The sequence below is a fragment of the Gadus chalcogrammus genome, chromosome 6 (genome assembly GCF_026213295.1).
Source record: "Gadus chalcogrammus isolate NIFS_2021 chromosome 6, NIFS_Gcha_1.0, whole genome shotgun sequence".
In the NCBI taxonomy this organism is placed as follows: domain Eukaryota; kingdom Metazoa; phylum Chordata; class Actinopteri; order Gadiformes; family Gadidae; genus Gadus; species Gadus chalcogrammus.
Window position 1 is genome coordinate 24,160,421 of NC_079417.1, and position 144,179 is coordinate 24,304,599.

At 44.4% G+C, this 144,179-nt stretch overlaps 4 protein-coding genes and 1 long non-coding RNA gene across 9 annotated transcripts in view; 3 read left to right on the forward strand and 2 right to left on the reverse strand.

The window, feature by feature from the left end:
• Positions 1–8,338: 8,338 nt before the first annotated feature.
• golga1 (golgin A1) lies at positions 8,339–54,061 on the forward strand. Of its 5 annotated transcripts, none has more exons than XM_056591485.1 (24): positions 8,339–8,527; positions 14,380–14,652; positions 18,299–18,389; positions 19,036–19,110; positions 26,644–26,741; positions 26,922–26,954; positions 28,236–28,364; positions 35,248–35,417; positions 41,661–41,793; positions 41,886–41,969; positions 42,072–42,197; positions 42,570–42,665; positions 42,832–42,927; positions 43,819–43,914; positions 44,146–44,298; positions 44,883–45,020; positions 45,164–45,253; positions 45,547–45,649; positions 46,007–46,179; positions 46,541–46,702; positions 48,877–48,936; positions 49,125–49,433; positions 51,474–51,560; positions 52,519–54,060. In XM_056591485.1, exons 2-24 carry the CDS (start codon positions 14,524–14,526, stop codon positions 52,597–52,599), a joined length of 2,712 nt encoding a protein of 903 aa, XP_056447460.1. In that variant the 5' UTR covers positions 8,339–8,527; positions 14,380–14,523; the 3' UTR covers positions 52,600–54,060. The 5 variants fall into 5 exon arrangements, with proteins under 5 accessions (XP_056447460.1, XP_056447459.1, XP_056447458.1 ...); XM_056591484.1 differs by lacking the exon at positions 8,339–8,527 and adding an exon at positions 12,616–13,209; XM_056591483.1 differs by lacking the exon at positions 8,339–8,527 and adding an exon at positions 12,616–13,209 and having other exon boundaries at positions 14,497–14,652.
• A 112-nt stretch (positions 54,062–54,173) lies between these two features.
• Positions 54,174–56,527, forward strand: rpl35 (ribosomal protein L35). Its single transcript, XM_056591488.1, has 4 exons — positions 54,174–54,279; positions 54,986–55,122; positions 55,926–56,007; positions 56,339–56,527. The coding sequence occupies exons 1-4, from the start codon at positions 54,277–54,279 to the stop codon at positions 56,486–56,488; spliced, it is 372 nt and encodes a 123-aa protein (XP_056447463.1). The 5' UTR covers positions 54,174–54,276; the 3' UTR covers positions 56,489–56,527.
• Positions 56,528–85,136: 28,609 nt separating this feature from the next.
• On the reverse strand, positions 85,137–86,069 carry LOC130383863 (uncharacterized). Its single transcript, XR_008895855.1, has 2 exons — positions 85,876–86,069; positions 85,137–85,589 (listed from the first exon to the last, which is right to left on the reverse strand). It is a non-coding gene; the product is annotated as an uncharacterized LOC130383863 (long non-coding RNA).
• Positions 86,070–119,479: 33,410 nt separating this feature from the next.
• LOC130383858 (serine/threonine-protein phosphatase 6 catalytic subunit-like) lies at positions 119,480–123,800 on the reverse strand. Its single transcript, XM_056591715.1, has 7 exons — positions 123,696–123,800; positions 122,970–123,065; positions 122,507–122,572; positions 121,414–121,555; positions 121,248–121,327; positions 120,712–120,921; positions 119,480–119,744 (listed from the first exon to the last, which is right to left on the reverse strand). Exons 1-7 carry the CDS (start codon positions 123,768–123,770, stop codon positions 119,496–119,498), a joined length of 918 nt encoding a protein of 305 aa, XP_056447690.1. The 5' UTR covers positions 123,771–123,800; the 3' UTR covers positions 119,480–119,495.
• A 949-nt stretch (positions 123,801–124,749) lies between these two features.
• Positions 124,750–144,179, forward strand: part of si:ch211-158d24.2 (multiple epidermal growth factor-like domains protein 9) — a 25,138-nt gene continuing 5,708 nt past the window's right edge. Inside the window, exons 1-3 of the mRNA XM_056591694.1 lie at positions 124,750–125,362; positions 128,586–128,790; positions 138,807–138,946. Of these exons, the coding sequence (XP_056447669.1) occupies positions 124,876–125,362; positions 128,586–128,790; positions 138,807–138,946 (832 nt within the window). The 5' untranslated portion in view covers positions 124,750–124,875. The remainder of the gene's footprint in view (positions 125,363–128,585; positions 128,791–138,806; positions 138,947–144,179) is intronic.

Genomic DNA, 144,179 nt, shown 5'->3' on the forward strand with positions numbered 1-144,179 from the left:
ATTAGCTGTCGATTTTGGAGGCCTTTATCAATAATGACCAGCTATAGATTTGCTTCCCGATGGAGATTTTTGACAAATTACATGTTAATTAGCATCTACACGTTAAGCTGAGTCCAATGAGATCAAGCTCGGCCTCTTGCTACACCGAGATCATGTCCTAGACCTAGGTGTACCATGTAAAATACATGTTACCATTAGCTAGAGTGTCGTTCTTGGTGTCATTGGACTCAGCTCAACGTGTAGATGCTAAATAACATGTCATTTGTGACTAATCTTTATCGGGAAGCAAATCAATAGCTGCTCAGTATTGATTAAGGCCTCCAATTTCGACAGCTAATTACTACCATTAAACATGTTCGAATATGCTCATGTGTGGCACCGTTGCAATCTCCTGGAAGCGTAGATGTTGAAGGACACCTTGTTCGTCCTCTTACGTCACCGGGAAGATATTTACATGCTTCTGATTGACTAATGAATTGATTCAGCTATTCCCCCAGAAGTCTGGGGTCAAAAGGTCAAAAGGAGACGGCACCACACCGGGGTGGATCCAGATCTCGGGCAACAGCGCAGGGTTGCCAGGTCCTGCAAAAAACGTGCCCCCCACATACCGTTCAAAATCCACCCAAAATGTCCTAGAAGCATCCCAAATAAAAAATGATATTATTGGCCATTTTGGCCAACGTTTTGAAAGTAATAATATTTGTGGGAATATTTAGTTGTTGTTGTTTTAGCAGCGAAATGCACCGTGTGCGTGTGTGCGTGTGTGTGTGTGTGTGTGTGTGTGTGTGTGTGTGTGTGTGTGTGTGTGTGTGTGTGTGTCTGGGTGTCTGTGCGTGCGTGTGTGTGCTTGTGTGTGCTTGTGTGTGTGTGTCTGTGCGTGTGCGTGCGTGTGTGTGTGTGTGTGTATAACACGCTATTTTATGTTGAAATGCGACGTAATCCAGTGTTCACGAAAAGTACACTGTCAACGTATGCTTTTGGCGACTGGGTTGGCTCTCAGATATACGTGTTTCTAACAAGATGATATCATTAAAAGTTACATAAAGTAACAGTTTAATAACACAAACGCAGGAAGCACGTGAGCTGCTAGTTTAGTTAAAGCAACCTGACGTCGTTGAAACATGCGAGCGAGCCGATCAAATCCTAATAACTATAAAACTAAAGATCAGACACAATCACTGACTGATGATTATGCAAGTAAAAAGTACGCTAGAAATGTTATTAGAAACACGTTTAACGGTGAATCGGTCCTAAAATATTGCATTTCCCATTCAGATAATAAAGATTAATAAAGATCATACACATTCACTGACTGAAGATTATGTAAGGAAAATGTACATTTCTCGCTAGAAAAGTCATTAGAAATGCGTTTAACGGTGTATCTGTCCTTAAATATTGCATTTCCCATTCAGATAATAAAGATTAATAAAGATCATACACATTCACTGACTGAAGATTATGTAAGGAAAATGTACATTTCTCGCTAGAAAGGTCATTAGAAACGCGTTTAATGGTGTATCTGTCCTAAAATATTGCATTTCCCATTCAGATAATAAAGATTAATATAAGATACGCCGTGTTCCGGAGCCGCGGGGGATTCTGGGAATTGGGGTTCTCAGTTGACAAATGGGGCTTTTGTTAACTTGTTTTGTTGTTAGGATTAAGTGGGGTTAATGGGTTCGGGATGTTATGTGGTTGTGTGTTGTTCTATTAACATTGTTCGTGTGTTCATTATTGTCGACACCGTCACCGAGAGTGACGTGACCATCGTTTCGTGCAGCTGTTCCGTGTTGAAGTCTCGTTCAATAAAAACCAACTCTCGTTGTCGAGCGTTCAATAAAAGCCAACTCTCGTTGTCGAGCGTGCCCCCCCCTACAAACGTGTCCCCCCCCCCTCAACAAACGTGTCTGTTTATTATTATTATTATTATTATTTATTATATTATATATTATATAAATATATATATGTGGGAAATGCATCCTGGGATTTATAGCGGTTGCAAGTACACACGAGCCACCTCCGATGCATGCGTACTTCGAATTGGAACAGTGCTCGGGCAACGACTGATGACGTTTCACGAGTCCACGAGCACACGAGCACGCACAAGCACGCGAATAGAAACGGAGGCGAGCATAGGCGAGGACCGGCTTCTTCTTCTTCGCTGGTGGCCAGGCTTAGTTAATGCTAAATGATAACAACAACTGTACCGAGAGGATGTGGCTGCAGCAGGCTAACCTGACAGCAATCTAAACAATACTTCACCCCTGCTCTCAGATATACGTGTTTCTAACACGATGATATCATTTAAAGTTACATAAAGTAACGGTTTAATAACACAAACGCAGGAAACACGCGAGCTGCTAGTTTAGCGAAAGCAGCGTCCCTAGTAACCTGACGTCGTTGAAACATGCGAGCGAGCCGATAAAATCTTCCCAATAACTATAAAACTAAAGGTCAGACACAACCACTGACTGAATATTATGAAAGGAAAATATACATTTCTCGCTAGAAATGTCATTAGAAACACGTTTAATGGTGTATCTGTCCTAAAATATTGCATTTCCCATTCGGATAATAACGATGAATATGGCTACGTAACAATTTCACCAAATGCTAGGAGAACGTATCGCCCCCTGTTGGTGCTATTCTCCCATTCATTTCGAATGGAGAAGGACGCGTGTTCAGGGTGACGCTTTGGTCAGGCAAAGCGTAGTCTCGCAAAGCCAGACCAAACTTGTCCCGTTCGCCTTCCACGAACGGGACAAGAACGTGTGAGAGAGATTGAGAGAGGACCGGAACGTCCACAGAGGCTCACGGACTTTGTGGACTTTGAATTATAGTTCTGCCGGGATGGGAGATTCCCCTTTTGTATAATTTACCATTGAATAAATGCGCCGTTGCCGGCTGGTTTATATGGCAAGCCAACCCCGACAGAAAACGACCTCGGACGTGCACAGGGGGGTTGCTCGGTTGCTTGGGCAACTGCCCATATGCCCTCCTCGACTCACGTTGCCCTTCCGAGGAAAAAGGTAGGCTAATTGATAAATTAATCAAACTCATATTTTAGCCTACTAATGGCAATTTTTCATAATTACATTACGTTTAAGATGAGGAGCAGTCACAAGCCTCCAGACACTCGGAAAATGTGGACCAGGAGGAGGCACATAGGGCAGGTAGGCCCAAGTGCTGATCACCATATATGAGGGGACCATGCTAGGACCGTGCCCTTATTTCAGGTCAGTGCAACTGCCCCTCAAAATTCCTGTGCACGTCCCTGCTCATATGTTTGCTAGCCACCTTAATCCTTTTTTCTTACATTTATATTTTAGCTATTGCAAATAAAATGGAACAGACAAGGGTTGCAGTGCCAGGGCAACCCCCTATTCAAAGTAATTATTTAGCTTGTCTAAGGAGAATATATTCACCGAATCTCATCTTGAATTGTCTGTGTTCCCTAGTATGACAAATTATTAGGAATGCATGTTTACTGAATTCATACAAATACTGCATATGACATAAGCTAATTACTGTATGCATAGGATCAAGCTGTATTTGTCTATGTTAACAGTCAATTGGAAAACAATCAATAACAAACAATTTGTGCTACATGTTCACCTCACTCTGTATTTACGTGTATAGTAATCTGTGTTTTGTTATCTTTAGGGCCAGAAGTGTGGATTATCGGGGACAGCTACGTCCGCCTTGGAGAGAAGAGAGCCAGGGAAACCTGTGGCCCCCACCTTGGCCTGGAGGCCAGGGTCAGTTGGTTTGGATGGGGCGGACTGAGATGGAAGACCCTCATCCCTTTCTTCCTATAGAGTCCCTGAGAGGAAAAACAGCCCTGGACGTCCTGCTCATCCACTTTGGCTGCAACGACCTCGGACGCCTGGAAGGAGTTGAGGTTGTTGCCGCCATCAAGCAGGGACCTGCAGTTCCTCCACCTGCAGTTCCCAGCGATGCTGATCGTGTACTTCAACATCAACGAGAGACGCCGCTGAGGGCTGACCATCCGGGGAAGCTAAATCACGCTAGGAAATGGGTGAACAGTGTGATGAAAGCATTTTTTTATGTACAGCTAGGAGGCAACAGCGTAGAGCATCCTGGGATACGGTTTAACTACTGTGGTTTATACCTAAAAGACAAGGTTCATTTCACTTATAGGGTAAATTACTTTTTTTAAAAGCATTTCAGTCTCTTGAAGCGATAATCCAGAGTGGGTGAAACTGACACTTTCAGGGCCAATACGTTCAGCCTTCTCCCACTCTGAAAGAATAAATAAAAAATGAGTTCTGTTATAATTGGGGGTGGGAGGATTTTTGTAATAAAATCTTTCTTATTGTAACACTTTTTGTTCAAGTCCTATTTCTTACACATGCAGCTATTTGGACACCATTTTATGATAACTGATAACCAAGGTACACACTGTAATACTATAACCAAGAGGACATACAGGCAGTTCAAATAAAAAGAGATATAACTTTATTGAACTTTATAAATATGAAAGATTGCTCCATATAAAGCCAACAATATAATATAATATAACACCAACAACATAGTAAATGTATGTAGGCCTAGGAAAAAATACAGTTCAATGTTATTGCTGAAGGAACAGATTCCTTCTAACTATTTATGAAAAATGCAATCAATAACTGGTAAATAAATGGTTACATATCGACCAGCAACGAAGTTGGAGTGGCCTACACACATAAATAATTGTAATACACCAATATTGATAACTGTCATGCGTAGCTAAACAAGCAAATGAAAAATTAAATACCAACATTACTGAAATGTTAATTACACTATTAAAGGTTGGGTATGCGATTTGCGAAACGCCAGCAGATTTTGAAAATACACAACTCAAATGGTCCTACCCCCTCTCCTTCAACGCTTACTCTGGCTCCACCCATTCCAAGTACCTGGACGCGCAATCATGCACGAGCGCGCACAGAGATGCGCGAGAGCGAGCCAGGCTAGCGTAGGTTTTCGTTTAACAACATGGCACTACATTCAGTTGTAAGTTGCACCCAGTACCGCGGGAAGTAGGGGGGCTGGGGGTGCTGCAACACCCCCTGTCCTAGGCCCTGTCTTATCACAGAAAACGATCATTTCTAAAAACTCCGGCCAAAGTGGAGATTTCTGAAAACGCCGGTTATGTGTGTTGTGTCAACGGGGAGAAACGGGATTTTAGGTTCTGAAGCGTCACATTATGCACCAGGAAATGCTTAACGTAATGTGAGCGCCCGCTGTACCGTATTGGTCCGAATATAAACACAAACCCCATTGTAAGACGACCTATATTTGGAAAAAAGATTTGAAGACCAGAGGCCTGTTTCAGGTAGCTGGTTTAACATACTCTGAGTTTAATCCTGCGCTCTGAGTTGGTTGACTCAGAGTTCAGGGTTGAAAAGCAACTCCGGGTTTTCGGTTTCAGAACAGGTGATCAGCGTTGGGTTAATCAACTCTGAGTATGTTCACTCTGGGTTGAGGGCGTGCCTGTTGACTATGAAGAGCCATCATCAATGGATCTCTGATAACATGATCAAACATCGACCAAAAGCGTAGATCCACTTACTTTTCCCCAACGGAATTAGAAATTCTAATGAACGTGTAAGCCGAGCAGTTACCCATTTTAACAAAAAAAAGCAATACCGCCGCGGCAGCGAGAGCGCGAGAGAGAGCTTGGCAGGAAATAGCTGAACAAGTCCATGCGTGAGTCAAATAAATTAGTAAAATAAAATAAAATACGAGGAAAGTTTAATATCTTCCACTTATTCAATATGTAAATTGTGTGTGTGTGTGTGTGTGTGTGTGTGTGTGTGTGTGTGTGTGTGTGTGTGTGTGTGTGTGTGTGTGTGTGTGTGTGTGTGTGTGTGTGTGTGTGTCAATTTACGCAACCCCGAGATGCAAATGAAGTACAAAAATATAGTTTAAACAGGTAAAATAATGTTTAATTGAAATCAAATCAATTGTGCTGCCTGCTCTACCTAATTTAACAGCTATGTTCAACATGTATTATATATTTGTATACTATATTTAAGCAGTAAATGTAAGTAGGCCTAGTAGGCCTACATTTCCCAGCCACCCCAACACTGCCAATATTTAATAGGATTTAGATATATTAGAAGGCTACACCTAGGCAAAATGCATTATAAATATATATGTGTCTTCAAAATAGCGCTTACTGAATATTAGGGTAACATTTTCCTCCATGTTAGCAAATCGAAAAAATGCAGAGGCCCGGCAGACTGGAGGGGGTCCACCACCTGCAGCCCTCACAGAGGCTGAGGAGAAGGCCCTCAGCCAACACGTCCTGTGGCTGAGGGCATCCCTGGGGGGAGCTCCTCTGATCCCCCCCACCCCGCAGGATAGAAGTGCCTTTACAGTATAAGAGGTTGGTTATTCAAAATAATTAAATATGTACACGCAACCCAGGGCGTTGCAAATTAGATGGGGCAATATTCTGGCTCAAGTAATAATTGCACTGTCTAATCATCTTCTTCCAGTTACTGATGGCGTCATCGCCCTACTTGAACCAGATGCCCTCACCAACCTCCATGCAATTGTAACTATTCAAAAGATGCAAAAGGATGCTTTGGAGATCCAAATTTTGGAACATAAGTTATAGGTGGGTGAGGTGCAAACTAGGCTACTGTTCCCTGCTCTAAAAACATACCCAATATAAATGACTCTTTTTTTTTTGTGCTTTCAGGAAATAAAAAAATCCTCATAATAAGTAGATTGTCTTTATTAGAACACGGGCTGTGGTGGGACAAGTTAATTTGTTGAACAGTTTACGCAAAGGGTTTTACTTCAGTGAACAATGCAGACGATTATGCTGAGCATGTGCATGTAGAGAAGAACAGCTTCTGGTTAAAAGCAGTAGCCTACCAGGGTCTTTTCTGCCTTGCATTCTTAAAATGAGTTTCTTGACTTGCAGCAGTTATAGGTCCGTGGTTAGTCAGCTACTCTGATCATGGGAAAGCCACAACGTTGAAGTGACTGTAGTACAGAGCGGGTGGGATGCACGGGGCGGATCATTCTGCACATGCGTTAATTGCGATAAAAAATAAAAAAATAAACTTAAAGCATGCCCCCGGTGCGTTTGACAGTTAACATGGGGGCTGAGATGGTGGTCTAAATAAATGATAGATTGCGCTGAAAAACGATAGCGCTCGTGAAGAAAATTACCAGGAAAATAAAGTATCCAACCGGGGTCTTAATAATCGTTCCTCACGGAGATTCCTTCTGAGGATCGCAGCCTCTACGTCCACAGGCTCTCGTAGAAAAGGACATGCCATTTCTAACACTTCCTTCTGTCGGAGAGCTGCCTTCAGCCTTATAGACAACAAACTCAGAGTAGGTCTAACCACCACCCGAGCAGGTTAGGTCCACGCGTATGTTGCCGCAGCAACTAACTCTCGGTTGCGCTGAACCTGCTAGGCGCTGCCTTCGAACGTTGGCGGCAACTGAAGGACGAGAAGGGTCTAAAAACCGATGCTTGTGTGGCGGTTGACCTAGTTTCAAAGTTTATACCGTTTATACTCGGTAATACCGGTGTTGAGACGAGTGTATTACTCGGTGTGAAAATGTCCACACCGCGGCAACCCTAGTGAAAACCAGGACTTCCAATACAATTATATGAAACAAACATACATTTTCTAAAAAATAGTAATGATTTATGTGACCGTTTAATGTTTATAACATCTGGTGCAACCATAGCCGCGAGAACGTATTCTCAGCAGAGGGTGCTGGAAAAAAAAAACTCCAAACTCTACATTGATAAAAAAGATATATAGCAGCGCAGCTCAATTACACCAGTGCATGCGCGCACAGTTGAAAATCGATCGTTATGTTCACTTCCTTCACACCATGGTTCACAATCACATCCAGCTGCTCACAGAACAAGTTTAGCGCACCACCGCTACCCTCACACTTTTTCATATAACCTTTTTTCAGCACTAGGTCATATGAGCATTAAATAAATGCTGCGTCTCAAAATGCCTTGGACAGCAGCGAGGATGACTCGCTTTGCCACGGGCCGAAACAGTTCGGAGCGACCACAGCCAGAGCGAACACAGCGGGGCAGAGGAGTGTCAGGAATAGTCTTTGGTGTACACATCAGTACGGCCTATTTGCACTACTGTTTAGTGGCAATGCAGTGTTTTATTCTATGCCTTTTTATTTTCGTATATTATTTCAATGAATACAATTTATTTATTCATAAAAACAAGATCTGGTCTTCAAATCTTTTTCCAAATATAGGTCGTCTTACAATGGGGTTTGTGTTTATATTCGGACCAATACGGTACAGCGGGCGGCGAATTTTCTTTTTGCAGGGTGGTAGCGGGAAGCTCATCCCTGATTGGCTGGGACTTGTTGGCTGGGACTTGGCTCGCTGGGACTTTGTCAGAGGGCTTGTGTGAAAATCACGAACGCAAATGAATTAAACGTTGTTATAAATCAACACGAATAATGTGATACATGATACCCACCAACTACACGGCAACTCTATAGCTACCTTTCAGTAAGTACAAACGTTAGCTCACTCGTCTAAAAGCCCCTGTGAAACTGTGTCACGGGGGCTACTGTAGTAAATCCTTTTTGTATTTATTATATTTTATAACGTTATGTATAGCGCATCGGCAAATGAATTAAACGTTGTTATAAATTAACACGAATCATTTTAGCAATAATGTGACACATGATACCCACCTACTATACGGCAACTCTATCCTTTCTGTAAGTACAAATGTTAGCTCACTCGTCTAAAAGCCCCTGTGAAACTGTTATGTGTCACAGCCTGGGCTACTGTAGTAAATCATTTTTTTATTTATTATATTTTATAACGTTATGTATAGCGCATCGCAGTGATTTCGGCAGCTGGTGATTGTTTCCAAGTTTTTTTTTTCTAATTGTTGTCCATCCATGTCTTGATATTTCCATTAAGATTCCATTCTGTTCTGTTTCTAGAAGTAGTGAGCATAATGGCAGGATTTATTAAAGCTTGCAACATTTGCCAGACCCATGTCAACTTTGAGGAGATGGAGCTGCTGGAGGTTAGGTGTAGAAGATTGATAAGAATAAACCGTATGATTTCTGATATTTGTTCATAGTGGTTCTGCCACACCCCACAACCAATTACATTATAGAAAGAAGGGCCATAAAGTCTGTAGGCCTATCCATAGAATATTTTCGCGTAGGGCTAAATTAATTTTAATATTGATTTTCACCTATCAATCCACCTACTACACGGCAATATAGCTACCGTTCTGTAAGTGCCAAAACAAACGTTAGCTCTTAATGCTAACTCGTCAAAAACAACTACTGTATAACATGTGTCACACTATTGATACAATGATTTGTGTCGATTTATAACAACGTTTCATTTATTTGCGTTCGTGATTTTCACAAGCCCTCTGTTTTCACAAGCCCTCTGACAAAGTCCCTGCGAGCCAAGTCCCAGCCAATGAGGGATGAGTTCCCTCATGAATATTCACGAGCTTCCCGCTACCACCCTGCAAAAAATAAACTCGCCAGCGGGCGCTAACATGACGTTAAGCATTTCCTGGTGCATAATGTGACGCTTCAGAACCTAAAATCCCGATTCTCCCCGTTGACACGACAACACATAACCGGCGTTTTCAGAAATCTCCACTTTGGCCGGAGTTTTTAGAAATGATCGTTTTCTGTGATAAGACAGGGCCTCGGACAGGGGGTGTTGCAGCACCCCCAGCACCTCTACTTCCCGCGGTACTGGGTGCAACTTACAGCTGAATGTAGTGCCATGTTGTTAAACGAAAACCTACGCTAGCCTGGCTCGCTCTCGCGCATCTCTGTTCGCGCTCGTGCATGATTGCGCGTCCAGGTACTTGGAATGGGTGGAGTCAGAGTCAGCGTTGAAGGAGAGGGGGTAGGACCATTTGAGTTGTGTATTTTCAAAATCTGCTGGCGTTTCGCAAATCCCATACCCAACCTTTAACTTCTTTCCAGAAATCATAGGCATTATTCTGCTGAAGCTTTTTGGCCATGGAGTTAGCCCTCATAGCTTGCTCGTTTCTTTTAATTAAAGCGTACGGCATACTTGAATCTTGCATTTGCCTGTTTCTTACGCTCACATTCAGGCCCATGCCTAGCTTTCCCTGATAACACTCAGGTTTTAAAAGCTTCTTTGGCCACTGCATGGAGTTCAGACACATATTCATTCCATCCTGGTCTGACATTATGTTTACAGCTATTATTGCAAAATAGCTTACCACTACGGATAAGACAGTTCACAATCTTGTCATATACAGTATTATACACAGATCTTTACTATGATTCTGGTTCTTACAGTTAATGTTATCACATATGAAAGCATCAGATGGGATATCAACATTACTAAAACCCTTATCAGTCAATGACTTGTAATGCCAGAGGTCCTTTTCTGTCATCCTTGCCCAATTTAGTTTCCCTATTGGTTCATGGTTATCATATGGACAATTCAGGCAAACTTTCAACATTTTACATCAATGAGACAGGTATGTGATGTAGCCATCCCATACATTATCGCAATTTTCTATAGACAGTCATGAGCATCATCTGTACATACACAGTGATCCAGCCAGGATGTTGTATGCCATGCTTCACTTATATATGTCTAGCTATCTACAGGCAAAAGTACTTTGCAGGAGAGAACCAGCTTGCTGTCTTCACAAAACAGTGTTGGCCAAACAGAGATTTCTTGTCGGAGTAATTATTCATATGGAGTATAAACGTTTAAAATAACAAAAGCTTTGCTTTTATGTGCAACTTTGATGACAATACCCCAGTCAACCTCAAACCTAATCACACTGATCAGTGGGTCGTATTTCTTATGCCAAAGTATGGCCACTCCCCCATGGATTCTGCCCCGCAGTATTCCAGTGCTATCATCTGTTGTGGACTCCCCTGCCCCATGGAAGTCTCTATTAACAGTGTTCACTAGGTCTTGTTTCGATAAAAATGTTTCTTGTATGCACAAGATGTCTGTATTCTCAAAGAGCTTGTCAATTACAATTCGCTGCGCTTTGTCCCCTGCCCCATGTCCGAGGCGCAGGCCACGCGAGTTATGACAACTCTAATACCGGTCATAGGAGACACAGACATATCTACATTACAGTCTCATTCACAGACACCACATTCCTTGCATGATCACCCACTGGACCTGCGGCAACCCTGGGTTTGCGCACCTCAAAGAAGCGTCTCACAAAAGTCCTTTGCGAGACCCACCTCTCTGCATACGGCGGTTATTTTCATGAAAGAGAAAGAGACAGACAGAAAGACAACTGAAGGTAGTAGAGAAAGAGAGACTGACAGAAAGACATGACTGAAAGTAGTGATAGAGAAAGAGACAGACAGAAAGACAGAACTGAACGTAGTGATAGAAAAAGCGAGACGGACTGAAAGACATGACTGAAAGTAGTGATAGAAAAAGAGAGACAGACAGAACTGAACCTGCTGTCAATCTGCTGTTTGTTTGCTTAACACAATTCATTTAGTGTCTTCGAGGATGTTTTCTTTGCTCAGATAAATGAACAAATGGACAACATAATGGGTACATGCACACATAAAATAATAATATATAACTAGAAAATGCATTTCATGCAGAAACTGCGGTGAGTGCTGTGGTACAAAGTGAGGTTGAACATAATTTTTAATAAAGCCACATAGATTAAGACGTAAAGAACGTTAAATGGCTTAAATCAAGTGAAGGGATTTGAACAAAGGTTCAAAGTCTAAATGGAGTAAACAGTGTAAACATGCACACCATTTAAGAAAAAGTAATTGGTTCGAAACAAATAAAGTGACAAGTGATAAGATAATATTGTAACCCAGTTCCTGTCAGGGACTCTTATTCTGAAGGAGAAGAAAGGAAGTGTCTGCGTGTGGGTTGCTGTTTTGACTCTGTTGGGAGCGCAGAAATTAAAGTGGATTGCCCCGTTCAGTGAATGTTAACCGATTCTTCCTTATATATTACCCATAGGCTACAATAAAACGCTCGGTTACAATATTTTAAAAGTAGAATATATTAAAAAGTATTAAATATTTAAAAAATCTGAAAAGAGGCTCGCGATTCCAAGCTATTCTATTTTAATAGATATTTTAATATTTTAAAATGTGAATGGAGTCTCTAGGTGAAAATTTGAGGAAGGTGATAGGTCCCAAAGTTTGTAGAGAATAATAATGAAAGGAAGAAAGAAAGAAAGAAAGAAAGAAAGAAAGAAAGAAAGAAAGAAAGAAAGAAAGAAAGAAAGAAAGAAAGAAAGAAAGAAAGAAAGAAAGAAAGAAAGAAAGAAAGAAAGAAAGAAAGAAAGAAAGGATAAAACTTATGAAGATCAATAGTTGAGCCCTGCATGCAGCACTCACCTAATACAACTTATGAAGAACAATAGTTGAGCGCTGCATGCAGTATGGCTAGCCGAATTGTCATTTATTAACTAAGTTTTACTATCCGGTATTAACATTGTAGATATCAACAACTTCTTTCTGACTAGTCGTAATTACATTTTGAATAGTTGGAAATTTCATTCAAGATATCTGTAACGTCATTTTGCCTAGTCAAAACTCAAATTCAATATATCTGTAATTTGATTTTGACTAGGCGGAATGAAAGTTACATATATCTACAATTTTAGATATCTCTAATCAAAACTGAATTGCAGATATCTGCAACACATATCCAGTCTAGCGTATTTATGTCAAATCGGCTTACCATAATGCAGCTCTCACCTAACTATAGCCTACTAATATATAGGTCTAGTAGTACAAAAACAGATCAACGAAAATATTTAACTAATTAAACAATTATGAAAGCTTTCATATTCCTCTTGAAAAATTCTTCATATGTAGCATTAGATTTACATTAACATTTGCACTTACATTTTACATTTATAATTGCGCATTCTGATCCAAATCTGGTCACGTCATAAAATATCAACAGACTGAACGTCGATGGTCACATGTGTGCAGGGCCGATGACGTGGAGCTGCTGTAATAGCTCGCAGGCTGTTAGCTACAGGCTAATGCTAGCCTGTCAGACGATAGGAGCATCAGGGTAAACTGAAGCACTTTGGGGAATAATAACAACTTGATCAACCTTGGCAAGTCTGTGCGCCGAAAAAAGGAGTTCACCACTGACTGTGCATATAAAATACTACAGACTGAGCAGTTGTATCCAAGTGTTTTATGGTAAGACAAAGAAGACTTAGTGAGCCCTAGCAGGCTAATGTAGGTGACACTATATACACACTGGTTGGTTCTAATTACTGTGGGTTAGTAGTATAGATAAGGCAGCTATATAGTCAGATCCGGGGTCTATACCAGCTGTTATGTAAGATATTAGGTTCTCGTGACTCAATGTATTTTGGTGCGTTTCGATATGTTTTATATTGGAGGCATAAACCCACACAGATGTGGGTCAAACTGTGTCTTCTCAGAGGTAAATGTGGTTGTCAGAGCTATGCTCTGGGTCACTGGCTGTTGGCTTTTTTACTGCAAATTATGCTTTGACCACTTAGTACATCTCATCGTGTACTGGTGAGGTGGGTGGGGGTGGGGGGTCACCATGGCTGGGCTCACTCCCACCTACATGTCCCCCTGACGGAGGCTCTATATATGATGTCACCACCAGCTATGTGTGTTTGTAGAACTGGCAGAGCAACACGTTCAATATTTAGGTGATAGTTTCAAGACCTTGTTGTTTTCTTCCTGTTTTTCTTGTTTCCTTACATCCTAAAGCCAGGACAAAAGGGGCAAAGCATTCAAGCTTTTTCCTCTTGGTTTCTCAACTGCAACAAGATAGTTAAATATGTAAATGAAGACCGCTCTGAATGAATATTTCTTTCTTTCTTTTTATTTATTATACAGGAAAGTATTAAAGTAACAAAGTTACAATTTAAAACACGCCTGTCTCAGTAAAATAGCTGATTTCCAGCAGGTTCCTGTTCTGCAGCACATATAACATGTAACAGGGACAAGGCACATCACGCGTCACATTTACATACAATACATAACAGGGGCATAGCACGTCAGACATCAGTAGGACAATCATATAAACAGCAGACTGAGCACAGACAGTGATCTATATAAGTCAGTGTTTGCAAGTGTATGTGGTGAGGAGTAATAGTTTATAAGCTTTTTTGAACTGTGTGATGGATTGTAATACTCTAATGTGATGGGGAATGCCATTCCAGACTTTGGTGAAATTATGGATGAAGGACTTCTGCCCATAGCCGTTATTGAATGCGGGCACTTGGGGCATGTTATGTGTTGGTAAGAGGGAGATGTGTAGTTCTCTGAGGGAGAACCATATCTCCTCAGCATTTTGAACCCATGTCTGGTTCTCTGCCTCTCTACCAGATGTAGCAGCATGGCACCACCCTACACTCCACCTACTCCTTCGTCGTCGTGTCTCCCCCTGAATCCCAGACGGCCCACCGCCCCTCACTGATCCACCGCTCCCCCGCTGCGTTCCAGACTCGTCTGCAGAGATACGAAGAAGAGATGTTCGCTAAACTGAAGAAGAAGATCGCAGAGGAGGCGGCCACGGCCCCTCGGACCGGTGCCCGCATCCCGCGCTCCGCCAGCAAGGAGTCCATCACCTCAGGGGGCGCTGACTCCGGAGACGACTTTGTGAGTTCTGCTGCGGGAGGGGGGAGGGGGGGGGGGGGGGTATTATGACACTTGGTTTCACTCTCTCCCCTATGAAGCGAATGTTTTGTGGTGTATAAGTGTATCGCCATGACGATCTTAATGCATCTTAAGCTCAAAGATCTTGACAGCTGTTTTCTTTCTGAAGATTGGACTTATGAGGAAAGTTAAGAAAAACTGCTAATAGAATAGAATTGACTTTATTTGTCATTGTGCATTGGATACACAACGAAATTTGTTTGTGCAACCACTAACAAAAGTGCAGTTGTGCTGGGTGGAGGGTAGGAGTGTAGTGTGATTATTAAGTTATGTGATGGCCCTGGGGATGAAACTGTTCTGCAGTCTGGAGGTGCGGGCTGTAGTGGCCCGGTAGCGCCTGCCAAAGGGTAGCAGGGTGAAGAGATGGTTTGCAGGGTGAGTCTCATCCTTTAAAATGCCACATGCTCGGCGGAGGCAGCGCGTCCTAAAGATGTCATCCAGGGGAGGCAGTGGAAGTCCAACTATTCTCTCAGCAGACCTTATGACCCGACTGAGGGATTTCCTGTCCTTTTCTGTGCAGTTGACGTACCATGCATTATTATTATTATTATTACATATTAACCAAAGGATACATTAAGAATGTATGTGTCTTTCTTCTTTTTAAATGAAGATGAATAGGGTTCTTGAAAACTGAGATCCTACATTTATTGATAATATAGATTTCTAGTTTTAATTGCTGCTATTTACAATATTTATTAATCCCAATTTAAGATGTCGCTTCTCACTAATTTAAAATGTGCATGATTGTTACATAGAAAGTGAAATGGTAATAGGCTATTACACACTATACTAACATCGCAATTTGTTCATCAGCGTTCAGGACTTTACTACAGAGATTACGAGTTATTTCAAGTGTCTTAAGCATCTGAACATACTTCTTTGAATCTGGCCCCAGTTCTTTCTTCCCTGACTCTTAAAGGTCCCATGACATGCCACCAGGTGTGAGTGTGATTAGCCTGACAAGCCGGTTGAAAATCTGGCTCTTATGACATCACAAGTGGGCGTGTCCACCTAGATGTGTGCTAAATAGATCAGTCTACCAGCCTAACCAGTGGACGGTAGCAAACGTTTATCATCCATCCACCACAAATCTAGGTGAACACACCCACTTGTGATGTCCTAAGAGCCAGATTTTCAAAACAGCTTGTAAGGCCACACCTGCTGGCATGTCATGGGTCATTTCAGAAAGTTATTTTGAATTCAGGTAGTGAATCATCCTGGCAAACTTTGTGTTGTGATTTGGCTGTTTATGTTAAAAAACTGCTTTGTGCTGTGAATAACTAGGCTGAACCAATTCCTCATGTATATTAATTATTTCTATTAATTGCATTCCTGTGTTGGAGAAGCCTGTCTAGTGGAAGCTCACTGAGGTCTGAGAGCTCAGACACTTAAAGCAGATCACAGTTCCAGAGGTTTGAATTATTGAGTGAGACTTGAATCATTGACGAGCAACCGTTCCACAGAGAGTATCTTTTTTCCAGTCAAACAACAAGAAAAACATGTCATCACAGTGGGACAGAAAACATATGCTATGAGCAAGGGGTCTGTGAGGGCAGGCAACGCTAGGAGATGTCATCTAAGGCTAGCTGAGTGTAGGAGTGGCTAAGTGAAAAGCTAGTAGTCTAGTAGTAGACCTGTCCCAAACGATTATTTTTCAAACGTTTAATCTAGCGATTCTTTTTTCGATTAGTCGACCAATCTAACGACACATTTTACGATTAATCTAACGATTACTTTTTCAGTTACCGATTATTTCACATTATAAATATAGCATAAATCCACATGTGTTGTTGTTATGCTATTTCAGGGATGGGCAACTGGCGGCCCGCGGGCGGCATGCGGCCCGCATCCTCACTCAGTGCGGCCCGCATCCTCACTCAGTCAGGCCCGCACATAATAAAAAAAATTAAAAAAAAGAATAATAATAATTGATCGAGTTACAGAAAACTCGGTCAAGAAAGATGAGAAGAATTCATAGAATTCGAAGGCAAACCCATGCGTCTAGTTTGCTTAGAAGCGATATCAGTCATTAAAGATATCCACTTAAGTCGCCACTACAACTACTACAACTGCTTGTTGGGTTTGAGTTCATTGAGTTGTTGCACTTAATGTTGGGCCACTGTTTTTCAGTTTTTTGACTTCATTGATTGATGATGTATGTGAGCCCTTTGCACTGATAAAAATACTGACCATTCACCGTTTGAGCATGGAAAACATGAAATTAATGTATGTTGGTTCAATTAACATACCGTACATAGGTTATGATTCTGGATGATTTTTTAGGTAGTGGCCATCCCCAAAATGCACCAGAATACAGGAAATCATATCTACCAAATTCAAAATTGTGTAGCTTCTCTCGGCTCACGTTTAGTTGAAGTGTGCAGTCATGTGGCCCTCCGATGGTTATGATGAAAAATGTGGCCCTCTTTATCATGAAAGTTGCCCATCCCTGTGCTATTTGATAACACAGTATACTACTACTACTACTACTACTACTGCCACCTCAGTGGCTCAACTTCGAAAAGGATTTATGTAATTTAAATTGTCAACTTGTAGTGTGTGTTTACTACTTAGAACTGGTTGATAGATCGTGGAATTTCGACAGTCAACAGCTAGACTAGAACTACATAACATGACAAAAGTTCTCTTGCTACTTAGAACTGGTTGCTAGATCGTGGAATTTCGACAGTCAACAGCTACATAACATGACAAAAGTTCTCTTTACACCAGAGTATAAGATCCGAACCCGACATAGTCTATTCATAATATTTTAATGACCACGGAAGAGGCAGTGAATGAAGTGATTAGACAGTTTATTAGATACCTAATAAACCGTTGGAACACGCAAGACTGGTCACCTTAGCAACGCTGGTAAACAAACCCTCTGAGCTCGGCTTTTGGCCGAGTTTTATACCATATAGGTCTTGCTGAAGGCATTTAATTTGTCCAAATATTATTAATAAATATTCGAATATATTCGAATATTAATATTAATAAACAAACAAACTTTTATCTTTGGGGGAGGCGACGCGTCAACGCAAATTATTCATGGCGACGAATTTTTGAAGTCGACTATGTCGACTAGTCGTCCCAGCTCTATCTAGTAGTGTGTAATGCAGTACAACAGATATGAACCAGCTTTATCACACACATGCTTAAGCAATATTTGAACATATATGATTTGTCTGAGTGGTGCCCCCGACTCGAGGAAGTTTAATGAAACAATGGTTTAAGTTGTTCTTAAATTTTAGCTGAGGTGATAAGATTGTTGAGGTGATAAACTGTTGAGATTTCATCCCAACATGAAATGACTAAAGAGACGTGTTGACCTTGGTTCTGATTGGCTGTTGTGTTGTGGCTCTAAGCGTCTGACGGGAGGTTCTGATTGGCTGTTGTGTTGTGGCTCTAGGCGTCTGATGGGAGGTTCTGATTGGCTGTTGTGTTGTGGCTCTAGGCGTCTGACGGGAGGTTCTGATTGGCTGTTGTGTTGTGGCTCTAGGCGTCTGACGGGAGGTTCTGATTGGCTGTTGTGTTGTCGCTCTAGGCGTCTGACGGGAGGTTCTGATTGGCTGTTGTGTTGTCGCTCTAGGCGTCTGACGGGAGCAGCTCCAGGGACGACCTCTCCTCGCAGGTCCTCCGGAGGAACGACCAGGTCCGCAGGCTGGAGGCCAAGCTCACCGGTAGGGACAACAAACACGACTAAACACAATCACGACCACGGATCGAAACCAGCTGAACTGTCCAGATGAACCGCCTTGAGCCTTGGTCAGCTCTGTGACATTAGTATGGAGTAGCGTGATGTTCCCCTCCTCCGTGCCATCTTCACCGGTGCATTACTAATGGTTTAAAGCTGCTCCATAGCCTTTTAAAAAGTAACCATTCACGTGAATCTCTCAGAAAACCAATTCATCACAATATGAAATACATTAAATAAAGTTGTAATACCCTCTATTAACTGCCAGGGGCTCTGGTCCTTAGACTTGGTTTCATCTCACTCTTTAAAGGGAATTGTAGCTTTTCAGACCCCAATGGTTTTCTAATGCTAGAAAAGCATTTCCTTTTGCTTTCATTCCGTCTCAACTGTGTTGTTTCCCCATATCACCCTCCCCCTCCCCCCCGCCTCCTACCCTCCCCCCTCCTGTCCCCCCACCCTTCCCTACTCCTCTCCTATTCTTTCTCGTGTGTGTGTGTGTGTGTGTGTGTGTGTGTGTGTGTGTGTGTGTGTGTGTGTGTGTGTGTGTGTGTGTGTGTGTGTGTGTGTGTGTGTGTGTGTGTGTGTGTGTGTGTGTGTGTGTGTGTGTGGGGTCCCCCTCATCTCCCCACTAGACTACGCTGAGCAGCTGAGAATATTGCAGAAGACCAAGGAAAAGGTTGAGTTTGCGTTAGAAAAGCATCAGGATTGTACGTACCTTTTTATTTTCCCCTCTTTTCCACCCGCCTGCTCCCTGCCTCACCCCTGACTCCCCACAAACCGCCCCTGCTTAATGTCTGTCTGGCGCCTCATCAGTGGCTATCGCTGGTCACATGACATGCTGTTGGTTTTCCTTCTACGACCGCAATCCCGTCCGGTCACCGGGTGATTTGAGTGACAGTGCCTTGGTGACGGTGGCCGCTTCCTCCATTCACACGCAGTAGCAGAATGTGGTTGGCTTCCTGCGGTGACACGCTTGGGGTACTACATACTGGAGTGCATAGCCTCAGTGTACTCAGATGGATGAATGGTCTGCACGTTAACCGAGTAAAGACCACATTCTCCTAGGCACAGTATTATATATAATAATAGTATAATATTTACGGTGGCGCATTGCATTCACATAAAAAAATAAAAAATCAGGTTATCTCGTAATTATGACATAAAGATCTCATAATTATGAGAAATTATCTCATAATTACGAGATCTTTATGTTATAATTACGAGATCTTTATGTTATAATTACGAGATAATTATTTCATAATTACGAGACCTTTATCTTTCTCATAATTACGAGATAGTTATCTCATAATTACGAGATCTTTATGTCATAATTACGAGATAATTATCTCATAATTACGATATATGTATCTCGTAATTATGAGATAGTTATCTCGTAATTACGACATCAGAATCCCATAGCCTAGTCTTCCACCACATGGGGTTCAATTGATTGTTGGTCGGACTCAGTACTTCCGTAAAAATGGAAAGAAATGGGCAGATTCTGAGTTTGCGGTTCAATAGTTCATCAGGGAAGCGTCGTTGCGACACCAATGACTCCTCTAGCTAAATGTAGTAACCTAGAGAACCAGCTACAACCTTGTTTTCATCCAAAAAAGCCGTTTTTAGCATACAGTGAATTGCATTGGCTTCTATGAGCTGTCGGCTTTCAGCCGCGAGCTTAGGGACTGTCTGCAAAGTGCAAAACTGAAAACGACCACAATAGCGTCGCCATTATTGACTCTAGTCCCACAACTTGTTCCAGATAGTCATGGCCTCTATATGGTCTTACTACAACCTTTAGCTTTGAAAAATATATCTCAAATTATTTTTAAATGTCCCATGACATGCTATTTTATGGATGCTTTAATATAGGTATGAGTGGGCCACTAACACGGTATTCAAAGAAGTTCCCGAAATTCAGCCGTAGTGCAGAGTTACAGCCACTCCGAGCCAGTCACATTGAGCTTCCCCCAAATGCGCTGTTTTGGTGTCTGTATCTATAATGCAAATGAGGAGGAGCGAGGCGGGTCAAGGAGGAGGGTGGGGGTGTGGCCCTGAGCAGCTTGCAGCCACGGTACCATGCGCTCTGTTTACAGTGGATGTATCGCAATCGTGAGGCGCACACAGCCTTTAGCCGTGTTCTGTAAATATTCTAGGACACACGGGAGTCCTGAAGCTCTATACCTAAATAATATCATATTATACATAGATATCTATATCATATAATATATAGGGGTGTAACGATACATCGATGTAGATCGATACATCGATTGATTGGCGAACGATCCAACTGCATCGATGTAACGGCCAAACATCGATGCATATCGCAGTATTACACCCTTTTATTATTATATATCTCCTTTCGCGGGTGTTTGTGAAACTATTTCTGCGCAAAGCGCCAAGCCGCTCGTATCCATTCACCGGTTAAACGAGGCAACAGCGAGCACATGTGTGAGCGCGAGGATGTCTAGTTTCGGTTCGTGTTGCCAGATTGGGCATATGTCCTGTTTTTCCAGCCTAACGTGATTAAAAGTAGCCAAATCGGGCTGAAAAATGTGCCCAATCTGGCAACACGGACGGCTTATCTTAACAGCCAAGATGATTCCGAGGGATGTTTTGTTTTTAGGAGAAAACTATCCACACAGATAGGTTGGGAATGGTCTACGTTCAAAATGAAAGATCATTACAGGCTCTTTAATTTAAGCCATAAAAAACCTTTGGCACTTAAATGCAATTATGTGGCACTTTATTATTTGTATTAAAAATTGATTTTTTTGTTTTAAACATCCGGAAGAGCAAAGAAATAAAATGATGAAATTATAATTAAGTTGATGTGAGTTGATGTGAATGTAAGAGGTTGTGTTAAATGGGCATATGATATCGTCTCATATCGATCGCATGCCCCTGAATCGAAATCGTATCGCGGCAGACTTTTGATATCGGCAAATATCGTATCGTTGTCCAATGAATCGATATAATATCGTATCGTGATGAAACCAGAGATTTACACCCCTAAATATATTATCACGGTCGAAAGCTGTGTGAGCCGATATTATGAATCTCAAACGACCGCATTGGGTTCTCCGACGTTCCTGGTTCTTCCACGTCCATATCAATCTGAAATAGACTGAACCGCGACATGGAGGAGAAAGGGATTGTTGACGGGCAGCGTTTAGGCACCTCCGCCTCCTGCAGCGCCGAGGCGGTGGTCCCTCGGCAGTGGGAAGTGGGGCTCAAGCGGGAGACATTCGCCGCCAACAATCCCTTTCTCCTCCGTGTCGTGGTTCATGTTCTTGAGGGAGTCAAAGCCAAAGTTCCTTTCCCCCATTTCATTCTCAACCATGGCTGAGATAACCCCCACTACGAGTCTCGTTGTAGAAATACCAGAGACGAGAGTCCGACGTGTTATGCGTCATAACACCAAAAGCAGAACGGTTATCCAAATAACAAGGAAGTGTACAACACTTGCATTACAGTCCTGGAGCTCTATATCTAAATAATATCATATAATACATAGATATCTATATCATATAATACATATTATCACGGCCAAAAGCTGTGTGCGCCTCCAGACGATATTATGATTCACAAACGACTTGGTTGGGTTCTCTGACGTCTCTGGTTCTTCCACTTCCACATCAATCTGAAGTAGACTGAACCACACACTGCCTGCTGCCGGCTGCCTGCTGCCGGTTGCCCGCTGCTCGCTGCCCGCTGCCAGGCGGTGGTGCCTCGCGGCAACTGGCGGCATGTCGCAGTTCATGTACTTCAGGGAGTCAAAGCCAAAGTTCCTTTCCCCCAATTCCTTCTCAACCATGGCTGAGATAACCCCCACTACAGTCTCGTTGTGTAAATACAAGAGACGTTAAAGAACCGACAGCAAACACTTACGTTACAGTATGTGTAATCATACACACATGTGGCGCTCGCACGGTCGTGTCTCATTGGCGGGCCAAATTCTCTGGGCGCGCAAGGCAGAGAAAGGGGAGGAGCTTAGATGCTTTATGACGACATATGGGACCACATTCCATATCAGCAAGCTTGACCCTCCGTTGTCTTCAAAGGCGAGCCGAACACCTAGTGCTCGTTTTACACCGAACGCCAGTTTTAGCCACTTGGGGACCATAGGCAGGCTAGGGGAACTCATATTTATGTTAGAAAACCTCATAAAGTGAGATTTTCATGCCATGGGACCTTTAAGGATTTTCTATTTAGCAACAATTTCAATAGCGTCGCCATTATTCATTCTAGAGCCTCAAAACTTGTTCCATATAGGCATGGCCTCTATATGGTCTTACTAAAACCTTTAGTTTTGAAAAATATATCTTCTTATTTTTGAGGAATTTATATTGGGCAAAGATTTCAGCAGCGGTGGTGTGGTCCCCGAAACCCTCTAGGGGGGTCCTGGGGCATGCTCCCCCGGTCTAATTATTTTTGTACCCTTTACATTGGAATGCATGAATCTGGTGCACTTTGAGAGGAGAATATGCACTTAAATCCTATTCAAACAGTCCTGTGTATTACTCTAGATGGGATTATTGGTGTTGTAACTTTGCCTTTTGTGTCTTCATTTACAGATTTTTATATTTTTGTATAGTAATATTTAAACAAAAAATGCCACAACGCAAATATAATTTGCACAATTTATTTACAGATTTTTGCCTAATGCTTAAAGGCCCACTATGCAACTTTTTTAGCCAAAATTACATTAAGTATGCATGTTGAGAGTTATGCTGATGGTTCTGGATCCATTTCTGGGTCGATTGGTGGGTGTGTCATTTACCCATGCCTCTCCAGTGAAAAAGCGCATATGCAACTTGCTCTGTTGGGACCGACACAATCCGGATGTGACGCAACGGAAGTATCCTCGAAAATGTAGTCAGATTGTAGTTTCGAAAATGCTTTACGGCACAGACACACACCCAAACATGGCACCGGCTAGATATAAACAGCCAGTTGCGAGGCAATTGTTGCATTCATCATGGATCAATCGACTAATGGTACGGCCACACCAACCGCGTTACTCGCGTTGGATAGCGCGAGTAACGCGCCTAACCTGACGCTTGATCATTGTGTGTCACAAAAATGGTTCAACGCGCCCAACGCGCCTGTGGCTGCGCTAGAGTCCGAGGTAGGAAACCCAAACGCCGCCGTGTTTGGGTGCATGATAGAGTTTAGATCGGGTTAGATTAAATAATCTCGGATATAAATAACGATCTCATCTCATCGTCATCCGTTTATCCGGGGTCGGGTCGCGGGGGGAGCAGCTCAAGCAGGGGGCTCCAGACTTCCCTTTCCCGGGCCACATTGACCAGTTCTGACGGGGGGATCCCGAGGCATTCCCAGGCCAGTGTTGAGATATAATCTATCCACCTAGTCCAGGGTCTTCCCCGAGGTCTCCACCTTGTACAGGGTCTTCCCCGAGGTCTCCTCCCCACTGGACGTGCCTGAAACACCTCACAATGGAGGCGCCCAGTGGGCATCCTTGCCAGATGCCCGAACCACCTCAGCTGACTCCTTTCTAAGTAAAGGAGCAGCGGCTCTAATCCGAGTTCCTCACGGATGACTTAGCTTCTCACCCTATCCCGAGACGCCAGCCACCCTTCTGAGAAAACTCATCTCGGCCGCTTGTACCCGCGATCTCGTCCTTTCGGCCATCACCCAACCCTCATGACCATAGGTGAGGATAGGAACGAAGATCGACCGGTAGATCGAGAGCTTTGCCTTGCGGCTCAGCTCTCTTTTCGTAACAACGGTGCGGTAAAGCGAACGCAATACCGCCCCCGCTGCTCCGATTCTCCGGCCAATCTCACGCTCCATAGTACCCTCACTCGAGAACAAGACCCCGAGGTACTTGAACTCCTTCACTTGGGCTAAGGACTCATAAATAACGATAATCGGGTTAAATAACTTCACATGCTGTGTCTGGTGTGTTTCCAGCATTCGTAGTGTTGATCAGCAGAGAAATAGTCCGCCAAGACGTTGAGGTTGCTTAGCAACCAGAGACTCTGTCCATGCAAGTGAACGGAGCGTTCACTCTTCGTCATAACTATCAAACCAAACATCCTTCACATTCACCGAGCGAACATTATGAAAGTAAAATGCACATTTCTCGCTAAAAATGTTTCCATAAACGCATTTAATGGCGTAACTATGTTACTATTTCCACCCCCAGAATAAAGAAAGATGTCGGCCGTATGCTTCTTTGCAAGGGTCACTACTCTCTGTCGGTGACGTCGGGTCAAGCTCCACGCTGATTGGCTATCGTGGCTAAGCGTCACGCGTTGGAGCGTTGAAAGTTCTGAACTCCGGGCGTTGGTGCTTTACGGCACAGACCCCCAAACGCGGAACCGGCTCGATATAAGCACAAGTAACTAAGGGATTGTTATATTCATCATAGATCAGCCGACTAAAAAGAGACAGAGAAACCCAATGTCGGAGGAACAGAATAAGAGAAAAGGGAGACTGACCGACAGAGAGGCCAGACACGAGTAAACGTTGAGCAAGCTTTTCAGGAATAGCGTGAACTGAAAGAAAAAGAAGACTGCAAATCAGACGCCGACTCGGCCGTGTTGCTTTTGAAATTGAAAGTACCTTTGGGTGAACTTTGTCTTCGTGGTATTCTTGATGTCGATAGTCTCTGTACAAATGTGTTTGCTCAACCATTTTGTTGTGAGCCCTGTAAAAATTGTTTTCTCGACCGTTTTGTTGTGAGCCCTGTATGTTTCTAGCTTGCTTGGTTGCAACCATATAAACACCTTTGTTTCCCTGGGTGTTTTGCTGTTCGTCTGTCTCGTCCCCCAGATACAGACTGAATCCCCGAATCCAGGTTCTTTATTTAGATTATTGTTGGCCAAACCTCTTACACTGATTGTTCTGTTCAACCTAAGATATAACAATTATAATCTAGGATATACATTCTCCCCGTCAACTATAAAAAAGGATGGATTTATGTTTATTGCAATACAAATACACCTTTTTAAAAATGTATAACCTTGCCTACACTTTATGAACATCTACTTCGGACATGGCTCCACGCATTCGCCGGCTTCTTTGAAAACAAATGCACATGGCTCGCGTAGAAGTGCATGGGGAAGGGTCGTCAACGAGTTGTTACGACAGTGTTGTGAAATATCTACTACGAAGCTGTAGGGGGCGCTGTGTAGAGAAATGTGCGTGCCAAAACCAAGAAAACAGCCAAGAAATGCCCGAAGTTGCATAGTGGGCCTTTAAACACTAAACATGGTTGCTATGCCCAAAGCATAACTGTTTTTTTACATAAGACACTTTGTTCAAAAATGTCCTTAGGTTTTTTCCCTGCATTTTTGCTAATGACCACATGCTTACAGGCGATTAGCATAAATCCCTAACTAAAATACGCGATGAAAACGGATTTTATATGGCAATAAAGAACAACATCGGATCTAACAGTATGGATTCATTTTTCAAAGTTCCCGAAAATACCTATGCTATAAATTCCTGACTGGATATAAGCTCCTGTAAAGGCTATGAGTGATCCCAAAAAGAGACACACACACACACACACACACACACACACACACACACACACACACACATAGGTTCATGCCTATATGGAACAAGTTTTGGCGCTCTAGAGTTATTAATGGGGAGGGGACGCTATTGAAATTGTTGCAAAATGAAAAATCCTTTAAAATAAGTAGAGGGTTATATTTTTCAAAACTAAAGATTGTAGTAAGACCATATAGAGGCCAAGATATGGAACAAGTTGTGGGGCTCTAGAGTCAATAATGGAGACGGTATAGAAATTTGACCATTGTGGTCGTTTTCTGTTTTGCACTTTGCAGACGATCCCTAAGCTCGCGACTGTCGTAATTACGAGATAACTATCTCATAATTACGAGATACAGAAAGATAAAGATCTCATAATTATGAGATAATTATCTCGTAATTATTACATAAAGATCTCGTAATTATGAGATATTTTCTCATAATTATGAGATATTTATGTCATTATTACGAGATAACCTGATACTTTTTTTTGTGATGTGAATGCAATGCGCCACCGTAAATATTAACTGGGCCGAGGTTAGTATTAAAAAAATATGTCTACATGTATAAATATATGTTTAAATGATTTGACTTGAGTGTCAGTAGTCTGATCTCTGCTTCGCACGTGCTTCTCTGTGATAACATCTCTCTGCTGTTAGTGGCGTACAAACTGGCTGCTCTGTCTCTTTCTTTTTCTCTTTCCCCACCAGCTTCAATGAGGAAGCTGCAGGAGCAGAACGAGTCCAACCAGGCTGGTAGAGCAAAGATGGCTGAGGGTCTGACTCTGGCCCTGGAGAAGAGGGACCAGGTATGGACCCCCTTCTATTCAATTCGAAAGAGCGTTATTGACATGGAAAATGAAAAGCTAGATTACAAATAGATGTAACACAATTTATCATTTCATTAAACATGTCTGCCAAGTAAAATAAAGGTTGAATATAAAAGGCTAAAACATTATGCTTTGTAATGCATTTCTCTCCACGCACAGGAATGGATGGAGAAAATGGGGGTTCTTGAGAAGGTGAGTGTTGATGGACGGCAGGCTCACAGGCTCATAATCCATCAGGGATACACCTCAATGCATCGTCATTTCCTACAGATAAACAGATTTAACTTAATATTATAATAGCGTTTTGAAAACAGAGTGAACTAGGACTGCAAGCATTCACACAAGCTACTAACAGTCCATGCGCCGCCTATCCCAGCAGCCGCCATTTTCAAAAGAAAATCTTTGTCTTTTTTTCATAAATCTGACTAATTTAATAATTTTTTTATCAATTAAAACTGAGTAAGGGGCCGTGTCCACCAAAAGCCTTTTTAAAAGGCGGAGCGCCTGTCTGCAATGCATTCTCTATGGCAGAACGTGCAAGCAGCGCGCCTTTTAAAAAGCCGCCCGGGGCGGTTAAACGCTCCGCGCGCCTCGCGCTTTTAGACGCGCGCCCCAGTTGAAAACAGTTGAACTTTTGAAGAAAAGCGCTCCACGTCATCGGCGCTTTTTTCGAACGACCAATCAAAATCGAGGAGGAGGCAAGGCTAAAAGTATCAACAGAACACAAACTGAAACAAACTGAAACATGTCGGACGAAAGTTTAATAACAGCTGTGAGTGAGTGTCCGGTCCTGTACGACCTCACGTTAAAGGTGGTATTCCCCGTACTGCCTCCTGCCACGATTAATGCTGTGGACCCGCACTCTCCTCCGGGCAACCACGACAGGCGCAGGGGGATCGTCCGCAACCTCCGCTGCCTGCCACGGCAAGAAGCGCTATTAATCTTGCATTCATTTTTCGAATAAAATTGTAGGAGCAACCAGAGAGGACGTTCAGGTGTCAGATGCCAGATGATGGAGCCAACAGATAGAAGCTGTATATCTATGGATACAAGCGATGATGCGTATTAATGACGTAAACAAAAAAAGCCCCGTGCGCCTTTTTTTGAGCGGCGAGCACAAACGCGTTGAAAGCAGTACACGGAGCGCTCCGCCTTTTAAAAAGGCTTTTGGTGGACACGGCCCCTTAGGCAGGTCCATAGATCATTTGGAATTAAGGTTGATTTTTAGAATTGTTTTTATTTTTTTCGCAACTTTTCAATGTACAGCAAAATCTATCCTGACGGACATTATGGTTCAAGGTGGCAAAACGTTCAGCATGCAAAATAAGGCATGTACCCTAAAGGATTTTTTTATCCATCTGGGCAACCATGACTAGTGTTTAACCAAGACCGGAAGTTAGATAGGTATCCGCAGTGGAACTGTTGATAAGTCACAAATAATGACTAAACACTGAACGCCTGTTGGCTCCCCAGGAGAAGGAGGTGCTAAGAATGCAGGTGGAGGAGCTGACGGAGAAGAGCCTCACTTTGTTCCAGAAGAGGGATGACCGTGACGAGCTTGAGACCTTCCAACAGCAGGAGCTGGCCAAAGTCAAACACATGGTGTGTGTGTGTGTGTGTGTGTGTGTGTGTGCTTGTGCTTGTGCTTGTGCTTGTGCTTGTGTGTAAATATGTGTGTATGTATTTGTATGCACAGAAACACAACCGTTTATACACACAAACACGCCTCTACTTGCTATGGGGTCAGAACAGTCTCATTAATAATGAATGCACAGAGAAGGATTCACAAATGTATTTTGTGATTTATATATATATTACTCTCTTCTCACAAATACATTTCAATGCACATATAAATGGATATCGGTATGTATAAATGTAAAATAAATCCATAAACAAAAATAAGTTTCACAAACACATTTCTGATCCACACACAAATGTACCTTGTTTTAAATAAATGTAATATAAATCCATAAATATATTAATTAAAAAAATATTTGCAATTTTCATCACAATGTATTTGGATGTTGTTACATTTATATACAAACTGTTAAACTTGTATTTACAAGACGTTTTTCATTTGTGAACTGGTCTGTATTTATGTGTGGATTTTTGAGACTCTCCTGACGTCGCTAGTTTCACAAATGCATTTTTTTCAACAACGAACTCTCTGTAGCCAATCAGATGCCTCCCTCGTTTTCAGCCAATCACATGACTGCAGTGACTGGGTTTTTTCATCGGTGCCGTTTACTACTTTAACGGCACGGATAATCCCAAAACCCAGTCAAAACTAGATGGAAAAAATGTGTAGCTAAACGTGACGCAGCTTTTACTTCTTCACCACCTAGAGATTGTTATGTACGATCATTCAAAAAAAACATGTTCTTTCCCATAGAGTAGACATTTGACAGAGGGAACTCAGAGGTCGGAACTGCAGTCATGTGATTGGCTGAAAACGAGGGAGGCATCTTATTGGCTACAGAGTTCCTTGTTGAAAAAAATGCATTTGTGAATCTAGCGACGACAGGAGAGTCTCAAAAATCCACACATAAATACAGACCAGTTCACACACAAATGCAAATAAGTTCACAAATGAAAAACGTCTTGTAAATACAAGTTTAACATTTTGTATATAAATGTAACAACATCCAAATACATTGTGATGAAAATTGCAAATCATTTTTTAATTAATATATTTATGGATTTATATTACATTTATTTAAAACAAGTTACATTTGTGTGTGGATCAGAAATGTTTATGGATTTATTTTACATTTATACATACAGATATCCATTTATGTGTGCATTGAAATGTATTTGTGAGAAGAGAGTAATTTATATATAAATCACAAAATACATTTGTGAATCCTTTGTGCATTCATTATTAATGAGACTGTTCTGACCCCATAACTTGCTCCTCAATAACATGGATCTGAATTTCCTACAAGTTGGTTTTCACGCAAGCATCAAGCGTCACATTATGACTAAATAGTTGTGCTGTCAAAATGAACGCGTTAATCTTTGCGTTCATTTTGAAAGTTTAACGTGATCAACTTTGATTACTTTATTTTTTTTATTTTTTTTTATACTTTATTTATAGATTTTTGAAAATATGCATGCAAACATCAAAAACATACCCCCCCCACATCTCCCACCCCATGGGCACCCTAGCAAAAAAAACAAAACATAATGACAACCAGACATTATTATGACAGCATGGGATAAATAAATACAACTATTTTAGGGGCTTAGTCGAATAGATCAACTCAACAATCAGGCAGTCATTCAATGTCATGGACACTAAATTTCTACACATTATATGCACTTATTTTGTACATACTTCAAAGGACATGTTCATTCAATTAAAGCTTGCCAAAAGAGGCTGATCAGCATCAGCACATAACAACAAAGCAGTCATGAGTCAGAGTGATAACTAGGCCTGTCACGATAACAAATCTATCTGTTCAATTCGGGACCCAAAAAGTTGGCAAGCAACAATTACATATCTCCCATTATCATCAGCAATTACAGAAGTCGGTGCAAAAGGAATTCCTATTCTAATTAGAATTGCGGCACCCCTGGACCTATCCATGTATTTGGAACAAAATATCTGTCCAACCCATCCTCTCTCAAGTTTGGTGTGCTCATTAGTACGGAGGTGGGTCTCTTGCAGAAAAATAATGTCTGAACCTACTGATTTTTGATGCACGTCGGCTGCGCTTAATTGGATGATGAATCCCTTTAATATTCCAGCTGATGAGCCTAATGGAGCCTGGAGTGTTGGAACTAGGTGACGTCATATTCATCAAAAATATGTGGAATTAAGTGGCTTGACTCTAGATGATTTAAAGGCCTCATTGTCAATCTTTTCCATATGAAAACACAAACATAAAATAGAATAGAGAAAACAAAACTAAAAAGGGAGTCCAAATTCCCTTTTGTTACGTCCCCCGCTAGGGGAAGGGGTGGCAACATAAAACCAGATGTCTTTGGTTAACTGGAAGTAGTTTATTTAGCCCGGAGCTTGGGGTAATCAATATAACACAAACAGAGGAGGCAAAACTACAAAAGGAAAAGGACCATTGGGTGCTGTCCAAATACAAGAAATTAATATAACCAAAAGAGAAGCTCCCAAAATACATGAGCGGAACAGCACCCCTGTGACTAGTGTTTTTAACAAAGGTATAGCTGCGTGTCGGTGTTCGATAACCTCTAACCAACCCTGGCCCAGTTCCCAGGTAGCTAACAAGAGCCTCATCAATCAACCAATAACCATTCGAAGACCCAATATGGCAAGCTGCGAATCCAAGACGAGCTGCCGTGAATGTTGAGCTTGCCCGTCTTTTATCTTCCTGGATCCTCGGCCTTCCGATGCAGCAACCAATCACGTCCGGAGAAAGGCACATCAAAATTAACATAACGGTCAACCAATCACACGCGGGGAAAACACATGGTCATTTGCATGGCCGTCGACAAACTGAGGATTTTACCCATGAGGGCGGGGCGTCAGTCCGCAACCGTAACACCAATGCAGATCCCCCCCCAAACAGAAGATCGCACTAACCTCTTCTAAGTTAAGAAAGATAAAGCACATTTAAGGTGCTTGATTTACAGGAAAACGCTAACGAACCTGCATAACATGTCTTGTCAAATTATTAAGGCAAAAGAGGTTATAACAGTCAGAATACAATAAGCCTTATCAACAGATCAAGTTGGTAGGCTACTCACACACTGTCGTTCCACCATTGGCATCAGGGAGCAGTTGTATATTCAAATTTCACAAGGTGGAAAATAACTGCTCAAAGTGTCATTGCAATATCTGAGTTAAGTTCAGTGTAGATACGGCCTCTCCAGGAAAGTAGGTTGGATGAAGTTTATTTATCCACTCGAGTGGCATGAGGAATGATGTTTCTATGCGACATAGAACTGGGCATCTTCTGGGGTCAGTAAGCTCTTCTCAGTGTTGCCGTTGGTGATACGAAGACAGGTGGGGTGGACGATGCCAAAACTGACTCCCTGTAGGCCTCTGGGGTCTCATTTATAAAACTGTGCGAGGGATCGTTACTAAAAGTGTACGTACGCCCAAAAGCCAAGTTATGTGTGCACCAAAAAATATTCAGATTTATAAAACCCTGCGTACGCACACCGTACGCAATCTTTGCTTTATAAATCACAGAGTGCCTACAAGTGTGCGCAGCTGAATCAGCCTCACGTTCCGCCCTGTACACGCCCCTTTTTAACCATAAATGGTCAATGCAAATGACCTCATGAATGCGATCTGCATATAAAACAGACTCAGATGCAAGTATTATGTCTTGTCGGAAACAATGGCAGAAATACTAGGAAAAGCAAAAAAGCGAAATTTCACGGAGGCTGAAGTGGAGACACTTTTGGGTGAGATGGAGGCCCGAAAAGTAGTTTTGTTCGGTGGTCACAGATGGGATCGCCAACAACAAAAAGCAGAGTGAGCGGCAACATGTTGCTGCAGCAGTGAACTCTGTCAGTAGCACGGAGCGCACAGTCCCAGAATTAAAAAAGAAGTGGACTCGTCTGACATAAAGGTACATATTTTTATGTAGCCTACCAATAAATCTTTATGGTCCCTATAAAGACCCTCTCCCTCCGAATCCTGCCATTTGCATGGTCCGCCAGAAGTGCCATATGGTGCAGCATTTTACCACGGCGCTCACCTCTGTATTTATAGGGTTACGGTAGACTGACCGAGAACACTTAATGAAAAGCATCTAGATTAACGGACGACGATTGTGTTGAGGAGTGTGGCTTGGTTTTCCACACTTGGGATTTAATTGAAATTTTATTATGCGTTTACAGTGTTACATAAAAATATTATGTTGTTGACACATGTTGGACGGATGCTTTATTCCATGCAGTCGCGCAGTCAGTGGACAGTATGGAGTGACGGGATTAAATATAGAGATTTATTTTTATTTCCATTCTAAGGAGATGTTTCTGAAGTTATAACTGAGAAATAACGCAGTTGACTTAAATTATTCTGATTACGTAGATTTAACGCATGATACGAGTCGAAATTAAATTTATGAAGGGCGATGATAAAACATCGTTCTTCTCACTCTACAATTCTTCTGTCTGACTTCAGTTCACCACCACACCATCTGTGACGCCATTTCTCCTTTTCCTCCAAACCATGCGTACGCATGGGTCAGAGTTTGCTTAGGGCTGCGCACATTCTCCCGTCAAGTCGGTTTTTTATAGATCGCAACCTTGGCGTGGAAAGTCACGTACGCAAATTTCAGCCCCGTTTTGTGCGTACGCAACGGTTATAAATGAGACCCCAGGGGCCTCATGTACTAAGACTTGCGTGGATTTCATACTGAAACTTGGCGTACGCCAAAAACCAGAAACTGTCTTACGCACAAATAAATTCAGATGTATCAAAGTGTGCGAACGCATGGATCCAAGCACGTTTCTTTCCCTCACATCCGTTTTTTATCATGTCAACAAAGTCTGCACGCAAGGAAGAAAGCAACTCGCGCTTGAAGTCTTACGCGTTAGCCCCGTTAGCCCCAGCGGGGCTATCAGCAGCACTGTCTCCCATATCACTCAAGGCCAAGGATGAAGTGCCAAGCTAGCCCCCAGTGAGGGCGAGCTATGTCCCGGCTCCGATGCACCTGCTGCACTCCTACATTTCCCCATGACCTGGAATCTTGTAATACTGTGTTTTCACGATTAACTGCAAAGAAATTGCCTTTTTTAAATTTGCAAATTGTTCTGAGGAGCTAGACAATGCACTTCTCACCCCATAGCTGCTCAACAGCACCCCCCAACTTTGATTACTATCTGTGGCAGCTGACGATCAGTGTGCTGCAAAAAAGTTGCCCGACAGATTTTTAGAGGAGACAAAAGTAATCTACAAAGCCACATTGAATTACCAAAGAATTTATCTATCTTTGAAATATCACCTCAAAGCAAAACACCCTACGGAAACTACAGGGCTTCACCAAACTAAAGGATGGTTGTATATGAAAGCAGGCACACACCGTAGTACTAGAGGTGTCCGGGAAGCCTAACCCTTACTCAGACGTGGACATTAAATAAATCACTGCCAAGACAGAGCTGCACACGTCCACGCAAACCACACCACCGGTGCCCCTTGGTCATGATGTCAGACTAACTCGGACAAGGTAGTCTGACGTCATGAGCAGAACAGCCCTCATGTTCACTGGAACATTCACATTGTGTTTTGGGGCGAATGGAATATACCCATTTTGCCTTCAAATTTGGGACTTATTTCGGTACCTAATGCCTTTTCCACCGAAAGTACCAGCTGAAATCGCCACGACTTTGCAAGGCACGACTTGGTTTGGTTCCTGGCAGGTCCTGTTTCCATCTAGAATTAGGGGTGGGTATTGCCAAAGAAGTCACGATTAGATTCGTATCACGATTCACATGCCACGATGCGATTCTATCACGATGCATCGCGATACTTGAATTATTGCGATGCATTGCGATGCATTGCGAATTTTCACTGAACACTGTTAAAAAAAAATTAAGCCATTACCAGTGGCTGACTGGCTGTGTATGATCTGGATAGTGTGTTCAATTGATAACTCAAAGCAACTCAATTCATACATAGCTGTATTTATTGAAACGACTATTACTGGATACACTGACAAGAAGTGCTAAGGATCTATAAAACTTAAAATAACAAAATAAGGATAATCAGTGCCGTTTACATGGCCTCAGTGGTCCTTTAAACCAATGAAATGAAAACATTCAAACATTTCCCCTTTTGGAAGTAGCTGCCATTATAACAACAATATCATTTCATAAACATAAGAGGACAAACTGATGCCACAAAAAGTGAATAGGCTTTATAAAACTATATTAAAAAAATATATATATATATATATTTTTTTTAATTATTCATTTTTTTTAATTAATAATCGATTCTTGGCGTCAACAATCGATGCAGTAGATCGTGAAAATTAGAATCGCGATGCATCGTCATGACGATTATTTGGCACACCCCTATCTAGAATAGAGTACCTCTTCAACGTGGCCAGGTCGTCATAGCAGGCATGCGCAAAACAACAGTGACGTACTTATCAATACGACAAATAAACATACAGGGCTACACACAGGAGCGTCTCCAGATGCCGGGTGTCGGGTGTGAGGCTCAGACATCGCGGTCATCAGGACTCGTCCAGTGGCGTCACTCTCTGGCCAATCAGTGGCCAATTTGTGAGCTAAATTAATAAAATAAAAATATAAATTGACAGCACTACTAAATAGTGACAAAAAATGCATTCCTTCTCTTCAACAAAATATTAAACAGCAGTTGACACGGTGGCTCGTTTTTGTTTTGTATTATCATTTGTTTTGTTACAACATACAGAAAAACTGAAGCTGTTACAGCCCAGACGTTCCTTTGGGAAGTGACTGTCTACGAGTAACAATAGTGATTTGTGAAAGGAATAAACGTACTTTCATCTCTCCCTCCCTGTAGTTGCTGAGGAAGGAGGAGCAGCTGAGCCAGCGGGAGAAGGAGCTGGAGGGGAAGGAGGTGCAGCTGCAGGCGGCCCGGCGGTCGCTGGCGGAGGCCCAGGGACGACTGCTCCTCCTGGGCCAGGAGCACCAGGAGATCAGCCAGCTGAACACAGAGCTGGAGATAGAGAGGTGAGAGACACAATGCCCTCCAGATAGGATTGGTTCGTTTTAGTTAGTGTCGGTTGGCATAAGTTAGTATAAGTATTAGTTTGTGTACATTTACGTGTGTAAAGTACGGAGAATCGGAGAGTTCACAATCAGCGAGTGGGCGTGTTGACGTGTGGATGTGGATGGACGTGTGCAGTCATGTGACTGGCACCATACCGGGAGCAAGGAGTGAAGCTGCTTGTACTGTTTTTTGTGTTCCAACTTTTCTCTACCTTCCACTCTTCTGCGGATACGTCTAAACAAATGCAGCATTGTTGTAACCGCAAAAAGAGTCAGCATTATGGAGTAGAAAGCCTCACCCGTCAATCTTCGAAGTGTTGTAAACAGAACACTGCGACTACTGCATACTTTCTGCGTCACGTCCTGCGCCACGTCCTGCCTCCTAGTCCTACACGCTCTACCCAAGCGCCACCCCTCGCCTGAATTATCCGGAGTATCTCCGCTACGTGTGAAAACGTCTGATGTGGCTCACCTCCGGCTGTGTGTTGCATGTGTGAAAGGGCAACTCGGATCATCCCCGGACCTGAATCTCCTGAGTGATCCGGAGTTCATGAGGGAAAAGCATATAAGCTAGCATTGGTGAATATTAGTTAGGATTAGCAGTAGCTAGGATTTAGTATGTGTATTAGTGTTGGTTCATATGAGTTGGTATTAATATTGGTTAAAGGTGCCATGACATGCTATTTTATGGGTGCTTTAATATAGGTATTAGTGGGCCACTAACAAAGCAATCAAAGACGTTCCCAAAATTCAGCCGTGGTGCAGAGTTACAGCCACTCCGAGCCAGTCGCACATTGAGCTTCCCCCAAATGCGCTGTATTGGTGTCTGTAGCTATAATGCAAATGAGGAGGAGCGAGGCGGGCCAAGGACGAGGGTGGGGGTGTGGCCCTGAGTAGCTTGCAGCCACGGTACCATGCACTCTGTTTACAGTGGATGTATCGCAATGGCGAGGTGCACACAGCCATTAGCCGTGTTCTGTAAATATTCTAGAACACACAGGAGTGCTGGAGCTCTATATCTAAATAATATCATATAGCCTACATAGATATCTATATCATATTGTAGTGACTAGGGATGGGCATTTGAAGAAATTTCCTTGATCGAGCATCGCTAGAGTTATCGATCAATTATCGATTAATCATTAACTTTTTTCTAGGCTATATTGAAATTCCCGTTGGTAGAAAATGCAGCATGTTTTTATCAATGAAATCTTTATTCCAACAATAATGTATGGGGCAACATTAATACAATACAGTTAACTTGAAGACCTACAACTGTTTAACAGTTTTAAAATAATAAATACAGGCATTATAGGTTATAGGCCTATGCGGCGCTCGTAAAGTCCGAACAATGCGCCTACAAGCGCTCTTAAAGGTTTGGAAACGATTCAACAAGACTAAATCTGTAGCCTATTCCAATTACAATAAGTAGCCAACTTATCGGACAACAATAATCAAACAAAGGCAGTAGGCTAAAAGTGGGCATTAAACGGTATAACTGTTTTGAAAAAACGGGGGGAAAAGGCCGACACATAATGCCTATAGGCTGCAGCCGGGTGCGCGGAAAAGGCTCGCAACAAAAAGATGAGCCACCCATTTACAAACAATTGCATGAACTAGTCTATCTAAAAGCAATACCTTATTGAACATATATAAGGCTGAACTTGTTGCTAAAATATCACAGTTTTGGCAAAATGTAACGACTCCAAGAGGCACCAAGCCGAAAGAAAAGCGGAGCGAGAGACAACACATTAAGAAAAAAAAGAGCGACTCACATACGGTGGTGACTGTCCCTACTGTCCATAGCATACAGTAACTCCAGCCTACATATTTTTGTTTAGGAATATAAGCATGTTAACATGCTCGCGGGTCAGACGCGAACGCAGCCTTGTAACTGTCAGTCCAGCAGCAGAAAACACCCGCTCTGACGGGACCGAAGTTGCGGGGATGCAGAGGTATTGTCGCGCTAACTTTGACAGGAACCTTCTTCCATTCACTTTCCACCAGTCGGCAGGGTGGTATTTCTCCCACATAGTGATATTCAATTAAAGGCTTCAAGACTCCTTTTGATCGATAACAATATAAATTGATCGACGCATTTCTTAACGATCGATTATCGAGCATCGATTAATTATGCCCATCCCTAGTAGTGACTACATTATGGGTTCGTGTTCCCCTGTTACTGATCGAGTAGGAGGGAACTGGCTATGAGTCACGGGGTCTAGGTGGACTGTTTTTGCGGTTGCACGAGTTGTACTAGCCATGCACTGTGAGGGATTGTTCTGCTCTGTTTCTTGGATTAAAACGGTTATTATTTACGTTGCCTACATCCTCCATTTCCTCCGGCACTACACTGGTGACCCCGACGTTCGTTTTTGTTATTTATTTGTTTACAAAAAACGCGCGAGCGAACACTGCAATTCTGCAACATGTCCGCCCGAGGAAGACGTTCACAGCGGCAGACATCACCATCTCCTGTCAGGGTGACGCAGGACGTGCGCACCCCCACTCTTAAGCTGCCAGAGTTCTGGGACTCAACGCCTGCTGCATGGTTTGCTATAGTGAAGGCACATCTCAACAACCATGCTGTGGCTATGTTGGGCAGCTCCATCGCAGCGCGTGGGGTGGGGTTTCTGTCCGCCCCCCCGATGACAAACAAATATGAGCGCCTCAAGGCCCTGCCCCTGGAGACATTTGAGCTGTCCACCGCAGAGAGGGTGCGCCCCTTATTTGACATGTCAGACTTGGGAGTAGAGAGGCCCTCTGCACGTATGGAGAGGATGCTAAACCTCCTCGGTACAGAAGACCCCATGATCCTCTTCACGGAGCTGTTTATGCGCACACTACCAGCTCAGGTCAGGATGGCGCTGGCTAACGCCACCATCGTTGGACCCCGCTCCCTGGCCAGGGACGCGGACCGGTTCGTCTTGGCCATGCCTCAACGGTCCCCCGACCTGCTTGCTCCCGCGGCTGCCCTGCCACCGGACCGTCGCAGGAGAGCGAAGGACGACGCCAGACCCTCTGGCCAGCAGTGTAACGCTGCGGGCCATTGTTTCTACCACGCCACTTTTGGCGCCAAGGCCAAACGGTGCCGCTTGCCCTGCTGTATTCCCCGCCAACTGGAGACGCCCCCTCTTCGAGGCGGTACACAGCTTGTCTCACCCAGGTAGGAAACCGTCCTCGGGGCTGGTGTCAGAGAAGTTCGTCTGGCACGGGCTCAAGAGAGATGTGAGGGCCTGGGTTGACACTTGCACTGCCTGTCAACGCGCCACGGTGCATCGCCATGTCAAGGCCCCCCTGGAAGAGTTCTCGGTGCCCGAGCGGAGGTTCGACCATGTCAACGTGGACCTGGTGGGACCCCTGCCCCCCTCGCACGGCTTCACCTACCTCTTTACCATGGTGGACAGGACGACGCGCTGGCCGGAAGCAGTCCCGCTCTCCTCAACGACAGCCCCCGACTTGGCCCGGGCGTTCATTGCGGTGTGGGACTCCCGCTACGGCACTCATGCTGACCCCTCCTCTGACCGTGGCCCGCAGTTTACTTCGGAGCTGTGGGCGGCGGGGGCAGAGAATCTGGGGGTCAAGCTCCACCGCACTACCGCCTACCACCCGCAGGCTAACAGACTTGTTGAGCGCTTTCATCGCTCCATGAAGGCTGCCCTTCGAGCCAGCCTCACGGACAGCAACTGGCTCGACAAACTGCCTTGGGTTATGCTGGAGCTCAGGACAGCGCCCAAGGAGGACCTCCGGTAATCGTCGGCCGAGCTGGGGTTCGGACAGCCGCTGTGGGTCCCTGGTGACTTCATCCCCAAGTCGACGGAGCCCTGGTCCGCCTCCGCTCATCGCGCCTCCCTGCTGGACGGCGCAAGGTCCTTGCCCCGGTCCCGACCAAGTGGCATGGCGTCCCTGCTTCGCAGGTGCCCCCGGAGCTGCAGTCAGCGGGTTACGTTTTCATCCGCCCTTGACGGCTACAGGGCTCCGCTACGACCTCCCCTATGATGGACCCTTCCATGTCATCGAGGCAGGAGCCAAGTACTTCTAGGTTGACATGGGGGGGTAAGCCTGAGTGTGTGTCTGTTGATCGCCTCAAACCGGCTCACTTGGACCTTGAACTGCCCCCAGACTTGGCTCTGCCACCGCGCAGGGGCCGCCCCCCGCCCGTCCTACCCCCCCTGTGCCCCCCCCCCTCCAGCCCCTACAAGCCCCCACAACTTGCGGCCCTCCTGTCGTCGCTTCCCCCCGCCCCGCCCAACAAGAGGATGTGATGGACGATGTCACGCCTCCTCCCGCACCTCCTGACTTAGCCTACAGTCGTAGGGGCCGGGCCATACGCCCTCCTCGCCGCGGGGATTTTGAATATTGAGGTGAAGACTGGGGGGGCTGGTGTAGTGACTACATTATGGGTTTGTGTTCCCCTCTTACTGATCGAGTGGGAGGGAACTGGCTATGAGTCACGGGGTCTAGGGGGACTGTTTTTGCGGTTGCACGAGTTGTTCTAGCCATGCACTGTGAGTGATTGTCCTTCTCTGTCTCTTGGAAAAACGGTTATTATTACGTTGCCTCCTTTTCCTCCAGCACTACAATATAATATATATTATCACGGCCAAAAGCTGTGTGAGCCGATATTATGAATCTCAAACGACCGCGTTGGGTTCTCCGACGTTCCTGGTTCTTCCACGTCCACATCAATGTGAAGTAGACTGAACCGCGACGAGGAGAAAGGGATTGTTGCCGGGTAGCGCTTAGGCACCTCCGCCTCCTGCAGCGCCGAGGCGGTGGTCCCTTGGCAGCGGGAAGCGGGGCTCAAGCAGGAGACATTCGCCGCCAACAATCCCTTTCTCCTCCATGTTGTGGTTCATAATCTTGAGGGAGTCAAAGACAAAGTTCCTTTCCCCCAATTCATTCTCATCCATGGCTGAGATAACCCCCACTACGAGTCTCGTTGTAGAAATACCAGAGACGAGAGTCCGACGTGTTGTCAGGGCCGGATCTACCATTAGGGCCCACGGCACTGTGCCCAGGGGCCCCAACCATTCCCAGCCAGTGGGGGGGCACCACACGAAAGAAACTTTTTTATTTTTTTTTATGAATGTTTGTACTCTTAAAATAGTTATACATGGTATTATTAAATAGGGTATTCAATTAAAATTCATTATTAAAACGAATGTCATAAGAACAGCAATATAGTGATTCTGAACAATATAGTGGCCTAATGTGACAGTTAACCCCCCTCTCATAACCTGTCAATTGAGCCAGTCCACCTATGGTGATTGATGACATTTTTTTTCCTGATTTTTTTCGGGGAGGGGGGGGGGGGGGCCTTCAGACATTTGTGCCCAGGGGCCTATGATTTGTTAATCCAGCCCTGCGTGTTGTGCGCCATAATACCAAAAGCAGAACGGTTATCCAAATAACAAGGAAGTGTACAACACTTGCGTTACAGTTCTGGACCTCTATATCTAAATAATATCATATAATACATATTATCACGGCCTGCTGCCGGATGCCCGCTGCCGGGCGGTGGTGCTTCGCGGCGGTGGTGCCTCGCGGCAACCGGCGGCATGTCGCAGTTCATGTACTTCAGGGAGTCAAAGCCAAAGTTCCTTTCCCCCAATTCCTTCTCAACCATGGCTGAGATAAACCCCACTACAGTCTCATTGTGGAAATACAAGAGACGTCAAAGAACCGACAAAAAACACTTGCGGTACAGTGTGTGTATTCACACACACACACACACACACACATGTGGCGCTCGCACGGTCGTGGCTCATTGGCGGGCCAAAGTCTCTGGGCGGGCCAGGCAGAGTAAGGGGAGGAGCTTACTGCAGTGTGACGACATAAGAAACCACATTCCAATTCAGCGCGCTTGAGCCTCTTTTTTTTCAAAGGCGAGCAGAACACCTAGTGCTCATTTTACACCGAACGCAAGTTTTAGCCACTGGGGAACCATAGGCAGCCTAGGGGAACTCATATTTATGTTAGGAAACCTCATAAAGTCAGATTTTCATGCCATGGCACCTTGGTATTGGTTAGAATTTGTTAGTATAGATAAGTAATAGTATTAGATGGTATTGGTGTTAGTTAGTATAAGTTAGTGTTTTTGGTTAATATTGGTTAGTAATAGTATAAGTTGGAATAGGGTTAGTATTGGTTACTACTTGTTTGAGTTAGTATTACTTAATGTTGCTTCTCATGTTGTGGCAGGGAGGAGCTGCTGGTGTCCCGGGACGAGGCGGAGAGCAAGGTCAGGGAGGCGGAGCAGAGGAGCAGGTTGGTGGAGCATAGGGGCAGGGAGCTGCAGGCGGTCATCCAGCAGGTCTCTGAGGACTTCCAGAAGGTAGGGGTGTGTGTGTGTGTGTGTCTGTGTCTGTCTGTCAGTCTGTGATTAATCTGCATGTGCATAGTCTTGATATATGTGTGTGTGTCCAGTCCCAGGCCTTGGTTTCTTGTCTGGAGCGGTCTCTCTACTCCTTACAGACAGAACACAACAACCTCAAGTTACAGCAGCACAAGGTGACAGTGGAGCCCTCAAGCTGGCTGTTTTATATCTATGTCAATATTTCGGTATCTTGTGCCATGTACCCTCTATCTATCTAGTGATATGTATGTCTCCAGGCGGAGGTGGTGGAGGAAGACCATGCCTCCACCCTATCAGAGCTCCAGGCCAAGGTGGTCAGTCTAGAGAGAAGGCTGCAGCAGGAATTCAGCCTGGACCAGCACCTCCAGGGGCTGATGGAGGAGGTCTACACCTACAAGCTACACCCTCCCTATCAACCCCCAGTCCTTCTCAGTCCCTCCCCTCACCCCCAATCCCTCAGCCTCAGTCCCTCCCCTCACCCTCAGTCCCTCCCCTCACCCCAGTCCCTCCCCTCACCCCAGTCCCTCCCCTCACCCCAGTCCCTCCCCTCACCCCAGTCCCTCCCCTCACCCTCAGTCCCTCCCCTCACCCCCAGTCCCTCATCCCCAGTCGCTCCCCTCACCCTCAGTCCCTCCCCTCACCCAAGTCCCTCCCCCCCCCACCCCCAGTGCCTCCCCTCCCTCCCAGTCCCTCCCCTCCCTCACTTACTCCCTTCTTCATACTCCCTGACCACCTGAATCTCCTCCTCTCCACAGAAGCGGGAGGTGGAGCAGAGACTGGAGAAGGCAAGGGAGGACCTGTTGGAGGCCAGGACAAGCCATGCGGACACTGTCAGCTCCCTAGAAGCACAGGTACACACATACACACAGACACACCATAGAGACACTCCCCAGCCAGCAAATGTCCCTTAAACAAAAAGGAGCTTAACATTCAACCTCTACTTCTGGTATTGTCACCCAGAATCTTTGCAGAGATACACTATCTCTATGTTCTAGACCCTACCTTGTGTCTCCTCAGGTGAGCATGGCCAGTGGCACGGTGGGCGAGCTGCAGACCCTCCTCCGACACAAGGAAGACTCGTCCAAGTCCTACCGAGAGAGAACCGACGCTCAGGTCAGACCCAGGACCCATAGTGCCCCCACCATCAGCCATTTACCCTCTAGTGAAATCACATGTTGGGGGCTCATCCAGGTGTTGAGTTTACACGGTCCAGATGGAGTGCAGGGCCGCCCCTTCAGTGGGGGTCCATCATGTAGGGCGGCCCCTTCAGCAGGTGGTCAAGATGGCGGAGGTGTGTAGGGCCACCCTTTAGCGGGGGGGTCATCTTGGATCCTGAGGCGGGGCCAAACAGTGTGAGGGGCCCAGTTAGTGTTTCCTGTGTTGTTAAGGATCAATTCATCCAAAGATCAACTTATTTGCGAGTGCAAGATGGAGGTTTCAGAAGTCTATTTTAACAAATCTGGTTATAAAGGGGCCAGTTTATTACACAGGATGATTGGGACCCATCTAGCGACACTTTGTTTCAGGATGTTGGTGTCCGGGCACTTTCCACAAGCTGTGGGTAAAGTGAAGTTTACCATTGGTTTTGTTTGCCAAGCAGGGATTCGGACAATAGGAAGATGATGCTATTGTTGAAGTTATGGTTCTGTCTTTTTGATCTGTGATTAATGGTCAGCCATATCACGTTTGTTGTGGTTCAGCCGGTTGTTTCCAGTAAAAACCTGTTCCATGTGACACATGTCTACAGACCCCTGCCACTTGCAATATGAGTCCAAACTAATTTGAAGTGAAAGAAAATGTCCCCAAGATCTGAAGTTTCTTTTCCGTTTCTGAAGTCATCATAATGCCCCTGGGTGGACCCTCACACTTGTGATGTCACTATGGCTTCCTTTTGAAATGTCTTGTAATGGATGATCAAAACCAGCACACCCACCACCACCACGATGGTGGCGGTGGAGTAGTGGTGGTGGTTGTGCTCCATGACCCCTCCCTGTCTCCCTGCAGATCACAGCCCTCGAGCAGCAGGTGGTGGAGGCAAGAGGGAAGGTCCAGAGAGCTGAGCGGGAGATCACTGAGCTGCAGGACGAGCTGAGCACAATGGTGAGGAGCAGCAGCTGAGAACCAAGACTCACACAGTCTTGAACACCCAATAAAAATGTTCCATGGATTCATGAATTCACCATCATTCATAAAATACGATGTATTGTATTAATCCTAGATGGGATATGTTGGTATCACAGTAGAAATGACAGGACAATGGTAGAAAAACATTATACGAGACGAGTAAGATTCAGTAAATAATGTGTATGCGTTTCTCTCTCTGCTCCTCAGCAAACAGGTTGGTTATCCGAGAAGGCATCGCTGGACCAGCAGTTGGTGGTAGAGAAGCAGCTCAGAGAGGACACCAATGATAGACTAGAGCAGGAGAAGGCCATCGTCAAATCAGAGAGCCAGACCATGCAGGAGGCTCTATGCCTCAGGATGGTGAGACAAGATTGGCCAAGTGTTTTCAATAATCATTTAAATACTGTTGTTACACCGACTAGGTGTACTCTTGCCTCAGCCCATCGTTTCTGCTTGTTAGAAACCTGTCAACAAACGCAGTGCGTTTCTAGTATGGTGTATAGAGTAGACACTTTCAGAATGCTTGGAGGACTTTCTGGGGGAAATTATTCACAGCATGCTGCTGTAGCTCTATGCGCATCTGCATAATTTTAATTATTTACATTGTTATATGTATTATATTATAACTTATTAAACTAGATCTTGTAGCCAGAGATGAGTCTGGGTTAAGAACATAGAGAAAATAGTCTAGCTAGTACAGTCATGGGGAAGTAGAGGAGCAGATCTCACCTGAGATGTGAGGATCAGGTCTCCGTGGTGACCGCAGAGTGCATAGGAGACGTTGCAGAACCCCCTCTATTGCCTCCGAAGGGGGGAGGTAGACGGAGTGTGACAGATTTATACCTGACTCTCCAATATAGTATAGGGTTGTTTGATTGTTTGGTTGTTTGATATGTATATGCATTGAGGTGCTTCGCTCCCATTCATGTGTGTCTCACTTCCAGAGGGAGGTGGAGGAGGACAAGAGGTGTATGGAGGAGGAGAAGCGGAGTCTCGAGGAGGCGAAGAGGGGTATGGAGGAGGAGAGGGACAAGGCCTTCACCTCCCTCCAGGCCCGGGCAGAGGAGCTGACTGCAGCCAGGGTAAGAGCACACTGCTCTCCTTAAGGCCAACATAAACTTCTGCAGCCATCGTTTTCAGGTTCAAGTGTGTGTGTGTGTGTGTGTGTGTGTGTGTGTGTGTGTGTGTGTGTGTGCGTGTGCGTGCGTGCGTGCGTGCGCGCTAGGCGGAGGTGGTCAGCCGTCAGACAGTGAGTGTGGAGATAGCCATGGCTCTTGAGGACAGCAGGAGGCAGAAGGAGGAACTTCAAGCACAGGTCACACACTCACCATATGACATTGGGTTAAATCTTTTGCGTGATTTTATCTTCTGTGGTTAGACGTTGGTGTTCTACAAGTCTGGCTTTCTTATTTTTTTAATGAATGAATATTGCCAACCACAACATCGTTTATGCAAATTACCTCTTTAGGATAACCTCATGCAAATACTGCAGAAGCAGAGAATCCCGATCGTCACATTAATGGATTTCTGTCCCCCTTCCCTCGTGGACATGGCCTTAGTGCTGCCTTTGTCCTTTCGTGACCTTTAGTTTGGTATTCCAAATCTCAGGTGGGAGACCTGCTGAAGTCCCATGATGAAGTGCAACAGAAAGTGACCGGTCTCACTAATCAGCTGGCCAAGAGAGAGGAGCAGATTACTATGCTCAAGAATGGTATGAACCTTATACGAGCCCCTAATGTGATTATGTGTAAGATTCCACCTTACAGGGCTGATTTGCATTTGGTTTACCATCAGGTATTTTCGCCTTATGCAGCCTCTGGTGGTCTTTAAAAGTGTGTTTATGGTCACTTAGTTATGTAAATTCTTCTCTTGATCATGTTGATTAAACATTGATTTAAACATTGATTTAAACATTGAGTTATATTAGTTTTATTTTGTACGAAATGAGGCTATATGTATGTGCCATTCCAACTAGTTTGCTTAGAATTTGTATATTTTATTTTGTATACAAATTATTAGCGTCTTCTGGTTGACGTCCCTCCAGTGTTTAACTCTGACCCTATCTCAGACCTCGAGGCATCCAGGGGAGGTGTTGTGGAGCTCCAGGCCCAGGTCCAGGCCCAGCTGGAGGGCCAGCGAGCCCAGGCTAAGCAGCAGGAGGCGGAGAAGGACCAGCAGCTGGCCTGCCTCCAGGAGGACGCCGTCAGCCAATTACAGCTGTTGGACTCCTGCCAATCACGGGTCAGGACTGCACACCTTTCTACACGTAAAATATGACGAAGGCTCCCGTAGGGTGTAGGGCTGTAGTTTGGAGGCTTTATTTTGGATTCTAATGTGTGGTGAGGAGTCAGTATTGTGACTTTCTTTATTCCAATAGAATCAATAATAATAGTTAATTATTTACTGCTGTTTTATCTTATATGTTGGCCCTTGAGGACCTATGGATTCCCAGTCCTCTTCCTACGCTGCTGCACACATCTTTGTGGTCCACATTGAAAAATGGAGAAGGATAATAAAGCATTCATTCAGGGCATTTAGAAGACGCTTTCATCCAGAGCGACTTCAATGTAGCTCCAGACTGAGGAGTCTCCTCTGTCTGCAGATCTCCTTCCTGGAAGTGGAGGTGGAGACCCTGACGGAGCAGCTCCAGCCCCCGGATACCTGCGTCCCGCCGGAGCTAAACGGGGCGGTGACGGTAGACGACCTCGACCTGCTCCAGAAGACCAACCGAGACCTGGAGCAGCAGCTGGCCGACAAGAACCGGGTCTGCAGCCTCACTTATCCTCCTATGTAACCTACCATGTAAATGGAGAGGTGGACGTTTATATAACCTACCGTGTGAACGGAGAGGTGGACGTTTATATAACCTACCGTGTGAATGGAGAGGTGGACGTTTATATAACCTACCGTGTGAATGGAGAGGTGGACGTTTATATAACCTACCATGTAAATGGAGTGGTGGACGTTTATATAACCTACCGTGTGAACGGAGAGGTGGACGTTTATATAACCTACCGTGTGAACGGAGAGGTGGACGTTTATATAACCTACCGTGTGAACGGAGAGGTGGACGTTTATATAACCTACCGTGTGAATGGAGAGGTGGACGTTTATATAACCTACCGTGTGAACGGAGAGGTGGACGTTTATATAACCTACCATGTAAATGGAGTGGTGGACGTTTATATAACCTACCGTGTGAACGGAGAGGTGGACGTTTATATAACCTACCGTGTGAACGGAGAGGTGGACGTTTATATAACCTACCGTGTGAATGGAGAGGTGGACGTTTATATAACCTACCATGTAAATGGAGAGGTGGACGTTTATATAACCTACCATGTGAACGGAGAGGTGGACGTTTATATAACCTACCGTGTGAACGGAGAGGTGGACGTTTATATAACCTACCGTGTGAATGGAGAGGTGGACGTTTATATAACCTACCATGTAAATGGAGAGGTGGACGTTTATATAACCTACCGTGTGAACGGAGAGGTGGACGTTTATATAACCTACCGTGTGAACGGAGAGGTGGACGTTTATATAACCTACCGTGTGAATGGAGAGGTGGACGTTTATATAACCTACCGTGTGAATGGAGAGGTGGACGTTTATATAACCTACCGTGTGAATGGAGAGGTGGACGTTTATATAACCTAACATGTGAATGGAGATGTCTACTTCTATCTAATCTGCCAGGTGAATGGAGGTGTGGACGTTTACATTCAGCCATTAAGCAGACAACACTTCAAAAGTACCGCCCAAGTGAAGCTGTGAATGGTCAAAGCATATGGCGACACATTAGTGCCATAATTCAGTAATGTGATAAAAGATGCATTCGGGCGTATTATATTATTCCACACACGTAGATATTAACTGCGAGCGCGCAAATGATCTCTGCGCGCGCAAAACAGCCTCTCACGCGCGCAAAACAGCCTCTCGCGCACGCAAATTACCTCAGCGCGCGCAAAACCACTCGCGAAAGATGTTTTTACGCTCTTGCTCGAATTTAATTTTTGCACTATGGGGGAGGGAACCAAGGCAGGGCGGGCTTTCCTATGATTGGCCGTTTCTGAAGCACGATATTTGATTGACAGCCCTCCTCAGCCCTCCTCTCATTCAATTCTGAATTGTACAGTAAATGGCTGAAACGATAGTTACGTATTGTAACTCCAGATTCTATGAGTATAGGCGCAGCCTTTTAAGTGTCGGCCTCATTGTCCCTTAAATAGCTGAAGAAAAGCTGTTTATTGGGAGCAGAACGTCCGCCGGCGCCCGACTATATCTGCGAAATGGGGACGTCGTTGAGGCACGCCGCACGCGGACGTAATTGAGGCCCACGCTGTTGGTGGTCGGGGATTACAAATTTTTCAGTGCTACGGCTCACGCCTAGGGATAACCCAATAGCAATAGCCTTAAAAGGCTGTGCCTATACTCATAGAATCTAGAGTTACAATAAGTAACTATCGTTTCAGCCATTTACTGTACAATTCAGAATTGAATGAGAGGAGGGCTGAGGAGGGCTGTCAATCAAATATCGCGCTTCAGAAACGGCCAATCATAGGAAAGCCCGCCCTCCCTTGGTTCCCTCCCCCATAGTGCCAAAATTAAATTCGAGCGAGAGCGTAAAAACATCTTTCGCGAGAGGTTTTACGCGCGCTGAGGTAATTTGCGCGCGCGAGAGGCTGTTTTGCGCGCGCTGAGGTAATTTGCGCGCGCGAGAGGCTGTTTTGCGCGCGCTGAGGTAATTTGCGCGCGCGAGAGGCTGTTTTGCGCGCGCAGAGATCATTTGCGCGCTCGCAGTTAATATCTACGTGTGTGGAATAATATAACACGCCCGAATGCATCTTTTATCACATTAGTGAATTATGGCACTAATGTGTCGCCATAAAAGCAGACTATGTTTAAACAGATGTTGTTTCTTGTGTTCTGCAGACCATCAAGCAGCTGCAGCAGAGGTTAGCTGAGCTGAAGAGAACCTTCCAGAAGGAGCTGGTGGGTGAAACGCCTTGAGCTGGTCACATGTCTCTGATGTTTTTATTTACAAAAATGACTTGTGTATGCGCAATAAGATATTTGAGCATGGTGATTGCTTACCATGGTATTCTTCATTAGACTCACAGGAAGTATACAATGTAAAAGCACTACGTAGCAGTATTCATGGTACCTGTGGATGTTTCCAGAAGCTGAAGCCAGACCTGGAGCCCCAGGGGAGAGTGGAGAGGGCAACAGAGGACCGGGGAGAGAGGCAGGACCAACGGCCCAGCAGTGATCCTCTAGCAACCACCTGCACCTCCTTCACCACCTCCTCCCCTGCCCCTCCTCCAGGCCCCGCCCCCTTACCTGGCCTGGCCACGCCCCGCCGCCCCACCTCCACCTCCACCTGCACCGTCACCGTCACCAACACCTCCGACCTCAACGACTCACGGGAGATCAACTTTGAGTACCTGAAACATGTGGTGCTCAAGTTCATGTCGTGCCGCGAGGCTGAGGTGAGAAGGTCTGGGTTTGGTCTAGGGCAGAGGACTGTAATCCTCTGCCCGGGTCTGGACCAAGACGGCATCCTATCCAGAGCCCAACCTATGACGCATAAATTAATGAGAATTATTACACTTTGACTGAGTGATTCTAGTTCTAATGGATCACTTTCTAGCCATCACGGCAATGGTTTAGCGGCCGAGGAATCTCTGAGACCAATTGCATTGTAAATGTGACGCTACTCAGCCAATCAAATCCAAATATCCGACAAGCATTTTTACAAGTTAGTGAGTGAGAAACACAAACAAATGGAGACGAGAACTAACAAAAAATGAAATTCAACAGGGCAATCAGCATCAGCTTATATTCAAGTATGGACAGACTCTTGTTCATTCTTCACAAAGGCAGTTAAAAAGCAGTATGTCTCATGTTCCGAGACTGTGGCGATTGAATATGTGAACATGGTCGGCTCCACATAAAGCTGTGAGGCATTTTCTCCTATAAGAACAATTGGTCCAGCCTCACCAATGAATACATGTGTATGAGAATGGCCCTCATACCATTCCAACACAGATTTTACCAATTTTTGAGAGAAGTGCACACTTAAAGCGAATGTGCACTTATCTCACTGAACCAGAGAATGCAGGGGTATGGGATATAAGAGCGAAAGAAAAAGATGGGAGGTATCAAAGCATCATCAAAGCATTTAAGTAGATACAATGTTTTGATATTGTTGATCAAATTGGTCAAGACTGTTAAGATTTGAAATGGAGTTAACAAACAAGTAAAAAACAGAAACTCAAGCATTTTCCTCAATTAAAAAATATATATATGCCCTTATTTTTTAAGATGGAGTTTTTCCAAAGTTCTGGTTGTTATGGATTTGATAATGAAATTTCCTTTTTTAAATGAGAAAAATATTTATTTTTATTTGTTACATTTACATTTAGGGCATATTGTAGTAAATGTATTCAAAGCAAAGTACAATAAATGAATTTGTCAGAAGAAAGACAAACAATATATCGCTGTGTGTACAGTAAGGTTTTTCATAGAACTAAGTGCCAAGTACGAACAATCGCTAGGTTAACCCATTCTCCTCAAAGCTAGGATAAGATGCTACACGATACTAAGTACTATCTTTAAGTGCCAGGACGTAAAACATACAATAACTGCGTACATTAATTGAATCTTGAGTCTCTTGCGGAAGCTTGTGAGCCACTCTGCGGTCCTGACATCGGCAGGGAGCTCGTTCCACCACTGGGCCAAAACAGAAAAAAAGAGTTGTGACTTTGATGATCGAACTTTGCTTGCCCGTAGTGATGGCGTACCATCTTCTTGAACCTAATGCAAGCTCCTACAGGGAGCCAGTGGAGGTGCCGGAAGAGGGGGGTCACATGGGAGAATTTAGGTAGATTGAACAGGAGGCGTGCGGCAGCGTTCTGGATATGCTGCATAGGTTTGAACACGGACGCAGGGAGTCTACCCAGGAGCTTGCAGTAGTCAAGGCAGTAGTTGTCAGGGTGGCAGTGATAGGAAGAAACGTGTTATGTGTTAACAGAGCATAATGATCTAGTATGTAGGGAGAACAGAAGGTGTCCCAGTACAGAGCCTTGAGGGACGCCAGTGTCAAGAGTGCAGAGTTTGGACAAGGAGCCATTAAATTTGCCTGAGAGGTGCGATTCATCAGGTAGGATGTGAACCAGGATAGCGCAGAGTCAGCAAAGGCAAGTTCGGCGAGAGTGGCGAGGAGGATCTGGTGGTTCACGGTGCTGAACGCCGCAGACAGGTCGAGGAGAATGAGAGGGACGAGGCTCTGGCAGAACTGAGTGACTCAGTCAATGCGAGTAGAGCCGTCTCAGTGGAGTGTGCATTTTAAGCCTAACTGATGAGGGTGACGTAGCTTATGTGGACCTCTGCTCCAAAAATGGGGACATAGAGATCCACCTTTTTAGGAGCATAATTTGGGTTTATGTGTTTGATTGCTCAGTGTGTGATAGGTTGATGTGACCACTCTGGCTGACTCCGCAAGGTGATGATGTTTCTCTGATCCTCAGGCCTTCCATCTGATCCGAGCCGTCTCCGTTCTGCTCAACTTCACGCGAGAGGAGGAGGACTTGTTGAAGAAGACACTAGAGTACAAGGTGGGCAGCGCACCCACACAGCAGGGTTTACCTCCACAAGAACATCTCCAAGGCCTCTTAGTGACTCTCTCTCTTGAGTGTTTTGTGAACGTTTAAGAGTAACTAACTTTCAGTCCAACCACAATGTCTGGAGTAACATAGATATGAACATCCGGTCTACCGTCTACGTAACAATTGGTGTAACGTAGACCAACCAGGAGATCTGTTGTATCGTAGAACAACCAGAGGATCTGGTGTAACATAGACCAACCAGGAGATCTGGTGTAACATAGACCAACCAGGAGATCTGATGTAACGTAGTAGACCAACCAGGAGATCTGGTGTAACGCAGACCAACCAGGGCCCAGTTTTTTTTTTTTTATAATCTGGATCAAATTGATCCGGATTGCTATCCAGGATCACCTGATCCATCTTACTTTTTTGCCGTTTTTGAACGGCATTGTATTGGATCACTGTGATCCAAATATTAAATTTCAGGATAACCAACTGAATCCACCCTTCCGATGGGAACAGGTAAACCTTTTTTTTTTTTATCAAATAGAACCCCAACCGAGTTCAAAGTTTTGAATAACCCAAAGGGCAATTTTGATCCAGATCAAATTTAAAATCGGATTACATGATCTGATTTTAGTTCGTAATTTCTCTTTAGCTTTGAAAAACCCATTTCCAAGATTTTATTCAATCCGTGATCTGAAATCCCACTGGATTTCTTTTGAAAAACTGGGCCAAGGAGATCTGGTGTAACGTAGACCAACCATGAGATCTGGTGTAACGTAGACCTTATCAAACAGGTGTTTCCTATTTTGTTTTTGGTGCAGCGCTTACACTTTGGGAACACATTTCGACCCAGAATATTGCCCTCTCAGATACAATGATTACTTTGGGTTATTGGTCCCCTAATATTCCTAGGAGTAATAAAGATATTGTGAAGCTGATATTTCATGTGATCTTTTGCTAGATGTCCTGGTTTGGATCCAAGCCCTCTCCTAAAGGGAGCATCCGACCTTCTATCTCTGGAGCTGCTGCACAATGGAGCTGATGAAGAGAACCTGGACACCACCATGATGACTCTGAGCTTTAATCTGTTTCCAACTCTGCTTTCAAATGTTCCTTTTTTCTGCTTTTTTATATCACGATAATGGAGCTTTTTTGGAGTTTCTTCAGAGTGATCAGGAGACAAACAGAACTATTTATTATCTCTTGTGAAGCTTTGGATTGTTTTTTACTTTCAGGTGACGAGTGGACAAGGGCATCTATGGAAGAATGATTGGGAACCAGGTTTAGGAAAGGGGTTTGATATCAGGACCTAGTTACAGGGCCAGAGAGACAAGGAGGTGTGTCTTGCTGGGCCGAGGGGAGGGGCTTCCAGGGACAGGTGTTAGATACAGGGCTTACCAGGCGTTTGCTCTAAACTCTGGGGGTTAGGGCTGGGCACTGGGTTCCATCCAGAATCAAAACATGACACTTACTGGGCCTTCCAACCCCCTCCAAACCTGTTGTCTGTACAAAGCTGACAAGGTCCGCTTGAAGACTCATCCTGCAGGGCTTCCAGGGCCTACACGACTCAGACCTGTGGGAACTGGTGGTTACCGGTTGGTGGTGCTGGTGAATGAAGGGTAAAGGTTGATCAGCGGACATGCACATACCTTGACCTGCCTTGTGTCGCTGTAGAGGAACTGACATTCCACATATTATATACATAAGGTATGATATTTATACATATGGAAATGTTAATTTGCATTCAGAACTTTATAAGTGAGGAGTGGACACGATATGATCGCCTCAGTATTTATAGTCCTGTTACCACAGTGCTATGATGTTTGTACTGTATTACAATGCTGTGATCTGTGTACCAGAGTGATGTTGTTTTGATGAAAGCGCCACAATATCTGCATGCCTCCTGATGGCGCTCCTAAGGGGTGGGTGTGTGTCTCTCTCTCTCTCTCTCTCTCTCTCTCTCTCTCTCTCTCTCTCTCTCTCTCTCTCTCTCTCTCTCTCTCTCTGGGATAGAACCAGCTCTCTTCTCAAAGATATAAAAAATAAAAAAAACTTTATGCAAAAAATGATATGTACAGTGGTTCAGCATGCTTGCAATAGGATTGAAGCGGTAGGTTTTCAATCGACCGAGATATCGATGAAGGGGGATGTAGAGTCTTTACATATGAAACGGTAAAATAAAAGTTTAAGCTAGAAATGGCTGGGGTTTCACCCAAGGATTTACATACTGTCAACAAACAAGAGTGATGCACTTCTGTGACTTGCTTTCACTGTCTTCTGTGTGTTGGAATCTCAGCAAATACTGTACAATCACTACAGATTTTCATGTTTCAATTTAACAATATCTGTCAGCACAATCTGTCTCATTTATTAATAAAAGATGTATGAGTTTTCGTGAACTTGACTTAATTAAACACATTCATATTTTCCGTGACACATGCACTCATTAGAGTTAAGGGTACTCTCTATTTCATATATTTTCCTCCACTTTTCAATTTAATGCTCCATGAAAACAAATGTCCTCATTGGTTTGGCATTCTTGATTTGTAACACTCATTGATGTTTATAATGATGTGCTGTATTGGTATTATGACTATTAGGTCCTCCGTGACGCGAGGGGGAGCCTTTTCTGGAGGAGATAAGCCCCGCCCTTGCCGGAAGCTACTTCTTCTCGCCGCGCACCACATCCGGTCTTTCCAACAGGGCAGCGAGGAGCAACATGGTGAGTGAAATATCTCCTCGGAAAAACTGCTAATTTACATGTTATTCGTAAATCAAAACGCCGTAGTTTGTCCTACATTTTTCGCCTCAGGTTGTTAGCTCGTCAATTATGTGTATTTAGCTCGACTAGCTCCGTAGAATTTGGGTTTTGAACGTTATCAGTCGTATCCACGCGGTCGTGTATCGGTCTGTGGGCCGTGTGCAGCCGATACATAAAGCCATGCGGATGAACCGCATAATGTGTATATTGACTATAATATAATTACGTGCATAAACTAGGTATTATATTGTCATATTAACTGCGTTAATGAGAGCCTTCTGATGTTTAGCTGGACCGCTGCTTTGGTTCGGATGGATCGTTTTTTAAAGCTCTGTTTTACCGAACCATTGGGGGCTCACTGCCTGAGAAGCATTTTTAGGCCTAATGTCGCTAAATCACAACTCGGAACAGTACTTGTTGGTTAAATATAGTCTACGTGTGCGTCGTGTGTTACAAAACGGAAAATATAGATCCACTTCTGGCATTTGGTCTGTGATGATACTTTTGAGCTGATGTTTCTCTGATGAATAACCGCTTACCAAAAGACTGAGACCAGAGATGAACAGTGGTTTATTTTTAAAACTACCCTTCCAATTAACGCCGTAATTTATTTTGGTTGTCTTATAAAGGTACTGTACTTTCTAACACTTTGACGTTTTATCCTCAGGCAAAGATCAAGGCTCGAGATCTGCGGGGCAAGAAGAAGGAGGAGCTGCTGAAGCAGCTGGACGACCTGAAGAACGAGCTGTCCCAGCTCCGCGTCGCCAAGGTCACCGGTGGAGCAGCCTCCAAGCTCTCCAAGATGTAAGTGTCTGTTTAGGGGTATAATTGATTGGCGGTTGATGACGGATTGAACCTGAGTTTCTGTTTTGGCATCTGGTCTGGGATGATACTTATGAGCTGATATTTCTCTGATGAATAACCGCTTACCAAAAGACTGAGACCCAAGATGACATGGTTATTGGCTTATAAAATGTATGGTTGTATTAAAATCAGTTTGCCATGTTCCTCAACCCACCCAGATGTTTGCCGAAGTCATAGGATGTCTTCTTGGCTCATCGGCAGTGACTGTACTGTTTCACACTGTCTTCAAACAGCTCTCTTGGACTGTTGGTGTCCGAACTGATTATCACTTGATGACTGCAAACCTTCTGAAGTTTTACTTAACATGTGGGAAAGATCAGGGAAAGTATTTTGTGAAGAAGGAACATAACCGTGTAATGTTCGGCGTACTCGCTTAATGTGATTTTTTGTTTAAGGGTATGCTGGTCATTGTATCCCAGATGGGTTAATGAGTGGATGGGGCATCAGTGGCCTACTAGTTAAGGAGTTGGACCGGTAACCGGAGGTTGGCGGCTTGAGTCCCGACCGCTACACAAAAATGTGGACGTGGCGAGTAGATGTGCAGCACTCTCCTACGTCCTCATCCACGGATGAGGTGTCCTCCAGCAAAGACACCTCAAAACTGCTCCCCGGGCACTGGCTGCCCACTGCGATAGCTCGACAATATCTTCAGACGGGAGCACCCAAGGCAACTAGTGTGCCAAGAGGGAAAAAGTGATGATGATGGTAGACTATGAAATTCTAACCTGCCTTGTTTCTTTCAGCCGTGTTGTCCGAAAATCCATCGCCAGAGTCCTCACCGTCATCAACCAGACACAGAAGGAGAACCTGAGGAAGTTCTACAAGGTGAGAATGAAGCACGGGTCTGAAGATGGCTCCAACAATGCTAGTAAAGATGTTGCTTCTGGTCTGAGATGATACTTTTGAGCTGATGTTTCTCTGATGAATAACCGCTTACCAAAAGACTGAGACCAGAGAGGACCACTATATGTCTATCTTTTAAAGGCCTACAAATCCTTTATATTCTCTGGTTAAATGTGAAACATTTTAGTCTTGTACAGCCTGATTCTTAGCCCCTTTAAATTATATGTAAAAGGTTTATACCTGCACTGTATAACTCATTGATCCAGCAGGAATTAATTGAGTTCTGTTGACCAAAATTGTGTTCCTTCTGTAGGGCAAGAAGTACAAGCCCCTGGACCTTAGACCCAAGAAGACCCGTGCTCTGCGACGCGAGCTCACCAAAAGTGAGCAGAGTCTGAGGACCAAGAAGCAGCAGCGCAAGGACCTTATTTATGCTGTGCGCAAGTTCGCAGTCAAGGCTTAAAGGTTTCTTTCAATTGCTTCAATAAAAAAATGAAAACTCGCTTTCTGTCTTCCGTTATTAGCAAGTGATGTCTGTTGCTACTTTGGGACGTCCCATTTAATGTTGACTGACAGGGGTTCCATGTGCCCAGCTACTCTGATCGGTTGGAGTTTAGTCAGTAAATGTACAAAGGGAGAAATCAAATTTTACTGGAAGAAAATGTCCTGAAAGGTTCCTTTTATGTGTAATAATCCTGGGCCTACAAACTTCCCAACCATGGTCCTCTTCAGGACAATAAGCTATCCTTCGTATATAATATCACAATGGGTTCATCATTGAAAGGCTACAAATATTATGTCCAGATGGTGCTAAGTGGTTGGATTATTTTCAGACTTAATATTATTCTGGGTATATTCAGAAATATACATAAAATTATACATTTCTTCATGAGGCATAAAGCAGCATTGGCAAAAATATTAGGCAGTGGCACAAGCCTTTTTTCGGCATGAACTAAAAAGCTGTTTCTTTAATGTGATGCACACGGTCATGTTGGTTTTAGAAGTAAACCGGTTAGCCTAGGCTACATGATGAGGGTCTGAACAGAAGACTCAAAAGTGGCGTCGCGTCTTCACTTTATACCGCGTTTAGACGAGCGTTTTCGGGGGAAATCTGCGTGCATACGGTGACAAGTGTTTTTATGCATGTCAGATGGCTAGGTGGTGCTGTGCTGTGATACACTATCACACTTGTCTGAGCGCATGCGTTGAATCTTCCTTCTCTTATCTGCGCAGCGAAAACCAAAACATAATTACAGATCCTTCTCTTTTCAGTAATACTATCTGTACATATCGTGGAAAGACTCCTGTAAGTTTATTAGAGCTGCCAGAGCAGCTTGCTTGACGGTCCGACGCATGGAAATAATCCAACATGTTTTATTTCCCTGTACTGGCGCTCTGTGTGACGTAAACGCGTACGCGACGTGAGCAGAGTTATGCGTCATGGCAGTGTGCGGAGCGTATTCAAGTTTTCCACTCTGGAGGGTATTTTCAGATTTTTGCTTTTTTAAGCATCAAAAACGCCATCACCGTCTAAACGAAAGGCACTTCCGATAAAATATTTGGTCGTTTTTACCCGCAAGCGTAATGTGCTTAAAGGTCCCATGACATGCTATTTTATGTATTTAATAGCCTATAGGTATTAGTGGGCAACTAACACAGTATTCTCATTATATTAATTCTAATAACATTCACTTAATGAGCAATCCTACCTGCGCACTCTAGACCTGTGGGGTCATGGCTGGTGCTTGGTGATGCATCTTGTAGCAATCTGAGGGGCTACAAGACCAACACAATCTCACTCCGAGCGCGTCGATTTCTGACGAACGGTCAGTGACTTTTGCTTCAGTTTCTGACGCAAAAGGGTACCCTTGCGCTGCTTTTTTAGACGCATGGGGTTTTCAACTAGTTACAATGTAACCCTTTGACGGGGGACCCGATGGCTGTGTCACGTTAAAATTGTACCGGGGGCGAAAATTGTACCGGCCTACGTCATCGTTTGTTTACATCCTGACAACCTGCCCGGCAACAGACGACGCGATGCAGAAAACATGTTTCCAAACGACGAAATAACATAATACAGATAGCGGATCGCTATCTGTATTATGATAGATAGTGATAACACTTGTTTTTACTTTATATTTGTATTGTATTTAATTGTTTAATCGAAACAATAAAAAAAATTGCCCGCGAAACGGGCGATCGCGTCAAATGACAAATGTTTTGCCCGCGAAACGGGCGATCGCGTCAAATGACGTAGGAGGGTTCTTGAAACATAATACAGATAACGGACCGCTAGAAAACACTTGTTTTTACTTTATACTTGTATTGTATTGAATTGTTTAATTGAATTTAGCTAGTAAACTGAGTGTTTTAAGCAGGTTTCATAGTCTAGAATGTTCAAGAACCTTCCTACGTGATTTGACGCGTCCTTTGACGCGATCGCCCGTTTCGCTGGCAATTTTCTTTATTGTTTCGATTAAACAATTAAATACAATACAAATATAAAGTAAAAACAAGTGTTATCGCCATCTATCATAATTCAGATAGCGATCCGCTATCTGTATTATGTTATTTCGTCGTTTGGAAACATGTTTTCTGCATCGCGTCGTCTGTAGCAGGGCATGATGTCAGGTTGTCAGGATGTAAACAAACGATGACGTAGGCCGGTACAATTTTCGCCCCCGGTACAATTTTAACGTGACAGCGCCACTAACGCATGCCGTGGGCACAAAGCAAATTAAATGTATCCATTTCTGTGTGGCGCGTTCCGTGCCGTGTGCAGGCACACCAGAATTCAAAAAGTTAAGAGATGGCGGTTAAAGCAAAGCGCAGCGAAGAATTGAAATAGGCCTACTTTAAAGAAATAGGAGATCATAAGGTGAAATGTAAAATATGCCAAGCGAAATCGAGCTACCAGAGTAGCTACTACAAGTAGGCTACTAGGCGGCAATATATGCTCCTGAAACACAACGGTGAGTTCGGGAAAGCAGACCCGCAGCAACCAAGTGTGTCGGCTATTTTAACCGCCGCAAGACGCAGCCGTAATCCCGGCCGTGTAGAGAAGATCACAACGCGTAATCCATAGTCCATTTGCTGCCGTTTTATTTGCAGCTTTAAATTATTTGCAATGGTTAGGCTACTTGTTTCGTTTTAGTTTTTCGTTTAGTAGGAGAAAAGGGGACAGAGTTGCCTGCGGAAGCGATGTCTGAGATGCAGAGACTGCTTCACGCTACCAGTGTCAGTTTCGTACGGTGTGGAATGAGAGCTCGGGAAGGCACTATTGCGCAAGTACGCCTGCGTGCTTGCGCAATAGCATACTGCCCGAGAATGCAGTATCGCTGTCAAATCTGTCCCTGGGAAAAGTAACGTTGCTTGCGCCGAATTGAAAAGGAAACCGCTATAATGAAATAGCGGTAATATTTCCACATTAACTGATAAAATAACAGGGGATGGGAAGGGGGGATGGCTGTTTCAGAAGGGGGATGATTTTGATCATTTTAATTCCAAAGGGGGATGCCACCCCCCCTCAACTTGTGTGCTGGAAGCAGGTTGGATACTGAACCAAGTCTGAGGCTAAAGCTAACCTCAAATCGACCCAGACATCACACCCCTCCCACTAAGCATGATGGGCCTAATTTTCAATGTGTGCCTGAGTACATTCTCCTTCAAACCTAAACATAGTTTATATTCTGACCTTATGGCACTTACTGCAGTATTTTTTAATACTGAATACGTTGTTTTTCTATGATACACTTGTTCTTACTCATGATAGTTTGATTACAGTGTTATCGCAGTACACATGATTTCTCTCTTTGCTGCGCATGATTACTTATAACAGGATTGGTTGACTCCAGTTGTTAAAATTTATATTCAGTGCTCTGAATGCTTTAATGCAGTATACTTGTTAATAACCTCACTAGATTGACTGGTATGTTATATGCCAGATGATATCCCCATTTGCTGGGTAGCCCTATTGAGGCAGTTGTTCAATTGTTAGTATTATCCCGTTGCAAGTGTTTAAATACAATGCATGAGTTATAGACAGTTGGTTGCTTCAGTCAAGTCAAGTTATGTGAATAATAAATCGTGTTATTAATATTAATGCCTTCTGTGTAAACTCTATGTAGTTATAGGCCTACGCACTTTATTTTAATTCCGGTGGTACTTGGAGAGCCAAATCATTTCTAAGGTGGTACTCCTGGTAAAAAGTTTGAGAACCACTGGGCTAACGGAAGAGCCGATGGCTGCACATAGAGACGCTATGAGCATTCATCCCATTGGCTAACGGAGGACCTTGTGCTTCTTTTTTCGACGCAGGGGTTTTTCCACTCATTACAATGTAATCCCTCCACGGCAATATATGAAGCTATAAGCATTCATCCCATTGGCTAACGGAAGAGCCGATGGCTGCACAATAACGGCGATTTTACAGTGACATCTGTGACATTCCTCAACACAACTACACCAACGTGTCCTTGTTAATTACACAACATGTATGGGTTAAGGCTCTGGGCATCAGTTGTCCTGTTTGGTGCTTTGATTGAGAGAAACAATCGTTTTTTTGATCAGTGTTGGGTAGCTGAGGTCGTTGCTATAGAGACCACGTCCGTCCGTTTTGTTTCACAACTGACAGAGCTGCCAAGTCTCACCATTTGGCCCTGAGACACACTCATATCAACCAGTTCACACACTATCACAGAGGAGGAAGAGAAGGAGGAGGAGAAGAAGAAGAAGAAGAAGAAGAAGAAGAAGAAGAAGAAGAAGAAGAAGAAGAAGAAGAAGAAGAAGAAGAAGAAGAAGAAGAGGAGGAGGAGGAGGAGGAGGAGGAGGAGGAGGAGGAGGAGGAGAAGAAGAAGAAGAAGAAGAAGAAGAAGAAGGATAATAATAAGAAGAAGGATAATAATAAGAAGGATAATAAGAAGAAGAAGAAGAAGAAGAATAGAAGAGGCGGAGGAGGAAGGGCTGATGCACATTCTCATTCCGAGCGCGTCGATTTCTGACGAACGGTCAGTGACTTTTGCTTCAGTTTCTGACGCAAAAGGGTACCCTTGCGCTGCTTTTTTAGACGCATGGGGTTTTCAACTAGTTACAATAACCCTTTGACGGGGGACCCGATGGCTGCTGAAAACCCCATGCGTCGAAAAAAGCAGCGCAAGGGTACCCTTTTGCGTCAGAAACTGAAGCAAAAGTCACTGACCGTTCGTCAGAAATCGACGCGCTCGGAGTGGCTTCAGTTTCTGACGCTGAGGTCGTTGCTATAGAGGCCACGTCCGTGCGCTTTTTTTGACAACTGACAGAGCAACCCTTTCTCATCAAAATTACGTTCCCAGAGAACTATTCGGCATTCTCAATTACGTTTGTCTAAAAAACGTATTTTGTCCGTGATTACGTTTTACGTTTTTAAATTAATGCATTATCATTCATCTTGAACATGTGTTTTTACAGTATAGAGTGGGAGAGGGATGACGTATGTTGGCAAACCCGGAAGTGAGCGTCGCCCTCGGTTCCCTTGACAAAAAGCCAACGGGTTTTCCATTGGATTTTGGATTATTGCAGAAAAATCCTCAACTCCTCAAAAACGGAAATAAATAAATAAATAAAAATAACCGTGCTCCAAAGAACGAAGTGTAAACCAATGCATTCTGAATGGGAGTGTTTCTCCGATTTTTCCATGCTACACAACGACATGTAAACCCATGCAAATAAAGACTTCATGGTCATAATAATTTAAATATCATTAATCTACTACTGAGTGTGTAGGGAGGTAGGCTATTCTATTTTTTTCAACGGGGCTGAATCCAGTCACTTGACCGTCATGGTTGCTATGGTGGTTGCTATCGACCGCCCCCTCTAATGCTCGTGGCTCACGCGGCAAAGGAGCTGCCGTCAATTGGGTTGTTTTTGTCGTAAACTAGGGTCCGATGGTTGAAAAATAGACAGATATTCCAAGGTATCCTTAAAAGGCAGCTTGGATGTGTTTATTTTCTGCAGTTTAGACTTTTTCTGTAACTAATTTTTGAAAGCAAAACACCAAGCTCATTGATTTAACGAGGGAGGGTTATTTGAAACAATTTATCAAATAAATATTTGTGAGAGGTCATTCCTTCTCCTGATTTTACTTCCTATTTATGTCTAGGGTAAACCCCACTGTCCACAAGCATCCCCCCCCTCCCCATATGGATTTGGAGAATTGTTGCCACGTCCCAGTGGTGGAGGTATCATATATATATGAAAGAGGGCATTCAATTATAGCCTACAATGATCAATTAGGAGGCCGAAGCCTTAAAGGAAGTGATGCAATAGGTGACTGAGTCGACAACATTTAAGTAGGCTGTATATGTATAGGGTCTCTTATATATCAAAGAGGGTCTCAAAGGACGCATACGCTTCAACCTGTGGCTCCAGCATACAGGAAATGACTCAGCAAGTGCTCCATCTCGTTGCAACTCACCTAGCGGCTCGCTTGCAAGATTTTGGCCTGAAGTTCTTCCCAGACCTACACCCTAGCCATCCAACATGCATATCTGATAATCAGGCCTCTCTTTAATAATGACAAAAAGTTATGAGAGAAACACACATTAACTTTTTGTTATCTCATAAGCGGCGTGGTGCCGGCTCCTTTTGACCTTTTGACACCCGACTTCAAAAACGTGGCCACAGGCCAGCTGTGTCTACACACCTTTAGCCACAAATGTACACCTCCATCCCACAAAAAATGGGGACTAGAAACTAACCTCTGTCTTATGTACATTTACTGTACTGTTGGAGGTCACGCCCCTTTGCCAACCTTTTCGAGATAGCTAGGGATGCTAAAATGTTTACACACATTTCCCGGGGCCCCGTGAACGACATATCCGAGATTTGGAGTTCTAGCCCTTAGAGAAAAAAAGTTTTCCCAAATGGAGTGTCATTTGGACAAAGCCCCTCAGAAGTGTAGCCTGCAAGACCTAATGGTTCAGAATGTGGTGGAAAAACAGTTTTTGAGATAGGAAGGTCCTACCGCCCTGAAATTTTAATACCTTATTCTAGGGCCTAACTGGGACCTCCGCACCGAAACTTGGCCCGGTCGGACCCCGAGGGCAGGAAGGGGGGGGGCCTGCAATGGGTCAGGTGCCCAGTTCAGAAAAAGAAGAAAAGAAGAAGAGGAGAAACGGGCAAAAGATAAAGGTATGCAGATTTCTAGTGTGACGTGAGGGACAGGCTATAGGCTATTTATTAGCCTCTTGCTAATATGTTGCTATTAGCCACAGAAGACAACTGTGTCGCTGAATTTGGTTTTTAGTTTTGCTAACTATTAGAATTGAGGCATCATGTCATGCAACTTATTTTACCCATAGGCAACCTAGTCTAGTTTGTGTTTGCAACACAAAGAAACTTAAGTGAGAGCCGGGTTCCTACCATGCTCCTCAAAGTTGCTTAGTGCCAGAGAAAGAGATACAGACCCCCTCAGACCACGACAGAGGTGTCATTCAACTTGTTGTAAGTCGATGTATCATCACAGTCAAGTATTAGATTGCACTTCACACCTGTTGGTAATGTTAATGCCAGTTGTAAACAGGGTGAAAAACCCAGGGTGAAAAATTTGCTACAGTCTGAGCACTGAATTCAGATTATGTTAATTATCTGCTGTTTCTCTATGAACAAAACTGGTGTGTTATCATTACTGGAACTATTCAGAGATGGTATTAGGATGATGCAAAACAAAACTCGTATGTAAAATACAAAATACAATATAGTTTACTGCACAAATCTTTTTTTAAAGGCTCCACAGAGTAGTTTTATTTGTTGTTGTTTTTTTTAGCTTTCTTCAGGGATTTTTCAAGCATGGTTATTAGATCCTGTGGAATCCTTGTGCAATTTACATTGGTGTTTATATACTGTATTTATTTATCTTGTTTTTTCTCTGTTCTTGTTACCTTTTTGTATTTAAGATGATATATATTAAAATAATACAAATAATATAATATATTGTTGTGTTGGTGTCAGGGTTTGGGGGTAAGGTCTTTTTTTTTCTTTTTTCTTTTTTGGCGACGAGGTGGGGGGGGGGGGGGGGGGGGGGGCGTTGCAAGGGATGATTCGCCCAGGGCGTAAATCCAGCCAGGACCGCCTCTGTGTGCAGCCATCGGGTCCCCCGTCAAAGGGTTACATTGTAACTAGTTGAAAACCCCATGCGTCTAAAAAAGCAGCGCAAGGGTACCCTTTTGCGTCAGAAACTGAAGCAAAAGTCACTGACCGTTCGTCAGAAATCGACGCGCTCGGAGTGAGAATGTGTTGACAAGACAAAGTTTATGGCAAGTTATGTGGCGTCGCATCATAATATTATTCATATTATGTAACGTTAGGTTAGACAGGGCTTCAAAGACGTTCCCGAAATTCAGACGTGGTGCAGAGTTACAGCCACTCCGAGCCAGTCGCACATTGAGCTTCCCCCAAATGCGCTGTTTTGGTGTCTGTAGCTATAATGCAAATGAGGAGGAGCGATGCGGGTCAAGGAGGAGGGTGGGGGTGTGGCCCTGAGATAACCCCACTACGAGTATCGCTGTAGAAATACCAGAGACGAGATTCCGACGTGTTATGCGCCATAACACCAAAAGCAGAACAGTTATCCAAACAACAAGGAAGTGTACAACACTTGCGTTACAGTCCTGGAGCTCTATATCTAAATAATATCATATAATACATAGATATCTATATCATATAATGCATATTATCACAGCCAAAAGCTGTGTGTGCCTCCAGACGATATTATGAATCACAAACGACTGTCGGGTTCTGCGACGTCTCTGGTTCTTCCACTTTCACATCAACCTGAAGTCGACTGAACCGCGCGCTGCCTGCTGCCGGCTGCCCGCTGCCGGGCGATGGTGCCTCGCGGCAACCGGCGGCATGTCACAGTTCATGTACTTCAGCGAGCCAAAGCCAAAGTTCCTTTCCCCCAATTCCTTCTCAACCATGGCTCAGATAACCCCCACGTCTCGTTGTGGAAATACAAGAGACGTCAAAGAACCGACAAGAAACACTTGCGTTATAGTGTGTGTATTCACACACACACATGTGGCGCTCGCACGGTCGTGTCTTATGGCGGGCCAATGGCCCTGGGCGGGCCAGGCAGAGTAAGGGGAGGAGCTTAGATGCTATATGACGACATAAAAAAAAGACATTCCAAATCAGCGCACTTGAGCCTCCGTTTTTTCAAAGGCGAGCAGAACAGCTAGTGCTCGTTTTACACCAAACGCAAGTTTTAGTCACTGGGGGACCATTGGCAGGCTAGGGGAACCTATATTTATGTTAGAAAACCTCATAAAGTGAGATTTTCATGTCATGGGACCTCTAACATGTCACATTAAGCAGCACCGCCTAATGGTTTGCAGTAATCCATTTGGATGCGTCGCCGGTACGTGCAAGTTGCAAATCTCCCACTTTCTTGCTGCATTTCAGTGAGGCAAGCCCACTTTTGGTCGTAGCAGAGAATGTCTAATATGAGGAGAATGGGCACTCGCTGGTTAGTTCCGGTTTTCTGGACTGGTTGCAGTAATAATCTCTGACCACGCGGGCCGCTGTCAGGCGAGTCCAGAATGAATGGGAGCCAATGGGGTTTTATCCTCAGAATCCACTTTTCTCACGATGTAATTTTTTGTCAAGTAATTTGAAAGTTGCGTTAAAAAGGATGGGCTAAGATAATAAACTCAGCTGAATATTGCATTTTTTAAGGTCACGTATCTGTTCTAAAAAGGCGTTAAAATCATGCGATGACATCACACATTGTCATACTGTCAGAGGTACTGCTTTACGGCAGTTTCTGAAGCACTTCGGCACTTCCCTTTTCCCGCAACAATAACACCAGCTGTTGGAGGTTGCTTAATGCACTAGTTACACCAGCTGTTTTTTGCGTGAGTTTTAGTGAGCTAATGAAAAAAAAGAAATGCGCGAATGTTTTACATATGTATGTTACTTACAGAGAGTGTTTTTTCTAATCCTCACTAGTGCCGATGATAAAGCTTTTTTTTTAGTAATGATTATGAGCCATTTCTTTCTCCTGAAACAGAAAACTGGATTAGAATCATAATTTTAAGACTGCATCAATTTAGTTTACATCAGTAAACAATCTCCTAGAGAGCAGTGTTCTGTTGTACTCCTCCTCATTGCCTCTTCCTTTCTTGATCTCTACAGTTGGACCTTGATGCTGTGACAATGGAAGTCTTCTTCCTCTGTCCTTTTCCCCTGCCTCTGTTCAGTATGTTCAGTGTTGTTAAATCATTTCTCTTTTTTTTATTAGTTACTATTAGTTACTGTTCTTATTGTGTTCTTGTTAGTGTGATGTTTGAATAAACTTGCCTGTTGCAATGTTGGTATAATGTTTGTATAATTAGCTACTGTTATACAACTGTTACTGTTTCAATGTGACCCAGACCATATTTCTCATTTAACAAACATGTGTAGCTTATAATGTGTTGCAGGGCAGAGCAATTATATGCAATGGCTTAAAACAAACCCATCTGTAAAGATCAGTGAATGCATAGAAATCAATGACAAAGGGTGTAGATGGTTTTCCCTCTGTGCAAGGTCATTAGCCCAAGTCCTAAAAAAAAAAAACGACTGTAATAGCGTTGAAGTTGTTAAATCGTTAACTAACAATTTGTATGGAACAATCGGTTAAGGTAAGTTAAGTGCTTGAGTCTCGACACTTTAGAGAATGTCTAGCGCGCAACTTGAATAAGCCATGTGCGATATTACCCGGGCTCCAGCGCAACTTTCCTTACCAGAGGCCTGTTTCAGGCAGCTGGTTTAACATACTCTGAGTTTAATCCTGCGCTCTGAGTTGGTTGATTCAGAGTTCAGGGTTGAAAAGCAACTCTGGGTTTTCGGTTTCAGAACAGGCGATCAGCGTTGGCTTAATCAACTCGGAGTGTGTTCACGCTGGGTTGGGGGCTTGACTATAAACAGCCATCATCAATGGATCTCTGATAACATGATCAAACATGGACCAAAAGCGGAGATCCACTTACTTTTCCCCACGGAATTGGAAATTCTAATGAACGCGTATGCCGAGCAGTTACCCCTTTAAACAAAAAAAAACAATACCGCCGCGGCAGCGAGAGCGCGAGAGATTGCTTGGCAGGAAATAGCTGAACAAGTCAATGCCTGTGTAAAATAAATTAGTTAAATAAAATAAGAGGATAGTTTAATATCTTCCACTCATTCAATATTGCAATGCTCTTCCAGGAAAGAGGGGTCGAATCCAAAGGAATAGCTTTAAAGAGACTTTATTTATATAAAGTATTTTCGGTATGGTAAACTGATGCTCTGAAGTAAAGAGAGATTGAAGATGCGCTCTAAGCACGTGCGAGAGTATTCTCCTAGCTGATCAAAGGCATAAACCCACCTATGTCCTATCGCTGCCGGGAGAGTTCTGGTCTGCCTCCACGATTCTGGAGGCTCTTATGGACTCAGCGAGGACCGGAAGACTTGGAGAGGAACCGGTGTGACGTAATCCTCGGTTTTCTTCGCCTGGTCTGTGGTGCTGCCCTCTGTGGCTAAAGTATCTATTGCAGCCTTCAGTAATGTCCTGCTTTCCCTTGTGGCTATGTGTAGTATTTACGGCTTATATGTTTGGTCCTACCCCCTATTGGTTAAGTGAGGGAAATACAGCTTGTGTTCCTAAAATACGTAACAGTCCCTCCTTGGTCATCTCAGATGACCATACAATAATATTTTAGATCATAAACACCATTTACCACACCGAAAAACATATCCAAAGTAGGATCAATCATCGACACCATCAACCGTTGTGGGAAGAACTCTTGAAGAGAGGGAAAAAAACACTACGCGCCCATAATACTGAGACGGCAATCACCTTGAGGGTCTCATTGGAAATACAGGTCATTATTTAACAATACAACAATGAACATAAATCTTGTTATCATACAATCACATGGCCAAACAGCACACAAACAAAACTATCCATAGAAATCCTGAGCTAATACTTTTGGTTATGTGCAACAAGGTCATAAAATATTCAACAGGTGCAAAAGTAACGTAAGAATTGGTGGTCATAATACAATTTTAAAATTTCAAAATGATTGATAAGCTAACATGGATTTGGGGGGTTCAGGTGATCTTCGTGTATTGGTGCGCCGGTTCATGTTGGTGGTTTGGGCATGGATTTGGGGAGTTCAAGTGATCTTCGTGTATTGGTGCGCCGGTTCATGTGGGTGGTTTTGGGCGATGTTATTATCGTAGTCATTGTTTTTTCTGTCGCCGTCGGGCCTGTAATTCATGAACCCAAGACTCGTCCCTCCTTGTCAAGGGCTCAACTCAGAGAGGTTACTCCTACATCATGGGAGCCTCCAAACAGGTTCTCCGTCGTCGTCGTGTCAGTAACAGGTGGCCTGTAAAACAATCGTCTCAAGGAAGATCAACAGTACCATTATCAATGCAGCGATTCAGAAATAACGGGTTGTACTCGCAACCAAACAATACTATATAATAACAAACACAACTCGTCTTGGTGGTTCAATAATTAATTATTCAAGTAAATCCAGGATATTGATTATCTTAGACACAGGTGCTACAAATGGTGGCATTTTATTCTATATATTGTAACTGGATAGGTTCGGGTTCCTCAGGTGGTATCTCATTCAAGTTCAACTGATTATATCTGATTCCTACGTAAGCATGAATGTCACCTGGCACTTCTGTAGCGCCCACTGCTGTGGTGATCAGCCGATTCAGTAGCCCTTGTGCGCAGGGAATACAACAGCAGCCGACAACAACTAACACGGCTACTGCCATTATTCCCGCGATGAGTACTGACTGGATCATACCTCTCCACCTACCAAACAGGTTCTCCATCCATCCAGCTATTGGGTCACCAATACCGGAGTTCTCGGCCAACTCCAACTTGAGGGATTGCAGTCCAGCCAATGCCCTGGCCACGGACCCATCTGGTGCTGTGTTATTGGGGATAAATGTACAACATGTTGTCCCTATCATCCCGCACACCCCTCCTCGTTCTGCTAATAACATATCTAAAGCTAGCCTATTCTGATAGGTCATCCGGGAGGTGGCATCCAATTGTTCGGACAGTCCTTTGACTGCCTCTTCTGTAAAATTAACAAACCGTTGTTGATTATAGTATATGTAATTTATCCAGTCAACATTTTTATTAATTGTAGACCAACAAAATAGAACTGATTCCAATCCTGCCGCTATCTGATTCCGGGCTTTATGTTCGTTGGGGACCCCTCGGGGTACTCCTATTGCGTCTATGTATATGTTTTTATCAAAACTACCCGGGACTGGTGCATACTCTCGTTTCCGACGGGTCAAATCCGGGAGACCACCGCTGCTGGATAATGTGAGATCCATCACAGTCTTGCTATCGGGTAAAATGTAGATGGGCATTATTAACTGTATGATTGCGCATGTTCCTGAGAAATTAAAGGGGAGAACTCCCCTGAGGATCTGACCTCCACAGAACCACCATATATCACTACGGGCACGGGTCATATTGGACAACAATTTTATCTCTCTAGTGGTGTTACAAGAGTCAAGAGGAAATGATCCCACCTTTCTCCCTGTTCCCCTTCCTGTGATACAATGATAGTCCGGAGTTAAATTAACTTCAAATCTTGGGGGTATAGATCTAATCGGGGTCTGAGGATACATGTTATTTAGTCTGGATTTTATTGCAATTGAGCATCCTGTGATGTGGCCGTCCACGAACAATTCCAATAGACAAACAAAACCTTGCGGTGAATTATGCGGGGTGATTCTAGCGAGGGCTGTGGTCAAGGAGGGGCGGCCGGCGGCACAGATAATGCAGTTGGTCTTGCCCTGGGCCCGGGCCGTGTAGTTCATCCATTTTAACCACATGTTCTGATCAAGCTCACCCGTCTTTACCTCCCAATATTCTTCGTGCGTCCCTCCATTTGGGTGCACTACCGGGGGTGGTGAGAGATGTGGCGCTCCTAAGGAATCATACGTCCCTCTAGATGGAAATTTATTGGGCCCGCATGCAACTCCTGATAGATGGATAACTACTTTTAGGTCCTCCCCATAAGTATCCGCCCTTAACATTAGAAAAACCAGGCCTTTGTCTGTCTTATGAGATCTGTTTTCGGGAATGAGTAAATCTGCCCTTAACTTTATGAATATTGACTCTCCCTTGACTGCTAGACCATTATTGCTCCAGACTTCTTTATAGCCATATAATCTTCTGGTAAGGGAGATTCCCTTTTGGATTTCCTTGTAGTTGGACCTCAGGGGATAATAGCCCTCCTTGTACCCAGGATGGGTAAGCCACGATGTCTGAAACCACGCCTCGCAGGAATAATCTCTCATGTAGCTACCGTTTCGTCTGGTGCTTACGCACATGTACTTTTCTGCCTGGTAGACCCGGTCCTTCCTGGTCCCACAGGGCAGCATATCACAAAAATTCAGCTCAAAGATACTTTCTATCCCTCGACAGAACCTTAACAAGACCTGACCTGTTGTTGTTGGTTTAGGCGGTGGGTACCTGGCGATGTTGTCTCCCGCTCCTTCTTGGAACAGGACTACCAGAAGGAATCCTACCAGGTACTTTCCCAAGGGCACGCTGTGGCCCATCGTCTTGGGATGAGGAGTGTTTGTCCTTGGCTTGGAGTGCAGCTAGGTCGGTCAGGGTCTCAGTCCACGATCTGCCAGGAGTATCTGCTTTGCGGCACCGGCTCAGGTGGTGCCACTGGGCCCCGCGTCGGTCCTCTACAGAAACAGAAAAGGGTGTGGCCAAGAGTGCCTTGTATGGCCCCTTCCACCGGTCTTCTAGGGTCTTTCGATGGTGTTTTTTCACCCAGATCCACTCGCCAGGTGTCACCGACGTTGGTGAAGGATCCTCTGGATCGGACGGCTTCTGGTCTGTGATCTGGGAATACAACCTTCAACCTTGATTTAATATTCACACTACATCCCTCCTTGCGCATTGCTTCAGCCATGCGCATTAAATGTAACCAATCCTAACAACGGTGTAGTGCAACCAAGTTGAAGTTCCTTTCCTTAATCATCTGTACATAAACCAATCCATTATGAAGATATATGAAGACCAGTACATACAAAACCAAAGGTCGATAGTTGTGGGTCTATGCAGCCGTCTTGAGACCACGCTGTTGTTAAATGCAGTAAACCGTAAATGTTTCATGAGTCAGATGCGCCGTAACTTATCAGAGTAAAAATAAATATCAGACTATGAGACGCTGACGTTGTATCAAAGCGTTACAGCAGTAGCAGTGGCATTTGAAAGGTTAACCTACTACTTCTGAATCTAAATTGAGCCTATATTGTCCCTGGCGAGCAGATGTATTGCTAATCCATTTCTTATCTTATAAACCAAAAATGATGAAAAAAGGGAAATTACAATGTTAAAATTTGTATGTTCAACATCACTTCTTTGTAACCGTATCTGGTTCCAACAGTTACCTTCATTATACTACCCGATTGTCCTACACTAACTATGTATATTGGATGACCTAATCTTCATTTATTCTACGTATTGTTCGCATTTGATGTTGTCCACACTTGAGCGAGAGAGAGCGAGAGAGAGAGAGAATAAATAAATAATACCTTATGGTGGCCCGGCTTAACTTCGGCACATTCACCATATACCTTATGGTGGTCTCGGCTTAACTTCGAGACATTCACCATTTTAACAATTACAAAAGGATGGGGAGAGGGGGGCGACTGGACCTGAGAGGACAGGGTTGGGGGGGGTTTCACGATAGGATCTTTTAGAGAGATTCACTCCTATGTACATTGCATACCACATCAAACGTGTATACGCCTTATTCTCTGCCTTTTGCATACCACATCAAACGTGCATATGTCTTAGCAAAGTGAAGTAAAGTAAAACGCAGTTTTATCTTTACATATTTATAGCTATACATGTCCCGGACACGTCCATTACTATTTCCAAAACAGTTTTTTTAGCTACGCAGGTCCCAGACCTAACTATACCATTACATGAACAGTATTTATTATTATAATTTTCTAGTTTTTTGTTGGTCAACATCAAATCGATCTAAACTAGGTAGAATAAGAGTCATCCGAATTATGCACATCTGGGCATTAAATATAGGGTGATATTCTAAAACACAACAAAAACTGAACCTAAAAGAAAAATTCAGAAGTTATTGGGTGAAGCAAATGTTATTACAAGTTAATTATAATGAACCATTTTCTAATTATCTTAGTTTTATATGTGATATGTTTTCAATATCCCCTCGTGTATGTAACAGTCGAGTAACCTCCATTATTTTGGTGGCTCTGACACACACAAGAGGACATTCACACATGGTATATGAATCCACCATTTGTTTTCATTTTATATTTTTACTGATTTTTATTTTCATTTTATTTTTATCTCTATATACACATTCTTAAGAAAAGCACGAACGAAGAATAATCATAACATGCATCAACAGACCTAAAAATAAGCATATTATTCAACAATTTGAGACTTCAGATGGGATTTCTTCCTGCGGAGCTCTTCATTTTCTAAAGGGTCCGCAGAAAGGTCCGCTGAGTGGCCAGGAGTTCTTACACATTCAGAAGTGTTGCTGAGGACAGCTGCCTCACAACAAACCAAAAGCCTTTGTTAACCATATGGTCATCTAAGTCATCATTCCTTAAGATGTCATAAATATGGGGTTGGCCGTTCCTTATCACTTGCGTCTCTGCGCTTCATTGGGGATCAAGGATTAACGGGCCCAAACCAACACTGGACAACAGAGGAACAGAGTGAGAACTGATTTCCACTAACCTCAAAGGATTTTGAACGACCCTGCAGAATAACAGGGTGACAAGACCACATGGGAAAATACAAACATACAAAACTTAAATTTAACATTATCAAAATATCTTAATATTAAAAATCTCCATTTCAATATTAGGCATCATACTCTGTTGTTACCGTAACGTTGTCAGTTGGGGACAGTCGGGGTTACGTACGGCTGTGCGTTTTGGTTGACCATTAAACTGGTTGTGATATATTGTAATAATCGAGTATCCACTGTCTTGGCGTGTAGAGAAAAAACGTAACACGTATATTGTTTAATCAAAATTATGATGAATTATGGATTACTTTTTATTACTTATGTAATTTAATTGTAAATATTGCCAATTATTAAACATAGATTACGTGAAGACTTTTATTATTTTCATAGTTTGCAATGAAATATATATTGTATTCTTTCTTATTTTGGTATTTTGGACCTCGTCAGGTCTGTTGAACTATGCATTTCTACCGCTTATCCTCAGGATCCTCTATTGGGGGGGACTCCTCTATTGGAGGTTATCCCAGAACTCTTCTAATAAGAATCCCCAGGCCTGGATAACCCCGGACTTCTGTGGACGAGCGGTATGCACGCTATGGACAACTTTAAAGGCTAACCGTTCATGATGTGGAGTCTAGCTATTTTAAGATCACTGTGTAACTGCCGTACAGGGATCTGGTTGATGCAAGACCCCTGGGTCGGTGCCCTTTTGTAGGACTTCTTTCGGTTCTGGAATCCGGCTTTCCTAATTGTTGAATACAAGATAATGCATGCATATTGTGGTACGATATTATATCTATTGCAATCGCCCCAATGGAGGCAATAGTTGACCTTTGAACATTTCACGCAGTGTTTGTTCGTATGTAGTAGCTGATTATAGCAGAATTTAACCCATGTAGATTTAATATTCGCAAAAAACGTATTGTAATTGTGTCTACCGCAGTTGAGCTAACTCCCTTCTTGGGCACCGTTTAAAACCATGTGCACCATTTATTAATTCGACATATTATTCTAGCAGTTGAACCCTGTGTCTATTTGAACCAGCCTGGTTCTCTACCTGTCTTGCTACACAAAACGCATGTTGAATAGACAGAAGGGCTCAGCAACCTGAAAAAAAATAATTACTGTCAGTGTTTGGCATTCGTTCTTATACTGCCATTGCCTGGAGAGAGAAAGAATTAAGATCAATGCAGAGAAGTAAAAAGATGAGTGTTTGGCAACTATAATGCTTGTGTTGCCACCTCCTAAAGAGAAAAGAGAATTCATATTTTATGCACAGAAGTAAAATGATGATTGTGGGCAACTGATCGTTGTGTTGCCACTCCCTGATTAGAAAAGAGAATATTTGTAGTAATGTTAACGATTAAAAATGATGAATGTCGGGCATCCATTACTGCTCGGGTTGCCAAGGCCTGACGAGAAAAGAGAACAAATTTAGTACAAATGCAAGAGATCGGCTACTTGGAAAGCTGGGGGTCGTCTAGTTGGGACTTATAATAGTTATATATTTGTGGTACATTTGGAGATGTTGAGATGTAATTGGGAATAAACTCGTGTTAACGAGTAGGGGGCACTACCAAGAACTACAAATATGGCTGCGGTGCATACTACATACGTATCAGCCGACTACAGAAACTTCTCAGAGTTCTATCTGTCCGGCTGAAAACTGTGGTACCTTATGGCATAAGGCTACCACTTAACCGCAATTTGTGTTCTTAATACACTCTGTTTCTGCGCTTTGTGTACATTTATATGTACACAGATAGCCCTATGAGATCCTTGGATGATAAGGGGAACTACAAATAGAAGTTATCATTGTTAAAAATAGCGACAGAGAGAGAGAGATAGAGAGAGGTGATGTGGGAAGGGTGGGGGTTCATTCTATTCTCTGGGGAAGAGGGGGGGGGGGTCTTTATGAGGGGGGGGTCTTTATGAGGGGGGGTGGGAGATAGGGACTAAAGGATGGGGAAGGAATTTAAGGGTTGAGGGAGGGCCTATCTTTAGACAGGCAGGCAGACAGAGAGAAAGAGCGAGGAATTGGGAGTTACAAGATTGTACAACGTTAATTACTTTTCAATATTCCATATTGAAACTGTGGAACAACCTTCCTGGTTGCCCAAAAGCAATATGTCTGTACAAACAAAGTGGATTTACAGATTTATCACATGTATACATAAATATTGTTCTCCCATAGATGTTGAATTATATTAGTTACAAAATTATAGCCAAAATATTATGCGTCAGAAACTATTGCTTTACCGATGGTTTTCAACTTATTGCTATGGATTTATTGATTCGTAGAGGATGAGGATGAGGGCACTTAATGAGCGTGCGGAAACTGTAGTTATGAACTAGATATTGATATTTAAATCAAAATCAAACTAAATACCTCAAATATTGGAATGAAATATACAATATAATACTTCCAGCTATTGACTAGTGAAATGTGACAATTATACACATTTGCTGAATAAGTAACTGCCAAAACATTGTTATCATTTGAAACAGATGGATTTTTAAGGGAATATTTTATGGAGAGAGAACATATTTCTAGAGACAGACAGACAGACAGACAGACAGACAGACAGACAGACAGACAGACAGACAGACAGACAGACAGACAGACAGACAGACAGACAGACAGACAGAGCACACCGTGGGTCCCTTTGTGCAGGCTACCATTGCCTTATCAAAACACCCAGGTCAAAAATGACACTTGTTGCCTTCAATAAGTGTGTGCTTGGAGAGAGATAGAGAGAACCTATCTCTAGAGAGAGAGGGAGATGAGTGAGTGAGAGAGAGGGAGAAAGAGGGGGAGGGAGAGAGAGAGAGAGTCAAGGTGAGTGAGAGAGAGAGAGAGAGGGAGATGAGTGAGTGTGAGAGAGAGAGAGAGAGAGAGAGAGAGAGAGAGAGAGAGAGAGAGAGAGAGAGAGAGAGAGAGAGAGAGAGAGAGAGAGGGGGAGAGGGGGAGAGGGGGAGGGAGAGGGAGAGGGGGAGGGAGAGGGAGAGAGAGAGAGAGAGGGAGAGGGGGAGAGAGAGAGAGAGAGAGAGAGAGAGAGAGAGAGGGGGATATAGAGAGAGAGAGAGAGAGAGAGGATGTAACACTTAAGTTGAGGCCCCCTGTTGCTCTCAAGCAATGGCGTTTGTTTCAGAAAAGGGGTCCGACTATAACGACCGTGAAGGTATGAACAAAGGAAACGCACTTTTCCAAGACGCGTTGTCCCTTTAAATCGTACACCTCGTGGTACATCCAAAATGCTGTAGAAACAAACTAGTTTTGACCTAGGTAGGTCGCACTGTATTGGATCTCTATAAGAAGTATGAGATTCCTGCAAGTTTGTCCCCACGGCGGGTTAGCGAGGCACTTGATAGCAGATGGGTTATTACTGCGTAAGTCTACCTCTACGGCTGCGTTCTATACTAACCAAAATTGCACATTAGATGTTACATGAACCGGGCTGTGAGGAATCAATTCGATTTGAACTCCTTGGCTAACGACGGCCAAGCTTCCGGTTTAATATGCAACTAAGCTAGATTAACGTTAAAAACCTGACCTTTCCTCGCTCCGCCGTAAGAGTTTAGAAGTTTATGGTCGGTAATAAATATACCTTATGGTGGCCCGGCTGAACTCGAAGCTTATCACCAAATAAATAACACTTAACCACAGGTAATACGTCTCCCACGTTGGTACAAACATTTAGATCTAATCAGGATTGGATACAGTCTATCGACAAACCCATATAAAACCCACTCCTAGCCCTTTACTTCGTGAGCTCGTTATTAAATTTCAATCTGTTAGCTTATTCTAGGCCGTTCGTCTAACCGGCTGTATGAATTTAAACCAGTCCGAGATTTCACGTCCCCGCAGCCTGACGGAGGCAGTACAAGCTATTCACCTAATGTTACTAATCTAACTATACAGAGTTTAGTCATTGACAACAGGTTCTGTTTACCTTTCTTGTGGCGCCTGTAAGTAGCTTGAACTGTTCCCGACGGCCTCGCGGTCGCTAGTCTCGGTCCGGAACTTTCCAATCACGTCAGGGCGTCACCAAATTGCAATGCTCTTCCAGGAAAGAGGGGTCGAATCCAAAGGAATCGCTTTAAAGAGACTTTATTTATATAAAGTATTTTCGGTATGGTAAACTGATGCTCTGAAGCAAAGAGAGATTGAAGATGCGCTCTAAGCACGTGCGAGAGTATTCTCCTAGCTGATCAAAGGCATAACCCACCTATGTCCTATCGCTGCCGGGAGAGTTCTGGTCTGCCTCCACGATTCTGGAGGCTCTTATGGACTCAGCGAGGACCGGAAGACTTGGAGAGGAACAGGTGTGACGTAATCCTCGGTTTTCCTCGCCTGGTCTGTGGTGCTGCCCTCTGTGGCTAAAGTATCTATTGCAGCCTTCAGTAATGTCCTGCTTTCCCTTGTGGCTATGTGTAGTATTTACGGCTTATATGTTTGGTCCTACCCCCTATTGGTTAAGTGAGGGAAATACAGTTTGTGTTCCTAAAATACGTAACAATATGTAGGCTAAATTGTGTGTATGTGTGTGTGTCAATTTACGCAACCCCAAGTTGCCCCAAGAGGACTTGGCAGCAAATGAAGATGAAGTACAAAAATATAGTTAAAAAATGTAAACTAATGTTTAATTGAAATCAAATCAATTGTGCTGTTTTGCCTGCTCTACCTAATTTAACAGCTATTTTCAACATGTGATGGGCCTATATTTAAGCAGTAAATGTAAGTAGTACATTTCCCAGCCACCCCAACACTGCCAATAGTTAATAGGATTTAGATATATTAGAAGGCTACACCTAGGCAAAATGCATTACATATATATATATATATATATATGTCTTCAAAATAGCGCTTACTGAATTTTAGGGTAACATTTTCCTCCATGTTAGCACATCGAAAAAAAGCAGAGGCCCGGAAGACTGGAGGGGGTCCACCTCTGCAGCCCTCACAGAGGCTGAGGGGATGGCCCTCAGCGAACAGAGTATGCGTCCTGTGGCTGAGGGCATCCCTGGGGGGAGCTCCTCTGACCCCCCCCACCCTCGAGGATAGAAATGCCTTTATAAGAGGTTGGTTATTCAAAATAATTAAATATGTACACGCAACACAGCACGTTACAAATTAGATGGGGCAATATTCTGGCTCAAGTAATAATTTCACTGTCTAATCATCTTCTTCCAGTTACTGATGGCGTCATCGCCCTAGGCTTCTTGAACCAGATGCCCTCACCAACCTTCATGCAATTGTAACAATTCAAAAGATGCAAAAGGATGCTTTGGAGATCCAAATTTTGGAACATAAGTTATAGGTGGGTGAGGTGGAAACTGGGATACTGTTCCCTGCTCTAAAAACATACCCAATATGAATGACTTTGTGCTTTCAGGAAATAAAGAAATCCTCATAAAAAGTAGATTGTCTTTATTAGAACACGGGCTGTGGTGGGACAAGTTATTTTGTTGAACAGTTTACTCAAAGGGTTTTACTTCAGTGAACATTGCAGACGATTATGCTGAGCATGTGCGTGTAGAGAAGAACAGCATCTGGTTAAAAGCAGTAGGCTACCAGGGACTTTTCTGCCTTGCATTCTTAAAATGAGTTTCTTGACTTGCATCAGTTATAGGTCCGTGGTTAGTCAGCTACTCTGATCATGGGAAAGCCACAACGTTAAAGTGACTGTAGTAGCCTACAGAGCGGGTGGGATGCACGGGGCAGATCATTCTACTCATGCGTTAATTGCGTCAAAAAACTTAAACTTCAAGCATGCCCCCGGTGCGTTTGACAGTTAACATGGGGGCTGAGAAGGTGGTCTAAATAAATGTTGGATTGCGCTTAAAAACGATAGCGCTCGTGAAGGAAATTATCAGGAAAATAAAGTATATCCAACCGGGGTCTTAATAATCGTTCCTCACGGAGATTCCTTCTGAGGATCGAAGCCTCTACGTACACAGGCTCTCGTAGAAAAGGACATGCCATTTCTAACACTTCCTTCTGTCGGAGAGCTGCCTTCAGCCTTATAGACAACAAACTCAGAGTAGGTCTAACCACCTCCCGAGCAGGTTAGACCCACGGCGTATGTGGCCGCAGCAACTAAGAGTTTCCACTAACTCAGAGCGAACAAACTCGGGGTTGCCTCAAATCCAGCTACCTGAAACAGGCCTCAGCTGATGGGTCTGTGTATATATTGGGCATTTGATTCTCGTTTCAGAAACAGACATATATAAAAAAAGAGTGGTAATTATTATTTCTGTGTTAACATTCAAAAAAGGTATTAACAAGGTGATTTTCTTATAAAGCCAAAAAGGGGCAAACCAATCTAAAATAATAATTGTTAAACATATTGTAGCGACCCTGGGACCGTTGAATGGTTTGTGTGTTGTGTGTTGCATTGTATTTCGTTGTCCGTTGTGCCAGTTGTTCTGTGTGCATGTATTGTAATGTTATTCTTGTCGATCAGCGTGGGGGGCGAATCGTTGGGTCGGCTGGGGGGGGGCCTTGGAGGAGCAGGAGGGTGGGGGCCTGCACGCGAGTGAGACCGTGTTGCCGGGGTAACCGGGGTTTGTTTGGGTCCGGTTTTTCAGCTGTTGGTTCAATGTTGTTACAATGTTACGGGTTTCGGTGACCTGGTTTTTGGTCCATTAAAAACTACCTTCAACTAATGACTCGACATGATTATGTCACCGGCGAGGTCGTTACATTGGTGTCTGAAGTGAAACTATTATCATTATTTTTTATTTATATATTTTTTTCTCGGCCCTGCTGTGCTCGGCGAGTCAGCCGAAGTTGCTATCGCCGTTAGCCCTGTTTTTGTTGTCACTTTTTTTTTTCTCTACAACAATAATGCTCCCTGCGGACTGTCGGGTGAAGATAGAGATGGACTACTACGGCGAGGGGGCGTGTGGAGTAGCTTCGGAGTCTCTGGTGAGGGGTAGAGCCAAACGGGAACCAGCCGCCGTTGGAAAAGATGATTTTCACGGCGACAGACATGGCGGCGCCTTCCTCACATCAAGCCCGGTGTCCATCAAGACGCCTAGATACACCGGTAAGGCTGACTGGGAAGCTTTCCACGCGCAATTTGAACTTTTAGCCGATGCTGCCGGATGGTCAGTGAAGGTCAAAGCTCTGCAGCTTGCGATGTGTCTGGCGGACGACGCATTGTCTTGTTTGTTGCTGCTTAGCCCAGAGGACAGGGGGGACTATGTTGCCCTAGTGGGGGCACTAAGGAGGCGTTTTGGACTATGTGTTAAGCCGGGGTTAATGCGCTCGGAACTCTGCAATAGGCGCATGAAGCCGGGGGAGACGCTGCGGGCCCTGGCCAACGATATCGAGAGCCTGTCTCGGCGAGCATACGCCCACATGCCGCCAGCCGTGCAGAGCGAACTCGCTCGGGATCAGTTTCTCCAGGCCCTTTCCCATTCAGAACTGCGCATCCAGACCCAGCTAGCCCACCCGCAGACTTTGCAAGAGGCCTTGGAGATGGCCATAGAGAGGGAGCTGGTGTGGGCTGGAGCAATCGACGATCATCCTGCTCCTCAGCCGATGGTGAGATCGGCGAGGGAGAGGAGTGAGGACTCACAGAAGCCAGCCTGGGTGGACGAGCTCACTGAACTCGTCCGTGCTGTCTCTATGCAGGCGGACCGCCGCCCCCCGTCTCGTCGAGAGCAGAGGGTCTGCTGGGGCTGCGGGCAGCCTGGCCACCTTGTCAGAGAGTGCCCTACAACGGTGAGAGCCCAGGGAAACGGGTCAGGGTCCGCATAATTGGGGAGACGCGAGGCCCTGCCCCCTTACCCCCGCCGTCGTCGTCTGGAGGAGCCCATCATCACAGCCGGGGGGGCGGGGCTCCACCCCCCCCAGAAGCAGACGACAACATCCTGGAGCCTGTTGTCGTGGTGGGGCGGACCTGGGCGGGGGACTTTTGTCATGTTCCTGTCACTGTTGAGGGGGTGGCCTGTTTGGCTTTAGTCGATACAGGGTCTACTGTGACCCTGGTGAGGCCAGACATTTTGCCGACCTGGACGGTACTCCAACCTACAACTGTGCAGCTCCGCACAGTCACGGGGGAGAGGGCCCCCATGAAAGGGAAGGGGTTGTTGTCCATCTGCGTAGGGGGAAAGACTGTCCTCCACCCAGTGTGGGTAGCCGCTGTGCAGGACCCCTGTATCCTAGGGTTGGACTTCCTGCGGTGTACAGGCTGCCAGCTGGACCTGGAGAGGGGGGCGATTGGCTTCCAAGGAGGGCCCACAGTCTATATGGCCCCGCCAAACACCTCCTTCATCCGGCCCCAACCGACAACAGCTCAGATGGACCAGTCACACGTCACCGGCCCCCTTCACCCCCTTGCAAAGACCTTCCAACCACCCTGTCTTCCTGATCCCTGTCCATTGTCTCAGTCCTCCTCCCGCAACCCTTCTCCCTCCCTCGCACCCCCTTGTGTCAATGTTTCTGCCCCTACAGACTACTCCCTTGCCACTCCAGCACCCCACCTCATGAGCCTGGGCCCCTTCCCCTGCCCAGCTTCCTCAGACAGGTGAGAAGACTGTGCTGTCGACTGTGCGGGCAATTTGGCAGTGGCACTGTGATGGACTAGACCCTAAACAGCAGGAGCAGCTGTGGCTACTACTGGCAGAGTTTAAGGACAGCTTTGCCTTGAATGAGAGCGATGTGGGTCAGACGCACCTGGTGCAGCATGAGATCGACACTGGGGATGCCAGGCCCATCAGAATGCGCCCGCGTCGCCTGCCCTTGGCCCGCCAGGAGGCTGCGGACCAGGCGCTGTGGGAGATGCAGCAGGCAGGCCTCATAGAGCCCTCAGATAGTCCCTGGGCAGCAGCCGTGGTGATGGTGCCCAAGAAGGGGGGTAAGTGGAGATTCTGTGTTGACTACAGGCCACTTAACGCAGTGACGAGGAAGGACTCCTACCCCATCCCGCGCATTGACGAGGCCTTAGATGTCGTAGCTGGGTCGTCCTGGTTCTCCTCACTCGATCTCTGCTCTGGCTACTTCCAGTGCCCTCTCGCCCCGGACGCCAGACCCAAGACTGCATTCTGCACTAGCAGAGGATTGTGGCAGTTTCGGGTCCTCCCTTTCGGCCTCTGCAATGCACCTGCGACCTTCGAGAGGCTGATGGACAGAGTGCTCGCCGGCATCCCCCGGCAGCAGTGTATCGTCTACCTGGACGATATACTGGCACACGGGGGCTCCTTCGAGACAGCACTTGCCTCACTGCGTCAGGTTCTGGAGAGAGTAGCTGCGGCGGGCTTGAAGCTCCATCCTGATAAGTGCCATTTCCTGAGGAGAGAGGTAACTTTCCTTGGGCACAGGGTGGGGGGAGAAGGCATTAGCACCATGGAGGACAAAGTGCAAGCTGTCCAGGACTGGCCCACCCCCACTGACACCAGACAGCTGAAAAGCTTCCTCGGACTGGCGTCTTACTACAGACGCTTTGTGAGGGGCTTCTCCTGTGTGGCCGCTCCCCTGTTCCGCCTGCTACAGAAGGACAGGGAGTTTGTGTGGGCAGAGGATTGCCAGTCTGCTTTCGAGACACTCAAGGGAGCTCTCACCAAAGCCCCGGTGCTCTCCCCTCCTGACCCTGCCCTGCCCTTCATCCTGGACACGGACGCTAGTAACGTTGGCAATGGCGCCGTGCTGGCACAGGAGGGGCCGGAAGGGGAGCGGGTGGTGGCGTACTACAGCAGGACATTTAACAAAGCTGAACGCCGCTACTGCGTCACTCGTCGCGAGTTGCTGGCTATCGTTAGAGCTGTACGCCACTTCAAGTATTACCTCTGTGGCCTGCGCTTCACTGTAAGGACTGACCACTCCGCGCTCCAGTGGCTCATGTCTTTCAAGGAGCCAGAAGGGCAGGTCGCACGGTGGATCGAGGAGCTGCAGTCCTACAGCTTCAGTGTGGTGCACAGGGCAGGGGTACGCCATACTAATGCAGACGCCCTCTCCCGACGCCCCTGCAGTCAGGATGACTGCCGCTACTGTGAAAGGATGGAGAGCCGTGAGAAGGAGCTGTGCAGCCAGGAGGAGGGATGTTCTGCGGTGGAGGTGGCGTCCCCAGTCTGCTGTGAGCTCCGGGAGGTCGACACCGCAGGATGGAGACGGCAGCAGGAGGAGGACGCAGACCTTCGACCAGTGCTCCAGTGGTTGGACCAACAGCGGCGGCCCCCATGGGAAGAAGTGGCCGTTCTCTCCCTGGTCACAAAGGGACTGTGGGCTAAGTTCGAGGCCCTGCGACTGTGGGATGGCGTGCTTCAGCGGGCCTGGAAGGAACCCGCCACCGGAGAGGTGAGGTGGCAGGTGGTGGTGCCTCACTCTCTGCGTGGGGAAGTACTTCAAGCGGTCCATGGTGCCGTGGGCTTAGGGCACTTTGGGGTGACAAAGACCCTGCGTCGCCTCCGCCTTGGCTTCTACTAGGGGCAGCACAAGAGGGACGTCGAGGACTTCTGTCGCCGCTGTGATGGCTGCACAGCCCGCAAAGGCCCCACTGAAAGGTCCCATGCCCAGCTACAGCAGTTCCCTGTGGGGTCCCCTATGGAGAGGGTTGGGGTGGATGTGGTGGGCCCGCTACCCTGCACAGAGAGGGGGAACAAGTATGTCCTCACGGCCATGGACTATTTTACCAAGTGGCCGGAGGCGTACGCTCTGCCTGACCAGGGGGCGGAGACCATAGCGGACGCTTTGGTCGGGGGGATGATTAGCCGTTTTGGGGCAGCGGAGTCCATCCACAGTGACCAGGGGAGAAATTTTGAATCCCGTGTCTTTGCGGCTTTATGTAGCAGGCTGGACATGCAGAAGAGCCGTACTACCCCCCTTCACCCACAGAGTGACGGCTTGGTGGAGCGATTTCATCGCTGTATGGAGCAGCAGCTGGCCATTGTCTCGGCTGAGCATCAGCGGGACTGGGACAATCATCTGCCTCTGGTGTTAATGGCGTACAGGTCAGCTGTCCAGGAGTCGACGTCCTGCACGCCTGCTCTGCTGATGTTGGGCAGGGAGATTCGCACCCCAGCTGACCTGGCGTTTGGCCGGCCGCCCGATTCTCCCCCTGTTCCTCCCGGCCCAGAGTATGCCAGGAGACTCCAGGACCGCCTGGAGACGGCTCACTCCTTCGCCAGGGGACAGCTGCTGAGCGCAGGGGTGAGGCAGAAAAGGAACTATGATGTGCGTTCCCGTGGCAGGCACTTTGAGGCTGGGGAGCTGGTCTGGACCTACAGCCCGCAAAGAAAGAAGGGAAGATGCCCAAAGCTCGATAGCGAGTGGATCGGGCCATGCAGGGTCCTTGAGAGGATGGGGGAGGTGGTGTACAGGGTCCAGCTACCACCTCGGGGAAGGAGGGTGGCTCTCCACAGAGACCGGTTGGCTCCTTATCGAGGCACCGCCACCCCTCAACCTACTCCAGCGAGCCCTGCAGCTCCCCGCACCGGTGCGAATGGGCCCCGGACACGCACACCTCAGTGTTCTGGCCCTGGGTCCCCACCTAACCCTATCCTTGTCTCCCCTCCCTGTCGATCACCACAGTCAGCAACTTGGCCCCCAGCCCCGCCCCTCCCATTCCCCCTGCCCGCCCCCGGGCCTGACACTCGTGGGCCCCTCTCGCCCCCAGGCGCTTCTCCCCAGCCCCCCGTGGCCCCAACGCGGCCTCGTAGGGAGAGGAGAGCGCCGGGTCGCTTCCGAGACTTTGTTTGTTCCCTCGAGGACGAGGAACTTTGAAGGGGGGAGGCAATGTAGCGACCCTGGGACAGTTGAATGGTTTGTGTGTTGTGTGTTGCATTGTATTTCGTTGTCCGTTGTGCCAGTTGTTCTGTGTGCATGTATTGTAATGTTATTCTTGTCGATCAGCGTGGGGGGCGAATCGTTGGGTCGGCTGGGGGGGGGGCCTTGGAGGAGCAGGAGGGTGGGGGCCTGCACGCGAGTGAGACCGTGTTGCCGGGGTAACCGGGGTTTGTTTGGGTCCGGTTTTTCAGCTGTTGGTTCAATGTTGTTACAATGTTACGGGTTTCGGTTACCTGGTTTTTGGTCCATTAAAAACTACCTTCAACTAATGACTCGACATGATTATGTCACCGGCGAGGTCGTTACAATATAGAGAATCATCGGGGGATAAGTAACCTGTACTTCCATGGTCGGTAAACAATGCGACTTCGATCGCTCGCTTATGACGCTACAATGCTAACATTGCTAAGAAACAAGATTATTTCTTCATCCGGTACGTCATGAAGTAGGGCGTGGCTATGGACCCATGATGCGGAAGCATGGATGTTTCCCAATGTCAAGGAAGCATGCTCAACCATGTGTAACCGATGTCTTTCTGCGTTGTGTCTTGTATCTTTGAGTGAGGCACACACAGGAGTCGAGTACTGGAGGTTTATTCTTTCCAAAGGAGACAAAACAACACGGGCGTCACACACAATCCGGGATATCACTCTCCACTCAGCTCCGTGCATCAGCGCTCACTCACGCTAGCTTAATATATCCTGTGACTTTCAATGAATACATGTAGGGAATAAATTATAAAAATGTAAACAAAGCATAAAATGATCTCAAATAAATAAATTAAATATAAAGACAGTATATTAAATATATACACTAATAAAGGAAATAAAATATAATAGAGAATTGTCATTTTCCTCACACTCATTTTACATATTTTACCATAAACAAAGACACATAACAGGCATACCTTTCCAAAGGAGACAAAACAACACGGGCGTCACACACAATCCGGGATATCACTCTCCACTCTACAAAACAAAGGAAGCAAACAATTGACCACACATACCGGATAAAACAACCGCATTTGAAATATCAAGGCGGGAAAAAAACTAAGCTACCACCGGCTCAAGCTAGGTTACGAGTTAATCAAAATCCTAACTTCCAACAGTTCAATTAAATTGTCTACGCACCAGAGTTTCTCCCGCGTGCCTAAAAGCACGTCTCAAAGCAGTGTGAACCGCCACAGCCGTTCAAGGGCAACAAACAAGGGGTTAACATAAAAATCTAACGGAGAGAGACACAAACGGAACCCACCAGCTCCGTGCATCAGCGCTCACTGACGCTAGACACACAGGTGCAACGCCAAACCACTCCCCAGGGAAACAAAAGGCATGCCATACGGAACAACGAAATCAACTTACTTAGGAACCAATATTTGGTGGAGTTCACAATAAAAAAGGTATGAACAATGATAAAAAAATAAAACAAAATCAAATTAAATTTAGCTCGGCTACACATGGTGTTGAGCACATGTGCTCAACGGCCGCCCTTTTAAGGACGCTACGTCATAGAACGCCGACAAGCACTGTTCCAATGTTGAGGACACTCGAAAACCGCGCCATTTTTAGGGCCCTATGAAATCCGCGATAACGAAAACGCGGACGGAATCACGGAATTGGACAATAAAAACGGAATAAACTGATATATATTTTTTTTTTATTAAGCAGGAAAGTATTAAAAGTAACAAAGTTACAATTTAAAACGGGCCTGTCTTAGTAAAATAACTGATTTCCAGCAGGTTCCTGTTCTTCAGCACATATAACATGCAACAGGGACAAGGCACATCAGACGTCACATTTACAATATGCAGCGGAATGCAGCGGAATGCAGCGGAATTCGCCATTATTTTGGTGAAATTCAGTTTCGAGGGAAAAGGGAAACAACACAGGTGACATTAACGTCACTGAATGTTTAGCAGTCACTCGCACAACAATGTTAAAAAAAAATCCCCGGTCCACCACGCAAACAATAGGTCCCGCTCCTAACAAGAAGCCGAAGAAGAAGTTGAAGCGCCCGTAATTCGGTTCTAACCCCAAATTCAGAGCCGAACAATATCCAAAACACTTCTATCACTCAGGTGTTTTGTAGAATATGTCAACATACTATCGATTGGAAACGCAAAGATACGTGCGATGACCACTTGAAGTCAAAAATCCATATGAAAAACAATGAACGCCGTAGCCAGGGCACGCCCCTTCAAACAACAATTTGAGTTTATAATAAAATAGTTTAGAAGCACTTTAATATTTATGTCATGTTTTTATTTGAAGCACTAAAAACAGTGCAATGTTGTGATGTTTTAATAAATGTAGTCTTCTATCTGATTAAATTGTATTCGTTCGCACTTATTTGACACTCGTTCTGATGATTTTAAGTGTAAAAACGGAATTAATGAAAATTAAAACGGAAAAAACGGAATTTGGAAAAAAACAAAACGGAATTTGGAAAAAAATAAAACGGATTTCATATGGCCTTACATTTTTGCGTCCTTTGTTTTTGAGAATTCCGAGAATTTTCAAGGATGCATCGCTGCATCCTAGACGAGCCAAAACTACCCACAATTCTCTGCGTTCACTGGGCGGGTTCTTGAAAATGGCAGCGCAGTACACGTTCAAATGAAGTGAAGTTATATTAGTTTTCAGAAATATTTTGTGCCGTATTGCTTTTTATAGATTCATCATGTTAATGCAAATAATCAAGCCTAAAGACCTGTGCCACTTTTCAAACGTTTTTGCAACTTAATGATACGTTGCTATATTTTGCATGGACGTAGCTGGTGTTAAACACCACTGTCACCAATGTCAATTTACTCGCTCACAAGATTACATTATTTATGTACCAATTTATGTTTGTGTTGAATCGTTTTTTTTAGGGTCAGCCCAGCAAACGGAGGCTTTTGTGCGCCTTAGGGTGGCGCACAAATATTTGTTTACCGGTGGAAGGGATAGTGCCACTATCCAATGTTGTAAAATGAATGCACAACCGATCATTTGCAATGTTTGTAATTTTTAATGAACGTATATAATTGTATTTTATATGATATACTTATGTGTTCAAAGCACTGGTAGATTGTAGGCATATATGAATGAATGAATCAGATCAGTTAAATAATATATCCAAATAAATACACGTTTATCATCTCTTTCTTTGTCTTTTCCCCCCTGCATAATAGTAATCAACCGTACTGTAAATGTGACGCATGAATTAAGTTCTAAGACAATTTCACTTAGTTTTATTAAAATTGAATGGATTTTCCTTTTAATAAAGACGATTCTATCAACCGCAACAAAGCTTTTGTGACTTCCCCAAAGAGGCTCCATGCGAAGGAGACATGACCGCATTCATAACAGACAAAAGTCAAATAAATATCGATCAGCTTGATTGCTGCCATGTTTTATTCATAAGCGCACATGTGTTTACAAGCGGAAACGCAGTATTAAAAAGCGGAAGCGCTTCCACACTACAAGTCGTTCCAAAGTCTGAACGTTACAAACGCTAGGAAGTACTCGAGCTAGCACTCTAGTCTCATCTCCATAGGACGCGACTAGCAAGGACGCGTCCTAGCAAGGCTGCAGCCTTCCCTTTGGGAAATAGTTGTCTCTCCTTGATGTTGCCCTGCGCCATTGGCCGTTTTTCAATTCCTAGCACGCGTACTACGGACTCGATGACTTGCAAGTACGTACTTGGCAAGTCCGTACTTCAAGCACAGACTTGCGAGCACGCGAGTACGTACCTGCAATTGGAACAGCAGCGGACTCGATGACGTCACCACCTCTGCTTGTCCGTTAACTGTGCTATGGCCTCATTTAGGCATATACTACTGAACAATATAAACAAATGATATAAAACAAATCCCAGCCTCTTTCATTTTCAAATAGTATGTAAATATTCTGAATGAATAAAAATTGAAAAGATATGCGTGTCCTGTCATGTGTATAAGCTATACACACACGACTTTATATATATATATTTATATATTATCTTATATTATTATTATTATATTATACATTATATAAATATATATATAAGTTAAGAGTAACTTAAGCTACAGATGTGCGTCTTCTCCAAATTGTCCGCCATCGTACTGCTGCGAGTGCGAAATGCATCCTGGGATTTATAGCGGTTGCAAGTACACACGAGCCACCTCCGAATCATTCTCGGTGAAACGGCGAGATCGAGCACGCATCAAGAACACTTCCGGGTTTTACGACAGTACTCGCTTGATGCGTACTTCGAATTGGAACAGTGCTCGGGCAACGACTGATGACGTTTCACGAGTCCACGAGCACACGAGCATGCACAAGTACGCAAATTGAGAAACGGCCAATGCGCAGTTTACATAGGAATTAATAGGCGCCATTTTGGAATCCGTTGTCCATTTTATAATATGTCCATGCTTGGCACGCCCTGGCCAGAGCTATAGAGAGAGAGAGGCCGTTTCTCAATTCCTAGCACGCGTACTACGGACTCGATGACTTGCAACCACGTACTTGGCAAGTCTGTACTTCAAGCACAGACTTGCGAGCACGCGAGTATGCACCTGCGATTGGAACAGCAGCGGACTCGATGACGTCACCACCTCTGCTCGTCCGTTAACTGCGCTACGGCCTCATTTAGGCATATACTACTGAACAATATAAACAAATGATATAAAACAAAATCCCAGCCTCTTTCATTTTCAAATAGTATGTAAATATTCTGAATGAATAAAAATTGAAAAGATATGCGTGTCCTTTCATGTGTATAAGCTATACACACACGACTTTATATATATATATATTTATATATTATCTTATATTATTATTATATTATATATTATATAAATATATATATAAGTTAAGAGTAACTTAAGCTACAGTTGTGCGTCTTCTCCATATTGTCCGCCATCGTACTGCTGCGGGTGCGAAATGCATCCTGGGATTTATAGCGGTTGCAAGCACACACGAGCCACCTCCGATGCATGCTCGGTGAAATCGAGCACGCATCAAGAACACTTCCGGGTTTTACGACAGTACTCGCTTGATGCGTGCTTCGAATTGGAACAGTGCTCGGGCAACGACTGATGACGTTTCACGAGTCCACGAGCACACGAGCACGCACAAGCATGCGCACAAGTACGCGAATTGAGAAACGGCCAGAGTTGCGACACGCTATGGCCGTTTCTCAATTCGTAGCACGCGTACTACGGACTCGATGACTTGCTAGCACGTACTTGGCAAGTCTGTACTTCAAGCACATACTTGCGAGCACGCGAGTACGTACCTGCAATTGGAACAGCAGCGGACTCGATGACGTCACCACCTCTGCTCGTCCGTTAACTGTGCTACGGCCTCATTTAGGCATATACTACTGGACAATATAAACAAATGATATAAAACAAAATCCCAGCCTCTTTCATTTTCAAATAGTATGTAAATATTCTGAATGAATAACAATTGAAAAGATATGAGTGTCCTGTCATGTGTATAAGCTATACACACACACGACCTTACATATATATATTTATATATTATTATTATTATATTAGGGCTATATATTATATCTTATATAAATATATATATAAGTTAAGAGTAACTTAAGCTACAGTTGTAACTTGTGCGTCTTCTCCATATTGTCCGCCCTCGTACTGCTTCTTCTTTCGTTTAACATCAGAGGTCCAACTCAGTGTCTTGTAGCCATGCCCTTGTCTCTGGTCCCACGTCAAAAAGGCCGGCTTCCGAGGGTGGTCTGTGTAGGGGGCAGGTGGTCATGATGTGTTCGACAGTCTGTTCAGGGGCACCACACTCGCATGCAGCGCTGTCTGCCAGGCCCCACTTCTTCATTGATGATTTGAACCGACCGACCCCAGTACGTAGACGGTTCAGCAGAGTCCATTGCCGGCGTGGAAGATCGTCTCCTGTGGCTCCATCTCCTGGATCCAAGATGTAGTGGTGGATTTGGGTTGGCCCAGCCCTCTCCCACTCCTGTTTCCAAGCTGCCGCCAGCCATCCATCTTTGGACAGGTCCTCAGTGGTGGAACGGAGCAACTCTTGTGCCGCCTTGTTGAAAGGGTGGCGGGACTTGAGTCTGCTCAGAGGAGCTGCTGTCTCTGTGGTGTTATGGAGGATGTGCCAGTCATGCTTCCGTGCTTTCCTTGCCAGGGCGAGAGTGGCAGCCTCTCGTCGTAGGCCAGCCGGTGCGATTCCTGCAAGGACTGGCAGCAGGACGATTGGGGTAGGCTTCAGGCATCCAGTGATGATCCGGAGGGCGTTGTTGATAGCCACATCCACCTTTTTTGCGTGTGGACTTCTAGTCCATACTGGGGCACAGTACTCCGCTGCTGAAAAGACCAGGGCTTGGGTGGATACCCGTAGTGTCTTGGCAGTGGCTCCCCAGGTTGTGCCAGCGAGGCGACGGATCAGTGCGACCCTTGATATTGTCTTTGCCCGGACATCTTCGAGATGTTGTTTGAAGGTCAGTGTCCGGTCCAGACGCACACCAAGGTATTTAGGGGCTTGCTGGGACTCCAGGCGCTTGTGGTCAGTGTATACCTCCAGTTCCCTCTTGGCGTCTCTGTTGCAGAGATGGTATGCTGCTGTAACAGTCTTGCCGGTGCTGAGTTGCAGGCGCCACTTTCGTAGGTAGGCTACTAGGACGACCATGTCTTGGTTGAGACCGTCTTCCAGTGCCTTCCATGTGGGTCTTCTCAGCATGATTGCGAGATCGTCTGCGTAGCCGTACTTTCTGGATGCTGTGTCTGGTAGATCAGAGATGTAAATATTAAACAGCATCGGAGAAAGGACCGAGCCCTGTGGGACACCGTTCCGTAGTCTTCTTAGCCTACTGCGCTGGCCATCGCTGGTCTGTAGGACAAAACTGCGGTTAGACAACGTCTCCATGATGAATTTCACCATATGTCGATCGGTTATTGTCCTCAGCAGCTTCAGGTGAAGTCCGCGGTGCCAGACGGTATCGTACGCGGCGGTCAAGTCCAGGTACACTACCCCAGCTTTCTCATTATCCTGGAAGCTGTCCTCGATGTCTTGAGACAGAAGTGTAACCTGGTCCACTGTGGACCTACCGCGACGGAAACCGGCCTGTACTGCTGCGAGTGCGAAATGCATCCTGGGAATTATAGCGGGAGCAAGCACACACGAGCCACCTCCGATGCATGCTCCGATGCACTACCCCAGCTTTCTCATTATCCTGGAAGCTGTCCTCGATGTCTTGAGACAGAAGTGTAACCTGGTCCACTGTGGACCTACCGCGACGGAAACCGGCCTCGTACTGCTGCGAGTGCGAAATGCATCCTGGGAATTATAGCGGGAGCAAGCACACACGAGCCACCTCCGATGCATGCTCGGTGAAACGGCGATATCGAGCACGCATCCAGAACACTTCCGGGTTTTACGACAGTACTCGCTTGATGCGTGCTTCGAATTGGAACAGTGCTCGGGCAACGACGGATGACGTTTCACGAGTCCACGAGCACACGAGAATGCACAAGTACGCGAATTGAGAAACGGCTTATGATCTCGCCGACAGGGTGGTCACGTGGTTGTCACGTGGTTCATGTAAGCCTCAATAGTTCCAAACACGCCGCGCTTTCAATGTTATACTATGGGACGACAGCAGAGATTTCAATATTAAATGGTAAATATGAATGAAAAAATCACATACAAGTATTTGTCTGACTGTTATAACATCATTGTAAATGTCAGTTTTACATTTAGAGCGGTAGGGGGGCAACTGAAAGCTATCTATAAGTACTATTACTTAGATACGTTTTTAAGTTTTGGAGGGAAAGCTTCACGTTCGTGTTAGCATACTGGCCTAACCTTAACTTTTACCTTACATCTGTGTTGAAATCAAAGTATTCAAGATGTTCTACCATGATCATTTAAAGATATAAGCCACACAAAGTATCAAATATATTAAAGAATAACAACTCATTACGCCTGGATGAATGATTTTTTTTATTTTTTTATTAAACAATTAGTGTGACAAGAACAAGTGATTGCGATTGTGTGAACAGATTCAACAATGGACACAGCAGGGAACACTATATACTTAGGGCAAACCATTGACATATAACGTTGCAAATATACTATACTTTATGCCATTACAATACTTAGAATAGCCCTGAGCAAATTCAAAATGGGTTTAGGAGGGAGGATCCTCGTTTGGTCATGAACTCTGACCTCTAACCTATTCTCAAAAGTCGGGGCATAAGTGGTTGAGGAACAGTTGTTACCCGCTCTGTGATCTTCAATGGTGTCATGGTTCATGGGTTACAACTAACATTTTATAGATCAATGGTCATACCATGGTTGGCTGTGCAGCATTTGGATGCTCCAATCGGTCCGAGAAGGGTTACCACAAGGGTTACCACATGTACGGCTTCCCCAAGGACCAAGAGCGCAGGGAGAAATGGATGGCAATGGTCAGCCGTCAAAACTTATTGACAGTCAGCAACAGTCAAAAACGATGTAACGTAATGTTCAGATCACTTGCTAGCATTTCAAAGGGCATAATAATTCTAAGTGTAGAGAATTATGACTTTCCAATGATATTTGAAGTGCAATGGAAACTGAGCTTACAAGCCTACCTACAGGTACACTTTGAAAATGACCAATTCAAAGCCACAAAAGTAGATAGGATGTTGAAGTTGAGGCCCGATGCAGGCCCAACAGTTTTCATCCATCGCCCTAAACCGAAGAGGAGGAAACCCCCTTCTGTGAGGGTGCCTCCGGAACCAAGTGCAACGGACCACACATATTGCGCCCAATTAAACTTCGGTATGATCCATGCAGCTAACAATATTCCCCATTTCATGTAATTCAAGGATAGACTACACTCCTAATGAGATTAAATAATTCATATTTGTACATTCAGTTTAAAAAACCACCAGAAGGCAGGGATTCTCTGAGGATTTGCACACAATGTAGATAATCGACACATTTAACAATTGCCGGTAGATCCATTTATAAATTGTATTGGTTTCTGATTGTGGCAGAAGATTTAATTCACATTACAGAAATGTTCTGCTTTAATTCATTTTCTTACATTGGAGATGACAGTAGTTGCAAATGCAAAGGCAAAATACATATAACAGCAACATTACCTTGTAATTGTTACAGAGATTGAGGGAGAAATTTAGGTGGATTTCAAGAGCGTTGAAAAGGACATCACTGGAGACAGAGAGAGCAATCAAGAGGCCACATTGCCAGGGGCAGGTGATTCAGGGGCAGGTGATCCAGTGGCGGGTGATCCAGGGATTTGTGTGCCGAGGGCCAGTCAGTCAGGGGTCAACAGTGAAGGAATAACTTTTGCCAGGGCCAGCTGCTCCAGGGACCAGACTGCCAGGGACTGATGGGGCGACTGTGGAGGACCTAATAAGGCAACTAGAAAAGGAAAAATTAATGAGAAGGAGAGCAGAGAGGGCTATTGCAAAACAAAAAAGAATCAATTTGGCACTAAGAAAGAGAATCAATTTGGCACTAAGAAAGAGAAACAATTCAGTCAACAAGAAGTTAAAACGAAAAAGCCATACAGGTTAAATTGACCGCCCATCATAATCAGCATTGTTGAATCGGCGGCATCTGTAGGGCTTCATGTGCTGAACATCACCCTTTCCAGGATATAATTAAACAAACACTGTTATTTCTACTAGCTATCGCATCATAAAACCTGTCCTTAAATCAACCTAAATTATCCTAGTAATCCAACATAAATAACTAACTAAATAAAAGTTAGATTCACTAGTTCACTAACTTTGTAATTGTTGGTGTAGATACCATCACATGGTGCAGTCGAGCTAACAAACTAGCAGGCAATCGGTCGTCTACCAAGATAAAAATATATATAATTACGCTGTGCATATACAAATAAATATCAATATATGCATCATAAAGGTCCTGATACAATATAGACAGTTGACAATTCAAAAGAGGTAGCTATTTAATCAATTTACCCCTGGAGATACCTTCACAGGTGGTGAAGTCGAGCTAACAAACTAGCAAGCAATCTGTCGTCTACCAAGATAAATATATATATAATTACGCTGTGCATTTACAAATAAAGATCAGTATATGAGCAAGGTACGTTTTATTACTCTGTTTTCTGGGAATAATTGACGCAAGCAGAAACCAGAAAACGAGCCGTTTTTTCGTTATTTCGTTTTGACAAGAAAACGAAAATCTAAATTTCAGTTTGTTTATTCGTTTTTTGGTTCTTACTGAGCGAAACGAATTTACCACTCAATATCTGGTTTCCGCCGGTGGGCGGGTCCTCTTATTGGCTAGCGTGCTTCATTGCCCTGTGCTCTTCATAATAAAAGTTCTTCCGTTTGATAATGTCGACAAAAATATTACTGCATTATAGACACTAGCAGACACAGAGGACCACACCACCCACAGTCAAGACTGACACGGCTTCAAATAACAATAATAGCATTCATAATCATTTAAAAATGAGAATTTATGAAGTTACGATGACTTCAGTGCAGTTGATGTTTAGCCACAGTTTATAGGCCTACATGCAGAGCAGACCTGCGATCGCTGGCTGCTGATTTCCTCACAGCCTGAGAGTTATGAGGAATACAAGTGATCACAACACATTTCTGACAGCTGAAAATTGCGCATTTGTTGACCTTTATCCATTTAAAGTAACCAAATAATTTTTTCTTGTTGAAAGATAGTTTATGTTGTTTTCATATTATTATTTACTGATGGTGTTTACAGAATGCGAGTGCGTGTTATATTAAAAGCGAGGCTGGGTGTGCCTATGAATAGGCTACAGTGAGTTTTTTAAGGTGCTGTACAAGCAAATCATATTGTCTACTCTGTACACTGACAGGGAGTGTAAAGGAACCTACTTCATTCAATATTGAATAGGCTACTGTAGCCTACACTATGTACAAATGGTTTTGCTCATGGCAGTTATGACAGTCATTTTAACGTGTCAGCAGGCAAGCTTCACTCATTCCAGGATGCATTATGCGTTGTCCTATAGCCTACTTGGAACATGTTTTGGAATGGATCTATAGTAGCGTATAGAAATTTGCTCACAACAGGCCAGCTGGAATACAAAGCAAACTCTTTGTATTCCAGCTGTTTTTTTTGTGATGTTTTATGATGTTTCAATGTTGCGTTGGTAATGTGTTAGAGAGCTTAGATGTTCTTAGATGTTTTGTTAACCTGATTCCTATCCCACTATGTTTAAGTAAAAGTGTGCTACTGCTGCAAAATCTCTTTGCTTTTGTTTTTTTCTTTTCTTTAATGTGTTTGGAAATGACTTTTAACTAGATCTCATAACTGGCCTAAACACATAAAAATTTGTATATACCCTATACCGTTTGACTATAAGACCTCTATAAGAATCTCTATTCATGTAGTCAGTCAATGGTCAAACTAGTAGCATGAATATGAATTACAGTCCAAGCGGGTTAGGCAAGGCAAGGCAATTTTATTTTTATAGCCCGTTTTTACAAACAGTTTGTCTCAAAGGGCTTTACATAGCATGAGCATCATAACAACATCCTCTTCCCTTAAACCCTCACATCGACTGAGTAAAAACTCCCAGGAAAACCAAGGGGAAAAATTGCATTTGGTTCAGACTGGGGGTGGAGCTGTGGAGAATATATGGAAACACAGAGAGACTGCGAGACGCCAAGGCCAAACTACAAGGTGCGAAAGGTGAGGGGGGGGGGGGGGGGTCTGCCTCTCTGACCCATGGGAGAGCTGGTTCCACAGTAAAAGGAGCCCAGTAACTGAATGCTCTACTTCCCAGTCTGTTTTTAGAGATACTGGGAGTCACTAACAGACCTGCATTCTGGGAGCCAATAAAAATCTTTGATAAGTCATAATAAAAATAATGACTCATTATTATGCATTTAAAGGTGTATATTATTACATTGCAGCATTATTTGGGGATGACAATACAAGACTTCCATGAATGTGCATTTGAAGGAGAGTTTGCTTTGTATTCCAGCTGGCAAATTTCTATAGGCTACTATAGATCCATTTCAAAACACGTTCCAAGTAGGCTATATGAAAAAGCATAATACATCCTGGAATGATTGAAGCTTGCCTGCTGACATGTTAAAATGACTGCCACAACTGCCATGAGCAAAGAGCAAAACCATTTGTACATAGTGTAGGCTACAGTAGCCGATTCAATATTGAATGAAGTAGGTTACTGTACACTCTTTGTCACTGTACAGAGTAGTCAATATGATTTGCTTGTACAGCACCTTAAAAAACTCACTGTAGCCTATATTCATAGGCACACCCAGCCTCGCTTTCAATATAACACACACTCGCATTCTGTAATCACTGTCAGTAAATAATAATATGAAAACAATATAAAATATCTTCCAGCAAGAAAAAATTATCTGTTTACTGGAAATGGATAAAGGTCAACAGATGCGCAATGCAGGGCTCTCCATTTTTGAACTGAGTTCAAAAATGGGGGGGGGTATATTAATATGTGACTGCATACAAATTTGACCACAGACATGGTGACTAATGTATGATAGTAGGCATTATTGGCCCTTAACACTAATATTCAGAAACAGAGAGTAAGGACCTGAGTAAAACGGAACAAGTGTCTGTTGTGTTGCGCTACGTGAAAAATGATAAAGCTGTGGAAGAATTTCTCCATTTCACGCCAGCTGACGGTTTGGATGCAGAGTCACTTTTCGCTACAATCAAAGACACTCTGAGCAAATGTAACATTGATCACACTGCCTGTATTGCTCAGTGTTATGACGGCGCTGCAGTGATGTCCGGTGTTCACAACGGGGTCCAAGAGAAATTCCGAGAAGAGGTCCATCAGGCAATCTACATCCATTGCCATGCACACCGCCTCAATCTAGTTTCGGTGGACTGTGTGAGAAACGTGAAGCCAGCGGGGGATTTTTTTGTTATTGTGCAAGACATGTACAAGTTTTTCTCAGGCTCATTTGTCCATGTCCATTTCGTTAAGAAGCAACGGGAACTTGAGCCCTCTCAGCAGCCCATTGAACTCAAGAAACTGTCCGATACGCGCTGGTCCTGCCAGTATCACTCGCTATGGGCAGTGCAAAAAACCCTACCCGCCATCATTGCATCGTTAAATGACATTAAGGCGCAACCAAATCCACGCAGATCCACTGATGCTCGGTCATTACTCGCACTCATTGATGCTGAATTCATCCTCCACCTTGTTCTGTTTGAGGATCTTTTTCGTACAGCAAAGTTCATGTCTGACACTCTACAGTCCCCCGAACTTTTGCTGTTGACTGCCACCGACCTCGCGCACTCAGTCATCACGGGCCTAAAAGAAAAGCGCACAGAGGACTCTTGGAGAGCCATATGGAGCAAGGCAGAGGCGCTCTGCACCAAAGTCTGTGTCGCAAAACCACCGCAGCTCCCACAACAGAAGAGGCAATCTCAACAACCTCACCATCTGCAGCAGGGGTTGACACTAACGGTTGCCCGCTTGCCCGGGGCAAGTAAAAAAAATGTTTGGGCAAGTTGAGATTTTTTCTGGTTGCCCGAACGGGCAAGTGGATTTTGGGTGGATGTTAATATAAAAGCTATTTATTCAAATGTTTTTAGAAACTGCAGAACCTATTGTTCCGCAAAACCACACAATATAGAAGTATTTGCAATTGATCAGCGCGCTGTCTTCTCTTCTCTCGGAAAGCGAGTTAACAGACACGCATCGCTTCAGTGCGAATATAGCCCCGCCTTCTGTCACTCACTCGCAGTGCGGTCTCTGGCAGTGATTCGCTAAAGGTTAGCCAACACAGCTAGCATCTCAAGTGCAGCACCTCCGCGAACGGTTTAGGTATAAGTTAAATGGAGTAGTGATGGAGGAGTGCAGTTTGGAAGTACTTTGGATTGAGGCAAATTATCAAGGAAAGTCAAGAACACGGTTTTGTGTTTCATAACTGTGCACATGCGCACAGCAATAGCGATCTTTTTCACGAAATTGGACCCTCACAAACTACTGTATATATTACATGAAAGCTGAGCCTCCACTTATTCCAACAGTCCAAACCATATCATTCTGTGACTAAAACTCGCAAATAACAACTTAAGAAGAAACGTCCCCTTTTCTTTTAACAACCAAAAATGAAGTATTACCTTTGTGATTTTTGTCCACAAAGTTGATTCTGATCGAATAAAACCGCCATAAACAGATTATCCAGTATCTGGGCCAAATTTTGCAACTTAACATGGTGTTTTCAATCAATGAATAAGAGAAGGTTTCTTAGGAAATAGGTAAATTGCCTTCAATCAGAAAACATATTCTTCAGCGCAATCTAGTGGCCATATATTTATTTGCAAGTGTTTGGCTTGGTGCATTCGATTGCCCTGAACTTTAAATAGAGGTGTCAAGTGTCAAAATTGTAAGATATCTACCTTATTTGTGTCTCATAGTAAGACAGCGCTCCCAACTGTTAACGACCAACTGATACTGATAATTATTTCAGGTGGAAATGTTATCTTCCACTTATGCTGTGTTCCATGGCTTTATTCACTTTAACCAAGTATTATCCCCATTGAATATTTCACTTGCACAACAATCTTTCTTTTGGCCCAAAGATGACATTATCGCCCTTGCAGTTGTGGAGATATAATCTCTTTACTTTGGGTATGTTCTTTCCTGAAAAAAACGTTTCCCCTGATATCGAAAATGGTATAGAATATCGATCTTTTTCCAGGAATAGTGTTGAAGTTAGAAAATCCAGTATCGTGACTGACAACCTACTAGAAACGCGATTGTGATTATTCAGTTAGAGCTACAAGAAACTTGAAAGTTAAAAAAGACATATCTTTGCTACTACCTCTGACATTTAGTTATGTACATTTGCATCAAATCATGCAGGTCTACATATAACTTGGCGATAGCTTGCAACTGTGGACTGAAATCACTTCATGGCACGATGTGACCGCTCGATAAATAAGTAAACGAAGAGAAGTTTGTTATTTTTTAAACACATGTGTGGAAGCTAACATTCAGCTTCAGTCTGAGCTAGGATGATTTTTCTGAGCCCCCCCAAAACCAGGCCGGGTGCCTGGCAAAAAGAGGCCCGTTCACGATTCTGATTATTATTTGGGCAAGTGAACATTACATTCGGGCAAGTTGAACCTGACCTGTACTTGCCCGATGGGCAAGTGCTTTTGAAACCTTAGTGTCAACCCCTGTGCAGGACTATGTAGTTGAAGCTCCAGTTCAAACAGAGCATCCATGCATGTCCTCTCTGGATAAACTCCGAACATCCTCATTCTACCCTGTCATTGACCGACTAGTGAATGAAATGACACTACGGTTTTCAACAGAAGCAGGTGCCGTTCTCATGGGCACGTCAGCCCTCAACCCCGAAAATGCCACATTCCTTGAAAAGGAGAGCCTTGAGCCCATGGCGCAGTTGTATGGGATCAAAAAGGATGACCTGCTGGCCGAGGTGCACCAGATGCGCCGGCTCTTGGAAAGAAAAAAAGAACAAGGTGAAACACTCAGCAGCACACTGGAATTTCTGACCATGCTTAAACCTTACAAAGACTCCTTTGAGAACATCTATAAACTTTTGCGCATTGCTGTTACACTGCCTGTAACCTCCGCTTCATGCGAGCGCAGTTTTTCGTGCATGCGGCGCGTAAAAACCTACTTGAGGAACAGAATGGCAAACCCTCGACTCAGCAACCTTGCCTGCCTGTCCATACACGCAGAAAGAACCAAGGCCCTGGATGTCCAGAAAATTATAGACTCATTTGCACTCAACCACAGCAATAGACGCATCGTCCTTCTGTGAGTTTTTTTTTTTTTTTTATCATTCAAACAAGCTGTTCGCACTTCTCGTTGCGGCTGCACTTTGTAGCCTATGTTATGAGTTTTACTTTTAATATAATGTAAGTTATGATGTTGTCAATGCATAGTTGTTTGTTTTCATTTAATACTTGTTGCAATTTGGATGTTTTGTCTGGTTATGGGCAGGCGCATGGTCGCTGTCCGGATCTGAATGTCACCTTCTCGTTGCGGCTGCACTTTGTAGTTATGAGTTTTACTATTAATGTAATGTAGCCTAAGTTATTATGTTGTGATCCGAGACAATATTGTCAATGCATAGTTGTTTGTTTTAATTTATTATGCATATGAAATAAATACTTGTTGCATTTTGGATGTATTGTCTGGTTATGGGCAGGCGCATGGTCGCTGTCCGGAGCTGAATGTCACCTTTGCACGCACGTGAAACATTTCCGCCATTGCCCCTTGTATTACATTCTCGTGCTGTGTATCATAGCTTCTTTTATTGAAGAAAAAAAACCAAGAACCTCTTTATAAAGTAAGTGACGTCATGAAAATCAATTATTTTCTTAGCTACCCCACGTATCGGTCAAGCCCCCCCTTAGCACCGCCACCGGGAGAGAAAAAATCCTGCCGCCGTGCATGACCGGGACGGAGTAAAGGCCGATTTATGCTCAGTTACATAAGCGTAAGCGCAAGCGCAAGCGCAAGAGGCCCTTGCGCGCCCTTGCGCACCCCTTGCGCGACTTCTCACGTCTTGCGTGCGTCGGGCGATTTTTCTAGACTTGCGTCATTTTTTACGTAAGCTTTTACGCGAGCCGCGCAGCCTGCAAGGCTGTGATTGGTCTGCTGGTCTGGTTACTACTTCCTGTCTGGATAGTAGTTCACTGAATGTGTAGAACATGACTGGGAGGCGGTTAATAAACAGCCGACGACGACGCCCACACACAAATACACCATATAGGCTTCACTTAGGTAGTCTTCGACCAATACCAGGAAAATCCCCTTTTCGTGGTTCAATTTGAGAAACGCTGCCGTAGGAGGAAGGAGGGTGGGTGGTTTGATAGAATGGAACCCGACAGGCTCATATACAAAAGCATTAACGTGAAGTGAAGTTAACTTTGCTGCCAACACATTATGTCGTGTTCTCGGCAGCCAGTCAGTTTCGTTCTCAGTGGGTGCTGGTCTCCGCCAGGGCTGCGCCTTGTCACCAATCCTGTTTGTGATATACATGGACAGGATATCGAGGCGTAGTCGTGGTGGGGAGGGGTTGCAGTTCGGTGGTCTGAGGATCTCGTCACTGCTTTTTGCAGATGATGTGGTCCTCATTGGATCATCGGCCTGTGACCTTCAGCACTCACTGGATCGGCTGGCGGCCGAGTGTGAAGCGGCTGGGATGAGGATCAGCACCGCTAAATCTGAGGCCATGACTCTTAGCAGGAAACCGGTGGATTGCTTACTCCGGGTAGGAAATGAGTCCTTAGCCCAAGTGAAGGAGTTCAAGTACCTCGGGGTCTTGTTCGCGAGTGAGGGTACTATGGAGCGTGAGATTGGCCGGAGAATCGGAGCAGCGGGGGCGGTATTGCGTTCGCTTTACCGCACCGTTGTAACGAAAAGAGAGCTGAGCCGCAAGGCAAAGCTCTCGATCTACCGGTCGATCTTCGTTCCTATCCTCACCTATGGTCATGAGGGCTGGGTGATGACCGAAAGGACGAGATCGCGGGTACAAGCGGCCGAGATGAGTTTTCTCAGAAGGGTGGCTGGCGTCTCCCTTAGGGATAGGGTGAGAAGCTCAGCCATCCGTGAGGAACTCGGATTAGAGCCGCTGCTCCTTTACTTAGAAAGGAGTCAGCTGAGGTGGTTCGGGCATCTGGTAAGGATGCCCACTGGGCGCCTTCCTTGGGAGGTGTTTCAGGCACGTCCAGTGGGGAGGAGACCTCGGGGAAGACCCAGGACTAGGTGGAGAGATTATATCTCAACACTGGCCTGGGAACGCCTCGGGATCCCCCCGTCAGAGCTGGTCAATGTGGCCCGGGAAAGGGAAGTCTGGGGCCCCCTGCTTGAGCTGCTCCCCCCGCGACCCGACCCCGGATAAGCGGATGACGATGAGGATGAGGATGAGGACATTATGTCGTTTTAAAATGTAGAGAGATATGCACATTTATACAACCCCAATGATCAACTACTTCATCACCCCTGTTCCTCTGTCTGTTGCCATCATTCACTGTGTATGGGGAGAACACGATCTTGCACATAAACAAACCAACGACTCCCACAGACAAAGACGTCATTCTCGAGGTCGTCTTCAACGAAAAACTTTACTCCACATATTACTCCACCTACTGTTCTGGCGGTAAATTGCTTGGCAACACGCGCAACACGCGCAACCTAAAAGGGAGCATGAATTGCTTTGAGTAAATTTTGCGCAACAACGTAACACCAACGCTGAAGCATGCAGCCGCCTTAAGGCCGTGACGTACAAGTTGTTCTTGTTGAGTTTTATCAGCAGAGTGGTGCTGCTGACGATGCGTAGGAAGGAGGCTTACGACTTCTCTCATTATAGGACATTTATTTCAGAACAATGAAATGTGGCCATCTGCCGGTTGGGTTGAGCGCGGACTGACTTTTGAATATAGAAAACGTTACGCATAAAAATGTCCATGTACGGGAAGTCCATTAGGTCACAATACAATACATGAACATTCATCACATTAATTATTGTGTGCTCTTGCGCACTCTTGTGTCGCCAAGAGTAAATAATATTTACAGTCATGTAACCTGAGAACATAAAAAATAGGCTTACATTTTAACACCCCCACTTGTACTCAGGTTGGTAACACAAAAATACCAAAACAAGTTAAACAAATGTGTACCTTTGGCTTACACAAATTAGTCACCAAAAAGAAGACCTGCAAACTTTCCCAGTTTGAACTTGCTGACAGGCTTCGTCATCACATCAGCGACCATTTCATCAGTAGCACAATACATTAAATTCACCTTACCCTCATTCACAGTAGACCTAATAAAGTGATACCTAATGTCTATGTGTTTACAACGCTTTCTATTCACAGGATTTCTGGCAAGAGCAATCGTCCCCTGATTGTCTTCGTGTATTACCGTTTGTGTGTATTGGTAACCATCCATATTCTTCAGTAATTGTTCTAGGTAAAGGCATTCCTGAACAGTAGAAGCAAGTGCCATATACTCTCAGCTTCGCATGTGGAAAGTGCAACAGTAGGTTGCTTCTTTGCCTTCCATGAAACAACTGCACTGTTTTCACTAAGACTAACACAGTATCCTGTGGTACTGCGGCGATCACTGGTATCAGCCGCCCAGTCTGCATCACTGTAGGCTTTTATACCAAGATTCTCAGTGCTTCTCCTAAAGGTTAAACCTTTGTCTGCTGTGCCTTTAAGGTATCGCAGGACATGCTTCACAGTAACCCATTGCTCCTCTGTAGGCTCAGCTAGGTACTGTGACAGCCTGCTCACCACAAAACTCAGATCAGGCCTAGTGCAGGTCGTCAGGTATATCAGACTGCCCACGGCCTCTCTGTACATCCTGATATCTGTCATTTTCACTGCATCATTACTGTATTCAAGCTTTTGCTCACAAGGAGTATCTCTCACCCTGCATTCTGACATGTTGAAACGCTGTAGAATTTTGTTAATGTACTTCTCTTGTGACATCTTAATGCATTCATCAGAAAAATCAAAATCAATACCAAGAAAATGTTTGAGTTGCCCCAAATCTTTCATCTTGAATTGCTCTGCAAGCATCCCTTTCACCTTTTTCAGTTTTCCTTCATCGCTTGCAGCAATGATCAAGTCATCGACCCACACAATTATGATCACTTTCCCTTCTTTAGACTCTTGGGAATAAACACAGTTGTCAGCTTGGTTTTGTGTGAAACCATTTTCAGTTAAGCAATCATGTAAAACCCTGTTCCAGTTTCTTCCAGACTGTTTGAGACCATAAAGCGATTTCTCTAGCCTATAGACTACACCCTCTTTTTCTTCATAGCCCTCTGGTGGATTGATGTCGATTTCGTGGTCGATGGGGGTGTGTAAGAACGCGGTTTTCACGTCCATTTGGTGGACTAGTAAATTTTCCTGCACTGCCTTCTGTATCACAATTCTAACACTGGTTAGGTCTGCTGTAGGTGAAAACGTTTCCCCATAGTCTACCCCCATTTTCTGGCTGTAGCCCTTGGCGACAAATCGAGCCATGTACTGGTCATTCCCATCTACACCAGACTTGATTGCGTAAACCCACCTACCCCCCACTGGTTTCTTGCCCACGGGTAGTGTTGTCGGGGTAAAGGTTTTATTCTCATTTAGAGACTGGATTTCCTCATTCATTGCTTTCTCCATTCTTTTGAATTGTCTGACTGCATTGCTTCACCATAAGTTTGCGGAATGCCACAAACTGCTCTGCAGCAGTAGTCTACTGTGACATGCATCCCGTCACTATCACTGTCTTCTCTCACGAAGTCGTCTAGGTAATTTGGTGCCCTCCTTTCTCTTGTTGGATACCGCCTACCCTCAGGATAGACGCTTGTAACAGTTTCATTATGCTCAGTAGACTCATTTGCTGCCCTTGGACTATCGCAATGTGGACTTTTACCGGGTTAATTTTGCTCTAGAGCCTTTTCTGCACTCCTGTTGACCCCCTGCGTCCCCCTAGTCCTGCCTCTGTGCCCCACACTGTCATCATTTAGATCTGGCTCATCTGTGTTTGTTTTTCTGCAGCCGTTTTGCTCACAAATTTCACCAGCCTGTGCTTTTGCACTTTGTTTGTATCTGGGTGATACACCAAATACGCTGGGCTATTTTTATCGTACCCCACAAAACGCCCCTGATCACACCTGGAGTCAAGCTTTCCCTTTTCCTGCTGATAATTGTAGCAAACAGACCCGAATCGTTGCATTCTGGACACATTGGGCTTTTTGTTTGTCAACATCTCGTAAGGAGGCAGCCCTGTGCGCTTGTTCAAGCATCTGTTGCGTACCGTTGCTGCTGTTTGTACTGCGTAGTGCCAAAGGTGTTTTGGTAACTCACTTTCAATTAGCATGCACCTGCCCATCTCGAAAAGAGTACGCCACCCACGTTCTGCTGTTCCATTTTGGTGCGGTGAGCACGGAGCTGTCGCCTCATGCCTAATTTTGCTTTTCCTCAGCAGTGCCTGGAAATCACCACCTGCGAATTCAGTTCCATTATCAGATCGCATACACTTCACCTTCCCATAAGGGGATACATCTGCAAGGAATTTTTCAGTTGCCTGCACTGCGTCACTCCTTTTCTTTAGAAAGTAAACGAATACTGCATTTGAGTAATCATCGGTGAAAGACTGTGCATATTTGTACCCATCTAATGACTCAGTGGCTATTGGACCTGCAAGGTCTGTGTGTATCATTTCTAAAGGAGCCTTTGCTCTGGCATCGGGGTTCCTATTTCTAGTTTGTGTAAACTTCCCTTGAATACACACCTCACACTCTTGCTCAGGCTTGCTCATTTTTCCCTTGATCTGCATACCATCAACAACATCATTTAACCTAAGCACATCATCATAATTACAGTGGCCTAGTATCTCATGCCATGCTTGGATGTCGTGGGTTGCATTACACTTATCATCAGTTGACTCAATCTCAGTGTGCAGGTAGTACAACCTGCCAAACACATGAATGTCAAACCTGGTACCATATCTGGTTATCAAGACATCATTGTCTTCTTTGAAGACGACTGTGGACCCAGTCGTGGTTGCTGCCTTCACCGAGAAAATGTTCTGCGGGTACAACGGCACATACAGAGCGTCCAACAGTTTCGCATTGCACCGCCGTCCACTGCTGTCGATGAGGGTAACCACTGCCGTGTGTTACGTATTTTAAGAATCTAAGCTACCCACACATAGACCCAATGATGCAGGACCAAATATATTAGCCGTAAATACCATACATAGCCACAAGGGGAGCAAGACCTTACTGAAGGCTGCAATAGATACTTTATCCACAGAGGGCAGCACCACAGACCAAGCGAGGAAAACCGAGGATTACGTCCCACCGGTTCCTCTCCAAGTCTTCCGGTCCTCCATGAGTCCATAAGAAAGCCTCCACATCGTGGAGGCAGGTTAGAACTCTCTCGGCAGCGATAGGACATACGTGGGTTTATGTCTTGGATCAGCTAGGAGAATACTCTTGCACGTGCTAAGGCACATCTTCAATCTCTCTTTACTTCAAAGCATCAGTTTACCATACCGAAAATACTTTATACAAATAAAGTCTCTTTAAAGCTATTCCTTTGGATTCGACTACTTCCTGAAGAACTCAATAATTTGGTGACGTCCTGACGTTCATGGAAGTTCCGGACCGAGACTGACGACCGCGAGGCCGTTCGGAAAGCAGTACAAGCTACTTACAGGCGCCACAAAAAAGAGGTAAACAGAACCTGTTGTCAATGACTAAACTCAGTATAGTTAGATTAGTAACATTAGGTGAATAGCTTGTACTGCCTCCGTCAGGCTGCGGGGATGTGTAATCTCGGACTGGTTTAAATTCATACAGCCGGTTAGACAAACGGCCTAGAATAAGCTAACAGATTGAAATTAAATAACGAGCTCACGAAGTATAAGGGCTAGGAGTGTGTTTTATATGGGTTTGTAGATAGACTGTATCCAATCCTGATTAGATCTAAATGTTTGTACCAACGTGGGAGACGTATTACCTGTGGTTAAGTGTTATTTATTTGGTGATAAGCTTCAAGTTCAGCCGGGCCACCATAAGGTATATTTATTACCGACCATAAACTTCTAAACTCTTACGGCGGAGCGAGGAAAGGTCAGGTTTTTAACGTTAATCTAGCTTAGTTGCATATTAAACCGGAAGCTTGGCCGTCGTTAGCCAAGGAGTTCAAATCGAATTGATTCCTCACAGCCCGGTTCATGTAACATCTAATGTGCAATTTTGGTTAGTATAGAACGCAGCCGTAGAGGTAGACTTACGCAGTAATAACCCATCTGCTATCAAGTGCCTCGCTAACCCGCCGTGGGGACAAACTTGCAGGAATCTCATACTTCTTATAGAGATCCAATACAGTGCGACCTACCTAGGTCAAAACTAGTTTGTTTCTACAGCATTTTGGATGTACCACGTGGTGTACGATTTAAAGGGACAACGCGTCTTGGAAACGTGCGTTTCCTTTGTTCATACCTTCATGGTCGTTATAGTCGGACCCCTTTTCTGAAACAAACGCCATTGCTTGAGAGCAACAGGGGGCCTCAACTTAAGTGTTACATCCTCTCTCTCTCTCTCTCTCTCTCTCTCTCTCTCTCTCTCTCTCTCTCTCTCTCTCTCTCTCTCTCTCTCTCTCTCTCCCACACTCACTCATCTCTCTCTCTCTCTCTCACTCACCTTGACTCTCTCTCTCTCTCCCTCTCTCTCCCTCCCCCTCTTTCTCCCTCTCTCTCACTCACTCATCTCCCTCTCTCTCTAGAGATATGTTCTCTCTATCTCTCTCCAAGCACACACTTATTGAAGGCAACAAGTGTCATTTTTGACCTGGGTGTTTTGATAAGGCATTGGTAGCCTGCACAAAGGGACCCCCGGTGTGCTCTGTCTGTCTGTCTGTCTGTCTGTCTGTCTGTCTGTCTGTCTGTCTGTCTGTCTGTCTGTCTGTCTGTCTGTCTGTCTGTCTGTCTGTCTGTCTGTCTGTCTCTAGAAATATGTTCTCTCTCCATAAAATATTCCCTTAAAAACCCATCTGTTTCAAATGATAACAATGTTTTGGTAACTCACTTATTCAGCAAATGTGTATAAGTGTCACATTTCACTAGTCAATAGCTGGAAGTATTATATTGTATATTTCATTCCAATATTTGAGGTATTTAGTTTGATTTTGATTTAAATATCAATATCTAGTTCATAACTACAGTTTCCGCACGCTCATTAAGTGCCCTCATCCTCATCCTCTACGAATCAATAAATCCATAGCAATAAGTTGAAAACCATCGGTAAAGCAATAGTTTCTGACGCATAATATTTTGGCTATAATTTTGTAACTAATAGAATTCAACATCTATGGGAGAACAATATTTATGTATACATGTGATAAATCTGTAAATCCACTTTGTTTGTACAGACATATTGCTTTTGGGCAACCAGGAAGGTTGTTCCACAGTTTCAATATGGAATATTGAAAAGTAATTAACGTTGTACAATCTTGTAACTCCCAATTCCTCACTCTTTCTCTCTGTCTGCCTGCCTGTCTAAAGATAGGCCCTCCCTCACCCCTTAAATTCCTTCCCCATCCTTTAGTCCCTATCTCCCACCCCCCCTCATAAAGACCCCCCTCTTCCCCAGAGAATAGAATGAACCCCCACCCTTCCCACATCACCCCTCTCTGTCTCTCCCTCTCTGTCGCTATTTTTAACAATGATAACTTCTATTTGTAGTTCCCCTTATCATCCAAGGATCTCATAGGGCTATCTGTGTACATATAAATGTACACAAAGCGCAGGAACAGAGTGTATTAAGAACACAAATTGCAGTTAAGTGGTAGCCTTATGCCATAAGGTACCACAGTTTTCAGCCGGACAGATAGAACTCAGAGAAGTTTCTGTAGTCGGCTGATACGTATGTAGTATGCACCACAGCCATATTTGTAGTTCTTGGTAGTGCCCCCTACTCGTTAACACGAGTTTATTCCCAATTACATCTCAACATCTCCAAATGTACCAAAAATATATAACTATTATAAGTCCCAACTAGACGACCCCCAGCTTTCCAAGTAGCCGATCTCTTGCATTTGTACTAAATTTGTTCTCTTTTCTCGTCAGGCCTTGGCAACCCGAGCAGTAATGGATGCCCGACATTCGTCATTTTTAATCGTTAACATAACTACAAATATTCTCTTTTCTAATCAGGGAGTGGCAACACAACGATAAGTTGCCCACAATCATCATTTTACTTCTGTGCATAAAATATTAATTCTCTTTTCTCTTTAGGAGGTGGCAACACAAGCATTATAGTTGCCAAACACTCATCTTTTTACTTCTCTGCATTGATCTTAATTCTTTCTCTCTCCAGGCAATGACAGTATAAGAACGAATGCCAAACACTGACAGTAATTATTTTTTTCAGGTTGCTGAGCCCTTCTGTCTATTCAACATGCGTTTTGTGTAGCAAGACAGGTAGAGAACCAGGCTGGTTCAAATAGACACAGGGTTCAACTGCTAGAATAATATGTCAAATTAATAAATGGTGCACATGGTTTTAAACGGTGCCCAAGGAGGGAGTTAGCTCAACTGCGGTAGACACAATTACAATACGTTTTTTGCGAATATTAAATCTACATGGGTTAAATTCTGCTATAATCAGCTACTACATACGAACAAACACTGCGTGAAATGTTCAAAGGTCAACTATTACCTCCATTGGAGCGATTGCAATAGATATAATATCGTACCACAATATGCATGCATTATCTTGTATTCAACAATTAGGAAAGCCGGATTCCAGAACCGAAAGAAGTCCTACAAAAGGGCACCGACCCAGGGGTCTTGCATCAACCAGATCCCTGTACGGCAGTTACACAGTGATCTTAAAATAGCTAGACTCCACATCATGAACGGTTAGCCTTTAAAGTTGTCCATAGCGTGCATACCGCTCGTCCACAGAAGTCCGGGGTTATCCAGGCCTGGGGATTCTTATTAGAAGAGTTCTGGGATAACCTCCAATAGAGGAGTCCCCCCCAATAGAGGATCCTGAGGATAAGCGGTAGAAATGCATAGTTCAACAGACCTGACGAGGTCCAAAATACCAAAATAAGAAAGAATACAATATATATTTCATTGCAAACTATGAAAATAATAAAAGTCTTCACGTAATCTATGGTTAATAATTGGCAATATTTACAATTAAATTACATAAGTAATAAAAAGTAATCCATAATTCATCATAATTTTGATTAAACAATATACGTGTTATGTTTTTTTCTTTACACGCCAAGACAGTGGATACTCGATTATTACAATATATCACAACCAGTTTAATGGTCAACCAAAACGCACAGCCGTACGTAACCCCGACTGTCCCCAACTGACAACGTTACGGTAACAACAGAAGTATGATGCCTAATATTGAAATGGAAATTTTTAATATTAAGATATTTTGATAATGTTAAATTTAAGTTTTGTATGTTTGTATTTTCCCATGTGGTCTTGTCACCCTGTTATTCTGCAGGGTCGTTCAAAATCCTTTGAGGTAAGTGGAAATCAGTTCTCACTCTGTTCCTATGTTGTCCAGTGTTGGTTTGGGCCCGTTATCCTTGATCCCCAATGAAGCGCAGAGACGCAAGTGATAAGGAACGGCCAACCCCATATTTATGACATCTTAAGGAATGATGACTTAGATGACCATATGGTTAACAAAGGCTTTTGGTTTGTTGTGAGGCAGCTGTCCTCAGCAACACTTCTGAATGTGTAAGAACTCCTGTCCTCTTGTGTGTGTCAGAGCCACCAAAATAATGGAGGTTACTCGACTGTTACATACACGAGGGGATATTGAAAACATATCGCATATAAAACTAAGATAATTAGAAAATGGTTCATTATAATTAACTTAAAATAACATTGGGTGAAGCAAAATAACATTTGCTTCACCCAATAACTTCTGAATTTTCCTTTTAGGTTCAGTTTTTGTTTTGTTTTAGAATATCACCCTATATTTAATGCCCAGATGTGCATAATTCAGATGACTCTTATTCTACCTAGTTTAGATCGATTTGATGTTGACCAACAAAAAACTAGATAATTATAATAATAAATATGTAATGGTATAGTTAGGTACCCCCTGACCCCCTACACACGAGTACCCCTCCCCCCCTCTCCCCATCCCTTTGTTTACCTGGGCGCTCCTGGCTGTTTGATAGGGCAATGATAGCCTGCACAAAGGGACCCCCGGTGTGTTATGTCTGTCTGTCTGTCTCTTTCTGTCTCTGTCTCTGTGTCTGTCTGTACCACGTGGTAGGTGGTTTTTGTGTTATATGATGAATGTCTCGAAGTTAAGCCGAGACCATCATAAGGTAATTGGTGAATGTCTCGAAGTTAAGCCGAGACCATCATAAGGTAAATGTTGATAAGCTTCGAGTTCAGCCGGGCCAACATAGGGTAAGTGGTGATAAGCTCCGAAGTTCAGCCGGGCCACCATAAGGTATATTTATTACCGACCATAAACTTCCAAACTCTTTACGGTGGGGGGAGGAAAGGTCAGGTTTTTAAACGTTAATCTAGCTTAGTTGCATATTAAAACGGAGGCTTGGCCAAGGAGTTCAACTTGGATTGATTCCTCCCGGTACAGTTAAGTCTAATGTGCAATTTTGATTAGTATAGAACGCAGCCGTAGAGTGTAACCACGTGGTGTTAAAGAGACGGCGCGTCTTCGTGACATGGGTTTCCTTTGTCCAGACGTCCGCCATCTTGGGTCTTGCAGAGACCAAGAGCAGCGGGGAGCCCAACTACAGTGTTACATTCTCTCTCCCTCTTCCTCTCTCTCGCTCGTGAAACCCCCCCCACTCCCTTTGTCCCAGTCTTCACAGGTCCAGTAGTCAGACACCCCCCCCCCCCCCCCCCATCCCCCTGTCCACAGGTCCAGTCGTCGGATCCCCCCCCCTCCCCACCCTTTGTCTCTCTCGCTCAAGTGTGGACAACATCAAATGCGAACAATACGTAGAATAAATGAAGATTAGGTCATCCAATATACATAGTTAGTGTAGGACAATCGGGTAGTATAATGAAGGTAACTGTCAGCGTCTCATAGTCTGATATTTCTTTTTACTCTGATAAGTTACGGCGCATATGACTCATAAAACATTTACTGTTTACTGCATTTAACAACAGCGTGGTCTCAAGACGCCTGTATAGACCCACAAGGTGAATGCCGTTCAGTATTATGAGCGCGTAGTGGTTTTTCTCTCTTCAAGAGTTGTTTCCATTCCGGTTGATGGTGTTGATTTTTTCCTATTTTGAATATGTTTTCGGTGTGGTAAATGGTGTTTATGATTTAAAATATTATTGTATGGTCATCTAAGATGACCAAGGAGGGATTGTTACGTATTTTAAGAATCTAAGCTACCCACACATAGACCCAATGATGCAGGACCAAACATATTAGCCGTAAGTACCATACATAGCCACAAGGGGAGCAAGTCCTTACTGAAGGCTGCAATAGATACTTTATCCACAGAGGGCAGCACCACAGACCAAGCGAGGAAAACCGAGGATTACGTCCCACCGGTTCCTCTCCAAGTCTTCCGGTCCTCCCTGAGTCCATAAGAAAGCCTCCACATCGTGGAGGCAGGTTAGAACTCTCTCGGCAGCGATAGGACATACGTGGGTTTATGTCTTGGATCAGCTAGGAGAATACTCTCGCACGTGCTAAGGCACATCTTCAATCTCTCTTTACTTCAGAGCATCAGTTTACCATACCGAAAATACTTTATACAAATAAAGTCTCTTTAAAGCTATTCCTTTGGATTCGACTACTTCCTGAAGAACTCAATACGTGCCTCTCCGCTGAGCGACGCCGCTGCATCTGGTCCCATCACGCCCCGTGCCCACTACCTCCGTCAGTTGTCCGTTGCCCATTGACTTTGAATGGGGACGGACGCGCAATGCATTGTGGATCCGTCCGTTCAGTTGGAGCGTTCGCCACCGTCAGAAAGTTGAAAAATGTTCAACTTTTTCGGCAGCGACGGTTCCGTCATCCAATCAGATCGCGTATGCAAATTTAAGCACTGTGACGCGACTCGGGCTCTGACGATACTGGAAAGCGGGAAAGCGGGTCATCTTGCCTCGCAACAAGCAGGAAGAAGCGGGAAGAACCCGGCGAAGCAATTTGATTGGCTGACGGATGCCTCTGCAAAGACTACTCCCCCATCCGTCAGCCACGCCTTCCCACGTCCGTTGACTGACGGTGCAGTGGGCACGAGGCGTCAGCCAACTCGACGCTGTGAGTCTCCGGCCTGAAGGTGCTGTCGAAACTTGTGAACAAGGCGATGTCGTTGATGATGTGGGATGTGGCCCCGGTGTCCACCATCAGGCCCCTCTCCTGGATGGTGCGCGCCGGCTGCCGCTGGTCACTGGCCCGTCCGTCCGCCATCTTGAACGCGAAGTCCTCCTTTACCTCAGCATTCTCCGACACTTTGCTCACGCCGTCCCTTCGGTCTCTGTCTTTGTCTTTTCGTCTGCATGTCGCGTCCCTGTGTGTGTCACTTTTGCAAACACTACACCACGTCTTCTGTCGACACGCTCTCGCTCGGTGCCCCTTGGTCCCGCACTTGAAGCACGCCATCTCGCTGTCGTCTTTGCCCGGTCCATGTGCGCTGCTACTGGGAGGTCGCCGTCCGGTTCTCCCCTTGGTCTTCATCACGCTGTCATCGTTCGACCCGGTTGCTCTGATGTTCTCGGTTTCCTCGAAACTTTATCGTAGGTGTGCGCCACATGGATTGCGAATGGCTTGAAGCTCTCTGGCAATCCCTTCAGCGCCATAGCCACCAGCAAACTGTCCCCCAGCGTTTCTCCCGCGTTTCTCAGCTGGACTTTTGAAGTGAGGTCAGCGTGGTGTACAAACTAATTATACGAGGCTTTCCCTTCCCCGCATAATAGTCTCTCAGAATATTTAATGCTTTTCTGCCATCATCTTGCGCATCTCTCATTACCAGAGACAGACTTTTGTCATCTAGCAGTAGGATCAACTCTGCATACGCGTCCGCGTTTTTCTCAGGATCTGCTGCTTTTTCAGCTTCTTCTACTGGCTCATTCAACACAGTGTTTTTCAGTCCTAATAAACGAAAGTGTCCCAACAATTTAGTTTCCCAAACGTCATACTTTGCTTCGTCGCCGTCGAATACCAGTCGATGTAGCCTGCTGCTACTTGCCCTTCGTTGCTCTGCCATGCTAGCTTGCCCCTCTCCTCGGGTTAGCAGCCTTCTTCAGCACGCGATCCGTTGCAACTTTCTTGGCTTTCGTCGACTATCTTCTCCTCCAAACGTCTCCTGGGCCCATAACCTGTTGAGTTTTATCAGCAGAGTGGTGCTGCTGACGATGCGTAGGAAGGAGGCTTACGACTTCTCTCATTATAGGACATTTATTTCAGAACAATGAAATGTGGCCATCTGCCGGTTGGGTTGAGCGCGGACTGACTTTTGAATATAGAAAACGTACGCATAAAAATGTCCATGTACGGGAAGTCCATTAGGTCACAATACAATACATGAACATTCATCACATTAATTATTGTGTGCTCTTGCGCCCTCTTGTGTCGCCAAGAGTAAATAATATTTACAGTCATGTAACCTGAGAACATAAAAAATAGGCTTACATTTTAACAGTTCTGTGCTGTGATTGGCTGAAGAGGAATATCGCCGCGTTCTAAAACTGGACCTTGCGATTTGACATGTTCAATCTCTGGCGACTCCTTGCAACGCCTTGCGACGCCTTGCAACGGCTTGCAACGACCCGTTCACACCGTCCCTGCGACGTTCTAAAACCGTCTCGTTGCAAGCCGTTGCAAGCCGTTGCAAGGTGAATCTTTGGTCTGAACTGGGCTTAAAGCCCAGTTAAAGCCCTGAACGTGCTTTTAGTTACACGTCAAAAGCATGATCCTTAATATTTGAGCCATGAATGTATAAATATCCCAGTTAAGCATTCTTAAAGATCCTACCACATAACCCCTTTCTTCTAAAACAATATGTACTCCGATTGCTTCCAAGCGGTCAGAGGATCAAGTATAAAAATGAAGTATAAAAAACATACAAACTGGTAAGCTTTTCCCATCGTATTGGTATAAATTTAAATAAGCAATTTTTTTAAGCCAATCGTGAAAAGGCCGACAGTCGGCAGACTGGATCTGGCCCTCAAATTGTCTTGACCCCGGTGGAGGAGCTGTTAATAAACATAAATTCAGGGCGCCCTGGCATGGAGGGGGTACCTGGGGGTACCACCTCAGAGAGTCATGGGCCATACCCCACACTGGTTGAATGTAGGTTTTTGTGTTTTCTTGTATTTTAGATTTTTTTTGCCTTCGAAGTAACACATGCAAACCGTGTGCTTGCCACAGCGCATACTATTCCAAATGTTTCTTTTTTTGGTAACTGGGTAGAAAACCTAAAAGTGACAATTCATCAACTTCACAGATCAAGATGGATCAGTGCTTGTAATGAAGCCGCCGGCTACGATCGAACATTCTCCAGTGGATGCAAGTCCGTTAGGACTATTTTATACTTTATGTTGTAAATGCCTCTCGGCATAGTAGGCCTACTCAGACCATATTGCTCATTGTATGATAGGAGGCCGATACAAATCTTGGATGGGTCATCTGAAACGACTGAGATGTGCTCAGCATCTCCAGCATTATAGCCTAAAACTAGGCCTACCATTTGAAAAAAACGGAGGGCTATAGGATTATTCTTGATTTCAGTTTTTCTCTTTCAGCGTTTTTATTATCAATTACTCTCTGAAAAAGAGTTTCCTTCTCTTTGCTGGTGGTGGTGGTGGTGGTGGGGATGGTGGCGTCTTGTCTGCCATGGAAATTGTCTTCTACTGCTCGGTCCAAATGTGGATTAACTAGTTCCAGTAGCTACCGCAGGATAACAACAAACAGGAGCTTGCTCTGGGTCACGAGTACTGCACGAAGGGGTCGCGCGCGGGGCGCGGGGGAGGGGGAGGGGGAGGGGGAGTGCAGTACGACCGTTTGATTGACGTACTTACTGTCCAATGCAACGCGGTGGCAATGCAAATGATTGGCTGGAGTTTTTCGAGCCCTGCCCGTTCCACAGATGATTGACTTGTTTAATTTTCATGTCAGTACTTCTAACTCAGTGGCTGTAAGCGGGTTATGATAAGGATTTCAAGTAATTTTGCAAAAATGGCCAAAAAAGCGAATTCCATACCCAACCTTTAAGGTTATTAATAACAGTAAGGTGCCCTTGCCGTCTAGTATTGCTGGGATCACTGGATCTGAAAATAGTGCAGAACTTTGGAGAAACATTATAGTGACATTTTTAATTGTGTTAAGAGTGAGGAATTGAATGCTGGAAAAGTTCTTATTAATGATTGTGATTATTAGACCTGATGAGGTGTGCTATGACATTGAGAAACTGAATATGAACAAAGCATGTGGTCTTGACCAGATAACAGCAGAACATCTAAAACATGCTTGTGGTAGAATACCTGTCTTGCTTGCTATGTGTTTTACTGATTTGTTAATGCATGGCATACTTCCATGACTCTATGTTGTCTGTATTGTTTGTGCCAGTGATCAAAGTCAAAACTGGGAAAATCTCCAGCATAGAAAACTACAGGCCAATTGCTCTGGCAGCATACTGTCTAAAGTTTTAGAAATAATTATTTTAGGTAGACTTAGTGAGTATGTGGAAACCACTGACAACCAGTTTGGTTTTAAAAGGAAACTTGGAACAGATCATTGTATATGCACTTAAAGAAGTCGTAAGTAAGTACAGACGACAGAACTCTACCATGTTTATGTGCTTCTTAGATGCATCAAAAGCATTTGATAGGATTAACCATGGTAAATTGTTTGTCAAACTCCAAGAGCGAGGGGTTCCACCTTACCTGATAAGGATTTTGCAGTTCTGGTACACACAACAAACCATGCAAATTAGTTGGGGCAGTAGTTTATCTGCACCCTTTCAAGTCACTAATGGGGTGGGACAGGGTGGCATTTTGTCACCTGTCTTCTTCAATGTCTACATGGATGATCTTTCTAAGAAGCTTAAAGAGTGTAAGACTGGATGTATGGTGGGAGAGAGTCTTATCAACCACCTCATATACGCTGATGATTTCGTCATCATGTCTCCATATAGTGCTGGGCTACAGCAACTGCTTAAAGTGTGCTCTAGCTATGGAGTTCAATATGACATTAAGTTCAATCCTAAGAAGAGCGTTGTTATGATTGCTAAAACTAAAATATAAGGAGGATCAGAATCAAAAGTTTCCCTCATTCTTACAGTCTGATCGTACTCTAGAGGTGGTTAAGAAGGTAAGGTATTTAGGTCACATCATCACTGATGATCTGCGTGATGATGATGATGTCCAACGCCAGTGCTGTAAGCTTTACGCACAGGCCAATATGTTGGCACGCAAATTCCATATGTGCACGGAAGATGTTAAAGTAATGGTTTTCAGAGCCTACTGTACTCCATTTTACACAGCTCAGCTCTGGTGTAAATATAAAACACCAAAACTGAAGAAGCTACAGGTAGCGTATAATGATGCGTTTAGGATCATCCTTAAGCTTCCAAGATGGACAAGTGCTAGCTCTTTGTTTGTGACTAGTAATGTCCCCACCTTTCATGCTGTGTTGAGGAATTGTGTGTACAAATTTATGTCGATGCATTGGAATCGGTGCTTATATGTATTTTAATCTGTGTGACCTCGTATTTGTATTGTCATGTCATTTGTATTCGTCTTGTAAATGGAACTTTGAGTCCGGAATAATGTATTCATATCACTACGTTCAGTTCTGTCTTTCTGTCAGTTTCTCTTTCTCTATCAATACCTTCAGTTCTTTCTTTCTGTCAGTTTCTTTCTCTATCACTACCTTCAGTTCTGTCTTTCTGTAACTCTCTTTCTCTTTGACTACGTTCCGTATTTGAAGGGTAGCTATCTCACTACATTTTTATGTGGTTATTAGAATTTTCCAAATCAAACAAGCTGAAACAAGGGAAGAAAAGATTCATGAGCAAGAAAACATTTGGTTGACATGTTTATTTATAAGAACACAATACCAGACGTGTACATTCAGCTAAAACAATACGCCCATCAGAATAAAAGCTCATTGGCTTTGTGCAGTGCAGTCAGCATTATTTTACAAACAATACATTGCCATAACAAAAATAAAATAAAACATTATATTTATATTACCTAATAAACATATCAACCACTCTTCATAATGTTTCATTTTATACTAACGGTCGTCTTATTTCCTTTTGAATGAAGTTTCTCTGTAACATTTACATAGCCTTGGCAATTGGCGACACACTTTAATGAGCCTATCAATTACATTGACGACTCAAACATATTGAGATTGGGAGACAATTACGAAAAAATACTTGCAGTGCTAGTTTGATGTTCATAGTTGGCACAAAATACAGAGATCCAACTTACGAAATATACTGTAGCATTAATATGTAATATACTACAGTACGCAATATACTAGTGTGTCATATCCTGTAGTATTTGTTATATGCAGCAGTATGTAATATACTACAGTGGGTCATATAATGTAGAATTACTATCTAATATACTTAGTATCAGATATATACTGTAGTATATTATAAACCTTTACTATGTATGTAATATGCTACAGTATTTGATATACTAGAGTATTTAATAAAATGCAGTATTGAATACACTGCAGTAATATACTGGAATATACTACAGTAATATACTGTAGTATGTAATATACTACACTACAGTATGTAATACAAGACAAATGTAGAGCTATGCATCTTAGATGCGGTGGTCTAGGATACTACATACAGAGGGCAGTACCGTTGGTCTGGGTTTTGGGGTCTATAGGGTCTGGGTCACTGAGGGGTCTTTATAGGCCTTGGTCAGTGAAGGGTCTCTAGAGGTCTGGTTCAGCGAGTAGTCTTTATAGGTCTGGGTCACTGAGGGGTCTTTATAGGCCTGGGTCAGTGAGGGGTCTTCAAAGGTCTGGGTCAGTGAGGGGTCTTTATGGTCTGGGTCAGTGAGGGGTCTTTAGAGGTCTGGGTCACCGAGTAGTCTTTATAGGTCTGGGTCAGCGAGTAGACTTTATAGGTCTGGGTCAGTGAGGGGTCTCTATAGGTCTGGGTCAGTGAGGGGTCTTTATAGGTCTGGGTCAGAGGGTAGTCTTTATAGGTCTGGGTCAGTGAGGGGTCTCTATAGGTCTGGGTCAGTGAGGGGTCTCTATAGGTCTGGGTCAGTGAGGGGTCTCTATAGGTCTGGGTCAGTGAGGGGTCTTTATAGGTCTGGGTCAGAGGGTAGTCTTTATAGGTCTGGGTGAGTAAGGTGTCTTCAGAGGTCTGGGTCATTAAGGGTCTTCAGAGGAAGTAGGGCGTGGTGGTGCGAGGGGGGATGACCCGCTCCGAGTCAGGGACGGCGCGGAACAGCTTGGGCTCCCGGGTGCTGGCGTCCTTGAACACCATGATGGAGGCGATGTTCCCACAGCGGTAGCAGTAGTTGGGGGCGGACCACACCGTCACCAGCTTCTCATCAAACATGAACTTGTAGCCCTCGTGGACCAGCTGGTGGGCCCTGCAGATCAGCTTCAGGTTGTTGATGTGGACAAACTGGGGGAAAGAACAGAGTCAGACCTGTTAGAATGGACTGGAGGGAAACATACAGAGTCAGACCTATTAGAATGGACTGGAGGGAAACACACAGAGTTAGACCTGTTGGAATCGACTGGAGGGAAACATAAAGAGTCAGACCTGTTAGAATGGACTGGAGGGACACACAGAGTCAGACCTGTTAGAGTGTGACACAACCCTGTTTCTTAAGAACTATGGAGTAGGCACATAATAATAATAATATAATAATTAATTACATAATTACCTACATTTCGCCTCTCATCTGCTTAATAGGTATTACAGTTTTTCTAAGTTGCTTTGGTACATTTCTCAGAATTGAAATTCCCAAAACGAACTGCTCAATATTCGCATCATTGTGTCACTTGTACACATCAAAAAAGCAGTTTCTCATTTATTTGAACAAGTAGCAAATGGTTTGCAAATGATGATGTACAATTCTCTGCTCTTTCCTGCATTATCAATTGCTTATGTCATGTTGCTCAAAAATGGATTAGTTTTTCTCAGTCGCTTTTGTGCACAAGTGACACAATAATGTGAAGATTGAGCAGGTAGTTTTGAGAATTTCAATTCTGATCTGAGAAATGTACCAAAGCGACTGAGAAGAACTGTAAACCACTGTGTGTATGTGTGTGTCTTTGTGTATGCATGTGTGTCTGTGTCTTTGTGTGTGTGTGTTTGTTATGGGGGTAAAAAAAACAAAGATAGAGGCATGGTTGTGTCTAGGATTGATGTCAAAGTGTGAATCACTTGAAATGGGTGGGATAGGCGGTGCTTGGGCTGTGAATACCTTGTGTGGTCGCTCACAGTCCTAGTAATTATTGTAATTAAACAATATTTATTTCACGATTTTATGTTTTATTTCTAAAAAAGGTTTTTGAGAATCTTCACCAAAACTGAACCCACATGTTCATTTGTACGACATAGGAGAATACGTTGGCCTCCACACCTCGTTGGTGACCTTCGCCCCAAACAGCCAGCCGGCGCCTCTTGGACTGATGGCCCAGGTGTCCACGTCCTCCGGGTCGGACCACACCAGGTCACAGAACGCCCCCTTGTGGGGGATCTCCTGGTTCCTTTCGATGGTTCGGATCTGGTCCAACGTTTTGATGTCAGGCGATAGACCACCGTGTACACACAACACTTGCTCATCCATCAGCTGACAGACGCACAGACAGAATGACAGATTCAGACCAGTTCATATTTGGTTCTTTGGATTTTATATTTGATATATCACTTCTTTATTTGCATCATCATCCTTGTAATTGGGTTGTGGGTCTGTACTAAAACATCCCAGCTCATTACTTATAAGTGAGAGCTGGCAATGAAGTGTTTCTGATTCTAATTGTAATGATGCTGTTAATAATGCTCATGTGTACTAGTTTTGGTGATGCATCATCGTTTGCGAAGAGAATATATTTTGTGTCAAACCATGTTAGAGGAAAAGTGGAATTACTTTAAAACTCGAAGGATTTTTTTACTTACTGCAGCAACTGTCAACATGTCGAATACTTTGGTACAGTATCTCCAGGCGTTGGCATTTCCATATTTGGTTTGGCATTCATCTGCAAGCCACGAGAGAGGCCACCAGGTTAGCATCTGGGCTAATGGTGTCAGGAATAGGAATTTGATGACGGGACCAGGATTTTACCATAGAAGCCGTACACCTGTGTGATCTGCCGGCTCTCGTGGTTCCCCCGGAGTAGGGTGATGCGGTCCGGCCACTTGGCTTTCAGGACCAGCAGGTATGTGAACGTCTCCAGACTGTAATACCCCCGGTCCACAAAGTCCCCCTGAAGACAGAGGATGTAGCGCAAGGCTGGTTAACACACAGAACAGCCATCCTGAAGACAGAGGATGTAGCGCAAGGCTGGTTAACACACAGAACAGCCATCCTGAAGACAGAGGCGGTAACAGACGGTTAGTTAACACACAGAACAGCCATCCTGAAGACAGAGGCGGTAACAGACGGTTAGTTAACACACAGAACAGCCATCCTGAAGACAGAGGCGGTAACAGACGGTTAGTTAACACACAGAACAGCCATCCTGAAGACAGAGGCGGTAACAGACGGTTAGTTAACACACAGAACAGCCATCCTGAAGACAGAGGCGGTAACAGACGGTTAGTTAACACACAGAACAGCCATCCTGAAGACAGAGGCGGTAACAGACGGTTAGTTAACACACAGAACAGCCATCCTGAAGACAGAGGCGGTAACAGACGGTTAGTTAACATACAGAACAGCCATCCTGAAGACAGAGGAGGTAGCAGACGGTTAGTTAACATACAGAACAGCCATCCTGAAGACAGAGGAGGTAGCAGACGGCTAGTTAACACACAAAACAGCCGTCCTGAAGACAAGAGGAAGTGATCTATCAGTGATATACAACTAACCACTTAGTGACTGACTACTACTCATCAATTAGTGAACTACTATTCACTATTTAGCTAGTTAACTACAACTTATAACTTAGTGAATTGCTACAAAACCCTTAGTGAACTGCTAATTATCACTAAGTGTGTTGAGATTCATATATAACTTAACTTGGACATTGATATTATGGTAGATGTTGATAGTGTTAAAACGATGTTGGTAGCAGATTCAAAAATAAAAAGAAGTTGGGATTGCAGGATTTTCAGACATAAAGATCAGGTCACGAGCCAAGAAGTATTGTTAACTGCTGGTCTAGGGTAACCTTCAGGAAGCTGGAAATGAGTCTACAGTAGCAACAAACACATACCATGAAGATGTAGTTTGTGTCTGGGACCTGACCGCCTGTCCTGAAGAGCTCACAGAGGTCATAGAACTAAAACGCAAAGAGAGGAATCAGTAGAGAAATGACATAGTATACAATATAATTTAAGTAATTAGAAACTACAATTCTGTTTCTTTCAAGTTAATTAACAAGGTATAGATATGGTTATATGAACAAATAAATAATGATATTTCAATGCTTACATTGCGATAGTTATGGTGATAGTTTAGATTTGAGATATCTAGAGGATAATTGATGATCATATTTTAATGATCATTATGATGATCATCAAGATAATTTCTCAAATCTTAGTAGAAGATGAGATCATATCCAAGAACTGTAGGAAAGATGTATTCACTAATATTTATTGATCAAAGAGTAATGGTGCAAATCTTGTGAAAAGCATAACCATCCTGGTCCTGGGGAGTACGGTAGTGTGTGGTCTGACCTGTCCGTGGATGTCCCCACATACTGTGACGGGGGTGGATACGGGCTGGACGTTGGATTCTTCCAGCAGTAGGTCACACACATAGTCGCATAATCTCTGTGATTTGGAAACAAAGCAAAACATTGAGGACAGTGTCAGTACTGTTGTGGTACGCCTACGTAGGCCTGCAGCACGGAAGTTCTACTGCTGCAGTATTTGATTCATGCAGAAGAACAAGACCAGTTGTTGACACTAGTACATTATGTGGTTTGAAGGAAATGGATCACATTTACAACATTGCCGGTGGTAGACCTTGCACATATAAACTTCATATCAGGGCACACTTAAGTCTACTAAACTAATGCCCAGGGACGTCTTTCTTATCACGACATTGTACATTGATTGAAATGATCAACCCGTAATAAATGTATAATGAATTTCTATGCACAATACAACCAAAGTTGTGATGGTTTTGAACCTGAACAATAGCAGGCCTAACGTTAATATAGAGCAAATGCTACCAATACAAATCAAAGGTTGATGTGATATTTACAGATAACCAATACATCCCATCATTCCCATGTATACGCAGTTAGTGGGCTGGTTATTCGTACAGATATGGGATACAGCAGATATGGGATACAGCAGCTCTACTGCATCTAATCGCGTTATTATTACACAACAGGGAATGGGCTGTCTGCATGTGTTGGTAAAACCAACACACACATCCCCGTCCACAATACGTACCTTGAGGTCGTTCTCTGGGAGGTATTTACACTGCTTTGCGATCTCCGCATATTTATCCAGGTCCAGAGGCGCCATTGTACCGTGGATGAGCCCCCGGAGCGCTTCCTGAACAGGGCCTGTCTGCGCCTTTACCGCCCCCCGCTGGCCGAGGGTGGGAGGGCAATGTAATATAATAATAATACTGGAACAACAATTATGTTATTCAAAGTGGATAATGTTTCAAAGTGCTTTAAGAGAAAATGAAAAAGTGTCATTTAGATAAACAATTCCAAATGACAAGGAAGAAGCATTATCAGGGTTCGCAAGTAAACTGAAACGAATAATTTAATAGATCATGAACAAATAAAAAAATAAATCATAAAAACACACATTCAACTATCGTTAAGTCAGAAAAGTAGCAGAATCATTTATTCAGATTTTCAGTGTAAAATTGATTGAATATTATATATTTTTACATTTCTATCAGATTGTATTGGATTAGATTAAATTATATCAAATTCGATTATGTATATTATATATTACATTTTGAAAATAACATGAGATGGATACTTTCATCCATGAAGTTAAATACATTCGCAACGGCATTACACATACATTAAAGTACCAATATAAAAGGTAATAACAGGTTATAATAAAAAAGAATAGGAATAAACAGTGACGCCTACCAATTGAGTACTACACTAATACAGTCAGGAAAATGTTATTAAAGTATCTATAATTCCACTATGACGTAGGCCTACATATATTATACAATTACAACATTAAATCTGCCTATGCGTCAGGTGAACTCCATTGTTTGTATACAGCCTATACACGCATCATGTGGTAAGGGTTTTTAGAAACGAAAGTTTAATATACGTTGTTGTCAAAAATAAAAACAATTTATTTATAATTTTCTGGAAGATGGAAAATACTTGCAATGATCAATCGTAATATAGACAGTAGATTTCTCCAATGAGAGGGCAGGGTTACGGTTAGGGAACGCCCACAGACCAGCATACGGACTCCAATTGGCGGAGGTCAGATGGCCCACTAAGGTAGGTTGTTGAGTCGCGTCTGGTTCATAGGGCATCCATCAGCCACCAGGACATCCATGGTGAAGAACACCCGCAGCAGGTCCACGAAGGGCAGTCTGAGACTGGCCGATATCAGGGCTTACATGGAGAGCTGAACCACCATAATGATGTTCATATCCGGGGTGTTACTGTTTATTCTGTATGGATCTATCGGCTTTACCGACGCGGCGCCCCGCAGCGCCTCCTACGACTCTGCGTCGCCGCTTTCCAGGAGGCTCCGCTCGGCCTCAGTGACCGAGGTGCTCCCCGGCACCTCTCTCCACCAGCTACCGGAGGACTGGGGTGTCCTGCGGGCTCTAAAAAGACTCATCCGTGCGCCGGGCCCCCCTTTAAGCGCACAGGACATCGGCGGCAGCACAACCCCGTCCAGGCGGCCGGGGACCGAGCCTTTCTCACAACATGTCTCCAGCTCGGAGTCGGACTGGAGACGGAGACCAGGAGCCGCCAGGAGATCCACCGACGCTCAGACATCCGTGTTTTCTCCGGAGAAGATGCTGCAGATGGTCTCTATGATCCCCCAGCGCACTGCGAACGATGCGTGGTCAACGGATCACATCGACACGTCTGTTCCTTCAAAGGACCAGGGCCAGGGTGAGTGTATTACTGTCAAATGACGAGCCATTCAGTTCATACATACGTATAGGCCTACATGGGGCCGTGGTGGACGTTTACACAACACAACCAATCCTCACAACAACACATCTGAGAGACGACGTGTGGAAGAGACGGGCCGCGGGTTTTGACGCAGAGAGTGTCCCAATGAGCAGATCGCAACAATGGCCCCAAATCTCCCTGCCCTGACAGCTCCGCGTCATGCAGCCCACAGTCCCCGCCGCTCTGTGGGTCTTTACACCACACGCGTCTCCGAGCATATATTGGCACACAGTCGAGATATTGTCGTTACAGCTTAGTAGCCATAGTGGATGTGGGAGAAGGGGCGCCGGGAGAGAGCTGCGTGCTGCTCTATATCCAACCTCAGAATGGAATATGCTAATCCTTTTGTGTTGCGACAGGCAGCGCTTTTTATAAGGAAGGGAGAGTCACGAGCACCTGCTGAGTACCGACCGGAGTGTTTAATAGCATCATTTTAACAATAAGAGGAACGCATCTAAACAAAATGGCCATGCAGGCAAAACCCCTCTCCCTCTCTGTCTCTTTCACTTCCCCCCCTCTCCCTCTCTCCAACACACAACCCTCAGATCCTGTTAGTGTGTGTGTGTGTGTGTGTGTGTGTGTGTGTGTGTGTGTGTGTGTGTGTGTGTGTGTGTGTGTGTGTGTGTGTCTGTGTCTGTGTCTGTGTCTGTGTCTGTGTCTGTGTGTGTGTGTGTGTGTGTGTGTGTGTGTGTGTGTGTGTGTGTGTGTGTCTGAACATGGCTTGCTGACTAGCTCCATCTCACTCCTCGTCCTCAGGAGTGGAAGAAGAGTGAGAGGGAGCTAGTTAGCAAGCCATGTTTGTTTAGATGTGTCCCCCCCATCCCCCCTGCAGAGATCCGGGCTGGGTCCTTTTGTTCTGCTCACCGCTACACACCTACAATAACATTCACCTCCTCACCTGGAGGCAATAGGAGGTCCCCCCCCCTCCCAGGTGATACCACAACTCAGGGGGGTTGGTCACAGGGTTCGTCCCGGAGGTGAACCCAGGTGTGTTTATACCCCTCCCCACATCATGAGCTCTGGAGTCAGCCATGGGGCTGACATGGAGGCCAGCCTGAGGTATGGGAGCCGGGGACGTGTCATCACATACCAGACGACAGCACGCCACCTGACGTCAACCACTCAGGACAGGTTCTGCGGCTCAGCACACAGACCGGTCTGGTGGCTGCCAGACAGCCGACCGGAGTGATTTAAGAATGGCGTCTGGTCATTTCCATATGAGAGGGAGAGGGAGAGTGTAGATGTACGTTTCAATGAAAACAAATCCCTTTGAATTTGAATTGGAAGCAAGAGAGAGACATAAAACTCTGTCCTCGTGTAAAGACCGGGTGAGCAGCAGGGGGAATTGGACTCTTTACAAGAGACCCCTGCCTGATATGCACACGCACCTGCGGGTTTCAAATTTGTACCACATCCTGCTCTGCATTATCGTCGAGAATGGTTCTGAGTTGTGGTAACTGGTGTATCAGTTAACATTGTTTTGGAATGGATGTTTCAAATCATGGTTAATAATCTGGTTGTTAGGGATGGGAATCAAACATTTGCATTCGATGGTGTCTTGCTTTCTATTGGTTGATGACTGGAGTACTGGCAAAACACATGACTTCACACACAACGCTTCCGCCAGAGATTCTTTCAGACTAGATTGAATGTAGCGTACAACACCACCTATGGAGGTGGTTTCAAAAAGGGTTACCTACATCTCTTGTCAACGTCAAACAGAAAACATCTGTTGTATCGCCCTCTTGCAACTGCTTTCAAATGGAGATTTGAAAAGGGATTGAAAACCCTCTGTTACAGGGGAAGCATTGTCTCTATACGGTCAATAAAATACACCGTCTAGATTAAACTGTCTTGTCTAGGTCTCACTAGGTTCTAGGAGATAGTCTTGGGTCCCAGACAGTCTCTCTAGGCTCTAGCCGCAATTATCTATGGGAGGATCCTGTTGTTCAAAGTTTTGTCCAAAGGTTCTGGTCAAACAACTGATTACACTGTCTGTCTTGCATGGATCACAGGCTATTGATGTTATTGACCATAAAAGTAATCAGCACGGTGCTCAATATGGAATGAGCTGGGTTGGTTTCAGAAAGAATGAGCTTTATGAGATTAACCTGACATGCCACATACACAGCCCTCTGACGCCTACTGTACTAATTAACACCGTTATTACAATACACACATTTTGATTTCCACTGAAGAACACAAGGCAGTAGACACAGTTGGGTGAACGTTAAAGGATGTGTTCATGAATGAAATATTGGTTGTGAGAAGATTTGTGTGAATGAAACACATGACACCATTAGCCTGCCTGTCAACTCCACCCTGTCAATCCATCTTGGTTTTCCTGCTGTCCCGTCACTCCTCCGTGGGGTGGGAGCGGGGTGGAGAGAAGGGGTAGTCCTCCTGACTGCACACCACACTCTGCTCCACCCAACAACTCGCCCACTCTGACTGTGTAATGAATAATAGATGGTGTGCAGTCCATCACCCCCTCACCTCCGCTCACCATCCACCTACACGCCGACTGCCAACCGCTCATCTACAACATACATTCACCATACATCTGTTGGAATATAACGGTATACACTTAATGTTGTGATATGAGGTGAGCTACTTCATGGACGGATATTGTGACCTTACCAAAACAAAAAAAACTGTTAATAATGACATGACAACATAAGCAATATTTCAATATGGTTAGTATAACATGACTACATTAGCAATATATAATTACTGTTAATAATAACATAACCTCAATACAAGAACATTGTTAATAATAACATTACAACCTAAACAATACAGAGCATTTGTAATAATAGCATTGCAACATTAACAGTAATGTTAATATAACATTACACCATTAAAAAACCAACAATACTGTTAATAATTACATGCATTAACACTGACATCATCACTGCGCTGTAGCCCTGTGTCATCATTGCCATGTGACCCAGTAAGGGCACCTCTAAATAGTGTGTGTATCAGCGTGTACTTCTAGAAAGCATCAAAATAAATAGGGTCACACAATCATCATCATTGGATCCACAACATATTCTGGTTCCAATCATATCAATTCTTCAAGATATGATCAGACATGCTTTGCCCGTACGGCATCGTACAGTCCGTTATCCCTGTGTCTGTGTGTGTGTGTGTGCATCAGAGGTGGCGTGTAACTGCAGCACCGGTGGCGAGGGCATCCTGGACCCAGAGGAGTGTGACGTCCGGACCGGCCGGTGCTCCTGCGTGTCTGGCTACAGCGGGCCGCAGTGTGATGACTGTGAGGACGGACACTTCACCAACGGCACCGGCGGCTGCCTGCCCTGCCAGTGCGACTCCTACGGGGCTGTGGACCCCCTTTGTGACAGGTGAGGTGCTTCCTGGGTTACTTGGTCACCTGGTTACTGGGTAATTTACTCTGCAGACACCTTTACCTAAAGCAAGCCTCTGGTAAAGTGACCCAAAATGGGTTTCCATCCGGTTGGAGCTGGATCCCCCAACAACATACACAGATCAGTATCTATGGGTTGAGTCCCATATACACACAGATATTGTATTTTGGGTCCCCCTGGTGTGAAGAGACTTACAAAGTATTTGAAACAGCGTTGTTGCACTAGGTTAAAGGGGACATATTATGAAAACAACCTGGGACTTTACTTGGATTTGGGGTGTTGTTTTGGGTCTCTGGTGCTCCTACACGCATACAAACTTCGAAAACTTCTCCAATCAGAGCATAGCTAAGATTTTGTGGACCAGCGGACGAGCTGGGCGGGGGGAACTCTGATGGCAGCCCGGCAGCTCAGCTCTGGGAGTACAAGCCCTTTCTCCGCCGGAGCTGCCAGTCCGGAGGAGGAGACATTGAGGAGAAAGGGATTGTAGTCCCGGAGATGAGCTGCCAAACTGCCGCCAAGCTACCGCCGCCGTCAACGTTTTTTTCCTAAAAGCTATTTCCAGCAAACAGCTTCAAAAACATGTTTTCTGGAACTCAAATACTATGTTTACTTGTTGGGAAACACCATAATATGTCTCCTTTAAGGTTTCATTCATAAACTTTGCAAAGACAATAACATTATAACATAACATCATAACATCATAACATCAGCAAAGTCTAATATTATAACATTAGTTAAGACTAAGATTAGAACACTAGTAAAGACTATACAATAATAACATAACTAAAGACTATAATATGAAAAAAACATTAGTAAAGACTACTATTATGTAAACTATCATAACATTAGTAAAGACTATAACATTAATATTCTAACATTAGTAATGACTATAACATTAAAATAATAATTAAGACTGATAATATTGTTATACAATTTGAAGAGCTAATGAAAACTCTGGGTAAAATGTGATGTTTCTGTGATGTCACTACAGTTGGATAGTCTGTTATGAATCATGTTTTGCTTCATGATATTGTGAAGTTTTACCAATTTTTAATGATTTGCCGGAAATTGTTATCTCTTTATTCCGTTATTTTCTTAGACAGACCGACAAGACAGAGAGACAGGCAGACAGGCAGACAGACAGACGTTGAGATCGGCAGACAGACAGACAGAGAGATTGGCAAACAGACAGACAGACAGCTGGAGAAACAGACAGATAGATAGACGGAGAGACAGGCATACAGCCAGACAGACGGAGAAACAGACAGACAGACAGCTAGACGGAGAGAGAGGCAGACAGACAGACAGACATACAAGATCGTCCGACAAAGAGACAGAGAGACAGGCAGACAAATAGACAGACAGATTGGCAGATAGACAGACAGAGAGACATGAAGACAGACAGACAGAGAGACAGGCAGACATGAAGAAAGACAGACAGACAGACAGACAATTCAATTCAATTCAATTCAATTTTATTTGTATAGCCCTTAATCACCATTACAGTCTCAAAGGGCTTAACAGGCCAAATATTTGTGACACCCCCCTTTACCCATGCCCCCACACGGGCAAGAAAAAACTCCCTTGAATCAGCAAGGAAGAAATCTTGAGAAGAAACGCAGTGTAGGGGATCCCTTCTTCCAGGGATGGTCAGGAGTGCAATGGGTGCCACAATTGACATACAGGTAAATACATGCACATCATATTAAAATGGTGATGGGGTTCTGGCCGGTTATCCATGAGGAGAGTCCAGGCATCCAGTCCAGTACCCGCAACACGCTAGAACAGACAGAATAGTGAATTAGAACGGAAAAGTACATGTCGGGAATGTATAATGTAATAAGAAAAGCACAAGCAAACAGAGTAGTCTTCACTCTCGCATCAGTTGTTTTCACACTCCAAATGCAAGATTGTAGAGGTGCGTTTTGAGCTTCCCTTTGAATAGCTCCACAGAGTCAGCTTCCCTGATCGCTGATGGCAGCCTATTCCATAAAAAAGGGGCTCGATAGGCAAACGCTCTCTGTCCAGCCGATTTCTTTTTAACCCTCGGCAGTGAAAGAAGGCCAGCTCCCGAAGACCAAAGAGACCGAGAAGGACTATAAGGAATGATCAGGTCCTTCAAGTACGATGGAGATAATCCATGCAAGGCTTTATAGGTTAACAATAGCACCTTAAAGTCTGATCTGAAAGTTATTGGTAGCCAGTGTAGAGAGGCGAGAATAGGTGTAATATGATCAAACTTTCTCGTTCTGGTCAGCAGTCTAGCTGCCGCATTGTGTACCAGCTGTAGACTTTTTGTGGTAGAGTTCGGTAATCCCGAGAACAATGCATTGCAATAGTCCAGTCTTGACGAAACAAATGCATGAATCAGTGTCTCCGCATAAACTGCGGATAACATTGGTATGATTCTTGCAATGTTTCTCAGATGGAAAAAGGCAATTCTAGTTATACTTCTTATATGTTGGTCAAAGCATAGGTGAGGGTCAAACAGGACACCAAGATTTTTGACGGATGCACTCTGTGGGATGGCGAAGCCATCCAACCACAGAGAGACATCCTCAAACTTTTCCCGGTCCCGCTTCGAGCCGATAATCATCAGCTCTGTCTTCCCAGTATTAAGCTGTAGGAAGTTTTGTGACATCCAGCCCTTCACAGCAGCTAGACAGGACTCAACCCTTTGAATCTGGCCCGAGTCCCCGGAATCTACAGGAATGTAGAGCTGGGTGTCATCCGCATAGCAATGGAAACTAATTCCGAAGCTGCGGATAACGTCACCCAGGGGAAGCATGTAAATTGCAAAAAGTAATGGACCAAGAACCGACCCTTGTGGTACGCCAAAGCGCAATTTACCGCGCTTTGATTCTGCACCCTCATGAAGCACAAATTGGGTTCTATCGGTGAGGTACGATTCAAGCCAACCAAGAGCCGTACCCCCGAAACCAACATAGTGTTCAAGACGGTGAAGAAGAGTGCTGTGGTCGATCGTATCAAACGCAGCGCTGAGGTCCAGCAGCACAAGCATTGTGCTTGTATTTTTATCCAAAGCTAAAAGGATGTCATTTACAACTCTTGTAATAGCAGTTTCAGTTGAGTGGAAATTCCTGAACCCCGACTGGAAAGGTTCGAAGAGATTATTCCTGGTCAGATAATCAACAATTTGCTTCGCTACAATCCTTTCCTGTACCTTGGACAGGAAGGGCAGATTCGATATAGGCCGATAGTTCCTGATTAATTCAGGATCTAGGCCAGGCTTTTTGAGTAGCGGTTTTAACACCGCAGCCTTGAAATTGGAGGGAACAATTCCCGTTGAAAACGAAAGATTCATAAGCGAGAGGATAACAGGCCCCACCGTTGGAAGAAGTTCCTTAAGAACCCTGGAAGGGAGAGGATCCAACATACAAGTTGTTGGCTTTGAGGCCTTTATCACCCTTTCAAGTTCCACCAAAGAAATTGCCTTAAACTCCAAAAGAGTTGCGTCAGAGTTCACCATCCTACTTGGGAGAACCCCATCCTGCCCCACAGGATGTGTAGGATTAGCCGCACGGCAAGCATCAATTTTTTCTCTAATTGATTGAATCTTATTCTCAAAGAAATCCATGAATTCACCTGCCACGATCGAGGAGCCTACGGTCTGATTCTGTTTCTGAGTGAGACTCCTCACCGTGTCAAAAAGAAACTTAGGATTATTTCTATTCAAATTAATGATACTAGAATAGTAGGCGTTCCTGGCAATAGTCAGCGCACCCTTATAGGTGATCAGACTATTATGCCAAGCAAGATGAAAGACCTAAAGTTTAGCCGAGCGCCATTTACGTTCAAGGATCCTGCAGTTTCGCTTCAAAATGCGTGTTTCTGCATTAAACCAAGGAGCTGGTTTTTTCAATGTTCGTTTTTTAGTTACGTGCGGAGCAACTGAATCAATGGCAACAGACAAGGCAATGTTGAGGTCATCAGTAAGACATTCCACAGAACCACTAAAGTTACAGAGAGGTGCAAGTGAACTAGTTAACTTATCTGCCATAGCTGTAATGGTTGCAGGTGTGATGCGGCGACAGCTGAAAGTAACTTGTTGATCGTCGCAGGGGCAGGATACCACCACCTGGAATGTGAGCAAAAAATGGTCTGATAAAGCTGAGGTATAGGAAGAGACCACTAGCTGTGAAATACACACACACACACACACACACACACACTAGAAGTAGTAATGCTATCCCCCCTCGGACTGTCTAAGCACAAGGTCTCTCGCTCTCGCTCTCTCTCGCTCTCTCTTTTCTTCTACCTCTCTGGTTCTTCATGGCTCCTATAATAGCATATCATATTATATAATACTATGATAATAATAATACTATAATACTACTGCAAGGGGTGCGTTTAGGGCCGTCTGGATCTGCAGTAATGACCTGCTAGACCTGTTACTGGGAGGAGCCCGGTAGAGTCTCCTCAGTCTATCATCATCACCTTCATCATCATCATCATCATCACACACAGCAATTAGATGACATTCACCATAGCCTTCTTTTGGAAATGTCAGCTATTCCTCTAAACACTTGTCAGACTCGTGTGTAGTTAAACCGGATTGTCTTTGTTGTAGTGGATGAACACATCCGTACTAATCTGCTATGTTTTTTGCAATTTAACCTGACTTCCCTTTAGTTTTACTTATTTAAGATGACATCAAATGCATCTGTCCCTTCAGCACCTGTCACCCTCCTACCGTCCCTGGTAGGAGAATCTTTGTCCGGGCTCCTTCGCAAGGGCCCTCAGGATTTGGGGAGTATCTCCTCTAAGTCCTCGGCTGGGGGGGGGGAGGTTTTGTCACTATGGTTACCATGGCGCTTCGAGCAGATTCTGCTGAAAAGCACTTAATCTCGTTGGGCAATTATCTCTCTAATCTGACTGGATGAAGAGAAGCAGTAAATGTCTCTTCGGCCAATCAGGATTTTTATTAAGCCTGTCAGCAAGCCTAATCTGGTGATTCACTTTTCCACTTTATTCACCATGTGCCACCACCATATTGGTGGCACCATATAGTCAGGGGGACTATATAGTTATCAATGTAGTCCCCAGTCAGGTTGTGTGTGTGTGTGTGTGTGTGTGTGTGTGCGTGTGTGTGCGTGTGTGTGTGTGTGTGTGTGTGTGTGTGTGTGTGTGTGTGTGTGTGTGTGTGTGTGTGTGTGTGTGTGTGTGTGTGTGTGTGTGTGTGTGTGTGTGTGTGTGTGTGTGTGTGTGTGTGTGTGTGTGTGTGACAGGTCATTAGGGAGCAGGTACAAGTTAGACAGTAGAGAGACAGGTCATTAAGGAGCAGATAGGGGTTACATAGTACAGAGACAAGTCATTAAGGAGCAGATAGGGGTTACACAGTACAGCAACAGGTCATTAAGGAGCAGGTAGAGGTTGGACAGTGATTCTTGTAAACATAGAGCAGGTAGAGGTTAGACAGTTAATAAAGAAACAGGTCATTAAGGAGCTGCCCTGTACACAGACAGGTCATTAAGGCGCAGGTAGGGGTTAGACAGTACACAGACAGGTCATTAGGAGCAGGTAGGGGTTAGAGTAGACAGTACAGAGACATGTCATTAAGGAGCAGGTAGGGGTTAGACAGTACACAGATAGGTCATTAAGGAGCAGGTAGGGGTTAGACAGTACACAGATAGGTCATTAAGGAGCAGGTAGGGGTTAGACAGTACACAGACATGCCATTAAGGAGCAGGCAGGGCTAACTCTCTAGCCACTAGAGTATCCTGATATATATATATATATATATATACAGTAGATCTACAGTTCTGAATTTGACCCAGACGTAATCCAAAATTGATTTGGGTCAGTCTGTTGAGGTGCTCATGCATTTTTCACTGCGCCTTATCGAGCCAGTGAGGCGGGGACCGATAAAATATTGATTCCTGGCCCAGATGTTTCCTCTCCTCCACAGCTGGACTCATACCATCACCACCATTCATCAAATTACTATCACTACCATCATGATTATTAATAATGATCCATTTGATATTTAAGCCATTTGATATTTAATAAATAAAGCTAGTAGGAAAGTTTAGATGTACTTTATCACCCAGAGAGGATACCTGGGTTTCCCAGGCAGAATACAGAATTAAAAGAAAGAAACCAACAATTTAACAAAATATTCTCCAAGGCTTACATCAAATGACTATGAACACAAATTGAATGCTGCAAAAACGCATTCAATCCCATCCTATAACCGATATATGCTACAAATTAAAATGATGGCCCTACCTCTCTCTTTGTTTACAAGAATCTTACTATTGACATTCCCAAAGCCCAGCCAGCCAAGCTACGCTAGTATGCGTCACACAGTTGCACAGCGAGTTAGAGTTGACCGAACTCTGTTATTTCTTTTTTTTATTCTGAAAGTCTCCTGGCTACTAACTGGCTGAATCGTACACATTGCGACTTTAATGATAATAATGACAATAATAATAATGATTATAACAAATTGCATTTATATGCCGCCTTTTTTGACAATCTAATAATAATCCCTTACAATGGGATTTAAATGAATATAAGATAGAAAACAATACAACTTTCAAACATTTAAGTCATTACAGTCGCTACTCTGAGGAAATGCAAAAACACAAAGGGCACAAGGCCACTGATGACAAAAAGGGCAAAAACCGAACAAAGAAAGTAGAGCCAGGTCACCGTCAGGAGAGTAGTACAGGAGCAGGCAAAAGGAGGTAGTGTCTGGTACTTTCTCGTCTACAACATAGACAACGCACCGATATCAAAATGACTGAACACAATACATACAGTAAGGGCGTGGGTCGGAACCCAAAACATACAGTAAGGGCTTGGGTCTGAGCACAGTACATAACAGTAAGGGCTTGGGTCTGAACACAATACATACAGTAAGGGCGTGGGTCTGAGCACAATACATACAGGGATGGCTTGGAAGTTTCAGAATGAGAGACAATGATCAAAAGACCGAATACAACGATCCCTACCAGGCTACGCCTTTGAAGAAACCATAAGAGATTTTTTTTCTTTTTTAAGATGTTACCCTTTTCATTGTAGAGTTAAACAGGAAGCTATACGAGAGAGAGGGGAAGACATGCAGCAAAGGCCCACGGGCAGGAATCAAACCCGGGTCGCTGCGGTAAGGACTGGACCTCTACTCGGTGAACCACCGGGCACCCCAAGATATTTCATATTGAACTAGTTTCACTAGTTACATTCATTACATTACATTCTAACAGAAGACATGCATTAGGTTTTATTTTTGGGTAGTTATGGTTAGTTAATATGCTGTTATAAATAATTTGACACTGGTTGCAGAGACCTGTTGGACCATTGTAGTTGGTCCAACAGGTAGTTTTTAGTTTTGTTATTGTTTTTGCCATCAGCCGAGCAACCGGCATTAGCTTGTGTGTGTGTGTGTGTGTGTGTGTGTGTGTGTGTGTGTGTGTGTGTGTGTGTGTGTGTGTGTGTGTGTGTGTGTGTGTGTGTGTGTGTGTGTGTGTGTGTGTGTGTGTGTGTGTGTGTGTGTGTGTGTGTGTGTGTGTGTGTGTGTGAGTGAGTGAAAACCAACAGCTCTCATGTTTATTTGTTGCTAAACACTCCTGTTTAGGGTTTGTCCACACACAGACTGACACACAGAGAAATGTAACTCGACCTGCTATGCAGAGGAATGTTTTTTATCTAGAGTCTTAATTAAACTGTTTCTATTCTATCTCTTCTTCTATTGAATACTGAATAACATTGTGTTTCTATTTTGTCTCTATTGAGAGAGGAGGAGGTAGAGAGGTGGTCACTGCGGAGAGAGGAGGAGGTAGAGAGGAGTTCACTGTGGAGAGGAGTAGGACGTAGAGAGGAGGTCACTGGAGAGGAGGTAGAGAGGAGGAGAAGGTGGGGAGTAGGAGGGTGGAGGGAGTGGAGAGGAGGAGAAGGAGGAGGAGCTGGAGAGGAGGTTCAGTCTGTGCCCTCTGGCGTTGGTCTCTTAAGCATACTGAGCAGCGTATGGCCGTGGCCGTGGCAGCAGCCGCCGTGGGAGGGGGTTAATCCTTGTTGTCGCCAATGTAACACTGACCCAGTTAGCGCTGTGTGGCGCTAGCAGAGAAAGCTGCCGCTGAAGCGCCGCTGGAGCGTGTCGACAACCCACACAACAACAACCCCTCCCCCCTCACCCCTTCTGCCACGTGCCACGTCAATAATTCATTGTTATCCGGTTCCTGTTTCTGGAAGCCCTATTGCTTATATTCGTTCAATGAGTGACTTGATAATGTAAATATGATTTTGTTTTCAAAATGTGTGATCCTTTTTGTAGGGCAATCATTTAATCTGTCTATATATATGTCTGATGGTATGTGTCTGTTTGTATGTGTATTTGTCTGTGTATGTATGTGTGTCAACAAGTTTATGTTTTTTTGTTGACCTGGCCCCGCCCCGGCCCTCTCCCGGGTCTCTCTCGGGCCCCTTCCCCTCCCGGGTCTCTCTCAGGCCCCTCCCTCTCCCAGTTTCCCTCAGGCCCCTGCCTCTCCCGGGTCTCTCTCAGGCCCCTCCCCGGTATCTCTCAGGCCCCTCCCTCTCCCAGGTCTCTCTCAGGACCCTCACCCTCCCGGGTATCTCTCAGGCCCCTCCCTCTCCCGGGTCTCTCTCAGGCCCCTCCCCCTCCCAGGTATCTCTCAGATCCCTCCCCCACCCGGTCTCTCTCAGGCCCCTCCCCCTCCCGGGCCACTGCTCATCATCATGAAGTGCAGTGGTTGTGAAGTCAGATCTTTGTGTGCTGAGCAACCTGGCGTTGCTCCTCATTGGTTGTATTTAGGTCATTGTGTTCATGGGCCCACAGCCAATCACAGAGTACATTGAACTATTAGCATTTAGCATCATTATTAATACTGTAGGACCCTGAACTAGTATTATACTGTAATGATTTACCATAATTATTAATGCTGTATGACCCTGAACTTGTATTATACTGTTATGATTTACCATAATTATCAATACTGTAGTACCGTGAACTAGTATTATACTGTTATGATCTGGCATCATAATTAATATTCTAGTACGCTGAACTAGTATTCCTGCTATAATTTAGCATCATTATTAATTCTGTAGTACCCTGAACTAGTTATGTCCTGTTTGCCTTGAGCACCCTTACTGATGCTGTAGAACCCTGAACTAGTTTTATCCTTCTATCCTTTAGCCTCAGTGGGTGATCCATCTCATTTGAATGCGTAGAGTGAATGTGTGTGTGGAGGTCAAACTGTTGAAATGTCCTCTGTGGGCCGCCGTAGAGCTGAGGGTCATTGTATCGATGCAGCACAGAACATTCTTGAAAGCTTCATCAGCTGAGATATTTTAAGCCTACTGCCAAAACCACAGAGTTACGTAAAACTCAGAGTCTCTTCTTGTATTAAGGTAGTGAGCTGTACCCATAGTGCTGCAATAAAGACCCAGCTCCAGTCTCAAAGGGATTCACAGGCCCACATTAGCCCCGTACACTAAGCCCCCTTGTTCTGCTGTAGACCACACTACTCCCTGTGGACCCCCTCTTGTTCTGCTGCAGACCACACTACTCCTTGTGGACCCCCTCTTGTTCTGCTGCAGACCACACTACTCCTTGTGGACCCCCTCTTGTTCTGCTGCAGACCACACTACTCCTTGTGGACCCCCTCTTGTTCTGCTGCAGACCACACTACTCCTTGTGGACCCCCTCTTGTTCTGCTGCAGACCACACTACTCCTTGTGGACCCCCTCTTGTTCTGCTGCAGACCACACTACTCCTTGTGGACCCCCTCTTGTTCTGCTGCAGACCACACTACTACTTGTGGACCCTCTGTTGTTCTGCTGTAGACCACACTGCTCCTTGTGGCAGACAGGCTGTGTGTGGTTGAGTGTGAGTGAGTGTTTGGTAGTATGTACTTTTTATTATATTCACAAGTGTTCTGTGTAATGTTCTATGTTCACTAGGTACACATTTTGTTTGAACTTTCTTTTCTCTCTCTCTCGCTCTCTTCCAGCTCAGGGACGTGTGTGTGTAAGAGGGGCGTGTACGGGCCCAAGTGTGACGACTGCCACCCTGAATTCTTCCACTTCAGCAGCACCGGGTGTCAACCCTGCCGGTGCAACAACCACACCAACTACTGCCACCCGCAGTCCGGTAAGACCTGGGCCCCCAACCAGATCCGCTCCTCAAGTGTATCCGTCTATATCGTGCTGCAGCAAATCTTGTCTCTCGCTCTCGCTCTCGCTCTCGCTCTCTCTCTCGCTCTCTCTCTCCCCCTCACACTCTCTCTCTCTCTCTCTCTCTCTCTCTCTCTCTCTCTCTCTCTCTCTCTCTCTCTCTCTCTCTCTCTCACTTCTCACTTCTCACTTCTCACTTCTCACTTCTCACTTCTCTCTCCTGTCTCGCGTGTGAGAAGGCAGAAGCGCGACACGCTCTTTCTAACTCCCATTATCCTCGAGTCCAGATCCAGCCACATGATATGAGCTGTTAGCGCCAGGGTTTCCATTGTCTGGTAATAGAAAAATTAAATGTCAGACAAAATTGTATCTCTCCGGTCAAATTGTCAGATTGAAATTTGCTAATAATCTGTCTAAATAGACATCGCTCCTCTTATCGATGCCCTCGCTGGGATGACAGTGCTCCTCGGCTATGGAGGATTGCATTTCTCCACAGCCTGCAAAGTCCTCATATGCGATATGAACGACATTTATCCAGAGTGGGCCAAGCGCGCGAAAATAGCCTGTGTGATCCCTGTCTCTAGTGTTTTGTGTGCTTTGACGGGCAGTTGGTCTGCTTATAGGTCGGAATGAAGCGACCACCGATTATTGACAGGCTGGGTACAGACACACACACACACACACACTGCCATTCTCGCGCACACACATGCACTACTCGTAACACTATGCCTCGTTATTGCGAATCGGACGTTAGGGTTTTTTCCCATCTATTTGAAAGTTAGGCTATTCAACATGTTGCATCCTATACGGCCAGATTATGTCATTGTTAAGCTACATAGCCTAATATGAAGCGATAATAGGATATTTGACCGAAAACGAAACCTATGCAAGTCACTTTGACCAGCACCGATTTTCCTAGTGGGAACGCCGGTTAGTGCTACCAATCTATTCAAATTACTATTATTTATTTAACATTAATATTTTCAAATACATAAGCCTGAACCACAAAACCAGTTGAGGTTTTTTTCCTACCTGCAAGCATCCTCCAACTGCAATCTTTGGTTATTTATTTATTAGGGGTCCAAGCCAACAGGTTTGATCCCTATTGTTTTTGTAGTGTTTATTATACTACCCCCCCTAAAACTGGGACCACAGCCCAAACCGTAAATGGTGCACACACGCCAATTGCATGACTAGATCCAGGTCCGGCACCGCTACTCAGATAACAAAATCCAGACACGCTGGTCCCTAGGTGGCGCTATACCAAGGAATACGCGTTTGGGGCTATAACTCCCACACCGAACCTCCCACAGTCCAAAACGTTAGACACACAGATCTTTTGGCATAGGCCACGCCCATTTGCGTCTATAATTTTTTTTCGAGCAAACCGCTAAACTGCTTTTTCCCTACTCCCCCCACATTTTTTGACCAATCGACACCAAACTTTGCACACGACATCTTCAGACACACACGAAAATAAAGCTTCAAATACTATTTTGACTCGACCGTCGATGACGAAACGGTAGCGTTTTGAATATTTGTTTATTAGCTACGTTACACTTGGAAAATCAAAAATCCCCAAAAACCCAAAATTACACATCGGATCGAGTCCAAATTTCGCCATTAGGGGCCGCCATAAACGAGGAAATTGTTTATCTCCTAATTGGCCAAAGGAATGTTCTGAAAACGCGTTTGGGGATATAACTCCCACACCGAACCTCCCACAATCAAAACCTTTATATCCACAGGTTCACGGTAGCGTTTTGAACACATGCTTCGCGTTGTGCCGGCGAAATGCACATTTCTTGTTCATTTTGTTATACTTTAATAGTATTCTTTCTGATCAATGTGTTCCAAATGATTTGTTCCTAAATGTTACATTAAGTTAATTGTAATATAAGTGTTGTTTAAATAAACTGCATTTTAAATTTAAAAAAATCTTGGGATGTATCGAACCGTGGGTCAAAAATCTTGATACAAACTGAATCGTGAGTTGGTGTATCGTTACAGCCCTAATATATATACATTCTCTCTCTTTCTTTCCACATCTGAATATTACAGTTCCAGTTCCGGTTCTTATTGGTGAAAAGTTTGACGTTGAGTCAGTTATGTCGAGATTATACTTAAACCAAGGCTCTGTACTGAGCTCCAACTGATATGGAGTGAGCTGATCTTAAATACAAACCCTATAAATTCACAGAAATGTCCTGAATCTACAGTACCAGATGACAAACTGCTGCGTATAATCTTAGGATGTAAGGTCTCAGCCCCACCCAAGGCTGCAGCAATGCATCTCATTGGTCGAAATAACGGCAACAAAACCTTTATTATCGGCTTATGCTGACATTGCTATGACGAGTCTTTTTACGTTTTTTCTATATTCGCCAATGATTTACTTTAATAACCTTCTGGAACTTCACAGTCCAAATGACAACAGATTACATGTTACTGTAGGGCACCTTCTCTAACCCGGGGCATGTAAAGAAAACAGTTATTAATTATAATAATACATGTATTTATGCAACTGTTCTAAATGCTGAAATACACTTTACATGAATAAAAAAGAGTAAATATTTGTATATTAATAAAGATTCTCAGGATGACTATTTTAGAGGTAGTTCAGTGGTTATGGCGTAAACATTGCATAAGACTTCTGGAAGCACACACTACATTACACACGCTAGAACGCAAACACATGTCCTACTTCCCTGATGTACCTCATGCATGATGAATATTTAATGAAGCACATACTTCACACAGTCTTCAACATCAACTCTTTATGTAATTAGAGGGGGTGAACAGTAGACAAACAGAGGCCCTGCCCCCCCTGGTGGCCAGAGCCCACATTGACAGGCTGCTTGAACTTGTGGAAACATGTATAAAATAGTTTTTCTCTTTCTTTTCTTTTTTTGTGAGAATGGGGGCGACTGGGTTTAAAGTCTACTATCTGAAATCTATCAGCCTACTGTAAATACTGGTGAATATTTGTCTGGGCCTCCTTAGAGGCTGTCAATGGTGAAAACAAACAGTAGTAGTTAGTACTAGTTAAAGATGAACTGAACTGAAATAATCAACATCGATAACGTGTTAGTTATGACCATTATAAAAAAAATGACATGAAAAAAAATATAAAAAAAATCAATATATAACTTTTTTTTAGCAACAAAAGAAAATGCGTCTTTTTGTATTAGAGCGCCGATGACGTCACTGGCATGATAGGACTAGGTCGTTGCTGCAGACACGTGAACTCTTCTACACTCCACGTCGGAAAATAGTGATTTTAATATGGCTGGTTACGCGTTTGAGCCTGTGCCAGGGACATGCCTGTAGTGTCCGACTGCCACCCAGTGGGGAGGGATCAATTTCAGGCTCCAGCTCCACCTTCGGATATTGTGGGTGTGACTATTGAGCGTATGGGTGCTGCTTCCGAGAGGTCCCGCTCAACCTTGACCATCTAATGGTGGGATTAGGTTGCATAACCATGCCTAGGGCATTTCGGATGCTGTGCGGCGAGAGAGAGGTTTTGGAAGTGGCCATGCTCTCGCTAAGGGACGTCCGAGCGGAGACACTGGAGCGCCCCATAAATAGCGAAAACGACCTTTCCCCCTCCGTTTTCCTTTGATGCGTTTCAGGAATATCTCCGTTAAGACGGACTCATTGCGGAGACGCAACAAGCTGTACAAACGCTGTAGTACCTACATATTGAAGGCGCTGGTTCTCCACAAAAAAAAGTGGAGAGCATCAAGCCTGCGCGCTGTATAAAAACATTCAAGTTGAGGAGCAGATAGTAGTTGTTTAACCCATTAGATTGAGTAGAAATACTTTTTAATGTACAGTTAGTAATTAAATTGACCAAGGGGCTGTATTTAAAGCTACAAAAATAATACAAAAAAAAACCTGTAACTCAACGCCGCTTCAGGCGGTTTCGAATCCGAAACCGCATAGGTCCGGTTTTATTTGAAACCACCCTGGGACCATCAATTCAATTCAATTCAAATTACTTTATTTTTCCGTTAGGAACTTCAGATGTGGAGGAGCAGTAGGGTGTGTCCATACCCAACAGTACATACAATAAACAAAAGAAAAACACGCACATACTTGCAAACATGCACCATCAGCCCTGCAGAAAATAAAAATAAAAATCTTTGCCTAAGCCTAATAAATAAATAGTATTATTACCTCCTTAGTGGAGGATAAATAAATAATTTAAAACGATTCCAGGTATTAAAACAAGAGGATACAGTTCAAGGAGGGGTTAAACCATTCAAGAGTCTTATGGATGCCGGGACAAAACTTGACAGGGCTCTGTTTGTCCTTACTGTAGGGGCTCTGTATCTGCGGCCTGAGGGTAAGTGGATACTGAATACTGGTGGCCGTGTAGAGTGTGTGTGATGTCAAGGGTGATTTGTGTTGATTTCTGCTTAGTCCTTTTGTTGTATATATTGATGAGGGATTCCTGCTGTTGTCCAATTATTTTGCTGCTCAGTTTGATGATTCTGTTTAGTGGGTTCCTATGGATGTTGGACAGTGCTCCGAACCAGGAGGTGATGTTAAAGGTGATTATGGATTCAATGAAACATCTGTAGAATGCTGTCAGAACGGATTGGTGGACCTGGAGTTTGCGGAGTTTGCGAAGGAAAAAGAGACGTTGCTGGCACTTGGAGTGGATGATATCAGTATTTGTTTTGAAGTTGAGTTTGTGATCGATTGTTGTCCCAAGGTATCTGTATGTGTGAACCCTCTCTCGACCATGGACCTATCAAAGAAATTACATGGTTTATTATCTGCCTAATAACATGGTTATTAAAGACATGGTCCCACGAAAAAAATCGTCTCCGGGGGGACGGGACCTGAAAGACATGTTAGATGCACTTTAGGAGATACACCCGCGGATGAGCATAGATCCGAGGCGGAATCACGAGTGTCACGTTTACTTAAGGTGGATGTTGGAGGTTTACTTTCTGGTGGATGTTGCTGGATATTGCACAGATGGATATTGCACAGATACATCTTACTATGAAACTACTTCTTTGACTTTAACTCCCTCTGCATCAGCAATCGGCTAGTCGGCGAACATCAGGGTGAGTAGAAAGGGACATTTGTTGAACTTCTGTTTACAGACCCGCCGTGGTTTAATTAGCAGCTTGGAAACATAGATCTGTGATATCGTCAGAGTAAGAGTTTATACACTTTATGATCGGAGTGCTAGC

Bases quoted from the DNA above. Each gene is read 5' to 3' on its own strand.
- LOC130383858 (XM_056591715.1), bottom strand. From the start codon at position 123,770: ATGGCGCCTCTGGACCTGGATAAATATGCGGAGATCGCAAAGCAGTGT. The intron at 123,066-123,695 runs GTACGTATTGTG...TCCAAATCACAG, and splicing joins TCCCAGAGAACGACCTCAAG to AGATTATGCGACTATGTGTG. The intron at 121,328-121,413 runs GTAAAATCCTGG...CGTGGCTTGCAG, and splicing joins ACAGGTGTACGGCTTCTATG to ATGAATGCCAAACCAAATAT.
- rpl35 (XM_056591488.1), top strand. The intron at 55,123-55,925 runs GTAAGTGTCTGT...TGTTTCTTTCAG, and splicing joins GCCTCCAAGCTCTCCAAGAT to CCGTGTTGTCCGAAAATCCA. The intron at 56,008-56,338 runs GTGAGAATGAAG...TTCCTTCTGTAG, and splicing joins ACCTGAGGAAGTTCTACAAG to GGCAAGAAGTACAAGCCCCT.
- golga1 (XM_056591483.1), top strand. The intron at 42,928-43,818 runs GTCAGACCCAGG...GTCTCCCTGCAG, and splicing joins GAGAGAGAACCGACGCTCAG to ATCACAGCCCTCGAGCAGCA. The intron at 46,180-46,540 runs GTCAGGACTGCA...CTCTGTCTGCAG, and splicing joins TGGACTCCTGCCAATCACGG to ATCTCCTTCCTGGAAGTGGA.